Source organism: Uloborus diversus, unplaced genomic scaffold, assembly GCF_026930045.1.
Source record: "Uloborus diversus isolate 005 unplaced genomic scaffold, Udiv.v.3.1 scaffold_427, whole genome shotgun sequence".
NCBI lineage: Eukaryota > Metazoa > Arthropoda > Arachnida > Araneae > Uloboridae > Uloborus > Uloborus diversus.
In genome coordinates this window covers 1,374-145,552 of record NW_026558601.1, presented here as the reverse complement: position 1 = coordinate 145,552, position 144,179 = coordinate 1,374, and the positions used below count along the sequence as shown (strand labels likewise).

The following is a 144,179-nucleotide window of genomic DNA, read 5'->3' as shown; positions in this document are numbered from 1 at the left end:
TTTTGAATAATACAGAAAAGGAAAGAAAATTACTAACTCATTAACTGTTGTTAGTATTTGATGCTTATTTGATTATTGTGAAGTTTGCATCTGATCTCCAGAAGTAAATTTCTAAACATTTGGGTCCAACTTCGTGACATTATGACTAATGGTTTTGATTCTTAAAATTGAACAAAATGGGCCAAGTAAATCAACTGCATTGGCCGTAGGTTGTGCACTACTTGCATAAGTACACTGATAATATAGATGCTCATGAGAATATGCTCTATATTCCATCAATAAATAAACCGCCATATAATGAAGTAGGAAGCTGCCAGGAAAAAATTGATACAGTTGGCTCTCTGTTTAACGACTTTCAAGGGACCACAAAAAACGTCCTTAAATAGAATGTTTTTAACACTACAGTGGACCATCTGGGACCGTGAAAAGTCGTCGTTAAACAGAGAGCCAACTGTATGTGGAAATTCAGATGGAAGAGATTTTAATTTTCTCAAATTATCCTAAACGTATTAACACATTTTCGGCCAAAGGTGTGTATACGCACCATTTCAGTAAAGAATTTTTAAATAATGCTGTTTCCTATATTTTTTACAAATGTAATTTTTATGCTATTTTAAAAGATTTTGAAGGCATCTATAAAATAATAGTAATTGATTTGGAGCAAGCACTTTCTTCAGAGAAAATTTCAAAATATGCTTGTTTTTTACCTTGAAACGTCAACTGTCAAATTCGACTTTTTGAAATTGTATAATTAATCCACTTGAGATTAATCACACGTTCTTATAATGGTTAAAGTTGTAAATTCTATAGATAAAATAAAAATAAAAATGTCATAAAAATTTTATAAATCATTATTCAAATTCAATGGTGCGTAAATGCACCATTGGGGGGGGGGGGGGGGCCGAATGCATGAACAATGAGCAAAAATTGAAAACCTAGTTTTTTTATGCAAGGAATTGTACGTTTTTTTTTTTCAAATTGTTGTTATTTCATTGAAATTTGCCTAATAGATGTGTCTAAATCAAAAAAATATGCTAATGACAATAATAGTCAGGATTTCCAATTTTCAGCAACCAACTTGAAAAGATTTTTAGGCTTACTAATTCTTTCTGGATATCATTCTCTTCCCCAAGTAGATATGTACTGGTCTTTAGATGAGGATAAAGGACTGCCAATAATTTGAAAAAGCACGAGTAGAATCAGATTTAAAAACATAAAACAAAATATCCATTTATCCGATAACTCTTGCCTTGATAAAACAGACAAGTTTGCTAAATTACGCCCATTTTTCCTGCATATAAAAAAAAGTATCTACAATTTGGAATCTTTTCACAAAATTTGTCAATTGACGAAGAGATGGTGCCTTATTTTGGAAGGCATTCATCAAAAATGTTCATAAAGGGATAGCCAGTAAGGTTTTGATTCAAACTTTGGTGTTTGTACTCATTCAAACGGATACCATTTCCAATTCATTCCATATGGAGGTGCTGAGACTAGCAGTAATCAACAAAAAATGCCATTAGGAACAAGTGTTATGAAATTACTTAACGTTGTTCCAGAACCTGAAATGCACAAAATATATTTTGATTACTTTTTCTTCCTACAGTTTGTTCAAAATTTTGAAAAAAAACTTCTTTTTTTTTTTTGCATCTGGAACAGCTTGTGAAAATTGCATTGCTGAATGCGTATTGGATGACTCCAAAAATATGAAAAAAACCTCGGGGTTCCTATGATTTTGCATTCAACAAGGATGCGAAGACATTGGCTATCAAATAGAACGACAATGCTGTAGCAATGATTGTTACCAATAATGGGACCATTTTGCCAATTGTAAATGCCAAACGCATAGCCACAGTGAACGAAAGGAAATTTCTATTTCACAACCGAACTTTATTTTGAATTACAATAAGTATATGGGCGTTGACCTGCATGACAATGCTATAGCAAATTATCAGATCAGATTTCAAAGCAAAAAATGGTGGTGGACATTATTTACACAGGGTGGCGACAGATCAGGGAAATCAGGGAAAAGTCAGGGAACTGTATTAATCAGGGAAATATCAGGGAATTTTGAAAAAATAACAAAAAATCAGGGAAAATTGAGTTTATAAAGAAAAAAAAATTTTTTTTTTTGCTTTACAAAATTAAGTACTCTAATTCCGTACGTATTTTCCTCCAATTATCTGTTCAAAAGAAAAAATAAAATTAATGAGGTGCGATATTTGTGCACTGCCGCATATTTGTGCAGCTTTTTTCCTCAACGTCTAAGTATTGAATCTTACTTATTAACCACAGGATGAACTTCCTAAAATTGCTTCTGTGTCTGTTAGGTTGTTTATTTTACCTAGCTTGAAATTTCCTTTTACGCTTTCAATTCTACGAAAAATAAACAACCATACAGGCAAAGAAGAAGCCTTCATTAATGCCTTAGCTCCTTTGCCTTTATTCCATTGTCTCGAAGTAATTAAGTGCTGTAATCAAGATTTCAAGAAGAAATCTTTGGTTTTTGAATTAATACTATGAAAGCTTAAAAGTTATTACTTCTTTGCATTTTTAATTTAATTGCTAAAATTGAACTTTCAATTAAAAAAACCTTGTTTTTTGCCGTTATACTATTTGTTGTCACCGCAGATTATAAAGGTTTTCTTTTCTTCAGACTTAAGTAATTCTTTAATTTTATAACCAAGTTGTATTCTTCTTTCTTTTATATATTTTGAAATTAACTAATTGCTTTTTTTTCTCTTTTTCTTGCATTTCAAAGTTGTTTGTTACAAAATCAATCTAAGATTTTTTTTTTTTCGTTACATACTAAAATCATTTGAAAATCTTTATTTTTTCATTGTTAAAATGCTGTATTCATTCATTAAAATCTATGTTCTTGATTAGAGAAAAGCTCCCTATGAATGGATGTCAAATGGTTTCATCTGTTTTGCATAAATATGTCAATTAGTTATATAAGAATAACTACATAACTTCTATTCTTTCACTATTACTTGTTATTCTTGCAACAATTATTATACTGTTTGAAAACTTAGTTCAAAATAATTTCAATTACTTTTTATTTCTATCATAAATGCACATATGTTTTTAAGAGTAATTTTAATAGTTTCTTAAAATTCTTATGCTAAGTGGTTTCTGAAAGTAAAGTATTTTTTTTTTAATTTTCTATAATCTTTCCATGTATAAAAATTTAATATACTGTTTTGTAGATTTTTCCCCCCTCCCAAAAAAATTGTCTTTTTATTATTTTTTTAACCATTTTATTAAAAAAGTAGCATTTTTTTAAAAATATATCTTTTGTTCAACAACTTTACACAACTTAAAAGATTTAAAATACTGTATTTTATACAAACATACAATGGATTTCAAGTAGAGCAAAGAAAGAAAACCATTATCATTGGTTACGTAAATCAGGGAAATTTGGTGAACTTAATCAGGGAAATCAGGGAAAAGTCAGGGAACTTTTTTTCGCAGTTCCTGTCGCCACCCTGTTACAAATATTATTGATAGTGTGATAGTGAATTCATGGACGCTACATGGAATTGCTAATAACACAAAAATGCCACTTACAGACTTTAGGTCATACATAGCGATTGCCTTATTAAAAGCTGAATTCAAGAACAATCTATTTGGTGAAAATACGGTACAAATAACACATCCAAACAAGGGTCGTCCATCATCCACAGCTCTACCGAAAGAAATACGGACTGATAGAATCGCATATACCATAAATGAACACAAAGAAAAAGCCCGCAGACGATGTAAAGTGCGCAAAAACCACACAATTTGTTTGTGTCTCAAATGTGCAGTCCATTTACATCCAAAATGCTTTGAAAATTTTCATTTAAAAATGTAAAAATTCGACTAAGAATAATATTGTTCCACTGAAATATTTGTTCATTGATTTGGCCAATGGTACGTATACGCACCATTTTTTCTTTAATTAAATATTCTTTTTTATGCAAGAAATTTTTTTGGTGTCTTAATGGATGTATTCTAAACCCAATTTTAAGTAAATATTACCACATTTTATAAAATTTCTATGCTCGGCCTGAAGTGGGTTAAAATTAAAACGAATATTTTATCCTCTACTCCATTTCTAATTCACGTACGAATCAATTTATAAAAGTTAAAAAATGAATTTATGAGAAAAAAAAATAGTAACATTTTAGAAAACAATTATCTAAAGCAGTGGTTAATCAGAGTTGCATTCTTTAAAGGAAAAAAAAAAAACCTAAAAATGTCTTGCTGAAGAGCCAGCTTTGTGAAAAATTTAGTAAAGAAAACAAGAAGAAAATATTTGTTCCTCTAATGTTAGCAATGTTGATAAGACTATTTGCTCTCAACAATTTTTAGTTAATCTCACTTTCACTAATCTCTGTTTTCTGAATTCATAAAATTGAGAAAATATACCTTAAGAAATTGAACGAATGAATGAACATATAGGGTAGTTACAAGTACATATGAGGCAGTGAAAAGCAAAGGGATGTAAGGAGGCATTTTCAAGTTTTGAGTTGAATGCATTTAAAGATAAGGTCCTAGGTAGGCTTTCATTGAAAAGTTTTTCTAAATCATGCTGTATAACAGAACCTACCAGGGCTACTAGTAGTTTCTCTTGCCCCAAGACAGGAGTGGTTCACCTACCATTTGTACAGTTCACCTCCAAATTTTAAATTTTGCAACTTGCATTCCTTTCTTTTCAGTGCCTCATGTTTCATACAATTTTGATAAATTACTCTCATAGTAAGTTTTCTCTTATCTTAAATCTATGTTCCGTTTATACTGAATAGTATACATTGCATTTAAGTACAGTATAACTTTGATTTAATGAATATCCAAAATTTAATGATACATTTCACTGCTACGTCTATGCTCCTTGATTTAACAATAAATTTTTCCAGTGTCTTGACAATCGTTAAATTTGGGTTATACTGTTTTTTATTATTAAATTATTTTGTTAAGTAAATTTTTGCAATATTTTAATTGGATAACAAGATATGAATTAAGTCAAATTTCCCTTTTTATATAAAAGAAAGTTTAAATAATCGCCTTTGCTTTAAAATAGTAGCTTTAATCGCCCTGTGACTGGAGGGTTCCGAGTTTAATGCCAGCCAGTCGAGATCCTCTTTAAGTTTTCATTCTAAATCAATACTGCCATGTCAAACACAAAAGTCGTATGTGAACTTTTTATCAAAATTGAGTTACACAGGGTTCGTACGGGTCATGGAAATCCTGGAAAGTCACGGAAAATTAATATTTTTATTAAAAGTCATGGAAATTTATTTTAAGTCATGGAAAAATGTCTTGGGCAGTAAGAAAGTAACAATAGATAAAAGAGCACTAGAAATATTGAGTGATTTAGTAATATTGCATATAAATTGAACGTTCTCCAAAACAAATCCGAGTTTTGGAACCCAATTTCATCCGCTTCTGTAATAGCTGCTCGCCTTTTTACTTTCTTCTATATCTAATATATAGAAGAAAGTATTGGATTCGTGCAAATTTTCGAATTTCGAATTTTGACGGAGTCGAACGTTTTGAGGTGTGCTGAGTCCATTTCGACTATTTTTGGAAAATGTCTGTCTGTCTGTGTGTGTATGTATGTGTGTGTGTATGTATGTGTGTCACGTCTGTGTGTGACCAGTTTTTTGTGGCCGCTCTACAGCAAAAACTACCGAATGAAATCGAACGAAATTTGGTACACATATGTGCCCGTATGTGAACTTGTGCCCATTGGTTTTTGGCGCGAATTCCTCCAAGGGGGGTGGAGCAATGGGACGTTTTTTGAGTTACGCGTGCTTGCTATTCCTCAGGAAGTAACTGGCGGAATCAAACAAAATTTGGTCCATATGTTGCCATTAACAGGAGCAGGTGCTGATTCAATTTTGGTGTCAATAACTCAAAGGGGGGTTGAGCTATAGAACGTTTTTTGTCGTCGATTGTGACTGCTGTATCTCAAGAAATAACGAACGGAATCAAACAAAAATTTTTTGACAAGTAGCCCTTAGTGGGTATAAGAGCTGATTTTATTTTGGTGTCAACAGCTAAAAAGGGGGGGGTAGCGCAATCGCCCGTTCTTTTTTTCCATTGTGAGTGCCCTATCTCAAGAAGTAATGCTACGTTCTGGTTGAAATTTGGAATATATGTGAATCCATACGTAAACAGGCTTTGGTTCAATTTTGACTCCAATCGCTCCAAGAGGTGTTGATTTTTTTTTTTTTTTTTGCGAATAAAAATAGTTTTATTAATGCAACAATAAGAAAGATAAATCGTAATAGATTGTCGTCTGCGTATTTCTCGTGATTTTAATTGTATGGAAATGATCGGAAATATTATCTCAATGATTTAAAATTTTTAACTGTTGCCATCTTATGTTTGTTAATAAATAAAATATTTAATTAATTCAAGTAAGGCTTTTAAAGTAACTTTCAATTTTCGCTTTGTTTTGTTTTTACAATAATTCAGACATTGGGATGGTCGTCAAGTTTTTGCATGTGTAATTTTGTTTCTGTTAGGAATATTGCTTTCTCGTCAAGCATGGGGAGGGATCAGAAAAAGGAAAAATATAGAAGAAAGTTTCGTGATGGCCACAACATACTAGTTTTGTAATGTGATTGTACTACTTGGGCGTTGCTAATTTTGAATTAACCATTATTTTCAGTACTTGTATTTTGTATTCTGTATAGTAATGGACTTGCATATTCTTGATTTTTGTCACTTCTCCTCAAAAAGTGGAATTCAATTGCATCCGAGTTTGTTTCAGCTACTTGGTAAAATATTCATTATTAAATTTACCAGAGTTTATCTTAATATGTTGAAGGCTTTAGAAAATGATAGACTTTAGTCAAGCAATAGAACAAAGAAATAAGGGAATTCTAATACTCTAAAACAGTGGTGCCCAACATACAGCTCGTAAAACTGATCCTTGTGGCCAGCTGAAATACCTGATTTAGAAAAATGAATTTACTGAAAAACGTGGCTTAACTTTAATGAACGCATATTCTGTCAAGTTACATGGGTGATTAGATGCACTAATGACATTAAAGGATAATGTTTTTATGAAGTAAATTTATTATTGGAAACTTAGTAATGACTCATTCAATTTTGTCCTATTTATTACTATTCAGCCCTATTTATTGAATATTTATTAGATATTTAAACATCAGTTGTATTGCATTCACTATATTTTTATTTTGCTTGAATTTATATGATAAAGACAAATACGAATAATTTATTAGTATTTGCTGTCTGCACTGATATTTTTTCAGTCACTAGTAAATACTTCAATAAGGCAGTGGCCCTCAGGTAACAGTTTTCCTACTGCCCATTTCCAGAAAAGTTGTCAAGTTTTACTTTAAATAGTAGTATTCACTTCGTGTAACAAGGTCATGAAAAATTTTTGAAAAAGTCATGGAATTTTTTTATCCAAATTGAGAATGAACCCTGGTTACAGTACTAGGTGGTTCTTTGTCACATATTTCACCTAAACATACTGTTTTCTAGTCTTTTTTTTTTTTTTTTTTTGAGCAATCACGATTGCTTATTGCTTTCATTTGACTGTTTTTGGTGTTCCTATGATTTTATTTTCCCGCCAACACCCTCTGCAGCATCACGTTCGATCGGCTCCTCACGATGCTGCTCCTCTAGCAAAAGGCGTCTCGAGGTTGCGTCTATATCCTACACACACGCGCATACATACACACACACATACATATATACATACACACATACAAACACATACATACACCCACAGATACCCCACACATACACACAACTACCCATACACTCATGCCTACACACACACACACTCGTGATTGCAAAAAACATAATTTGAATTCAAGATGTCAAAATTCAAATTTTTTTTTTGAGCAATTACGATTGCTTATTGTTCTCACTTGACCGTCCTTGATGTTCCTTTTTCAGCTTGGACCAAGGCCTCTTCAGCACCACCACCCGTCGTCCTCCAGGCGCGGCTGTCCCCCAGTCCTGAGCTATCGGCTTCTCCTGGTCGGAGACGTCCATGTCCTACACATACACAAGCACGCTCACACACATACAAACACACGACTTCACACACCCCTACACACACACAGACATACACACACGCACTCATGCCTGCACACAGACACAAACACACATGCCTACATATACACACACACACGAACGCCTACACGCACACGCGCGTACACAACACTCACTCACACACATGCATACACTTACACACACACGCACCCACAAACACACACATGCGCCTACACAAACACACACGCGCAGCATTCATACACACACACGCTCGGGATTGCGAAAAACATAATTTGAATTCAAGATGCCAAAAAATTCAAATTAATTTTTTTCTTTTTTTTTCTAATTCTGAAAAAGTTGCATTTGAATCAAATACAATGAGGAGCAAAACTTGAAACGACAATTTATCATTTTGAACTCTGCTGCAGATGCGACTTTGCACAGCAGAACACCTCACAGAGTGCCCATCATGTGCGGTCATTTTCTCAATTTGGTGGGGAGGGGGGGCCTTAGACTCTTAGACTAAGTTTGACATCAGGAGAAGAAATAAGCTTTTTGGAGTGTTCCCCCAGAAGTTGCAATGAGTCTTTAAAAACGCAACTTTATACATTATATTTAGTGATGTTAGGGAAATGTGTGAGCTCTCTTTAGTGACATTGAGGGGATGCAAATTAAGGGCTCTGTTTCAGAATTTTTCAAAAATTAATGACTAAAAAATGCAATACAGTAGAAGACCGTTATAACGCACACCTTGGGACCAGAAATTTTGAAACTAATATTCAGAATATATCTATGTATTAGCACTTCAGAATGAGTTTTATCTGCAATGAGTATTAAAGCATCAATATTACAATTAGTTGTTCACAAATAAATATGTTTCACAATCAAAAGAAAGTGCATTATCCTGCACTTCTGCTAGCTTCATGGTTTGCATAACAGCTGCATTTTCAAGAGCCATCTGGTACTTTCTATTTACTGTAAGTATTAATTTTCCTTTAAAAGCTTTGAATCAAAATGGATAGATGAGAAACTATTTCAAAATGTGATTTGCCTTGCAATTTTAATGCTTTCAAAGCAAAACAGAGGGATTTTTTAATCTTCAAAACATATTGTTTACTTCTGAAAAGTTGTGCGTTTTATAGAGAATTGCGTTATATAGGTTGGCGTTATAACGGTCTTCTACTGTAATAGACAATACATTCAGGGGTCTGTCCAGGATTTTTCACAGGGTCCGTTTTTTGTGAAAAATCAAATAATTTTGTGAAAAATCAAATAATTTCGCAAAAAAAATTTTTTTTTTTTAAACGAAATTTTAGAATTTAGAGATGGCACAAACTGCATCAATTAAACTTAAAGTTGAGTGTTTTCATCTTCTATGTCGAGAAAATCATTCTGGGGTGTTTTTCTGATGTTTGGCAGGGAGGGGAGGCATCGCTCTCTCAATATCAATATTTATCAACCATTCTACATTATGTTAAATTATACTAGAAATATTTCTGTGCAGTACTTAAAAAATTGTAACAAAAAAAATAAATAAATAAAATAAAATTCAGAATGGGGGGGGGGGGTTAGCATTTAACTTTTTGACCCAAGACATTCTTAAAAAACACAGAATTTCGTTTAAAACTTATAAATTTCGTGATTTTAACTAAAATAAAAAGATATTTTAATTGTTTACCTCTTAACAAAGCGTAATAATCATCAAAAATTCGAAAAATCGGATTCCCATAGCGGATGCAAAGAGATTGCAATTCTCAAAGTGAAGGCATCAAAAGTATAAAAACGGCTTGTAAAAGAAATATTTTTGACAAAATTATTTTAAAATTGCATTTTAGAGTCCTATGATAAACATTTCATTAATATCTGTGGACACAGTTGACACAAAAAATAAAATAAACCATCTATTCAGCATTTTAATTTTTGACTCATAACAGAAAATGGAATTTTGCATTAAAAACTTGAAAAGAGAGTTCTAACAAGAGAGTTCTAACAGAAATAAAGAGACTTTTCATTTATTTGCATCCTAATAAAGCGAAGATAGCTTGAAAAAAGAACAAAATATGATTCTCATATCGGATGTTAAAAGATTGCATTTTTCAAAATGTGACATCTAAAGAAAAAACTGTAATTAAAAGAGTTTATTTAAAGTTAATCACCCTCAATAGCATCGAAAAATCAAAACCCATATAATTTTCTCCCAAAATAACAATTAAACATCACACCGCACCTGTAAAAACGCCAATATTGACAAGCTGGTAAAATGAAGAGAATATTTTCTAATCAAGTCATTATAAAGGTTCAACGCCAGACGTTAAGTGGTGATAATTTTGAAGTTCGCAACCCTATCTGAAGCGATCATATTTTTTCCCCAACCATATCCTCCCTTTCCCTTATCCCTTTGCAGTTCTAAGTTCATTTCGCAGATATATATTATTATTGTTTATTAAATCATGAGCGGGGGGGGGGGGGAGAAAAGTGCTTACCAAAGCCTTTTCAGAAAAGTTTACAACACCGCTGTTAATTAGCTGTGATAAAACAAACAACCATTATATTTATTTGGCAGTAGCAATTATTTATCGCTTGCAGGAGCATCGCAAGAGTGCCGATTTTTTTTTTTTTTTTTCTTTTTTCAAAATTAGCCGATTTTGTATAAGCTGATCCCTCTAATTTGATTTAAAAAAAGGTAAAAATTATCGGTTTATACACAGAAATATGCGTTATTTTGCTTTCAGATTTGCTCTTTCAATAAACAATTTGTGAAAGATCCGATTATGTTTATCAGAATTTTGTGAAGGGTCCGTTTTGTTTGATCGGGATTTTGTGAAAGGTCCGTTTTGGTTGATTGGATTTTTGTGAAGGGTCCGTTAACGGACCCAAACATCCTCTGGCCAGACCCCTGACATTTGACAACATATTTTATTGCTCCATGTGGATGACCCCCTATCGGCCTTGACTACGCCACTCACCTGTAGTGCCACTGACTAGTTATTTATTTCAGTCTTTCATAGTCGCTTACTTTCTCTTGCATTGCTTATAGCTTAGGTTTATTCTTGTAGGTGTTTAAATTAGGTTTGGAAGATCAGTAAGTGCTAATTTCTTATGTGAATTTTTTCTTTACTAAAGAATATCTTGAGTCAACTTCTAACTTTTGACAAAAGTAAAAATTGATCTGAATCAACATTTCAAATTTGATACATTTAGGTGTCGAGTAAGTTACATAGGTGTCTAAGATCAATTTGATTTCATGTCTTTCCATGTAGCTCTGAAAGTACTCATGTTGAAATATCATGCCACCAATTCGTGATTCTTTTGCAACTGTAAAGTTTGTCAAAAAGTTTTCATTTTTCTCTAATAGTTCAATTATTTGTTTTACAAATGCTTTTTAAAACAATAAAACCAGGTTTGACTAGCCACGAACACAATAGTATTAATATAAAATAGCTTTCTGTCACTAAAATATTTATTTCAAAAAATTTATATCTCTATTAACATTTGCAAAAATTGGCAGCTTAGTCATAACAATTAGTCTTCTATTATATACAAAGCAACAGATGATACAACTTTCATAATTACAAAATTTTCACACATGAAGTTTACGAGTTACATTACTAAAAACCAGACATTTTTATTACAAAACAGTGTATCTTGTGTAATTTTAAAATCCAATAAATATAGAAACAGTATAAATATAGAAAATATGTTGATCTGAAAAGACAAACACTATTTATTTAAATAACAAGAAAATACTATTTATGGTTTTACACAAATGTTTTTGTTTGCTTCAAATTGGGGATGCATATTGGCTCCTCATCTTTTGCAGCAAAAGTGCATTCCCGAGGAACAATATAACTAACATAGAAGTTGACCCACTCAGCATGGCTCCATATATTAGTTTATAGGGAAAAACAATGAGAAGTCAGTCAATAGCCACTCTACTATTCTTAGATCCATATACAATAATCAGGTATCCATTTTTTTTTTCATTCTTTAATTTTTTGATATGTATGAAATTCAAAGAAAAGTATAATCTGGAGATGGACTCAGGCTCTATAGTTCCAAATATCTTTTGGGCTCAGGATAATAGTAAGATATTCATTTGTCAATCCCTCTACAAATACGAACATATGTATTGGGGAACTTAAAGAACATGAGAAACTTTTTTTTAATGGCTATATTGCTATTGCTGGGCAAAAGTTGTAGAAATGGCTATCACTTTTTTCTCATGCATGCTTCTGGAAAACGAATTCTGCTTCCATAAGAGAGCAAATTGTGTTATCTTTTATGCATGCACAACTTGTAAATATGATCAAAAGCTGAAAGTAACTTACACACCATCTGGCTATCTAAATAGGATAAGATGGCGATTACCCATTGTTTGGTGTGTTAAACTTTTTAAGCAAAGGAAAAAAATAATCATGTGTGTGTTTTAGCTTGTTGAGTGAAAATGAAAAATTTTCAGGCTGTTGTATTTGCAGGAACTATTGATCCACAGTTAATCTTCTAGATAAAACTGGAAAAAGCATCTTAAAAAAACTTGTCTTGTCACTCATCCTATTCAAGATCATTCTACTCATTTTGGGGTGACAATGCGGAACATAAAAATATTTTGAAACTTAAAACAGTGGGAAACTGACCCAGGGTTATTATCCCCAATTATTATCAGTAAAAGGACAAAATAATGAACGTGTAAGCTCATACCAGCACGAGAAACATATACCAGTGCATAGAAAAACTATAAATCTACAGTTTAAGAATGACCAAATCGTAACAAACTTAGCATAAAATATGAAAAAAAGGCAAGAATATCACTAAAAACAATTAGAAGTAATTTTTCACAGCAGCTTAATAACATAGCAGGAGATAGTAGCAGACAAGTTGGTTTCATTTTCTTTCCTATTTAGAGCACCACCTACAGTTACTTTCTATTCCTAATTGGTTAATGAGACTTTTAATTGTATCCTGAGAACCTGTGCCATAATTCTGGGCAAGGTTTACTTATATAAATAACTCAAGTGTCTCCGATATTACTTTTCATCTCAAAAAAATAATTTGACTGAGGCATTTTCAAAAAACATTAGTTAAGAAAATGTGCAACTGATTATTTCTTTTGGAATTTTTCAGCAGTTAAATAAAAGTAACATACTTAATCTTAATAACTGAAAAAAATACTAAAGGTAATTCAAATATGTCATGTTATAAGATTTTCAGTTAATTTTTTTAATCTACATTGCTAATTTGTTAAGAAATGGTTTTATTTAGAAAGTTTTTAAAAGCTATTTCAAATGCTGTCACACTAAATTTTCGCAGAGAATAAAAATTTTAACATTGTATTCTTACTCAGGCCTGCAAGCATTGGAACTTTGGAAAGTTTCATATTTTTCCATGGAAGAATGCATTTGCTATGGTAACTTGAGCATATTTTTTGTGACGGTTGTGCTAACAAGACCTTATAACTTTATACTAAAAATCCTGTTAAATATTTTGTTACAGAAAATTGAGTATTCCAAAAGATGGACAAATTATAAATGGTAACATATACATTTAATAAAAATGCTGCTGCTTTAAATAGTAATCCTGAATGAATAAAAATACTGTAGACTTTTTCCTAAATGAAAGTTTGTTATAATACACTAACTTTAGGCTCAAAAAAAAGAATAAAAACATAACTTTTATGAAAATTGTCTTTGTAATTTCAAACCTCATGCTATTGCTCTTAATTGATACATTACTTGTAGCAATACAACAATTTTTCCACTTTTTGGTGGATTTATCCTGGAGGGATAGAATGGGCTAGGTGTTTGCAGACACGTTTGTCACCCAAATTGTAACAGAACTGCACTTCAGTGAAACATTAATGTGAATTAGTGATATTTATGTAGGCTTGCCTGACGTCCCGGTTTTCAGGCAAAATCTTGGTGTCTCAACCGGTTTACTTCACATCCTAGTAAAAGATTAATTTGATTACAAATGACTAAAAGAGTCTAAAAATAATTAACTGGGAAGAATTATTTGGGATAATTACTTTGTCATTTAAAACATAAACTTGTAAAATTAATATTGGATCATTTTGTGGAGACGAGTGAAAAATGCATGTAAATATTGCTCACATTTTTATTTGCCATTCAAAGTTTTTACTCTTTGTAAAGTAACTAATAAATATTAACATGCAAGAAATAAAATGTTTAAATTTATCTGCTAGTGTCATTTATTATAATCACCTGGTTAAGGCTCAGAATTAGTAACCATTTATTCATAGCAATAAAAATGAAGTAACCTTCCAAAACACACTAAAAACCAGCCAGAGGTGTGTTCCCCTTTGAATATTCGGGACAGGGGGGGGGGGATTCCGGTGTCCAGGTTGAACATTTCAGAAATCTGGCAAGTCTATATTTATGGAATACAGCATAAACAGGAATTCTAAGATCAAGGCACAACTTAATGAGAGTGAAAGGCACTTCACAGACACATTTCATAGGGGACGGGTGAATTCGTAAATTTTCCAGTACCAGAACCCTAATTGAATCCTGATCAATTTACTGTGAAAGGGAAATTTATTTTTGCTGAAAAACTGTACTGGAGTGGCAGTCAGGCACAAAATTACTCCAGCTAGAAGACTACAAAACAGAAGGACGTAACACGAGCATCTTAGAGTGAAGAAATAGGGATGCTCATAAAAAGCACTGGAAATGAATAGCTAATGTTTACAAATCACTTTTTAAACATGAGGGGACAAGTTGGTACCAGTGCCAGATCTTACATTTTTCTGAGCCAGGTAAATTTGGTAACTGCCATTCTTACCCATCTTCCTTCAAAAGTGTTTTCCTCAGGTGCCCTGCTCTTCTTGTCCCTTAGAAGTTTCAACCAAACTTTGTCACAAAAGCTAACTTTTTTGAAATGTAAATATTCATACAAGTCTTTTACTTGAAACTTAACTTCCCCGTTTCCCTTATTTACTAAAATATGTTCTGAATAAAAATCTCGTTTTTCTCTTTAAATAAGCATTAAATAGCTTCAATATTATTTTTAAAAATGATTATAATTGGAAAATACTTAGGCTTTTGTATGCAATACAAAAAAAAAAAAAACACTTTTCTACAGCAAAATTCTGTACTAAAAAGTGCCCTTTTATCTAGAAGTGTCTAGCCCCTTTTTTGGTCTGGGAGAAACACTATTCAAGTTTTTACAATGAGTATCATGAACAATAATGCAGAAATAGGGTGAATTTGCCACCCAAGATAAGGGCTCCAGCTTGCTCCTCTTTTAGATACGGCACTGGCTGGTATCCCTAGTGTACAATTTTTCAGTACACGCAGACATTTGAAAAGGAATCTATAAGTTGTCAATTTCGAAGTATCTAGCATGATTTATAATAGATAACAGTATGTAACATATTTTAAGCTATAATTTTATGATTTATTGCATTCTAAAATGTCAAATAATTCTTGAATAGAGAAGTTTTTAATAAAAAACAAAACATTAAATAAAATAATAAATAACATACTCCTATATAAATAATCATATTTTAAAAAATAGGACCCATATTTAAAATCATCTGAGGTATTTTCTAACATCTTTAAGGCCTCAAAATAAAAATACATTATTTACAAATTAAAACATTGTTTCTATACATGCAATCTCAAAGCCTGATTGAATATAATTTATTTTAATCCAGTTCTGTGTATAAGCGCACATGTTGTAATATCAAAATGAGGTGGAAGCTTAGCCCCAATTCTGCTCAAGAATCTGTTACGGATGTAGAAATCGGATCTTGGTTGCATTAAATCATGAGGCGTCACATCTGCCATAGATCCCGATGCTAGCAGTCTCTGATTTTCGACTAATTCCTGCCGACTAAGTTCTTCTTCTCTGGCTAATCTCTCTTTAACGGATAAGTTGAGAGCTCCACCTCTACTTGAATTCACCACAAAGAGCAATATTGTTGATATGACTGCAGCTATTCCGAAATAAATAAAAAAAACTTCAAGAAATATGTAACCTTTAGAGTCAACAATGGCTCCAGCTGCTAATGCAACAACTGCAAGTCCAAGGTTTTGGATTGATTGCATAATGCCGTAAGCTGTTCCAAGTTGGTACTCGGGTACTTCAAGTGCAACCATTGGCCATAGACCACATGCTAAAAGAGAATAAGTTAAGCCGATTGGTATCATAAGATACCATGGGTTTATAAATGTAAGTCCAATAAGTAGGTGACAAATCAAAGTAAGAAGAACTGCAACAAAAACCCACAACAAATTACGTCCAATTTTATCTACCATCAACCCAAGCACAGGGGAAGCAAATGCTGATATGATGTAAGGGATACCATCCACTAAGTTCGCTTCCGATTGACTCAAATTATATTTTCTTGCAAAGAACACTGTTCCAAGGCCAATGAAAGGAAATATCATTGCATAGTATGTCACACATACCATAGAGATTAACCAAAATGTCAATGGAAAATCTTTGATGTCTTTGAAACGAATAACTTCACCAGTCTGTCCTGCTGTTTTGTTCAAAATCTTTTCAGCTCTCCAATCATAGAAGCCCATTATTAAAGCGGCTACGAGTGAAAGAACACAAGTGAGTGAAGCAATGAAAAGAGTCACACCCAACAAAGTATAATCGGAAAAACGTTGACTCATTGTGTCATATATTTCAGGTGTCAAAATTAAGTTTACTGTGCTTCCAACACGGGCAAGACTAAGTTGTAGACCGAAAACCATATTCAGTTCTTTTCCCGAAAACCAACTAACAGCATACGTATTTTGAGCAACAGCAAGAGATTCACCTCCGACGCCAAAAATAAACCTCCCCAGTTGCATTATCCAAAAGTAGTTGAAAATTGCTCCAGTAGCAGACACCAATTGACCAAGTAATATAAACAAGCTAAAAATGATTGCACCTAAGCGTATGCCGAAAACTCGATCGATTAAAAATCCACCAAAGAATGCCAGGATAACGTTAGGCCAAGAATACCATGAATACAAACTAGAGAAATCTTGAGTTGACACTTGCATGTCGCGAATAATTTGTTGCTGCAAAGCTGCAGGGTTATCATAGCAAAAATAACTGCCAAAACCCAACAGACACATAAAGATCAGGGCAAAATATCGATGTACAGTTTTACGCGGATTGCATATTGCCCAAGAAAAGCAATATTTTTCTTCATCTTCTGATGTGCTAACATTCTCGTTTACATTCGACTCACGGGTTGGATTTTCTTTCATGTTTCAATTTGAAAAACAACGAAAGTAATTAGTTGATAATTTACGAAAAATCACCTCCTACAACTCGCTATCAATTCATTAAATCAACAAACAACAATAATACTCACGCCGCATCATAATGTTGACACGTTCGGTTAGGGAGCGAAAGATTCTGAAAGCGTCAGGGTGAAATAATGCAATATCTAAGCTTTTCTACTTGATTTTCTTATCGTTCATGCTGCCATCTAGCGAACAGATGTATAAATATCAATCAATATTAATTACAAAATAAGGTTGCAAAGCCCTCATGGTTGTCTTCTTTTTTGTTCCGAATTCATTTATTCTTTATAATTAGCCAAAATATAAATATTTATAGAATTATAAAAGTTACATTCAGCGTTTATGATGGAAAAAAAATGAAAAATAGACTTTTTCATTTACTTACATATTTATTTACTTTAGTGCAATCTTATAAAGAAAGGAGAAGAAGAATGTATTGTTTTTGGTTACACTTGGTGTAAATGGGTGAATAAATAAATTTTCAAATTTAGTAATATATAAACATGATAAAATTCAAATTGCCTACAATTGTTAGTAATAATATAATTATTCAAAGAGACAGGAATAAAGTAGCATTATTAAACGTTTTTTCATTTGGGATATTTTGAATAAATACGTTGCGCATTTGCATGAAATAGATTTAGGATATGTAAGAGCTACGATTCATAAAAAGAGTAATTTAAAATTGGACGACAAACATTGGACGTTCTTGGGAATTGGTATTTGTTACATTTGGAGGATGTAAAATTAATCCTCTGAACAAAAAAAAAAAATAATGTAACCTCAACTGATGAAAGTCCTCAATAAACTTTGGTAAAAAAATATTTTAGAAATGAATAAAAAAAAGTATTGATGGAAATATTTTCTTCCTATTCATTTACTTTTTACACTTAGTTAATGCCAGGTGAAAAATAACTATGTAGGGGAGACCGGGGCAAGATGACTATGCTAACAATTTTCGTGGTTTATTAATTTATTTTTAAGGATAGTAAAATTAATTTTACATGAGATGTTAGAGTAGTCCTTTGTAGTATTAAATATATTACCATTCAATTTTTCAAATAAAAATAACGAGGGATATTTTTATTTTTTCATAACCTTAACAGAATCGTCAACTTGCCCCAGTACTGGGCGTAATGTTCAAGTGTTAAGTTGTGCAGCTAACAATAGACACAAATGCAAAGTACCATTTTCATGATTGGAACATTTCTCATGCTACCACTCTTGGCTTTTACAGCTCGGGATCCATTCTTCTGTTGGAGGGTTTCAAAATTCCACTTTCCAAGCAAGGCATCTTAGAACACTTTTCTTTGAATTTGATGCAACTGCATTGCTTGGCATGAATACGGGAGCACAGTAATAGACTTGGGCCTACAGGAACTTGGTCTGAGTTTCGTTTTACTCCCTTTTTAGCTTCACAAGCTTATTTTCCCTGTTTTTTTTTTTTTTTTTCTCAAAAATTCTGTTTTTTTTCCTTCCACTTTGCTCTTTGTTCTGACATTTCTTTGATGGGTGTGCTTGTAAGAATTTTTGAGCTTCAGTTTTTGTTTTGTCGCATTGTGTTGCTTTAGGCAATGCATTGAAATCAAAAACACTAACATACTTCTTTGGTGTATCGGAATCAGCATTTGCCATAACTTCTGCTTCGTCTGGAAGGTTTATATATGTTGGTTTTCTACTCCCAAGATCTGATGATTAGCACTATTATTCTCAGATTCAGAGCCAAAAACATCATATTCCGCTAAAAACAAGAAAATTATGAGACTCGATACCTCATTCTTTAAATCCTGTATCGGCATTTCCAACTGTAGCCGCTTTAAAGTAAGCGGTGCTAAAAGCTCACAATATTTTTTTTTCTGTGATAGTTTGTTCTTGATGAATAACCATAAAGTTGTTACATGCTTGGCTATAGTAGGTTTTTAATGGGCAGAAAAATGACGCATCAGGAGCTAGAGACGATGCGATGTGTGAAATGGCAACCCAGCCATGATAACGTTTTTTCACTGCAATATAAGATGATCTGCAAGGTTAGGCGAGATTTGTAATTGTCAATAATCGACAGAGCAGGAGATTCTTTGCTTGGTTTAATTAATTCAACTAGTCATTTGGGCAACTAGTTTATAAATAGCCCCAGGTCACCCACTTTCGAACGATACCTCTCTTGATTCAATGCGTCCTTTTGCCCCAGAGGAGAAGCGCAAGGTCGCTTGGACAAACACACAGCGTTTACAGGAATTTAATAAAGTGGATAACATAGTTTAGTAAATTCCGAAACACGGGCAGTAGGCAAGCTCGTCATCTTGCCCCGCGTTGCTGCCCGTCATTTTGCCCCAGACTGCCTAATTGAACGGATTCTTCTCCATTGCCATAAAAAAAGGCGATTAATTGACATTTATTCATGGTCATAGGTAGTATTTAAACTAAGTTACTCATAAATACTCAAGTGACACGATATATCCTATATGTATATGCAGCACAGCTTATTTACACATGCATAAAAGTTATACTGTGGCAACGGTAAACAATCAGAGCTTCAGAACTAACACAAATATGTTGATTTCAGCGTCTCTATACTATTGCTGAACGAACTGCGGATAGAAGAACCAGTAGCATGCAGTTGATGCAGTTACCTAGTTTAAAACGGAAAAATTAAAGCATTTGTCATCTTGCCCGGCTCGTCATCTTGCCCCGGTCTCCCCTACAATAGAATAAAAGTTATTAAACTAGTTTGTCGATAATCATATTTTTAAAAAGTGAAAAAGGTGCTGAAAAAATGTCAGTTAATTAAAAGTGAGCAACAAAAATTTTTTAATTGAAAAAATTGTAAGTCATAGCACTTAGTCAAAAAAAAAAAAAAAAAAAATCTGAAATTTTTTTTTTGCGAGTTCAAGGAAGTGTTTCCAGGTTAGTTTTTATTATTTTTTATGATCATTAATTTTTCACCTATAGTATAACTTAAAGTTCATACAGCAACAAGAATTTTTGAATAAAATGTTATTAATAAGTATTTAAGAGGAGGGGTCCCACTTACCCGGTACATTTTTGCTATACGTGGTAAGTGGGTATTATACCCATCTACAAAGTAAGTGGGTATTATTCAAACCTACCCCCTCACTATGGGGTAATTGGGTCCCCCTATAATAATGGGGATTTCAAAATGAAGAGCAACTCTATTAAGTATTTGTATTGGCGAAATACAAGACAACTATGACGACTTAGTTTAGGAATTGATAGTTCAGCTAAAAACTGCTAAAGCTGGTGATTATATTTGTGAAACGTTCGATTTAATTAGGTCTGATATTGGAAGTTGATGATACAAATTAAAAAATAGTGTTGAATTCTCAAGAACGAATAGGAATAGTGACACTTTTTATTGGCATTGTGCAGATGTTGGGATAATCCCTGAGGATGAAAGGACAAAGACGCAGTCATTTAGTGTTTCCATTTTTTTTTAACTTATAATTTTGGCAAATTTACTCAAATTGATCTTAATTAACTGTATTACGTTCATTAAACACACCTTTATATGTAAAAGTAAAATATATGTCCCTATAGACTTTCAATAAATTTCACTAATGAAATTGCTTTGTTTTTCGTTTTAAAATTTCCATGATACAGATTTAAAAGACAGTAAATATCTTTTAAATGGATGCATTTACAAAAAAATAATTCACACTAAAAATGTACCGCATTACCGCATTTTTAGATATGCTTCATTTAAATTTAAATTAAAGGGGGTGACCCACTTACCCCTTACTCACACCCGACTCCTGGGGAAGGCAACCTAGGCAGTTACCTAGGGTGGCAGATTTTAGGGGCGGCAAATTTCGAAGTATGAGAATCTGTTTCAGCGCCATAAGATTCACTGCTTCAAAGCTTAAAAGTACAAATAATTTAGAGTGTGTATCAGTGCCAAGGGCGGATTCAGGGGAGGGTCAAAGGGTCAGCTGACTCCCCTGTGACAAGAATTATATTATGATTATTATTGAACTTCAAATTTTTAGATCCGAAAATATAGTACTTGGAATCAATTGGAATCAATGTGAATTTTTTTTTTTTTTTTGAGCAATCACGATTGCTTATTGTTCTCATTTGGCCGTCTTTGATGTCCGGCTCCTTTTTCAGCTTGGACCAGGGGCCTCTGCAGCACCACCGCCCACCGTCCTCTGCAGGTGCGGCTCCGAGCACTGCCTCCTGGAATCCGTTTCTCCTGGTCGGTAGCGTCCATGTCCTACACACACGCACGCTCATACACACACACACACGCTCATACACAAACGCCTATGTGCATACATACATGATTACGTACATACACACAGTTCTACGCACACACACAAGCCTACACATGCACGCACGCGCGCCTAAACACACACACAACTATACATACGTAGCCGCCCGGGAGGAGGGGCAGACATGGGGGGACAGGAGCCGTTTCTAGAATACATTGTGCATAGTAATCTACAATTTTTCCCGCAGTCTCTTCTCCCCCTTTTTTCAAGCAGTTCTCAAGTATAATTTTCTCTTTTTTTAAACTGAAAACTGTCACATATGATAATAGAAATTTTACAATGACAATTACAATTCCTTCAGAACAAATTTTGACTATCAACCACTAGGTTTCAACTCTAGCTGCTCTGCCCCCTCCCCTTCCCCCAGCTACTACTACCAATCCTTCAACTATACTTCTGGGAAACATTAGTACCACTATTTCCTATTATTATATGTTTCATACTTTTTAGAAGAAAAGATATTCAAATTCGGCAGTTTTCTATGTTTATCAGTTTAGAGTCGACAAATGTTCTGAAATAGATTCAATTGGAGTGAATAAGGCAATTGTTAAAACTTGACCTAAACACACACACACGGACACAAGCACACACCTACACACACACACACATACCCCCCCCCCCCCACACACACACATGCCTGCACACACGCAAAAAACACGTGATTGCGAAAAACATAATTTAAATTCAAGATGTCAAAATTCAATTTTTTTTAACGTTTTCTTAAATTAGTCAAGTGCATGCTGGGCATAGTGACATAGTTCAATTCGTTTACTTATTCAATCATTTTAAGTATTAATTTATTAATTAACTAACAATTGTCTTATTTACCCCAATTTAATTTATTTCAGAAACTTTAGTCGACTTTGAGCGGATAAACATAGAAAATTGTCAAATTTTAAGAATTTATCTTGAAAAAAGTATAAAATTATAATTCTAGGAAATATAGTAGCACCAATGTTTCCTAGAAGCATAGTTGAATTATTGGTGGTAGTAGCTGGGGAAAGGGGGGGGGGGGCAGATCAGCTAGAGTTGAAACCTAGCAGTAACGGAATTTGTACGCAAGGATTTCTAATCGTCATTGTAAAACTTCTATCATCATGTTTGACACTTTTCTTTTTATAAAAGGTGAAAATTCTGTTTGAAAACTGCGTGAAAAAGGGGAGAGAAGGGACTTGGAAAAAAATTCTAGATTGCAATGCACAATGTACAAACATTTTATGATAAAAATTTACTATGAACTATGCCTCTGGACTTGCACTAAAAGATCAATAATAATAATTGATGTCTACAAATGTTTCAAGACTATAAAAAAAAATCTGAATAAAAAAATCCGAATATTTTGATTAAAAAAAATAAAAAATCACAATCCCTGATGTTAAGTAGTCATTACTCCTCTTTATCATTATCACAAACTATTTGCATATAGAATTTTAACATAGAAAATGTGTTTCACATATATGAGAGTCTTGCAGAGTAAAATATTTGAGTGCTTTTGTCTGTAGTTGATGTAAAACAGGAACTCATATTTTTGACTGATATATTCATCATTAAATTTGCTGTAAACAAATTTGAATTTTTTTTTTCATTCAAAAATTTTCGTTATTCACTTTTAATTAACAGACATTTTTCAGCACCATTTTCATTTTTTAAAAGTATGATTATCAACAAACTAGTTTAATAACTTTTATTCTATTGTAAGTAGTTATTTTTCACCTGGCATTAATTCATATGAATTTTAACTGTAAAAAGTAAATGAATAGAAAGAAAATAATTCTATTAATGCTTTTTTGTTTTTCATTTCTAAAATACTTTTTAGCGAAGTTGCCTGAATACTTTCATCAATTGAGGTTACATGAACTTTTTTGTTCAGAGGATTAATTTTACATCCTCCAAATGTAACAAATACCAATTCCCAACATCAATTATTGGTTTATTTCAGTTGACTTTTAATGATGTAAGGGAGAGGAGTTCCCGGAAGCTCTTCTCCGAACCCTTTCGAAACTCAAACCCTTAAACAAAATTTAAGACGATTTAGAGCGAGTGATAGGATCGTTCCCTAAGAAAGGTTTCAAAGTTAGCTCCTAAAACACAGTTTTTAGACGATCATTGGTAATATTAGTGGGCAGAGAGGTTCGGAAGCTTTCCTTCGGAAATTTTCTGAAATTGAAATTCCAAGAAAAAAATTAGTCTATCTTCGACGATGTATTAGTCAGTTCGGGAGTTCCTCTCGGTAATTTTTTCAGAAATATGCCCTAAAAACGACCATATTTTTAGACCATCTTTGATGATATTAGAAGGGAAGGAAGGTTCGGGAACCTCTGGAATTTTTAGAAATTTAAGCCCTAAAAACGACTATCTTTGATGATATTAGGGGGAAGGGAAGTTCAGGGACTTCTAAAATGTTTAGAAATTTAAGTCCTAAAACCGAAGTTTTAAATGATTTTGGATGATGGAGTGGCTGCGTTTCTCGAATATTTGAGTGGAGCGCTCTCCTGGAAGCTTTTTGAAGTTGAAGACCGTCTTTGGGTGACTATAGGTGATGAGGTTAGTTAAGTCTACCTCGGAATTCTTTCTAAATCAAAATTTAAAAAACACGCTTCTCGGCTACCTTTGGCGACGAAAAACGAAGGGATATAAGGATCGGGGACTTCCCACTCTTCCGCTTTCTGCTCTCTTTTTACGTATTTGTTTTTATTATTGGTAAAAATGTAGTGGAAAACGCTCCCCCAGAGTTTTCTTTTCCAAACCAATTTGAGTGCTTTAGTTTTTCAAAAATGAAATTATAAATATCCAACCTGATATTTTTATTTATTTGAAATGCAAGAGTTTGCGGCTCCAAAGAGAAAACTTTTCACATTTTGGAGTGATGTCTCTAGAGTCTCTCTCTCCACCCCCCCTCACTTTATTTTAATTTAAACATCATGCCTCCTAAATCTCCGGATAAAGTTTTGGTTTGCCTTCACTTTAAAACATTTAAACACTGAGAACTTATTATTAATTCATTACATTATTTAAATCTCTTTCACAACTTTTTTTATACTTATGTTTTATTATTTTATTTTAACTTGTTTTCTTTTTAAAACATATTACAGCGGCCTACATAATGCTATTATGTTATTTATCTATTCATTTTTTATTGAACTAAATCTCGTAATAGGTTTGTAACGATACGATATTTTTTTTTTCGATCAAAATGTTTGAAACGTACATTTCGGCGGACTTCAGTTAGGTGTATTATAATGCAGGATCTTGGATGTTTCTCAATAATATGCGAAGATTTCATTTTCTTTTTAAATTTGGCAGAAAAAATACTTTTTGTCACTTTTATTCCTTTAGTTCATTGATTATTACTGTTTCAATTCTTAAAGATTGCGAAGGTTTTCTTCTTTTTTCTTTTTCTTTTGCTGTTTTTAATCACTTTCAGAAATTGGCGGTTCCATTTCTGAAAAACTAGTGAATGTTGGCGACGGCCCTGAGCGCTCTTTAACATTAGATCATCTTTAATAAAGTGAATACGATAGTTCGTCCCCGGAAAGCTTTCGAAATTGAAAACTCAAACATCGTATTTTTAGGCCATTTTTGCTGACTCTAGAGAAAGGCATGCATTTCAAAACTTTTCTGTGGAAATTTTTCGCATTTGAAGTCTTAAATGGCATAACTGTATGCTGTCTTTGATAACTTTAGAGGACGGGGTGGTGTTCGGGGACCCTCTTCTGGAAAGTTTTCGAAATTGAAGAGCTAAAACGAAATTGTATAGACAATTTATTATAATTTTGGGAATTATAATTTCGCTGAAGTTAGGATGGCTCCTCTAGTAAGTTTTCGAAATTGAAGTCCAATATGTTAAATTTTAAACGATCTTTTACGATGTGGGTCGTCTAGGTGCTATCCCCTGAAAATTTTCGAAATTGAAGTACTTTAAATGGAAATGTTGGCGATCTTTAATAATGCTGAGGTAAGGCGACGAGTTATACCTCTCATACCCCAATGTTGGTTGCTGCTGATTTTAGTCAACAAAATTGATTTTCGATTGATTTTTTTTTCTTTTTCATTTAAAATTGGGAAAATTATTTTTAGTCATATCTTCAATTTCTCGCCCGGAGGGAGGGGGGTTGGTGTTCCCCTGCTCCTCCTAGTTACGCCCCTGATCATGTTTTGAATTTAAAATAAAATTTATTGAGTAGTAGTGATATTTGCCGCATTTAAAAAAAAAGTAGCAGCACCTGAAAAGAAAAAAGGTATGTGGAAGTGTGAAAAGTATCAAATGAAATGACTAAAAGGACAATCTGATCCTACGAAAAAGCTCAAATTTAACGCTATTAAGTGTGATAAGTTGAAAATGAGAAATGTAATACGCGCGTACAACAATTTTGTGTAGGCATGCGCTATATTTAATAATGATTTAAAAGAAAATATTTTTAACAAAAAAATCTCTTATTGAAAATTAATGGCTCCTACCTCTAATTTTGTTTCCCAATCTGCTGGGGGGGGGGGTAAATTAGAGTGCCGTAAAGTCTTCATGGGGACGCCAGCGCGGCGCCACGAAATTTTCATTTTCTTCACTATTAGAGAATTATGAACGGTTGAAAAATTTCGCAGCGCTTCTGAATCATGAATAAAAATAAAGGGCTATGCAATGAAGACATACCAGTTTTATTCATTTTTCTCTGTTAGTTATGATTAGTTATATCAGTGACTAATCTAGGAAAGGAGCTATGTGTGTGTGTGTATGTGTATGAGACTGCACCCTCACTGCCCGTCCGCACTTAGTGAAACCGAAGTTTTTGCCTTTCTTTTGCTCAGTTGGAAGCGTCATCAAGACAACATAAAAATTTTTGACTTTAGCCCCCCTCCCCCTCCAAGACTAAAAATCCTGGCTTTGTCACCGAGTTATAGAAAGATGGACGACATACGAAAGTTAGATGTCCGAAATAGGCGCCTTGGTTCAAAAAAATCTGGAAACCACGGCATTATTCAAAAATTTTAGGAGAAAGGTTTATAGTTTCAACTGAGTTCAAGTCGGTGCTGAATGGTTACTTATTGTTAGATTCGTGAATTGATACTTCAAATTTAAAAAAAAAAAACTCTGATGTTTCTTTTATTTTAAAAAAGGAGGGGGAAAACTCCACCGCCATTTTATTCTTTGGGTGAAGGAGGTAGATTTGGATGGGAATGAAAAAAGCATTTTACATTAACGATTTTGATTAAACCGATGGATGGAGGTAACTTTGATTTTAAAAAGGGATGGTACGTAGTTTTATGATGTTAAGTTGTCTTATTTGTTCATCTCGTACGATAAATCTTATGGTACCAGGCGCCGCAATATCCGGTACAAAATTCATTAAAAAAAAAAGAAAAAACTGAGACGCTGGCGCACTAAGGCACCGGCGCACCGGGAATTTTAATGGTATCCCGGCGTCCCAGTACGCCACTGCCCGCAACGTCCTTTAAAGATTATCTAAAATTCCGATTTTAGTTCCCGCGAGAATTGGCCTCTTCCATCCCGTTCCGTAACTTCGTCAAATCAGCATACAATTACTTTTTTAGGAAGTACAGGGGAAGTGCCTACTATTTCCCTGCACATAGTTCAACATCGTTCAAAATTTCATTTTTTAGGACTTCAATTCAAAACAAATTCGATCAAAGATAACCGCCTGATATTTCGATTTTTGGACTTCAATTTCTAAAAATTACATAGGACGATCCCTTATGAAAATGGTCTATAGAATTCCATAAAAAATCTTTAGAAATACCTATATAGAGTCTTATAGAATTATGACCCAATTTTCTATAGGCCATTTTCTATAGAATTCTATAGTGAAAACTCTATAGGTTTCTATAAAATTAGTTCTATAGATTTCTATATACTTCTTATAGAATTCTATAGAGTTATTTTTACATAATCCTATAGAAATGTACTATAGAAAATTGGGCCATAATTCTATAAAACTCTACACAGGTAATTCTAATAGGACCTCTATAGATCTTTTTATAGAGCCTCTATAGATCTTCCTTCATACAGCCTCTAGATCTTATTAAGAGCCTCATAAAACACAATGAAAATGTTTTATATAATCAATATTTTGACAAAACCAAATTATGCCTAAAAATATTAGGTGCAGCAATTTATTCCAACGATTGCACACTTATTGGACACTGCATAAAACTGGACAATGGCACCATTTGGGAGTGCTAATTAAATATTGAAACCCCTATCAGTACAAAAATAAATGTTAACACGTCCAAACTTTCGGTTATTGTTACTTACGCAAAAATTACTATCAAATTAATGTCATTACTGAGTCATGAGCTTTATTTATTTAGTAAAATCAAATGCTATTTCCGATGCATAATGAAGTTCATTCTGGATTTTAAAACTCAAGTTAACTACTTTTCATAATTTTTTTCATTCCCAACTGGTTTAATACAATCAAATATAACAAAACAAAACAAAAATAATGCATACTTTTTAACGGATTCGCCAATGTTTGGCCATTTTCAGCGCAACGCTTTGTGACGATCGTACATGGCACGTGCAAAACGGACGATTCCATTTGGGGCAGAAAAGGGAAAACAGACCGGCGCATGCGCAAAGAGATTGTGAGGAATATTGCCGGCAAGCTCTCGCGACAAAATCCAGAGATTGCATCTTGGAATTTCGGTTATTTTATTTACTAAACAATGGCAAGATATACGATTTCTCACACACTTAGAATTAATTTCAATGTTTAGAAGTTTTATTATTACTGTAAAATAAAACTTAAACATTTTAAATAATAAATAATTTTTATCTTTTATGAGTATATTTTTTATTATTTAATTAAGTTTGATTTTTTTTCTTCAAACTATGACAAAATGCAACAGTATTATTATTAAAGACCATACTACAATCCTCCCTTGTAATAAAAAATATGACCTAAACAAATAATTAATTGATAAAATAATTATTCTTAAAATTAAAGAGATTAATTAGGAATTAAACTATTTCATTTTAGGGATTAAACTTCCTAATTAATTAGGGATTTTTAGCCTTTCCAAACCAAGAAAGTATTATATAAACACTAATGCAAGCTATAATTGTAAACAAAATGAACGAATTCTCAATTTTTTACAAAATTCTACAGTAAGGGAAATTTTCTGATCAAATTGTATAGAATTTACTAGCAAAAATACCCGTCGTTGCCTGGGTCAGTAATAATTATGAGAAAAAATCGTTACTTGCTTTTGTTTTTTGTTTTAAGTGAAAGAATTTAAAACACATCTTTTTGACGTGATTAAAAATCGAGTTTTTCCTTACCCTTAAAACTAAAATAGCAATAAGTATAAAGAACAAAATATACTGATTTAGAAACGAAATCACTATATTTAAGCATATACAAATTTCCAAAACATGAAATTAATCTTCTCATGTTTAAAAAGATTGATCTCTTGATACTTTTTTTTTAACATGGAGTTTAAAACCTTCTCTGTATAACTATTGAAGTACGAAGTTTTAAAAAAAAATATAGCCGCGCTCGTAATCCCCTTATACTTGCTTTAGTTATTTTGGGAAATTTCAATTATTGTGGGCTCTTGGTGCGATTTTACCGAATTTGCTTGAATCGTTTTGGAATACCTTCGATGATGCTCCCCCCTTCTTTCCTTACTTTGTAAAACGATATGATATTAATTTTCATTGAGATATTATGTTATCGCCAGGTGCTGAGATACTTTTGGTAACCATAAAATGGCGCTAAAGAGTTTCATCCGAAATTTTTCCAAAATAAGAAGTAAAATTTGGGGATTGTTTGACATTGTGCAAAAAGGAAAATTAATGAAAGTTTTTGTGCTGTTTGTGGATTTGCCTAATTTAGTTGCTGGATTATTTAACACAGTAAAAAGAAAAGTTTTTTTTAAAGATTCTTTGATTGGCGATATTTTGTTTACATGGTGAAAGCTGAGAAACATTATGACGTAGTCTTCGGCTTCAAAAACAGCGATGTTGAAAAAAACTGCCAAATGCATCAGCTACGGAAATCTTTCTGCAAAAATTTTGGCGATCTGCTAATTGATTGGATAATGAGTAAGTGTTCAATCAGCATAAATAATATTAAAAACTATTAATTACATTAAAGTTCCGTTTAAATGGAAAATGATCAGCCAAATCATGTATTATTTGCCAATCTTGTGCAAAAATCTTACTTCAAGATTTGACTTGAGAAAAGCCTTGAAAAGTCACGAAAAGCAAAGATAATCAACAATACAACAATTGCCGCTATCGACAGGGAGTTGAGATGATACACTAGATATTGTATTGAGTTGAGGAAAGCCTTCGAACATGGAACTAAAAAGCTCATAACTCGTTTTTTATTCTACTTAGAAATTTCGAATAGGTGCCATCTTCAGCAGAAAAATCAGAGCTTTCGATGGACATATAATGTAAATATGTGCAAGTATTTTTTCATCCCCATATTAGAGAATTTATATGAAAATTGTATTTTATTGCCCCTCTAAGGGGGTTTTGAAGCCCATAACGGGACGAAAACTACCCTATGTGTTATTCTGATGCATAAACTATATTATTGTAAAGTTTCATCAAAATCCGTTCAGTAGTTTTTGCGTGAAAGAGTAACAAACATCCATACATCCATACATCCATACATCCATACAGACAAACTTTCGCATATATAATAGTAGTAAGATGCATAAACTATATTATTGTAAAGTTTCATCAAAATCCGTTCAGTAGTTTTTGCGTGAAAGAGTAACAAACATCCATACATCCATACATCCATACATCCATACAGACAAACTTTCGCATATATAATAGTAGTAAGATTATCTATAGAAACCTTATGCTCAAATTCTACAGCAGTTTCTATAGAACTGTATAGAAGAAATTCTCTATAGAAACTTCATTCTCAAGTTCTATATGGATATCTATAGAATTATATAGAAATAATTTCTATAGAAACTTTCTTATAGACTTTTATATAATTTTCTATATAATTCTATTAAGCTCTATCAACCATTTTCCTAGATTACAAAGAATTGGTACTCGGAAACACTCTTTATTATTTATAGTTCAACTGCAGTGGTGTCGGACTGACACTCCAAATATGCCATGATAATTAGATTACTACATAATTTATTGCAAGACCTACTATACAGAAGTCAGCGAAGCCCCCACCCCCCTAAATATCGTGGAGCCCCTCTCCCAAAAGCAAGAGCCCTCTTAAAATAGTAAACAAATACCCCTCAACCCTCCCTAAAAATTTCAATGCCGCAGCCTGCCCCATGATCTCCTCTAGGTGGGCGCCTCTGCTGTGGTTGTACGTCTAATTAAAACAAAGCGCAAATACTTGGAACATTTACAAATCCGTTCTTGCTGTCATAATTTAAAATTATTATTTAGGTGATTATGAATTTGTTTACCACTACAAATTCGATTCAAAAAAAAAAAAAAAAAACAAAGACCGGAAAAAGGGGCTTGACAGAAACTATAATTTAGAAATTGCTGCTAATAGTGATTGGCCTTCTTTTTTTCATACGACATCGCATTTTGTTACAACTACACTGCTCGACATTGAAAAAGCAACCAAGAAGGAGTGTTCAGAAATTTATGCAAATTTTAGAGTAGACGCACATGACTGAGTTATGTAAATGATGTGAAATGCGCAGCTCTCCGACACTCATGAAGAAGATATAGGTGAAGGAACTTATAGAATGGGCAATATTCGTGTCGTTATTTCTGACTGGAGAATTATCGAAGAAATTTTGTTTTTGCCTTGGAGGATACGTGTAACACGAGAGAATGCCAAGCCGCCGTCAATGAAGGCACTTCCAGCACATAGACGATTTAACGAGAGGGTATGGTGATCGGACTGAGAAGGGGAGGTTGGTCCGTACGTCAAATCGCAGCTGATATCCACATGGATGCGAGCACCGTACATCAGCTGTGCCGAAAATGGTTGGAACAATGAAATGTGGCAAGATTGAGGGGTGCAGGGGCAGCCAGAGTGACTTCAGAATGCGTGGATCGACGCATCCACCGACAAGCGGTAGCAGACCCACAAGTCACTTGTTCCTCGATTCAGCAGCAGGTGCAAGATACCCTGAATGTTTCCGTGTCAACCAGAACCATTTCCCGTCGTTTGGTCGCACGTGGTCAGCAATCACGGCGTCCGCTAAGAAGACTCTGCCATTGACCCCACAACATAGACAGCAACGTTTAGTTGGTGCCGGACTAGAGCGACGTGGATGACAGAATGGTGAAATGTCGTGTTCTCAGATGAATCCCGCTTCTGTTTATCCAGTGATAGTCGCCGCATACGTGTGTGACGTCGACGTGGAGACAGATTTAATCCGGCAGTAACCGTGGAACGTCCCACCGCACGAAAACGTGGCATAATGGTTTGGGGCGTGATTGTGTACAATTCCATATCACCTCTAGTTTGTACTCAGGGCACTATGACGGCCCAACGATACTTGGATAATGTGCTGCGGCCGGTGGCAATCCCTTATCTTCAAGGGCTACCTAATGCAATTTTTCAGCAGGATAACGCCCGACCACACAGTGCTCGCATCTACCAACATGCTCTCCAAGGCACACAGATGCTTCCCTGGCCATCATACTCTCCTGACCTGTCACCAATCGAATATGTGTGGGATGTGATTGGACGCATTGGCGTCGTCGGATAACATTTATTGGGGGGGACCAACTTTAACACTGCTAATTTCAAGCTGTTTAAAAAAGAAGGGGATAAAAAATTGTATACATAGTAAAAATGGATTAGCATTGTCATTTAATACGTAATATTAAAAACTGAAACATCCTTATCAGCATAAACACACAAAATAAAGAAACTTTTCCTCGCCAGTATGTGTGATAAAAATAACTGTTTATTTTCCTCTCTGCAATTTTTTTCTAATGAAGTATTAACACAAGAGAACAGGATTTAATCACTTTTTGTGTATTTTGAGCTTAGTCAACCTACTGAAGCATAATTTTGACTCAGAAATGGGGGGTTTCTTCTCCGGAATATTTTCGAAATTATTGTTTTATAAACTCAGTTTTAGACGATTTTTGGTGATGTTTGAGAGAAGAGAGATTCGGGGGCCTTCTGCGGAATTTTTCCGTAATCGAAGTTTTAAAAACACAATTGTAGGTCATGTTTGGGAACAAACAGTTTTTTGAAGTTGAAGATCCGAAAAAGTTGAATTTAGATGACTTTCGATGGTGTAGGGAAAAGGAATTTCAAGACTTCTTTCCGAAACTTTTTTTCGAAAGTTTAGGTATAAATGTCGAAGTTTTAGACGCTCTTTGATTAGGAAGAAAAGTTCAGGGACCATACAAATATTTTCACAGTTGAAGCCCTGAAGACGAAAGTCAAGACGATCTCTGATTGTGGGGAGTGGGCGTTTTTCCAATATTACGGTGAGGGCCCTCTCCTGGTAGTTTTTCGACAATGAAATTGTAAATATGCAATTGTAGGCTATTGTTGCTGACGTTAAGGGAAGAAATAGTATTTAGATACTCTCCCTTGCTTTCAAAATGGAAGTTTCCAAAACAAAATTTTAGGCGACCTCTTATGAGGTCCTGAAGGGTGCTTTGGTTTTCTATAGAGAAATTTTCAATTTCCAGCCGGATATTTATTTAAAATATGTCTGCGACTTCAGTAAAAGCACTTTTAACATTTTGAACTGGAGTAATATACTTAACACCAGAGACGTTGCTTTTAAGGACGGGACGAGGCGGTACCCTTCGGGTGTCACCCGTATGTAGGGTGAAACCCAAAGTGAAATGTAAAATTTCAAGTTTTTGAAAAATATGAAGCTAAAGTATATTCTTAAGACTGCAAATTTAAAAAAAATCCGGGGGAAAACTCCCGAACCGCCCCCAGGGGCGTAGCTAAAGGGGGGGTTTGGGGGACAAACCCCCCCCCCCCCCCCCCGAAACGTTAGTTTCAAAAAAAAGAGAGAGAAAGAGGGAAGAGAAAGAAAAAAAAAGAAGAAAAAGGAAAAAAAATCAAAACGACTTTTTCCTGAGTAACAAAGGTCAAAAAATTCATTTCGCTCATCCCCCCCCCCCCCCCAATGCCATTGAAAATCTGCTCCATGTGTGACCCCTCAAGCATAAAAGGACGCCTTCCTCTGCTGCGACAATTTTTTGATAATTGAGTGAAAGTTGACACTTCGCTTTAGAAATGAGATTGATTTGTTAAATCCACGTATATGCAGCCTTTGTTTGTCATTGATTCTGCAAATTGTTAAATATGTTTAATTTTATGAGCCGCGCAGTGGGAATATTGCATACAGTCGAATCTGTATATTTCGAATTTCACATTAAAGAAAAAAATCGAGATAAAGACGTTTTGAAATACGGGGGCTTTAAGAGACTTTTTATAGAAATTTGAAATATGATGGTGAAAATTTGAATTCGATACTAAAGACAACGTGGGCTCTTGATTAAAATTCCTCTTTATTAGTTTTGTTAGGTATTTATTTTATTATTACATTATTTAGTGCTTTATTGAGAGTTTAAGGAATCATTTTGACAGTAAAAGAAACTTTAAGCATATCTTTTTCAAGAAGAAATCTTTTATTGCTTTTTGGTCCCTGATTTTTTTTTTTACTTTCTTCTATATCTAATATATAGAAGAAAGTATTGGATTCGTGCAAATTTTCGAATTTCGAATTTTGACGGATTCGAACGTTTTGAGGTGTGCTGAGTCCATTTCGACTATTTTTGGAAAATGTCTGTCTGTCTGTGTGTGTGTAACGTCTGTGTGTGACCAGTTTTTTGTGGCCGCTCTACAGCAAAAACTACCGCATGAAATCGAACGAAATTTGGTACACATATGTGCCCGTATGTGAACTTGTGCCCATTGGTTTTTGGCGCGAATTCCTCCAAGGGGGGTGGAGCAATGGGACGTTTTTTGAGTTACGCGTGCTTGCTATTCCTCAGGAAGTAATTGGCGGAATCAAACAAAATTTGGTCCATATGTTGCCATTAAGAGGAACAGGTGCTGATTCAATTTTGGTGTCAATAACTCAAACGGGGGTTGAGCTATAGAACGTTTTTTGTCGTCAATTGTGACTGCTGTATCTCAAGAAATAATGAACAGAATGAAAGAAAAATTTATCGGCAAGTAGTCCTTAGTGGGTATAAGAGCTGATTTTATTTTGGTGTCAACAGCTAAAAAGGGGGTAGCGCAATCGCCCGTTCTTTTTTTCCATTGTGAGTGCCCTATCTCAAGAAGTAATGCTACGTTCTGGTTGAAATTTGGAATATATGTGAATCCATATGTAAACAGGCTTTGGTTCAATTTTGACGCCAATCGCTCCAAGAGGTGTTGATTTTTTTTTTTTTTTTTTTTTGCGAATAAAAATAGCTTTATTAATGCAACAATAAGAAAGATAAATCGTAATAGATTGTCGTCTGCGTATTTCTCGCGATTTTAATTGCATGGAAATGATCGGAAATATTATCTCAATGATTTAAAATTTTTAACTGTTGCCATCTTATGTTTGTTAACAAATAAAATATTTGTAATTAATTCAAGCAAGGCTTTTAAAATAACTTTCAATTTTTGCTCTTTGCTTTGCTTTTGCAATAATTCAGACATTGGGATGGTCGTCAAGTTTTTGCATGTGTAATTTTGTTTTTGTTAGGAATATTGCTTCCTCGACAAGCATGGGGAAGGGTCAGAAAAAGGAAAAATATAGAAGAAAGTTTCGTGATGGCCACAACATACTAGTTTTTTTTTTTTGGATTCATTATTTATGCTCTTGAGGTTAGCAATTGCAGCAAATCTAACTTGGTCAGTATTCTACAATTTTCCTTTTTTCATCACTTGAAAAAAATTTATACTTTCTTTTCACTCCTATCATTTTGGTTTTCTAAGGAATCACAATTTTAAGAAAGAGAGCTACCAAAGAACAGTACTAATCCGGATAACAGAGCGAAATGGTTTTTAACTTGAATGATCTTTAAACATGAAATTGAAATGTTCATCTTAACATTTCAAACCTGTGAATTTCACCCCTTTACTCTTCTTCCAAGAAAGTGCGCGAAACGACTGTCCTTCAGTTAATCTTCCTGGAAAGCCTATTCGTGGAACGCATTTCTCCCTTTTTTCCACTGCCTCCTCAGCTCTTGAAGACAATTCCTCTGTTTCTGAGTTGAAGAAAATGTTTTTGTTTGCTGCTTTAAAGATCATTGGGCTTTGAATCCGAAAATGATAGCATAACCGAAATTCGAGACGATAGAGGTTTTTGTTGGTATGATCTCGTGTGTGTCATAGGTCATAGTCAAAACGACCTTTGCTAACCAGAGTATCCATTGCAATCACATTGATTTTTCATCCAGTATTTACTGCATATTCTTTTGGAAACGTACAGTCTGTTTAAAATAGTACATTCTAAGTGAAAGTTGTTGCATAATGAAGCGAGCAAGACCGATAACAAGCTTTTTTCAACCAAAAAAAATTAAAATGACGAAAAGGATTGCTCTAAAAAGAGAAAGTTAACGTCGTCTGAAGAAAACGATGTACAGTCTGCAAAGCAACATCAGTCCCATCGGACCCTTCTGAAGGTAATTTTATTTTAATTCAAAAGAAAAACTGCATAGCATTACATGAATAAAATGTTTAAAAACGAGATGAATCTAGATTATTTCTATTAGCTTGGTTCGGATTAAAAAGTAGAAAAAAAAAAGACTTCTGTTTATAAAACCCGAAAATTGCTGTTGCACTCTCAAATAGATATTTATGTAAATTCTAAAGCGGCTAATAAAATTAAAAACAAAGACTTGAGAGGAGAACAGATGGTATGCATTTGAGCGAATAACTTTCTACCGCCTATATTTCTTCCCTAACTTTTTTTACTCAAATTTTATTAACTGCTTTAGATTTAGCATAAATGTAAATACATAAAAAGCAACATATAAATATAACGATATGAAAAGCAATTTTATTTTTAGTGGGTTATAATTCAAGAAGTCTTTTTTTATTTTATTTCATACTTTTAGTGCAAACTAAGTTAGTAAAAATAGTCTTTATAGTCTGACCACCGATGAGATTGAAAGTCAAACATCCAATTTACAGGCAGAAATGGAAGTATCTATTAGCTTTCAGGGATGCCAGCTTTTGTAGATGTGTGTTAGCCTCTAAATTAAGCAGTCACGCTGAAATGAACGGAACACGCTCATCAGATATTTGATTTCCCCTTGATTTGGAAAGACTGGTTTTGACAAGAGAATGCTAAAAAATTTCACTTTAAATTAAAGAAAAAAGAAAAAAAAATTGAATTTTCCACAGCATTAAAAAAATAAAAAATTCCTTGCTTTTGTTTTGTTCGACACAAGTATCGGAATAGGGTCACCCCTTTCCAAAGTACGTAAGATACACCTCCCTCTCATTTCTTTAATACTAAATATATATATATATATATACAGGGTTCATACCCTATTCGGATGAAAAAATTCCATGACTTTTCCAAGACTTTTTCATGACTTCATAAAAAAATTTCATGACCTTGTTACATGATGAGAATAGTACTATTTAATTTCAAACTGGAATTTTTTTGGAAATGAACATTAAGGAAACTTCTACGTGAATGCTTCTACCTCATCGAAACACTTACTTGAGATTGAAAAAATATCAGTGTACACTTAAAAACAAATTCTATTCTTATTTGTCTTCATCATATAACTTTTAGTAAAGTTAGTAAAACTACAGTGAATGAAATATAACGATGCTTAAATGTCTAATAATCTTTATAAACAGGTAAAATGATAATGAATGGGACAAAGATTGAATGAGTCATTAAAACTAAGTTTCAATAAATTTGCTTCAAAGGTTGCCTTTTAGCATCAGCAGATGCATTTAAAGCATACACATAGCTTGACAGTACTTAGGTTCATTAAAGAAAAGCCATTCTTCAGTAAATTCATGTTTCTAAACCAAATATTTATATTTAAAAAAAAGAAAGAAAAACATTCAGTAGCGAATAAATCTTCTGATTCAAATGTACTTGTTTTACTTATTTGCACATTTTCAAATGCATATAAATTAATAGGTTCGGAAATTCCTGAACATGGGTTTGATTCCTGACATTGAACGTAGCAGTGGGTCGCATGGATTAGTTTCTGCGGGCCGTATGTTGGGCAGTACTGTTTTAGAGTATTAGAATTCCCCTATTTCTGTGTTTTATCACCTGAATAAAGATCTACATTTTCTAAAACTTTTCAACAAATTGAGATAAACTCTGATAAATTTAGAAATAAAGTTTTTACAAACTCGGATGCAATTGAATTGCATTTTTTTAGTGGGCGTGGCAAAATCAAGAATGTGCAAGTTCGCTACTACAGAATATAAAAAGTCTTGAAAATAATGGTAAATGCAAAAACGAGTGATGTCCAAGCAGTAAAATCACATTGCAAAAAAAAAGACAATAGTGGATGTAATGAGATTTCAAAATTCAGAATTGTTTTTGCGATCATTCAATTTTCCAGTTTTAATATGTAAGATTGTTAAATCACTCAATATTTCTGATGCTCTTTTAGCAACTGTTTACTTTCTCTTCGCCCAGGACATTTTTTTCATGACTTTAAATAATTTTCCATGACTTGGAACGAAAATTTCAATTTTCCATGACTTTTGCAGGTCTGAAATTCGCTAAATTTTTTTCCATGACTTTCCAGGATTTTCCATGACCCGTACGAACCCTGTATATATATATATATATACTAGCATTCCCGTACCCGGCATTGCTCGGGTAGTGGAATTAGCTGGGGTTAACAGTGCTTGGTGCACCTAGTTTCGAAAATCCAATGTAATAATAATTACTTATTTTAATATATAAAAATCTTCTGTGCGGACGTTTGTCACCATAAGGCTTTTAAAACGGCTGGATCAATTTTGATCAAATTTTTTGTGTGCAAGCATGGTTTCGAAGCGCGATGGATCGAATCGGAAACGTTTTTGTTAATTAATTAATTAATTTGAACATTGGATGGTTATACCTCCCAAATGATTAATATTTATTTTAACCTATTGTTGAGCGAGAACTGAAATAAATATTTAACCTGTTGCCAAAGGACAATAAGAAAGCCAGTTCTGCTTTTTGGAATGAAATTTCCTACTGTGATATGTCAATTGAGAATAGATAAAACGTAGAGAGAGAATGAAAAGCTTTCCATTTCTTAAAAGCAACGATTTTAGGTCCCCGTGATATATTTTAAAGTAAAGTACTGGATGGTTCACGCAAAACGTGTGTTCTGTCGTCGTAGTTGAACCATGTGACCGGATCGGTGCTTTAGGTTTTCTTAACCAAATGATCAGAAAGTACCGTACCTTAGCAACATTTGTTTCTCGGCTCAAATCCATCTGAGTTTTGGCACCAATGTCAAAAATACTTTAAGGATTATCTAATTAATCAGTACATTATTAAAGGATAAAATGATGGAATTTTAAAGACGAAACAAATTTTATTTTCGTCCAGATAAATTACAACAGGGTAGTTCTGTACACAAAAGATCAGTGCAGTGGACGATCTTTATCTTTGGTGGAAAGAACAAATTAGGCAATATATGAAGTTTAAAAAGTTTTCGTTCAAAAGATCGGAGCGCTAATCGATCGGAGTTGGCTTCGCTCACTTATCGGCTGGATTACAGTAACGTGGTGGCTTGGCGACTTTGGCTGTAAACAATAGAGTTGTGTGATCATTTGTTTACAATTTAAAGCTACTGTTAATGTAATTTATTGTATATTTTGTTTATTTGGCGAATTATTTCCAATTGCAAAGAGTTGCTTTTCGTTTTTAAAGAGTTTTTAGTCATTTTAGTTGAAGAAAGCGTTTATTTTACATCGTTAGGGGTGGGGGAGGGATGAGTGATTTTCGCTTATTCAGAGAACTGTTTTTACCTTTATCATTTTTTATACGATATCTTTTTCATTGTTTTCTTCTTTTTCATATGGGGGATGTTGCAACGGGATTTCCCGTTTGTTTTAGATGGGTAGTTAGTTTTTTACACTTAATATCTGAGGACGCTTTTTATCCTTTGAGTATGGCTGAAAGAACAAACCATCAAGTACGGGAGAAAAAATAGTTAATAAAACAACTGCTCAGTGGGCATTAGATAAATCAAGTTGTAATAAATATACGCATTCTGACACCAAGCAGCTTAAAACCTTTTCTTTTTACTTATTTTTTTCAACAAAACGGTTCAAACACTTGATAGTTTATTGAAATTTTTCTACTTTTCAATTTACAAAGTTTGAACAGAACAACGTCTGTCGGGTCCTCTAGTTACCTATAATTTTTCCTAATTTTGGGAGGATCCCGGGGTCCCTGGACTCCTTATATATATGCCCTTGTCCGTAACCGATCTTTAACTGTTATTAACGATCCTTTTAAAGTATTGATTATCTTTGCAAACACAGACCATCCACATTTTATTTTGTTATACCTATGTTTAAGCAAGAACTTCTTTGTATATAACATTTTTAGTTTTTTTTCCTGGTGCTATAACATTGGCCGTGTGAAAAAAGTCTTCTCTTAAATCGATCCCTGCTACTTTTAATGTATGTCCTTGTGACTTATTAATGGTTATTGCAAAGCAAACTTTAACAGGAAACTGCACTCTTCTAACTTCAAAAGGATAGTCCGCCTGTGATGATGTTCTTAAAAACTACGTTTCTAGTTTTGAAAAAATAAAAGCAAAAGACAGAAATATTATGATTTGACTTGAGAAAAGCCTCGAAGAATCACGTGAGAAACAAAAACAATATCAAATTTATAGTTCGCTATCGACCAAAAGTTGAGATGAAGTACTGAATAATGATTTGAATGGAGGAAAGCCTTCGAAAATAAGGAATTTGAATTTCAATATGATAGGTTTTAATTTCGCAGAAATTAAGAGGTTTTAATTAATTTCTCCTGAACTAATTGAGATTTCAAAAAATCCTTTCTTAGTGGTTACTTTCGTAATCATGCGAACATGCCTGTAAAATTTCAAGTCTGAAGCTTCAGCGGTTTCGGCTGTGCGTTGATATATATATATATATATATATATATATATGTATTAGAGACGTACCGAGTACTCGGTAACTACTCGGTACTCGGCCTACTCGGCCAATTTGCCGAGTACTCGGTACTCGGCCAAATTTTGATTAGATACTCGGCCAATACCGAGTAGTTGCAAAAAATTGAATATTGTCCAAGACAGATATTAAAATTTATAAAAAATGCAATCACATATAATATTCTGCAATCATTTACAATTTAAATTTAAATTTTGAGAATAATGAAGTTTGTAATGCTTCAAGGGAATAAATCTTTATTTTAATGTCCCCAAAGTTAATAAAACTTATTTATTAAAAATTGTGCAAAAAAGTAAGTATAGAAAATATGGAATTTTTATATTAAAAATGTATTTTTGCTACAAACAAAAATTAGTTATAAGAAATATAAAAATACCTTTGCTTAAAAAATGAAAGGAAATAAAACAACGTTAAAAACGCAGTGCAGACACGTGTTTTGGCCTTACAAGTAATTCCTTTTTCAATGCACAAAATGTGAGCTCGTTTAAAGGCATCCGACAAAAATCGTATTCTTTTGTCGAATGTCTTTAGTCTTTAGCTAACATTTTATGCACTGAAAAAGACGTTCCTTGTAACGCAGAAACACTTGTCTGCAGCGTTCCTGCACATTTGTTTTATTTGCTTTTAAAAATTATTTATTTTTGGCGGACAAGAACTATAATAGATTGGTACAATTTGTTTAATTCCAATTTGATTAATCATACCTTTTATATTTATTTTTAATTTTTAATTTAAAAAATATTTTTTTTGTAAAATTTTTGTCAAATATATATATATATATATATATATATATATATATATATATATATATATATATATATATATATATATATATATATATATATATATATATATATATATATATATATATATATATATATATATATATAAACAATCTTATACATATAAAATCTGAGTATCTATCTATCTATCTATGTCCAAGCTTCTTCTCCCGAACGACAGTGAACTGACCATCGAACCAGGTATCGATGGATTCGTAATCCTCCCGTCTCCATGTTTGGCTATTTAACATAATTCTCCGATAATAATTAGCGAGATATCAATTAAAAACTTTTAATTATGACTCTTAGATTTCAAAATAAAATCCATATTTTTCGAAGGCTTTCCTCCATTCAAATTATTATTCAGTGCTTCAACTCAACTTTCCGGATGAACGCTTTTATTAAAATTTACAGCGTGAAGAAAATCATTGAAAAGAAACATCTGTTGCAATTTTTTTTCTCGAATATAAAGAAATAAAATTAGGCTTTTGTTTTAAGGCTTTTCCTGTAATCAGGGTGTTTAAGTTGTTTACTTTTCGATTATTTTGCCGTAATCCGCAGCAAAATTTTGCTGTTTTTTTTTTTTTTTTTGTTCAAGCCTGATTGTTAAATACGCGTCACATGACATAACTTTCATTTTCGAGGAGGACCGTGCACGTCGTAAAGTAAATGAGTGATTTACAAGTTATTTGAGTTCTTTGAGGGTTTGTACCTGGAAAACGGATTGATGTAATTCTTGTACGACCATGTGGATAGAATCCATCCAAATATTTATCTGAGTGGTATGTTGCATTAATAAACACCCGGGCAACGCCGGGTAGTAGACTATTTTATGTAAAAAGCGGATTGTTATTGTGCATAAATATTTCCTATATAGTCTATCAGATGTAATTCAGTTTAACGTGAGTAAAGATTATAGTTGATAATGCATATATTTTCCCCTTTTGTGCTGACTGAAAATGTACTCATAACTTGTATCATTGATAACGATTATTAACGTTGATGAGGTGTTTTGGCAAAAATATGTTTTACTGGTGTTTTGCAAACCTTGCTTTACGCGCATTTATTTATTCCTTAACGCGTTAGAAACTAGTGTCAGTGTACTACAAAAGCATCAACTGGACTGCTCTTACATTTTTTAGGTAGCCCGTGCAACGCCGGGCACGCAGCTAGTTTTTTTTAAATAATGCATAGTTAAATTTCAGCAGGAATTTAGTTTTAAAAACTATTATATGGACATGGAGGTCTATACAACTATTCCAACAAGTTCAAAATTCATCACATGTGTATCGGTGGTTCTTCTTAAAACATAATTGGTACTTGGTAACTCGGCCGAGTAGTGAAAGCCCGAGTACTCGGTAACTCGGTACTCGGCCGAGTAATGAAAGGCCGAGTACTCGGTACTCGGCTACTCGGCCAAAGTGCTACTCGGTACGTCTCTAATATGTATATATATATGTATATATGTTATCTCAGGACATTGATTTTTACTTTCTTCTATATCTAATATATAGAAGAAAGTATTGGATTCGTGCAAATTTTCGAATTTCGAATTTTGACGGATTCGAACGTTTTGAGGTGTGCTGAGTTCATTTCGACTATTTTTGGAAAATGTCTGTCTGTCTGTGTGTGTGTATGTATGTATGTATGTGTGTGTGTATGTATGTGTGTCACGTCTGTGTGTGACCAGTTTTTTGTGGCCGCTCTACAGCAAAAACTACCGCATGAAATCGAACGAAATTTGGTACACATATGTGCCCGTATGTGAACTTGTGCCCATTGGTTTTTGGCGCGAATTCCTCCAAGGGGGGTGGAGCAATGGGACGTTTTTTGAGTTACGCGTGCTTGCTATTCCTCAGGAAGTAACTGGCGGAATCAAACAAAATTTGGTCCATATGTTGCCATTAACAGGAACAGGTGCTGATTCAATTTTGGTGTCAATAACCCAAACGGGGGTTGAGCTATAGAACGTTTTTTTGTCGTCAATTGTGACTGCTGTATCTCAAGAAATAATGAACGGAATGAAAGAAAAATTTATCGGCAAGTAGCCCTTAGTGGGTATAAGAGCTGATCTTATTTTGGTGTCAACAGCTAAAAAGGGGGTAGCGCAATCGCGCGTTCTTTTTTTCCATTGTGAGTACCCTATCTCAAGAAGTAATGCTACGTTCTGGTTGAAATTTGGAATATATGTGAATCCATACGTAAACAGGCTTTGGTTCAATTTTGACGCCAATCGCTCCAAGAGGTGTTGATTTTTTTTTTTTTTTTTCTTTTTTGCGAATAAAAATAGCTTTATTAATGCAACAATAAGAAAGATAAATCGTAATAGATTGTCGTCTGCGTATTTCTCGTGATTTTAATTGTATGGAAATGATCGGAAATATTATCTCAATGATTTAAAATTTTTAACTGTTGCCATCTTATGTTTGTTAACAAATAAAATATTTGTAATTAATTCAAGCAAGGCTTTTGAAATAACTTTCAATTTTCGCTCTTTGCTTTGCTTTTGCAATAATTCAGACATTGGGATGGTCGTCAAGTTTTTGCATGTGTAATTTCGTTTTTGTTGGGAATATTGCTTCCTCGTCAAGCATGGGGAGGGATCAGAAAAAAAAAGAAAAATATAGAAGAAAGTTTCGTAATGGCCACAACATACTAGTTATATATTAAGATATATGTAAAAGAAGAAACCCCCCCGAAAGTCGGGTCTAGCTACGCCCCTGACCGCCCCCTCCTCCTTTTCCTTCACTTCATCATGGAGTGAACACTATTCTCAGGATTAGGTTCATGTTGTCAATACTTAAGCCTAGTTGTGAGTTCCTGCAAAAAAAAAAGTCCCATTATCTTTACTTGTGTTTGAGATATGTTTGACATAATTAAAAGGCCACCAATTTCATACACACCTTTACTTTTTTGACCTTTCGACGGCCTATCGTATGAATTTCATGTTTTCTTTTTTTACATAGACTATTTAAAGTTTTTTTTTTAAGTTTGTGGGGGGAAGGGGAGGTACGCACCACAAATTACCGCCCCGATTGTCACCCATGCTAGGTACGCCTTTGTTAACACTTATACATTAGGTCAAAATTTTTTCACTTTATTATAAATATCATGCCTCCTGATTATCTTAATAAAATTTTTTGTTTTACCTTTTTTTCGAACATTCAAGTACTTAGAATTTTTGTTGTGATTATTTCATTACAATATTTTAAATCTTTCTCGCAGTATTTCAGCTTTTGTTTTTCCTATTTAAAACATGCTTCGGTCGCCCAGGCGAGGTAAATGTAATAAGACAGAATCTCGATGCTCCTAAATTATATTTTAAGTATAATATATATTATTATATATATAATATATATATTAATATATTAAGTATAATAAATATAATATATATTAATACATTTAGAAAAAAAAAAGAAATACTTTTTCTTTTTTTTACTTTTATTGTATTTGCTCGTTTGTCATCTACTTGTTCCTTTTTAAACCTGTCTTCTAGCTTCGACATATTTTTTTTTTGAAAAAAATATGCATTGAGTATCTATCCTTTGCTCCCCTCCCCCGCCCCTCCGTGAAAATTCCAAATTACGGACTTGCTGTGAAGTAGTTTAGGCACCTTAAAATTAGCAACGCTTATTCTTTGCTTCTAAGCTTTCATTGCAGACAGTTGCTTTCCTTTTGTGTAAGCAAAGTTCATTTCGACTCAATTATCTAATAATTTAACATTTCACAACTGTATTTCACAGAATAAATTATGTGTTATGTAACTGTGCATTATCGTCCTTTTTTGGAATTAAAACAGTAATAAGTTCCAAATAATGGATTTTATCTTAACAAATACAAATTTTTATGGGGGTCTGACTCTCAATTATTGAGGGGGTCCGGACCTCTCGGACCCCCCGGCCGCGACGCCCATGATTGGACGCCGTTTGCAGACTCTGTCCCTGCCTCGTTCAGAAGACGAACTGTGGCAAATGGTTGAAAGTGAATGGAGAGCCAGCCCTCTAAACACCATCCGCACCCTTATTATTGACTCTATGCCTATACTCAATTCAGCGAGAGCTGATAGAGGAAGTAAACAAAGAGGGTTACTACTTTCATGACTTACTTGCCCGATTGCCAATGCTGTTCGCATTGAAAGCGCGGACATTTCGCTTATCTGATTGGCGCTGTTTTCAATCGTCCCAGCGCCAAGCAGACAGCGGTAACGCCAATTGTCACGTTGCTTTGTTTACGTCCACTATCAGCTCTCGCTAAATATGGACTACAGACGTGTTTCTTCGTGTATCGCTGTGCGCGGTGGTCCTACATCCTACTGAGCTGACGTCGTTCTCGCTCTGTATTCTGCCTATATATCATTTTGAAATTAAGATCATTTATGATTCCTTGCTGCCTCCGTATTTTTTCCAAATTTCATCACTTTCTGACCACTCCTTCTTGGTGTTGTATCTTCAATGTCAAGCAGTGTATACACTGGTGTGCAAAAATTAAGGACGAAGTCGAAAAATTAGCATATCAGTTGAACGAAGAGGCAGAGCGGACAAAAAGACCAATCAGGAGATTAAGTAAGGTGATGTACGGTAGCACATGCGCAGATATGCAGGCAGACGTAATGGGAGAGTGTCTGAGTAGTATAAAGCATGTTGTCGGTGTAAGATCAGTATTTCTGGCAAAGAGATTGCACGCCGTATAGCAGTTAAAATCACACCGAGTTGCTGCCTCAGCGAGAAATGGCGAATAATCAATCTGTTAGACGACATCTGGATGCTTTTACCCGAGGTCGAATCATTGGGAAGTTGGAGGAAGGCTGCAGTGTGACAAGTGTGGCTGCAGAGTTCGGAATTGCTCACAGCATCGTTTCACGACTTTGGAGACAATTTCAAACTTCAGGAACAGCTATCCGGGGGTTCAGTTGGTCGTCCACGAGGAACCACACCCGCAGATGACCGGTATATTGTCTTACAGGCCAGAAGAGGTCGCGGTGTTCTCGTTTGGGGAGGCATCATGCTTGGTAGTCGTACAGACCTTCACATCTTCGACGCAGGTTCAGTCAACGGGACACGTTATTGTAACGATTCTTCTTCCATATGTGCGTCTTTTTAGAGGCGCTATGGGTCCGCAGTTCCTTTTCATGGACGACAATGCACCATGTCATCGCACAGTAGCTGCTGAACAGCTGTTAGAGAGTGAGGATATTGAACGTATGGATTGGCCGGCACGATCTCCGGATCTCAATCCCATCGAGCATGTATGGGATTTTCTAGGCAGACGCTTGGCAGCTCATACCTTACCACCAGTAACGATTCGGGAGCTTCGATTGGCGCTGCAAGACGAATGGGCAGCAATGCCTGAACAACTCACTGACACCCTCATTCTCAGCATGAGCATGGGCAGACGCTGTGAAACCTGCCTATTAGTCGGGGGAGATCATATCCCCTACTAAAGACCGGATGTTTCTTGCTGGACACCCATCACAGGGATGTTTCGGCCTTCAGTCGCATTGCGCTCCATGCTACTTTTTCAATAAAGCTTCTTTTTATCCCTCTAATTTCTCTTTTAGTAAGTGTTGCTTACATTACACATGTCCTTACGTATTGGGGATTTTACGGTATTAAATGTGTTGATTTGGAAAGCTTTTGTACAAAGTTATATTGAAAAAACCGTCTTGTCCTTAATTTTTGCACACACCAGTGTATGTGGGTGTAAAATAGTGTGACATAAGGGAAAGAGGGTCAAAAATATTAATAAGTGACATCTTTTATGGACACAGTCCCAAAGCCAAAAAAGTGTCATATTAGAGGAGAAAAGGATAGGTAGCGCTCCCGTCTATTTTTCGAAATTGCAGCTATAAGAATGCGGTTTTAGACGATATTTGATGAGGTTAGAGATTTTCTGATTTGTAATCTTAGAAATGCATTTTAACTGTCTTTCGTAATATTAAAAGCTCGGGTGAGACCGCGACCCCCTCCCCCTCCACCCATTTTTCGAAATTGAAACCTTAAAAACGCAAACATTATCTCCAAATGTTAAGAAGAGGGGGGTTCGAGGATTCTCTGGCGGATTTTTTTCTTTTGCAATTGTAGAGCCAAAAACATAGTTTAATACGATCTTTTCGCGATGTTACGTGGAGGAGAAATTCGAGAGCCCGCACCAAAAATTTTTTCTAATTTGCAGTCTTAAAGATGCATTCTATTTATCTTTGGTAATAGTAAAAGAGAAGTTTGGAGCGCTCCCCCCAAAATTGTAGCTCTAAAAAAAAAAGATGTTTTAGACAATTTTTGGTGATGTTAAGGGGAGGAGAGATTAAAATGCTCATCCCAGGGAATCTTATTACTAATTTATAGACTTAAAAACGCATTCTAGACTATCTTTGCTAAAGTTAGGGGTTGATGAGATTCTGATGAGGTCCACTCCCAAAATTTTTTCAAAATGCAAATGTAGGCAATCGATGATTCATGAGTAACTTTTAGAGGACCAGCAATTTTTCGAAATTGAAGCTCCAGGAATTTAATCTTTCAATGATATTAGGCCGTAGACTCCGTTTTGTGGAGTCACGTAAAACTTGGGGTACGAGTACGAGCGCGCTGCTGGTGCGAAAAACAGAGGACAAAAATTTCGGTGGATGGCAAAGACTTGGGAAGAACGCGTTTGCTACATCTATTTCTCAAAATACCACATCTTTATTTCGAATTACATATGAAACTAGACAGAAATTTTCTCTAGATTTCAAAATCATGGTTATATTTTATTTGCCTAAACAGTAAAAAATATGTGTACCTTCCAAAGGGAACGGAAACCATCCAGCTATTCTTGCTCGTTTTGTGGGAGACACGGCGATCATAAATTTTTCGAACACTTACTAAAACATATCCCATTACTTTCCCCCACGGGGGAAGTAAACACATCTAACAAGACGAGCCCATTATGCTAAATGAACCCAAATATTTGGTATACACTTGATATGTTTGAAATTTTCGTGGGGTGGCCTGGCCATGCCCTCCCCTGGCATTGTTTCCATTCTTGTTAGACTTAACATGAATTACAATGATACTTTTTTTTTTTTTCAATTTAAACTAGGAAAAAAGGTTTAAAAAAGTATACTCAAAACTTCCTCAGTGTGGTTTCATGGCTTCCTGGCGTTGTTTTTATATTCTTGTTAGGACTTCGAGGAATAACAATGATTTTTTATATTTAGGCCAAAAAAAGGTTTTTAACTATTTTTGAAACTTTGTCAAGGTGGCCAAGGCCCCCCTCTCATTGTTTTCCTTATTGTTAGACTTGGTATGCATTATTAGCCAGGGGTGCCCACCAAGGGGTCATGATGCATACTGCACCATTAAAATTTTTAGAGGGGTTGTTTTAAGGGATATCTTTTTCATTTTAAAGGGGGCTCTTACTTTGGGGGTGGGGGGTTGGGCACGCCTGTTATAAGGGAAATTTTTTGCATTTTTGTTAAAAAAAATGGGATTTTAACTACGAGCAGATTTTCTTGGGGGGGGGGGGGCATGGCCCCTTCCCTGGATCCGCCCATGGAACTGGAAGCTTTAACCCAGCACTGGCTATCACTTCTCATGGAATAAATAAAAGCTTTCCATATTTTCTTATGCTTTGTATATTATTTTTATACCAGTAAAATGTCTCCCATTTTTGTATTTAGGAGGAGCACTGTACTCTTCTAAGTTCTACCTATGGTTAGCCACAATGAGTATAAATACCAGGAAGTTGCATTCTCATATCCTATTCCTAAACAGTGTAATTAGTTTTAAATGTCAAAAAAAAAAAAAAAAAAAAACAGATTTATTGGACACCAACAATGTTTGGGATTTTTTGCTCGAGTATGATTATGACTGCATAAAGTTATGACGGGAAAGGAGTACGTGCACACTGGCTGGATCTAGCACTGCTTATGGCTATTGGTTCATATTGTTAATTCTCTTTCGACGTTTTAAATGCAATATGCAATCCTCCTGATTTGTATGCTCATATGCTAATATTGACTCCCCTCCCTTCCCGATTCAAATAAAAGCTGGGGGGGGGGGAGGACTCTCTTTCTCTCCTGATATAAGTACCTAGAAAAAATTGAGAGGTCTATTTCAAACCTTCAAAAGAAAAAAGCAACAAACAATTTGCATTGCATTTGTTTTATTTGTCATACATAGTTTAAGCTATATTCATTTCTATCCAATTACATAACATATACTCTTTAACAGATTTCAGCATGCATTAAGATTATGTTGTCATGCAATCTACATAAGAGAAAACATAAAAAAACACTTGACACTTTTCAAAGCTATTGAAATCTATTATATAAATATTCCCTGATATTTACTATAGTATGCAGGGGCGGCATTTCAGCTTTTCATTTGGGGGGTCGAGTTTCTTAAATGCTTATTACCACAGTGCGGTACCAAACACACATAAGCTAACAGGAAGTGGTCATAAAATCGGTTTAATATGAATAAAAATTAGTGTTTAGAAACAATTAAAATATTGATTCACTTTCTAATAAGTTATCACACAAAACATCTCGATACTAAAGTTTTTATACCTTTCGGAAAAGTTTTAATGCATGATTTTTGGAATTCAGAAGAGCAGGGAATCGTGTTACTAATCTATCAATGCCCAGTGTTGTGCTGCTTTGCCAGCACAACTAAATAGAAAAGATTGTGATACCATTGAAAGAATCCTTTTGCAATAATTCTTCCAGTCGTCAAATCACTGTTTTGAAGTTATAGAGAAATGTTTTTATGGTTTTAACTCTTGAAGAACATCTTGTGCCACTCAGAGATTGCATAATTATAGATCCCTATAAAAGGTATTTGCTGATAGGTTTTTTTTTAAATTCAATAATCACATATATTTTTAAGAAGTTTCTATGAAAGCATTATAATGAATTGAGCAGTTGAAACGTGTTTCTAGCAGAAGAAAGCGATGAACACTCATTAAATAAATATACACTTAAAAAATGAGCGTAAAAGTGAATGTAAAATATCAAGGAATTTTCTTGTGAAAACCATGCAGCCACACCACTTTGCACGAGCCTCTCATATTGGACATACCATCGTTGCACTGGGCACACAAGAATGAAATATTTAGCCTATATGAAGAAATGTCTTCTTTAGTTAAAATTACCCATGGTTCTCTATCAGTTTTCTATGTTCTGAAAAGGCCGAAAAATACTTCAAGAATTTCTAAGTCATCATCCAAATAACGAAAACCACTTTTTATAGTCTGGGAATGTGTCGAGTTTCATCAAATTGCTACCTGGAACCAGCGAGATTTTTTTTAAATGAACATTGAATTCCGACTTACATAAATTGAATTCACCCATTTTCTATCATTCAGATCAAAACATTTGGGGGTGCGACCGCCCCCTCTTGATCCCCCTATTTGCCGCCCCTGATAGTATGAACGCTATTTTTCAAACTTTAAACTTTCAGAATTTATTTTATATTTGCATAGAATCCATTTTTAAAAATACATCCCATATAAAACTTAAAAGCTTTTAATAGTTGAGCACAATGTTCAGTCATCTTTGAATGACATAACATTCATAGCCATTCTACATAAAAAAAATCTTACAATTCATTTACCAAACACTACAACAACCAATAAAATCATATATTAATGGTATTAATGATAAAATCAATGTCATACAACATATTTGGTTTTTAAATAATGCTGATTTTACAGTTAATTTTTTCTGCACATAACTGAAAATTCATTTCTTTAAATCATACATATCTGAAACTTTTTTTTTTGTTTTATGACACACAAAATTTCAATGCTTGTGCCTTGTGCCATAATATTTTCAATATAAAATATTGAGTTCTTTCTGACTTAAAGAAATCAACCACCTTAATTATAAAGTGTGTTCCTTTTTAACCTTCAATACCTTTATTTTTGCAGCCGTTAGTCCTAGATGAGTACTTTCAATTATAAAAATGCTCAAAATCAGATACAGACTTAAGATAGTGAAAGTTTGAAGTGAAAATAAAATGAGTCAAAAAATACAAAATTTAACTTTTTATATGGGCTCCAGGTCCTCTAACTAATATTTAGAGAAATAATCTCCATTGAAAACTATTACTGACACAAAAAAAACTTGGCGTTTGTGCGACCAAAACTCAAGGAGATATTACAGTTCAAAGTTTTAAGGGACCATACAGAAGATGAGATTCGAACGTATCACCCTTTCAGAAGAATGACAGGTCGTCAAAGTAAGAAAAACAATGTATTTATATTTTTCATTGCCATTCAAAAATTAATGCAAATATTATGCCATGATATGCAAAAACACACTACAAAGCCTCGAACAATTTCAAAAACCACACTCTGCACACATATAATTTTAAACACTTGATAACTGCTATATTTCCCCCCAAAAGGTGTTGTTGACGGAGAGGGTAAAGTGGTGTAAGTCACACAACGCTGCGTTTCAAATCTTGCTGAATATCGGTCGTACTAATTTCAAACTTTTTGTGTTGAAATTATTTTTTAATGAAGATTATTTCCCTAAACATAAGTTAGGGGACATGGGGCCCATATGAAAAGTTAAATTTTGTATTTTTTGACTTATTTTTATTTTTACTTCAAACTTTCAATATCTTAACTCTGCATCAGCTTTTGAACATTTTTGCAATTAAAAATAAGTAGATCCTCGTTTTAAGCGGATTTATTTTACGCAGTTTCGATTATATGTGGTTTAAGATTTGACACCTGTATTTTATTTTGTGTGGATGAGTTTCGGTTTTACGCGGATGCGGCCCTACAAACAGATAAAATTTTCACCTCTTTCAAAATCTAAACTCCTAAAGATTGCAGATTACACATAATAAACTGCATTTATTTGGCGTGCTAATAATTGAACTTGGGCCACTGGAGGCATTTTATGCGATTAGTTCCAAAGCTCTTTCCAGAAGTAAAGTTACTAAACTCACAGAGTTCAGAACGCACTGGAAGAAGAGTTTTTAGGAGTGACAAAGGAGGCCAAAACCAATGAGAATACCGACATCAGTGACACACAACCAAAAACAATCACATTGAAAATTTTGAGCCATTCCTAGACAATGGAAATGATCTTTCTGATTTGCTAGTGAAGGAAGATTCTATCATGGAAATGATGCAAGAGGTCATGGATGTGTTAATGCTCTGCAAAGAATTACAGAGAAAAATTCTTAATGACTGCCAAAAAACTATCATTGCCAGCTCCTCTTTATAAACAGAACACGAAATTAGTTTATGTTTTCTTTATGCATGTTATGCATAAAAATTGATATAAGTACACATTAAACTTGTTATACAATCAGTCATCACAAGAATAAGTTTTTTTTTATCTACAAAACCGAACCCCTATTTTAACACTACTATTAGGACTCAATTTACGCGTCATTTCAGCGAAACGTAGCCCCCGCCTAAAACGAGGGTCTACTGTATACATCTAGGACTAACGGTTGCGAAAATAAAGGACTTGCAGGTTAAAACCGAACACCCTGCATATACATATTTAAATTTATCAGAGGTGAATTTAAATTTTGGACACCAATGAGAAATACAGTCAACTCGGGAGAACTCGAACTTCAACAACTCGATTTTTTCGATATCTCAAAAAAAAAAAGTATTTCCCTGCATCTTTATTGCATTTTAAATGAAATTTTATTCCTTTAACTCAAATTATTTCCCCCTTCTTCTCGATAACTCGAATTTTTTTCCCATTTACTCAAAAAAATTTCAAAACTTCAAATTTTTTAACTTCTATGCCTTTTACTTTATTAGTTCCCCCATTTACGTGCTCTTGAGAAGAAAAACATGTCCTTGGGCTCTCTCTTTTGTTTGTGATCTTCACAGTTGTGTTCACCACAGGTATGTGGGAGAAGAGACGTGTTTCAGCTGCTGTTTTCTGTCAGCAGCCAACAATGGTTGAGTTTCTAGCATAAACATTCTCTCAACCGGAGTGATCAGTTCCCTGAACACAAACCCTTTCTTGTTCGTGTTTTCATCTTCCTACTTTACTTATTAGTGCTGCAAAGAAGCTCAGGTTTATATTTCATCGAATTGTGGATACAAAAAAAAAAAAAAAAAAAAGCACTACACTTTATACTGCAGAGAAAAAAAAAGGTGATTGATGAGGTTGAAAAAGACAGAAAGAAAAAGATTGATATTGCGAAGGAATTTGGCACTCCAAACAGCACACTGACAATCATTATCAAAAAATAAAGAGACTATTCTTAAAAACTTTGATAATACTCAAGAGGATCGGGAAAAAATGAAGATTGCGGAATATCAGGAAGTAGAAAAATTCTTCATAAAATGGATTACCCAGTGCCGGACCCAGAACATTCCACTCGGTGGAAACACATTGCGAGAAAAAGCGGAGGACTTTGGGAAGCAAGTCGGCTTTACAGATTTCAAAGCAAGCAGTGGTTAATTTGAAAATTTCAAGAAAAGGAACAACATCACTTTTTACAAAATCTGTGGAGAAAGTGGCAGTGTAAGTCAAGAAGTCTGGGAAGAATGGAAGGGATCACTGTCTTCAGTTCTAAAAGAGTATGACGACAAAGATATATCCAATGCCGATGAAATGGATCTATTTTTTAAAAGTCTTAATGAAAAAACAATGGCTGTAAAAGGTGAAGCTTGCCATGGCGGAAAGAATAACTTTATTACTGTGCACCAACATGGATGGATCAGAAAAAATAAAGCCAGTAATGATAGGAAAATCAGAAAAGACAAAATGTTTCGATGGAGTTAAATCACTTCCTAGAGATTATGAAGCTAACACAAAATCATGGATGACAGACAAATTGTTTGAAAAATGGCTGAAAAATTTAGACCCCAAAATGTCTAGTCAAAAGCGCAAGATTGTCCTATTTGTTGACAACGGTACAGCCCATCCAAGCTCAATTACGACGAAATTAAAATCTGTAAAACTACAGTTCCTTTCGCCCAATACCATTTCAAAACTACAGCCGTTAGATCAAGGAATAATCAAAAATTTCAAACGGAAATATCGTCATCAAGTTGTAAAAAAATGCGTTGCTGAGATTGACGAAGGAAACAACCCTTCTGTAAATGGGTTGCAGGCAATGAGAGTGGTTGATAAAGCCTAAAATTTTGTTCAAAAAAGAACAATAACAAAATGCTTTAGAAAGGCAGGTTTCCATAAAGCATCTGTTGATGAAATCCACCTAGAATAGGAAGAAAAAGAAAAGGAAATTGAGGAAACAGTTGATGAAGAATGGAGTTCAGTGTCGAAAGATCTGCAACTAGATCATGTAACAACATTTTGAGACTTTGTCAACATAGATGATGATGTTCAAGTGTGTGGAAATGTATCGGATAAAGATATAGTTCATGAGTTTAGACCACTCTCAGGAGAGGAAGATGATGAAAGTGAAGAACTTATCCATCCAAAAAGATCACCTTTAATGAAGCAAAAAGAGCCAAGCATGTGATGCAGGCGTTCATTGAATCGAGACCTGATATGGACTCAAAGACATTCAATGCTATTTCCCATCTGGAAAATATAATTGAGGCAGAAAGAAAAAAGAGTACCCATCAAACTCTTCTTGACAGATATTTTAAATAAAGTATGCTTAGTTCTTATTTTGTGTTTGCTTTTGTTAATGAGGTATATAATTTATATAGTACTTATATTAAATGAAAAGATTTTTTGTAAGATTTTCGATAACTTGAATTTTTTATGTCTTCATGTCTTCCCTTCAATTTTAAGTTAGTGAGAGTTGACTGTAGTTGAATCCTGTTGTGAGCAATTTTATATGAATGGAGAATTTGTTTTGCTAGAAAAACGATACTGGAATGATTTTTTGGTGCATTCTGGCACAAATTCATCCCGATATACATTCAGTCGAATCTCATTATTGTGACACCAAACAATACAAAAAAAAAACGTGAATTCATTTTCAAGAAGGTTAAATTAATAAATACTGAATGCATACACTCTCGCATATGCATATATACACATGCAAATGGATTTATCTGTGTGTGCATGAATTGATCCCAGAAGCCATTTTTTAACAAGACAATGCTTGGTCATACACAGCACGGAAATTAGAGGACTTTTTCTTCCACATTATCACTTCTTTGGCTTGCCTGTTCTAGTGATTTTTCACAGATCGAGCATATCTGGGGTCACTTTGGATGGTAGGTTGGATGACCTACGAATTAGATTGAATTAGGGGTGCATTTTACAATAAATGTGGAAAGAGATGATGTAGGACATCATTCAAGACAGTTATGTCTCAATCGTCATCAGTATCGCTTCATGCATTCATGCTAGAGGTGACGCAACAGGGTACTTAAACCTCCATTCACTTGAAATGTTTTCTAAAATGATCATTTTGCTTTCATTTCGTAATCCCTTTTTATATCAATTTTACTTTTTTTTATACAACATTTTGTTTCATTTTGACAACTCCTTTTGGTGCGCCAATTTTTACTTTCTTCTATATTTAATATATAGAAAAAAGTATTGGATTCGTGCAAATTTTCGAATTTCGAATTTTGACGGATTCGAACGTTTTGAGGTGTGCTGAGTCCATTTCGACTAATTTTTAGAAAATGTCTGTCTGTCTGTGTGTGTGTCACGTCTGTGTGTGACCAGTTTTTTGTGGCCACTCTACAGCAAAAACTACCGCATGAAATCAAACGAAATTTGGTACACATATGTGCCCCTATGTGATCTTGTGCTCATTGGTTTTTGGCACAAATTCCTCCAAGGGGGGTGGAGCAATGGGACATTTTTTGAGTTATGCGTGCTTGCTATTCCTCAGGAAGTAACTGGCAGAATCAAACAAAATTTGGTCCATATGTTGCCATTAACAGGAACATGTGCTGATTCAATTTTAGTGTCAATAACCCAAACGGGGGTTGAGCTATAGAACGTTTTTTGTCATCAATTGTGACTTCTGTATCTCAAGAAATAATGAACGGAATCAAAGAAAAATTTATCGACAAGTAGCAACTAGAAGGTATAAGTGCTGAATCTATTTTGGTGTCAATAGCTAAAAACGGGGTGGTGCAATCGAACGTTCTTTTTTTTTGATTGTGAGTTCCGTATCTCAAGAAGTAATGCTACCTTCTGGATGAAATTTGGAATAAATGTAAATCCATATGTAAACAGGCGTTGGTTCAATTTTGGCGCCAATTGCTCCATGGAGGGCTTTTTTTATGTGAATAAAAACAGCTTTATAAATGCAACAATAAGAAAGATAAATTGTAATAGACTGTCGTCTGCGTATTTCGTGTGATTTTAACTGTTGAAAAATAACCAGAAAATCGCGATGATTTAAAATTTTTAACTGTTGCCTTCTTGCGTTTGTTAACAAATAAAATATTTGTAATTAATTCAAGCAAGGCTTTTAAAATAACTTTCAATTTTCTCTCTTTGCTTCGCTTTTGCAATAATTCAGACATTCGGATGGTCGTCAAGTTTTTGCACGTGTAATTTTGTTTTTGTTGGAAATATTGCTTCCTTGTCAAGCATTGAGGGGGGGGGGGATCAGAAAAAAAAGGAAAATATAGAAGAAAGTTTCGTGATGGCCACAACATACTAGTTTTGTCATAGAGTGCACTTGTTCCTAACATTCATTCAAAAGTACACATATGTTGACAACTTTTCAAATAGACATAGCTAATAAGAATAGATAATCATTAATTATTAAAAAATTATTGGCTGTTGTAGTGCTCAAATTTAGAAACTTAAGTGTTGAAATAATTGAAAATTTTAATAAAAATAATACTAACAAATACTACATCAAAAAAGAAAAAAAAAGAAAGAAAAGAAAAATTAAGTACATAAGCTTAATATAATGAAAAATACATTAGTCCAACATACGAAAATATAAACATAAAAGTCAACATGCTTAACAATCTTCACTTACATTTCTAGTCTTTATAAAATGACACTTCTTACAAATATTATTATGAATATGAGTAAAAATAAGTTATACGGTGAAATAGGAGGTTACAAAGTAAAATTTTCCATAATGGAATAGTATACAGAATAATACAGTGAATGATCTTGTGATATGTTTAATAATATACAAAAATAAACCACATGAATATACTTTTTGAACAACATTTTCATTTGTCAGGAAAATGTTTTATTATGTGTACTCTTTTAAAAACGTCCAGGATTATTCATTTACATGCCAATTGAAAACTATATGTATAATACCTAACTATTTTTGCATGTGAGGGGGAAAAAAATCATAAAAAATCCAGTTGAACTTAAAGAATACACAAAATGAATTGTATTTACTTTGAGCATTCTTAAACTAAAAGGAATATTTTTTGACAGATGTATTTCAAATCAGAGTTAGGTAGTGTCTAAATAAGGAAAAAGATACTTTATTACTTAGGTATTGTGTGGCAAAAAAAGTTTTAATTTTCAGTTTTCCGTACTGAAATATAAAGAGGAACTAAGGATGTTTCTGTGAAAATTGATACAAAAAAAAAAAAAAAGTACAGTAAGAACATTTATCATTGAATATGCACTTTTTATTTGATTAAATAGACGGATATTACAGTCACAAGTAAAAAACGAATACAAAAATTAAGTAAAACATTTTAAACTTATTTATTCGACTGCATACATAATTTAGGACTTGATTCATTCTAAAAATATAGTTAATCACTTAAATTTTCGTCATTGTTATTATAAAATGTCAAAATAATAATGCAAGTGCATAATTCACTTTTTGTGACTGCAGACAATTAAGAGAAATGCTTATTTTCAATTTTTTCTTGGAATAGGCGCTTTTAAAATTCATCAATTAAAAATAATCAAGTTAAATGTCACATTAAAATATATATATACATGAATGAAACAAAAAATAGTTTTTGAAAGGATAATTTAAACAGAAGTCTTCTGGAAAGTTGGTAATATTCCATGTTTTAAACTTTACAGAATCATGAGCCTATATTAAACAGCATGTGAGCGTATTATTCTAATTTTGAGAACGAACGCATGAATTAGAACTAAAGAATTATTCTTTACTTTGACTAAATCAGTTTATGTTGATGAAAAAACAAATGCTAAAATTCTCTAATTCGTAAGTTTGATCATTTATTTGTTATCAAGAATTTGTTTGTGAAATGAAATCAAAATGTGACTTTAAAACATATGCATATAAGGATTCAACAACAAATAAAAGTTTTGATAAAAAGCAACAAAATATTAAGTAGATAAAGAACCAAATACAGAACAGCATTAAAATAAAGCTTTTGTGAATAAATTAAAAGGATATCACAGACTCAAAAAGGTATAAAAGTCACAGGAGTAAGCTCATTTTCACTATAATACCATGAACACTGCCTTCGTTTTTTATTTCTAAACACAGAAAAAGTTAAAGCTTGCAAACTAAACATAATATGTCATGTAAGTTTTAAAAAATGAAGACAGTGAAATCTTTTACCAATAGTGAATAACTAACAAACACTATTCAAAAATTTAGAAAAGATATTAAAAGAAAGGGAAAGAAAAAAATTTAAAAGAAGAGAAAACAACAGAAAACTGAACACATGCAATAAATGCAGAAAACGTGATCAAGATTTTCCACAACATTTAAATAATTGCAAAGGGAAAATATTATCATTTATGCAGTACATTGAAAACGTCATCGAAATTACACTAACGCATTAAAAAGAAACTAAACAAATTACTCAATATCACATAGATTTAAGCATCTAAAATTATATTTTATGATGAAACAGTGTAAGGATACATTAAAATCTCTCGTAAAACTTAATGCATTATTAGTAAAAAGCCGTCACAGTTTTTATTTATTAAGAATTAATCTTTGAGTTCAGTAATTGAAAGATTTTATGTACCCATTACAACAGCATAAAGCATTTATACATATGCACACACTTTGGACCTCTATTTAACGAAAAATGTTTCTTAAAATGAAAATTTGAAAAATACATTTACATTTTATTTATTTGTATTATTTGAAATTTCTGCATTTATAAACTGGGGAATTCCTTTAACATAAAAAAATAAAAGGTTAATACAAAATGACACAACAAACTGGGCAGTATACCATGCACTTTAACACAATTCTTTAAACACAAAAAAATTTTTTGCTCCCCTCAGTTTCAAATTAACGTTTTTCACTGTATATCTATTAATTGCAGTTCTTCAGTTTAAAAAAAAATCTAATGATGAAATTCAAAAAATAGCACTACAGTTCACAGTTTCTCGGGTACTTTCTCAGAAAATCTTATTTTATTTCATGTCCTGTCCTAAAAGACATTTTTAAAAAAAATACAGTGGCCGCCACTTATATGAACCACGTTCGTTCTTAATAGTTTTTATTCCATAAAGTGGCTGATTCAATATAGAGGCTAAATAATACAAATGGATTTTGTTCTGTTCTTGACAATTTGCTTCATTAAAGCGGTTGATTTAATTAACCACTGATTCAACAACTAGCCGGCATCTACTGTATATGAAAGAGAAAGCAAAAAAAAAACGTTACATGAAAAATGTTCATTATACACAGAAAGCACTTCTGTCAGGAAATTCTTAAAATATTCTCACTTCCTAGGGGAAATTTATAAAATGAAGACATTGGTAAAATAACGGTTCGTTAAATAGAAGTCCACAGTATTTTCATTTTTATAAAACTTGTTTGCCATTTCAAATGGAATATGGTAAAAAAATTAGCAACAAAGGAATGTGAAAATAAATAATTGAGCAATCTTATTAAATATAGTTTGAGCAGTATTTTCAATCAGATTTTATTTTGAAGCATGAACCAGATAAAAATCAAATCTGATGTAACCACTGCATAGTGTTACAATTCATTGCACAGCTTTTGAAATTTAATAATCTATTTAAGTATAGAGTGTTTCATAAAAAAATGGGAAAAAAAAGTATGGTACAAATTTTGTAATTGGTTTGTTAAGCTGTAACAAGTGTATTCCGAAACAAAAATCGTGCAAGTTTTACATAGCCTTAGCATAAAACTTTCCAGTTAGGAAATTCCTGCTAGACACTGTCAAAAGGTTTTAACACCTGCACCATCTGAAAGATGTGTTTCCAGAATTGCAAGTGTTTCCATACCCACCTCAAAATTTTGTTAGTGTAAAATTAAGTTTAGAACTAGCAGGACAAATGAGTTTGTGGGACTTGATAAAATCGTTTCACAAATTTTTTGAATCCCTTCTGTCTTGTGTGTAGTTTCTCCTGGGCTTGTTTTCTAACACAAGCTTTGTCTGGCATTGCAAGGTACATTACCAGATAAAGTCTGAGCATTGGCCCATGTCCAAAAACTATTAAACAACCATTCAATGTTACGATGATGCAGTGGTTCATAACCAGGGATGCAGCCATTTTGACTAACAAGGCCTACAATGGCCATTTTGTAACTAAAAACCCTTCAATGACGCCAGAAAAAACGTGCATAATGGTATTTTCAGAATTAATACATTTTGGCTAAATAAATCAATTACACAATTTGTACTACATTCATACTACAGCAGGAGTTTTGAGATGTAAGATCATATGACACAAATTATGTGAATAAAACAGCAGTATTTCTTAATTCATGGTTTTGTAAAAAGTTAGAAAACGTAAAAATACAACTTTTCAAATGCTTTTTATACATTTTATGTACACGTTTTTCTCTCATAAATAACTGTACACATGAAAGACGGTTTTTTAATAAAAGATGAATGTTTAAGTGTATTTTTATTATGTACAATTGCATCAACTATGATGTTTTTTCAAAGTAATTTTTGAAACACTTTGATCTTTATCTATAGGAGCTTAGTAATTGTCCAATTTGCAAATAGTTGTATTCTAACTGAATGAACTGAAGAAAGTAAATTTTTATTTAATCCCTCTAAATTACATATCTCCATTTTGAAGCTAGGATAACTAAGACCTTAAACCAGAATTCAAAAATTGATATTTTCAATCAGCGCAAATCTTTAAATAGCAACTGCATCCCCAAATCATTGGTTTATATTTTCTAAAAATATATTGTTATGATATAGAGATTTAAAATAAATGTTTCTTTCAATATTTTTCTATAAATATACATTTTATGCAAAAAGTTATGCAGAAATAAATAGTTTAATGTTTTGAAAATAGAATACAACATAACAAATACTGATACAGGCTACTAGATTGGATATTAACTATTATGTTCATGTAAAACTGGGTTTATATACATAGTATGTGCTCTGTAAAAATCACAGAAAAGAAAAACACTATATCATATGTATGAATATAAAATATCATGCAAAATTAAAACATGAAATATTCATTTAATAGTATTCATTAAAATACTCGTTCAATTTTTTTTATTATATATGATTGAGTTACTTATGCATTAGCTGCTTTACTCATTTTTCTTTAGTTAGCTATTTTAACAAAATTATATATTTCAGAAATACAGAATATACATTTGTCAGTGCACAGCCTATAAATGATATTTTCCCTTTTCCAGACTAACTTTTGATTAAATGGACATTTTTGATCTATATTAAAATTGTTACATTACTAACAACACTGAATATAAAATTAAAAAGGTACATTACATTATTACATTATATTAATGATATTTATATATCAATATATCATATAAATATAGGATATTACTTTTTGTTTGTTTTTTTTAATACTAAATGAATAATATTAATTTGATTAATACTAATAATTTAGATATATTGCTAAAATCATAGTTCAAACAAGAAATATTGAGAATATCAAAATATCATCATATTTTTAAAATAAATATAGTATATATACCATAATATACCATAATATTTATCAGGATATATATATATATATATATATATATATATATATATATATATATATATATATATCAATTGATATACATTGGGGAACCCTGTAACAAATTTCTTAACTTTTTTTTTAGCATTAGGCTTTTACGTTATGTTTAAAAACATATAACACAAATTTTTGGAACTACATCATGTTCATTCACGGAATTCTAACAAATGTTGTCATGACACATGTACTAAACAATCAATTTCAAGAACAAAACATCCAAGTGAAATAGTAGAAACTACACTGTCCAAACAACTTGAACATTACTTGAATCAAATATTTGTTTTAAAAAATCATTAAAATAGAACTTTACGCATTGAACGTTTTCTTATTTTTGGCTTCAAATGCAACAAAAACTGAAGATATTTTCAAGTAAATAAATAGCAAAAATTAAGAGTGAAGTAAAAATTAATCTTCAAAAGAAAAAAGTATTCAGAATAACCTTTTGCAAGGTTTTTTCAATTAAAATAATAGATTTTTCAATCAAAAAAGCAGTTTTTAGCACTGAACATTTGGGTGAGTCATCAACTACCTTTGAGCCAAAAATTGTTAAGTTTAAAATGTAGAAAACTATTGATTAATGCACTAGTTTGTATGTTTTAAAAATATAATACACAGATTATTAATTTTTCTTACTCAATATTTTAATAATTACAACTAGATAGTGTTATTTCAATCAGGGGTGCCCATCCCCCCCAAGCTCAATGGCGCAAATTCCCCCCCAAAAATTTTCTCGCTTTGGAATCGTGTTAAATATAATTTTTTAGAGTTTAATTTCCAGTCAAATTCATGGGGGGGGGGGGGGGGGGGGTAGCGCTAAAAAATAGCACTTGAACTGAAATATTGTTGGATTGTTGACCTGCCTTCAAATTTTACAACGTGCACCTTAAATAAACAAGTTATGGGTACCTCTGAATTTTGCTACACCTTTTTTTTTTTTTCAAACGTATGAACAATTACAGGAAGAGTGGATTCAACTTTCTGGCTTCGGATGGAGTCATTACTAGATGTATATAATATGAATCTATAAAATATGAATCTTATTTTATTTTCATTTAGCTAGGGGGTTCGGGGGTTTCTCCTTCGGAAAATTTTCGAAATTGTAGTTTTAAAACCAGTTTTAGACGATCTCTGGTGTTGTTTGGGGCATAAAAGGTTTGGTGTGCCCTTCCCGGTAATTTTTCAATACTGAAACTTTAAAAGCGCAATTGTAGATAGTTTAACGTTGTGTGAAAGAGGGCTTTTCCTTTGTTTTCGAAATTGTAGTTCTAAAAACGCAGTTTTAGACTATCTGTGGTAATGTTAGGAAAGAAGAGATCCTAGAGCTTGCCCCAGGAAAATTTTCAAAATTAAAGTCTTAAAAACGCTATCTATGGTTGGGGGAAAAGCAGTTTTCTGAAATTGAAGCTCTAAAATCGCAATTGTAGCCGACCTTTGTGACGTTGAGAAAACGAGTTTTCGGAAGCTCTCCCGGAAATTTCTCGAAATTGAAGCCCCGAAAATGAAATTTAACACGATTTTTTAATAATGTTGACGAGAGTAGGAGGGAGGGAGAGGGGCGTTCCACTTAAAATTTCGAACTTGTAGCTTAAAAAACGCAGTTTTGATAGATCTTGATAATGTTAGTGGAAGGAGAATTCCGGGTACCATTCCCCCACGAATTGTTTGAAATTGATACTCCAAAAACGCAATTCTAGGCTTGTCTTTGATCATGTTAAGGAAAGAGGAGGGAATCAGGGTTTCTAGTATAAATTTTTCAAAATTGCAGTTCGGCAAACGCAGTTTTAGATAACTCTTGATGATAAAGAGGGTGTTATTCTGGCACTACAGTGAGGGGCGTTCTCCTGGAAGTTTTCCAAAATTGAAGTTGCATATCCAAAAAATATGGATCAGACACACCGTGACAGATATGTTTCGGAAATCCTAAAAATGGATTCAGCTATTCAGCACACATCGAAAATAAGAACTCGAGAATTTTAATGAATCAAATATCCTTCTATACATATTAGATATAGAGGAAAGTAAATATGATTTACGAAACATAATTTAAACACCTTAAGAACAGACTGTCCTACCTATATCAGCGAAAACCAACATCACTGAAAGTTTTAATAAAAATCATCTAATGATAAATTGAAACAATCAGTTTAAAAATGGTAGAGACGATGGAAGTAAAGTGAAACGAAAAATTCTTCACAAGCTTGAGCTCGTTAATGAAGAAAATATATAAATTGTCAATTGGAGGGATAAAAATATGTTATTCGCAAACTTCAAAACTAGTTCTTAACGATGGTCGAGGCGCAAATGAATTAATGGAAGACTAGAGCATACTAGTCAGAATTATTACAAACAATAAAACATTTTTGACCTCTCTCCCTCTCATCATTTTTACACATGCATTCATCATGCAGAATTGTGTTACTTCCAGAAAATTTATAAAAATTTGAAAAAAAAATCAAATCATCTGATCCAGCTTTGAAACGGACACAAACTCCGTGCCGTCTGTGATGTTCCCTTCAATGAAAAAGAGACACGGTCATCCAATTTTGGAAAGAGTACCAAGGCCGTCACTAGGTCAAAAAAAAAAAAAAACTGGGGAGGGGGGTACGCTTTTGGCGGCCCATTTATTGTTTCAAACGCATGTTCCAATATGCAGAGAGAGAGAAGATTTGGCTTCTGGTTTAGCAGGGATAGTCATATTACTAGACCTTAGTACTAGTAATATAAATTTAATGGTAAGGATAATATTCAGTCAGAATTAGGAAGTGTCGGAGGGCTACCTTCTTGCATTATTTCGAAATTGAAGACATAAAAACGCAGTTTTAGACTATATTTTAAGTTTGGGAGAAAGGGGGGGGGGAGTCCAGGATAGCCTCTCCCGATATTTTTTCCAAATTTAAGTTCTCAACACAATCGTACGTTATATTTAATTATGTTCAGAAGAGGGGGTCTGGGGCTCACCCCCGGGAATTTTCAAGATTGTTATTTGAAAAACACAGACGACTTATGGTGATGTTAAGGGAGGAAGAGACTCGAGGTCATCCTTCTATAATTTCTCAAAATGTAAACTTCAAGCACGCATTCCCAATTGTGAATTATTTGTGATTGTAACACGGAAAGGGGGGTCTGGGGGTTCTCCCCCGGGAAAAATCTGAAAATTGTAGTTTGAAAAATGCAGTTTTAGATGATCTATGGTGATATTAAGGGGAGAAGAGATGCGCCCCCCACCCGAAACTTTTTCAAATTTTGAAGCCTTAAAAACACGATTGTAAACTTTTTTTTTTGTTAAAATTTACTGCTCCGCCAGTTTCTTGAAATTAAAGCTCCGAAAACGTAATTTACGCCAACCTTCGATGGAAGGGGGAAGGGGGAGAGAGAAAAGGAGGGGGGGGGGCATTCTCTCGAAAAAATTTCAATCTGTTTAAACCGCAGTTTTAGAAGATTTTCGGTAATGTTAATGGGTGGAGAGATTCGGAGTCCTTCCATGGCAAATTTTCAAAATTAAATTCAATTAACGCAAACGTAGACTATTTTAAATGCTGTTAGAAGAGTAGAAGGTTTTGGAGATTCCCCCGAAAAATTTTCTGAATTGAAGCCTTAACAATGAAATTTTTGAGGATCTTCGGTAATATTTGGAGAACGACAGTTTCGGGACACCTCAGGGAGTTTTTTAAAAATTAAAGTCCGAAAGACGAAATTTATTCGACCTTGAATGATGATGAATGATTAATTGAGAGGGTGTTTCTCGGAGGTTACGTCGGGAGCACTCTCACAGCTTTTCGAAATTGCAGTCCTAAATACTTAGGTGTATGCCATCTTTAATGACATTAGGATAAGGGATGGGGTTTGAAAACGTTTTCGCGGGATTTTTTTCAAAACCTAAGTTTTAAAAACTCATTTCCAGGCCAGCTTTGGGGACGTAAAAAGAAGGGTTTGGAGTTCTCTACTCTTATTTTCAGTTTGACTACGTTCCTCCTATCTTCATTGTAAATTTCAATGATTGATAAACATATTGTGGTAATATTTTTTTCCAATTTTCCTCTGCCAAACACGATTATTTGCTTGGATTTTCCATAATAAAATTTTCAATTTCCTGCACAATATTTTTGTTTTCTTGCAATACAAGTATTTGCGGCCTTATAGGAAAAGGACTTTTAACATTTTGAACGGATGTGGTAATTTTCTGCGATACCTTAGGTCTCTACTCAACTTCATTTTATTTTAAATATGCCACCTGCATCTCTTGATCAAACTTTGATTTACTTACGATTTTTACATTCAAACATTTAGAACTTTTGGCGTGAGTATTCATTATAATACTTTGAATCTCTCTTTGCATTTAACTTTTTTTTCCCCCTCCATCTCTTTATTTCAAATTTATTTCAGCGACCAACACATTTTTCTCCACTTAGCAATGATTTTCAGGAAAACATTTTTCATCAAAAAAAAAAAAAAGTATATACATATGGGAATATTTCGGCGACCCCTATCCTATGGGCTGTTCTACTTATTTATGTATTTTTATTTTTATTTTATTATTTTTTTAACTTCAGAACCATGAAGTATGGTTTTGTATAACCAGGGCCGCCGAGAGACAAGGCGTGCAACATGTTAGTTTGGTCGCCTGTCCTCCCTCCCATTATTCAAATTTTACTCTATGCACAATGTTTTTAATTCGAGCCGAACCCATAGTTTCCGACTTGGCAGACATACGCACTGTGTAGTCTAGTGAAAAGTGTACTGTAAAGAATACTTTTTTTTTGCGTTAATAAAAATGTTTGAAGTGTACATTTCCGCTGCCGTTACTTACTCTTCATAAAAGAGAATCAAGGATGTTCCTAAATTCTATTTTAAGATTACATTTTCTATTCAAATTTGACAGAAAAAAAACTTTTTGTCACTATTATTTCACTTGTTCATTTATAATTACTATTTTAATTTTTTTAAACAACGAAGAGTTTTCCTTTTTCTTCGTTAATTGCATCGCTAAAATGAAATTGTCGGCCACACTTCTGAAAAAGGGGGGGGGGGGGGCTTGCTACGGCGACGGCCCAGAAAAGTACGCGGAAAAAGTATTATTAATGCTTCTATTTCTTGTTGAATGAGTTTAAATATTTTTTCTTTCCAAACTTCAAAAATTTCATGTTCTAAATAAAAAAAACCTTCTGGAAAAAAAAATCCCCCCCAAAAATTTTGATAGCGCAACTTGCGCCATAATCCCCCCCTGTGGGCACCCCTGATTTCAATTGCATTAAAAACTTCTGGCACCTACAACAGGTACTTACGCTGTTGTATTTCATTCCATAATGAAACCAAAATAAATGCATATAATGGTGTCTAAACATAAAAATACTCACACATATGTAAACTAATAATGTCCTACTGCAAATGAAAGCTTGACAATGAATATTTTGAATTCAATAAAACAGCAGTAACACATAAAATTGTCATTCAAGAGGTCTTTGCCAGCAAAGGCCAAAATAATATGAATCTGGAATAGTAAAAGAATAATAACTGCCACGGTTCAAAGCAAAGCATGAATTAAAACTAAGAAAATTTGCATTTTTCAACCTGAATGATGCTCAAATATCTTATTCCATTAAGCCTTATTATCATATCAAACGATTCCTCAGTATTGTAAAATGGGGAGAATCGAAACGAAACTTTTGAATCAAAAAAGAAATTTCCTATAAATATACAATTGGGTACTTTTCATCATTATTTTTTTTTTTTATTAAGGTAATACCATAAGGAGTTGATAAATTAAGTTTTGTCATTATTGAAGCACAATTGGCCAATTAGCAAGATTGAAAGTAGAAGACCAAATAAACTTCAAGTTTTCATCACCTTCAAATCTTAGCGTGTGAATACAGAGCTACTAGTGGTACCCACAAGGCTTTGCCGTAGTAGAAAAGGTCATTATGTTCGCCTGTATATTTACAAATAATGGATGATGAATTTCTCGCCAATTTGCTACGTTCATTTGCTCGCCCATGTTATGGTAACTTGCTCGTACACGTTATGATAATTTACTCACTATGTTTTGATAATTTGCTTGATAAAATTTCCTTAAAATTGGGATAGAAAAAGAACATGGGCATAGCTTTTCAAAAAATCGCTTTGAGGTGCCCATCTTGATGCTATAAACTAGTTTTGTGCTTTCATGAAAATCGGACGAATGATCTAGACGCTATGCGCGTAACAGATATACAGAAATCCAGACATCCGGGGACACAGATTTTCAGCTTTATTATTAGTAAAGGTATTATTAGGTTATATTATTTCAACCCCTACAGACCTAGTATCATGGATCCCAAACATGAACTTTAAACAGCTGTTAATCATTTATCAATTAAATTACAGTGAAACTTCAATAAGTTGAAGTTGAAGAGAAAGCGAATAAAATTCGAGCTATCAAAAATTTGGTTTATTGAATACAAAACCAAAACTGTGTAATTAAATAAAATACCCCCCACAGAAACTCATTAAATTTAAAATATTACTAAAATAGTGATAGAATAATGCAAACACAATCGCTTGACATAATGAATGCACAAAATAATTCTATAAATTTAAGAGTTTGAATAGGCAGGGAAACAAATTTGTAATTTTGTGTAGGATATAACAATTTTTATTAAACAAAGATATTAAACGAAAAAAAAATCTGCTTTTAAACATTGCTTTGAGTAGAAATTTGTTCTTTCATTAAATGTTGTAAAAGAACTTATTTTCCCGAGCCTTAATTTTTGTTAATTCATGAGCTGAAAATTTCGCGATTTTTTTAAGAAAAGAAACAAAAGTTAAAAGACTCCCTGAACCCCTAAAAGTTTGCAAGGCTTATATTTTTACAATTACGACAGGCTCGCAAAAATAGCGAAAATTAAAGTTTAGCGGAAATACATGCTTTTACAGTAAAGGTGGGCAATGTCGTTCTTTTGAATGATCCGTTCATCAGAGGTTCTTTCAATTCTTTTGATCCGCTCATTTAACTCGTTCATTCAAACGACTTCGTTCATTTAAAAAAGTTGTTGCAGGAGATCTCTCTGCATGACATACTCACGTACATTCGAAATGTTTCATTAGATCATTAATATACTTTGAAGGAAAAATTACTAAAATCATCTAAAAGTAAGAAAATATGCCTATGAAAAATGAATCAAAAAAACTTTATTCAGGTTTAGATGTATAAAGCAATTATAATTCATTCGTAAGATATTTCTCAATTGCTGGATGGTGAGATAGGTTTTCTATTCCAAAAATCGCAAGTTCCATTTAAGTATGTAACAAAATTAAGTTATTAAATTTTACTACAATATAAAAAAATATATAAACTGTCTGTGATGTCATAAAATTTGCAAAATTGAACTTATGTGAAATAGTGCACTGATTCTAAACAGAAATATACTATCTTCAGTGTAGTATGGTCACAGGTGAAAATAAAACAAAAAATAATTTTGAATGTGTACTTTTGATTACATTTTTAAAAATATAAAACACAAAATAAACAAAAGATAACTGCAAAAAAGAAAAAAAAAGAAAGAAAAAAAAGAAAAAGAAACAGACTGTAATATAAAACACGAGAATAAAGAAATGTGTATTAATACTATGTACGTTACATATACATGAACTTTAAAAAAATATTGTTTCACTAGCTGCGTCGCCCGGCTTTGCATGGTGCACCTTGAAAATAATAGTTATGTCTAGTGACCTGTTTTCAACAAGCAGGCTTGAAGAAGAAAAAAATCAGTAAAATTTTGCGGCAGATTGCGGGAAAATAACCAAAAAAGTAAACATTTTAAATCCCCCAATTGCAGGAAAAGCCTCAAAACAAAAACCAAAATTTTACTTCTTTATATTCGAGAAAACAAATGGCAACAGATCTTTCACACATTTGACGATTTTCTTCACGCTACAACTACAAATTTTAATAAAAGCATTGTTACGGAAAGTTGAGATGAAGCACTGAATAATAATTTGAATGGAGGAAAGCCTTCGAAAAATAGGGATTTTATTTTGAAATCTAAGAGTCATAATTAATAGTTTTTAATTGATATTTCCGCTAATTATTATCAAAGGATTATGTTAAATAGCCAAATATGAAGACGGGGGTGGGATCTTAGACCATATGGATGGTAATTGATAGCAGGGATATTACAGAAGATAAACGGATCGCCAGAAAAGTGATGAAAGGTATCTTTAGAAATAATTTTGGCAACAGAAAGTGTGAGAAGGATTTTAGCAGGTGCGTAATTCCAAGCATTTTATTAGTAACTCAAACAAGAAAACATTTCTAGTGGATACATTGGAAAATTGCAGATGAACTGCAACTGTTAAAGAAAAATTATGAATAAAGCAGAAAGTAAAAAAACTCCACATGAATATATTGTAATGCACTGAGAAAAAAGGAAATTTGAGGTTGATTAAGAGTTTAAAAATTGAAGATGAATGTAATTCAAAAATGAAAAGCGAGTTTTGTCACAAGTGTATCAATTCAGTGTTCTAAACTGCTCACCGTTCAAAAGAACGGTCGTTCATTTTTTAGGTGAACGAACGGATTCGTTCATTTTAAGGATTCGTTCTTTTTCACCCGTTCGTTCATGAATGACACATCCCTATTTTACAGTAGTCTTTGGATACTTTTAAAGCATCAAAATACCGGAAATAAATCTACTGTCCAGCAGCTCTCTCCCCCTCTTTTTTGACAAAAGTGGAATTATTTCATAATCCCGAATTCACAGCCCCTTCATTCCGTGAATTTTTTTCCATCCCATTTTGGCAATGCATTAAATTATAAGTTTGGTTTCCCCCATGTGCTGCTTTTTCTTTTCTAACAAAAGAAATTAAGTAAGCAATAATGTGAAACAAAAAGAAAAAAAAACATGCTAAATTTTGTGCCAATAATTGGTTTTAGAGATTTATTAAATCCACTTTGTCCAGACGCCTTTTGATACAATGCAATGGCGCTAGTATCTTTCTTTTTGTTCATCTTTTGTGCAGGAACAAAAAGAAAAAAGAAATTGAATTCGACTTATAGAGTTACTTTGGCAAGGTAACTTCGATGACAGTCATGAAATAAAATTCGACTTAACGAATATTTTGATTCGACGAAATTCGGCTTATCGAAAATAAATAACATTGATTCTCCATTCAGTTAGACCTGAATAAATCTCCTCTTTGGCTTATCGAAGTTTCACTGTAGTTGATTATTTTTGCAGATTTTGATACTAACAAATAGGGATAGGGGGTCTCAAAAATTTTAAGATAAGAGGGTTGAATAAAAATACAGCCCTTTTCAAATAAATACTAGAAATTGAAAAATATATGAATTAATTCATACTATAAATACTTGCACACACATATACACAAATGTAAGAAACAACTTACAAAATTGGCGTGAGTTCTAAAGGTCAGAGCACTTAATCGCTCTCAAGGTGTCCAGTGTGAGGGACACTTTCAATTGTTTTGGAGTGATGATAACGTTTTCTGGAAGAATAATCTGTGTTGTCCTCTGTTAATTGAGCAGCTTTTACTTCAACTTCTGGCAGTTCAGGGGCAACAATTATTTGGTCGTAATCAGATACTTTACATCTAAAATGATACACTGAGTTTTAACAAGAATAGTTAAAAACATATAAGACTAAACAAATAACAGAATATAAAATAAATACCGTTAATTTCAGGTGGTCAATGAGCCTCAGCGCTTTGACGTTTAAAAGTTAAATTTACTGAAATGCGGTGTTTCTGCCAATGCAGCGATTATGATTTTTTTTTATTTTAACATGCTGCTGTGTATCACTTGGCTATTCTTCCCTGCCTTTCCTTAATCGTTAGAGCAAGTGCAAATCCAATCCGACATTCAAGGATGAAAAAACAAAAATGGTTTCAAACATCTGATCCTCAGATCTGGAAAAAAAAACTGCCAAGCAAGTGATTTTTTACAGGATGCCTTTTTGGGATGGATGGCGATATAGAAGTTCCAAACTGATACTTTTGCAGGTTTTTTTTTCAAAATTTGATTTTCTCAAGACTGTTTTTTTCCCTTTCAGTTCAGAAACACATGTTCTTTCTTTTTTTTTTGAAAAAAAGGGTTCAAAAGTGAGTTGCGTTTTTTTCATTTTTTAGTGAGCAACTTTGTGTATGTCTTAGGCGTGATCCTTCTATCTGGTAGGTACCACCTTGCTCTCGATTGGAGAGATCTGCGGCGCTTGTGAGCAATTTTTTTCTCCCTATGCACTTTATGAGGACACCATATTTTTTTGCAAACATTATGGTACAACAAGCAATAATTGTAAACTATGTATATCAAGCACAAAGTAGCACATTTTTCTCGGATGACTTTTCACCCTAAAGTTCACTTTTTGGCTTTGCAAAAAAAAGAGTTCTTTGAAACTCCAAAACACATCTCTGCAATCAATTTATTAATTTGTGCTTGATATACGCTATTGACAATTGGCAAATGATGTAAAGATTTGATGATATTTTGAAGTTTAAGTAAAGACTAATCATTTTGACAAAAAAATTTAAGTTCATGGCGTACTCAAATTAAAGATCAATGTTTTAACAGTCCCATATTCATGTAATGTCTCTTTCCTATAACTTTTTATACCACACAATTCTTGGCAAGAATACATTTTCAAAGACTAACTCAGTACTTTTTTTCTCTTTTTCATCTTTCTTAAGTTCATGGTATACTCAAATTACAGATCAATGCTTTAACAGCCCCTTTTTCATGTACTGTCTCTTTTTCCTATAACTTAATATGCCATGCAATTCTTGTCATGAATATATTTCCAGATAATTACCAATATATTCTTTCTTGTTGGTTGATTTAAAATCCACTTTTTTAACCACACTTTTCATCTTCCTATCACATTTTTTTCTTTTAGTTTTCAAGTCATCTGAACAAATTAAGTGACCACTAACCTCCACAATTCCCCTACCTTTATTTTTGACATTCTCTGTAAATTTTAAGTAAAAATACAAATAGTTATTACATATTTTTCAGTTTAACATCATAAAATGCACAAAAAAATTTTTAATGCAAAACTATGCTATCTGCCAAATTATAACTCACCTTAAGCATCTGTAAAACACACTTTTTACCCAAGGGAAAAACCGAAATTCTGCTATACCTAAAGAAGAAATAGCATTTAGGTATATGCATATACTGTTAAATCATAAAAGTGAATAGTTAGACGGTTACAATGAAGCAAAATGCTGATTAAAGTCTATGCTAGCAAAAATGTTTTTCACGAGAATATTTGGGAAAGCGTTTTCAAGCAATCTATTTTCAAGTAATTTATTTTCTTGGTTAAATGCAGTAATAGTGTTGCAGATTCTTTTGATTCTGATGGCTTGCAAAACAATGATGCCAATAAAATCTTTTTTACTGAGGCAAGAAGAAAAACTTTGCAGACAGTTAACTTTGAATTGAAATTTGTGTCTTTTATCATAAATTGTGGTTTCACAGTTGTAGTCAAAATTAATTTTAATGTCAAGAAAATTAAAAACTTTACAATTAGAACAACTAGTTTTTTTTAATGTAAGGGAGATATGATAAACTTTTTTGCTGAAAAATTGGAGTAGTTGATACATAACAAATCATTGATACATCTGCCTTCGACCATAGAATGAAGCTTCCAGTGCCAGTTTCAAAGAAGTAAATATGAAAACTGATTAAAAAAAACAGCAAAAGAAATTTTTTTTTAGAATTAAATAAACTTTCATAGTTTTGTTTCCCAACAGTATGGAACACTCCATACTTAGGATTTGCTTTACAGCAATAAATTTGCAATGCACTTATTTAAGTTCATAACATTTTTTATTCAAGAGACACTTCCTGCTATCATAATCTGAAACTTCTATGCATTCCATGACAAAGGATTTTAAAGATTTACCTCGAAAACTTCCTGGATTCACCTGGCCAATGTAAAACCACAAAGCAATAACAATTACAATTGAAGCTAGTGCATATATCCAATGGACTAAAAACATCATTACAACTTTTATTATTGCCTGAAATAACAACAGCAAACTCAGATATATTGTAATAATGAAAGTTATCATAAATATCAGTAACATATTAAACTTACCCCTAAAAGAGACAACCACCTATTACAAAATACAGTATACCACCTCTTTTGCTTACTTCCTATTTCCTGCTGAATCAATTTTCCTGTAAAACAAAAGTTTTAATTTCAAATTTACATTAAAAAAAATACAGTAAACTCCCAATTATCTGCGGAATTGAGTGGCACAAGTGCCGCGGATAGCAAAAACAGCAGATAAATCGCAAAAAGGCTAAAATGAGAGACTAATAAGGAAAAAATTGTTGTTCTTTAAAATCTTGGCTGTATTGATGCATAATACTTTCTACAAACGGTGAAAATACATGCAGAACAGTAAAAATGCTTTGATTTTTTACCCAACAGAACTTAACACCAATAAAGAACATATGTATGTATGATGAAAAAAGCACAATAAATAAATAATCAAATAAATGAGTAAAACAAAAATAACTGAGTTTAAATTTACAATTTTTCAAAACAAAAAAAAAAAAAAAAAAAAACCGTTGGTGTTTCTTTTTTGCTAAAAATAATACATGTTCCTGATTTTTAAATCAGTTGCAGATAATCAGGAGTTAACTGCATTTAGCATACTTTTCAAATTATTCTTTCAGTTAGCAATAAAAGTAACTTTTCTTGAGGACTATAAAAAAAGGCAATAAGGGTTTTTCAAACTGAAAAAGTTGCTGCAAATTCAGCAAAAGTTGCTCTGTGAAGCTTATCCAAATTACCATTGTCAAGAACATTAGCAGGAGCCTGATGAGTACTCTTTTGAGAATCTTTACTTTCAACGCTACGTATAGAGCTGTGCTCATCTGGAGAGGTCACTGGTGACTCTGTTGCAGATATACTGATGCTGCTACCTTCACGAACCAGTCCTCTTTTATGATGGGGAACTCTTTCAGGGAACAATTCATCTAAATCAGCATCAACCTGCAACCATAAAATGAGTTGCATACAAATTAATATAAACTAAACTCGTAAAAGCAAAGCTAAGGGGAAGCATACAAAAGATTTTTTCTAGGGTTAGAAGGAAGGAGGAATGCAAGAATATTTCTAAACAGATAAGATTCAATAACTTTCTCTTCAAATCAAGGATGGATACAAGGGGGTGGCGATGGGGAGATCGCCCCTCCCTTGAGGGACTGTCCACAAGGGTGCCCATATGCTAAATTTAAAGGGGGGCTCAAAAATTTTCCTCATGATTTAGAAAAATATTTTCCCCGTAGAAACCGATTTCAGTACAGATTAGACATAATAAAATTTGACATTTTTAATAACTTATTCATTAATAGCTGAAAAAGAAATTTTTATAGATTTTTGCAAAGAAAAAAGCACTAAAAGCAAGGAATTTCTCATTTCAAAGGGGGGGGGGGGGCTTGAGCCCAACTTGCCCCACTATATGGGCGCCCTTGACTCTCCACTGGTAATTCGATATGGAAGTTCTAAAAATGCAATTTCAGACAATCTTTGATATGATAAAGTTACAAGAAGAGAGGTTTGAGACTCTCCCCCAGAAATGTTTCAGAATTGAAGTCCGAAACATTTTCAAACTTGGATACGTAGTAAAGAACTGATAAAATTGCCCCTCCCTTAAAAAGTTTCTGGATCCGCCCTTGCTTCAAATCATTTGAGATGTAATTTAATTATCATTTAATATATGTAAAATCTAAATAAAAGTCATCTATACCTTATTTTCTGTAGTAGAGCCATAAATTGCCATTCTACTTCTGTCTGTAACAAATGAGGGACTTTGAAGACCTGCATAACGCTCTTCATATCTCTTTTGTATATCAAATGTCATGGCAAGAGAAAAATAAGCATACTCGACTGAAGCATATGTCAGTAGAAAAGGAATAGTTACAATAGGTGCTAAGGTGTTGATGCTTCCAACGAGTACAAATATAAAAGTAACCATAGCAAAAAGAATTAGAGCATAAATTGGCACTTTGTTTGGTCCTTTCTGAAAAAGATGAAATTTGCATTTTAATAAAATAAAAATAATTTTTTAAAAAATCAAACAATTTTCTTTCATTGAATTTCATTACACACATTTTTCAATTGAGGCAGCAAGTTGCTATAAAAATGAGCAATTACAGTAAAACCAACTAATACATAATCTATAAACTAAAACACTTTTCTCATGAATGTAAGAAAAAAGGAAGAAAGTAAATAAATTCAAATTCGGTTATCTATTAGTGCTCGACCGATGGCATTTTTTTGGCGAATGGGCCGATGCCGATTGTTGGCCGATTGTTCAAAGATGGCCGATGGCCGATTGTTTTCTCCAAATGGCCGATTGCCGATGTCGTTGGCCGATGGCAAAAAAGAAATCTAACGAAAATAAATTGATAAGATTGTCAGAGATTTAAAGGATCATTTATTCATTTCACTTTACTTCCTTTCTACGAATAAGGACTTGTAATCAAAAAAAAAATCAAATTTCGACCTAATTTTTATTTTACGATCACTCAATTTAAACTTCACAAGTTTTTCAAAACATCTGTACACGCATATGTACCTAAGAACATATACATTTCCAAAATATCCATTTTGAACACTTCCTCAGTTAATTATCGCAAGTTCTCTCGTGATGTCTTCATACGCGTAAACTTGCATCATTCAGAAACGTTATGAAATAGTAAGTTGAAAACTCAGACGTACGTATTAGCTACCAGTTTGTTTGGCCCTCTTGGCTTACATAAGAGGTTTTCCATCTCCAGCTCAGTCACTTTCCTATGCCGGGCTGATGAGTGCTAATAAGCACGAAACTGCAATCCTCGGCTGGAAATGACTGAGCTGGCGGTGTATTTCATGTATTTCTGCTTTAGCCCTAGCTAATGGGCGGTAATTTACTGAATATACGTATGTAGTATGATCTAAAAGTTCGAGGACAAGCAATATAAAACCTTACCCTGAATAGTTCACATTACTGAGCACATCTATCTACAAGATAATCATCTTGAACGACTATGCACTTTTGCCAACGTTCGTATAGATTTTAGAAGCACTTCTGGCAGCCATTTTTCGCAACCTCCTGTAAGGCCTTTTGCGCTGCTGCTTTAACATCATCGTGGGGAAGAAGACGACTTTCATGTTGAGGATGCACGGTTTGATTGATCAATGCTCTGATATGAAAAACAAATAACATAACGTTTCGTCGGACTTACCTCCGTGTGACTCTTACCTGTTCCCAGCAAAAAAAAAACATTTGCATGGACGCCGCTTTCTTCCATCAGGAGAAGATAAAGCTGTATCATAGTAGGTTGCGAAAAATGCTTCCAGGAGTGTTTCCAAAAGTTATATGAACACTGGCAGAAGCACATAGTCCCTCAAGGTGACCCTTTAAAGGTGGATGTGTTTCGGTAATGTGAACTATGCCGGGTAAAGTTTTATACAGCTTGTCCCCGAAATTTTGGATTGCACTACGTACAACCTATATAGGATGTAGTTATGCTTCTCTTTTTTGGCTGTTGTATGATGATAGAAAAAGAACAACAGCCAAAAAAAGAAATAAAAAAGGAAGAAAACAAAGACACTGTTTAATAATCAACTGATTTGTTTTTTTTTTAATTGAACATATAACTAAGATTTCAGCAATATTGTAATAATGTATGGATTATGTACACTATACATAGTTGAAAAACTTAAAATTATGTTGTTTAACCATTCATAAAAAAAATTAATTTAAACAAAAGTATGAAACCGTCAACAAATTACGCAATTAAAGTGGAAAGATTGCACATAGACATTTTTTAGTCATGAAATTAAACAAAAAAGGTAACATATAAATTACAATATTAAATCACAATAGGAATATTTTTATACTTATTTAAAATTTATGAATAGAAAAATTTGCATTTTTCATAAAAGTTATAACAGTGACATAATTTTTTCTGAAAAAAGAAATAGCCATGAAAAGAGTGAGACTCTTAAAACGCAGCTACAATAAGCAAACTCGATATTTACTCCAAGTTAATAATAACTGAATACATATACTACTTGATCTGCACATATAATATTGAACAATTTGATTGTTTAAAATCTTTTATGAAGCACTACAAAGAAGTTCAAATAAAATTTTTCAATTTAACAATAATTTGCTGAACTTGATTTTATAAAAATACATAAAAATAGTTACTTACAACAGAAAAAAAAATCGATCGCTATTAATGATGCAAAAAAGATGATGCTTTACAAAATATAGATGAAATAAGTATAAGAAATACGCAAGATGACATTTCTTGACCAAAATGAATAACCGCTAATTATTTCAGAAATGCTTGAAACGACGAGGATGGGTTAGGGGGGTCACTCTCTGATTTTAAAGTAACTCACAACGTTAAACTTCGGCCGCAACTTCGACTTAATTTTTTTAGTACAGAACCGCTACCACCAACGTCTCGGAAGAGTTTCTGATTCTACTTCAGCACTTCCGAAGAAAAAATTCAAAAGTCCCTTTGATTTCCGAATTATGTCAGCATTCAAAACGTCTTTAATCAATTTCTTACATTAATGCTCTAAATTCTTCCTAAACAATAGATTAAGTTTGAAAAAAAAATCTCTAATTTTATGAATGGTGTTAGTTTTAAACAACTCGGAAGTGCAAACTAGAGTTTAATTTCAGAAATACAGGGAGGGGGAGGATGGCATGCAAGTGTTCTAAAAATTACCTTCGGTTCAACGGGAATCTAACACAATGACACAAAAACCGGTTTCGCCATCTCATGTTTGTTTCCATAGTTTCCAATTCGGCAATATATCACCAAATGATCGTCAGTCTGAGATGCTATATTAGTTTTTTATTGAATTAAGTAATTAATAGCCACAAAAAAATGAGTAAATAGTCTTTTTAGATCATCCGATCAAAAACAAAAAGGGAAGTGCACAACTGGAACGTACGCACACCCCCCATGCGAAATTTTAACCTTCTACATCTTACCATTTTTGAGTTATGACTTATGAGAGAGATATACGTACATCCAGCCGCAAGAAACAACGCAATAATTAACTCGTTTGGTACCTGAATGCAGTATTAAAAACTCTTTCAGGGGTGACTAAAATAGAAATTCATACTGAAGTTTAAATAAACAACTTTATATGAAAACAATAACTCTCTTTACTTTGCATTAAAAAGTAAAACAGCAAAGGTCTTTTTTTTCTTTTTTTGAAAACATCGGCCAATTCCATCAGCTTTTCGATGTTTTTAAGGCCGATGGGCCGATGTTTCCTCCAAGTTAGCATCGGCCGCCGATGTCGATGCTGATGGCTTAAATTGTTGAACCATCGGCGCCGATGCATCGGTCGAGTCCTATTATCTATGTCTTATTCAAAAAGTAATAAACATAAGCTTCTAAACTCTCTAAACACAGCAAAAGCTTTGTTGTTTTAAATAAACTGAAAAACTAGTCCATATACAACTCACTAAATTAATCAAAGAATTTTAAACAAGGAAAAAGTTTGGCACAGTACAGATAATTTATTTCTGATGTTAATAAATCTAATCCAAACAAATCAATGATTAAATTAATCAAATCAATGGCTAAACCATATTAATGGTTTATCTATTATGTATGTTAGCCCTTATGGTGTAAACCATATTATTGGTCCACATTGAAGATACAGTGAAACTCTAGTAACCCAACACCAAGGATAACTCGACTACCCCGATAAGTCGACATCTAGTTTTTTTATGGTTGGCTCAATGCTAACTTCAATGGATGCAAATCTCTCTCACACACATTTGCAGGAACCTCTATAAGTCATATGCACTTGGCATTCTAGTCCACTTTTTGCAACCATCATTCTTTTGCATTGAACATTGTCGAGAATTTAAGCTACGGTTTCTTGGTCAGTCACTCGATTCTTTTCTGGAAAAAGAGCTCTTTTAGAGAACTAACCCTTATATCCTTTGAGTAAGCCACCTCATTCTGCGTTGCTAGAGCAATCTTAAGGATAAAAAAGGGTCAGACTATTATATCTAGGGGTATCTCCAAGAAAACTGTGGCACAACAACACATATTTTTCAAATACTTGGTGAGCAGGACTTTTTATCTTTAATAGACCTAACTGACAAGGAGCTCTTATCTCATTATAAAATTTATGGATTTATTTCTTCATGAGGTATTAAAATACTATTTATTTTATATGTAGGTTCCAAGGAAAAACAGAAAAGAAAAATCAGTCAGTGGAATTTATTTTTTTAGCGGGAATAGTAAGCACTAGTAAGAAAGTGATACAGAAATCTCTTTAGGAATTGAAATTATGAAGCACCGGGGTTAGTTGACACCCACTTAAGGTTCTACTATACTTTGTTCAACTTGCTCCGCATGAGAACGTAAATTAAACAAGACAGCAGATGTAATTTTTCGCAATGATTTTTAAACACAAATATGGTAGCTATTGCATTTTATATGATTTTGTGAGTCAACATTAAAATAAAAACGAGAAAGGAATAAGTGTTTCTTTTCCAAAGGCAGATAAAAATTTTCAACAGTATCCATAGGTTGTCTAAAATTACTTAGCAAACCCTTGGTATATAGCGTAATGAATATTCTAAGCTTTTGGATGTTGTTATAATAGAGTTGTGTTTCACCATATTTTTGCAACACTAAACCAATGTGAATTACATTATGCAAAGAGATTCTATTTCGAACTTTGGCATTTGGATTACTATTTATTCATTTCTTTATTTGCCATGACATGCTCAATTTATAAAAATTACATTACTTGCTATTTGTTGTTATTAAAACCATTGAAAAGGATGTACAGTCGAACCTCGTTAAACTGCCAACCTTAGTCATGGGCCAAAAGTTGGCAAAAGTCGAGGGTGGCAGTTTAAAAATTTTCTCTCAAACATGTATAAATGCCTGTTTTCATGAAAATAAATTTGAAGGCATGTGTTTTCTTCCTAGATGAAGTTTGAAAAATTACAGCCATTGGATTTCCTGCAGTGCGTCACGGATGGTTCTTTGCAGGGACAGACTGGCTGACTTTGGCCTAGTTGGCAAAAGAATATTTTGGCCCACCTCTGTAAATTAAAAAGTTTAATTAAACAGTACCGGCTCTTGATTCTGCCGAGTCGAGCAAAGACATTAAGCTACCGCTTGTTCTTATTTTCCTTTAAGTTTCTAAATCAAGTTTTAAAGTTCTAAAAAAAGAAAATTGTAAAACGTAAAATAAAGCTAACACTGAAACATTTTGTATGCTCCTTGAAAGAAGGATACTAATGATTATTAGTCTAAAAAGGGACATCTTAGGGCTTCTATACTGACAGCACAGGAAGAACACGAAGAAATGGAGGAATCAGGTAAATCCCTCCGGAAATTTTTTGAAATTGATTGATGTACATAGGCCTAAGGAGTAAAGACTCCAGAGAAGGGTTTTTAGTTCCCTCACAAGCGATATTTTCAAAGCTGATGGTAAAAACCGCAATTTTACAATTGTCGATATCGTTAGAGGAGAGGGAAAAGGAGGGTCGTCCCTCTTCCCCCACGATTTTGTTTTCTTAAATTCATGAGTACCAAGTATACTCGACCCAATTTTACTATGGGGAATCCGGCGACTCTCCTTCGGAATTTTTTTGACATTGAAATTAAAAAAAAACATATTGGAAACATTAAAAGGAAAGGTTACAGGTTTCCCCCGAGTGTTTCCCGCAACATTTTTTAGGAGAGTGACGTGCCCTTACGCTTTTAAGCTAACCTTTGACCCTTAACTTTTCACAATAGCGAAATTTTTTTCAAAAGGTCAAGATTCACACAAGCCTGTCCTTGAAACGTCACTCTCTAATTTCAATCACTTATCCACAAGAATCTGATCAGAATAAATCAATGTTTTTTGTATTACCTTTAAAGCTAATCATCAAAAAGCTTTTCAATATTTTAAAAATAATTGCTATCGAAAACACTTGAATTTTGTTTGTATCTAGTATACCAAAAAGTAAATGAAGCACCTTTTTTATTTGACAAAAACTTCTCTTAATAAGTACCCTTTATCTGAAAGCGCACTGCCCCTTTTTGTTTTGGAGGAAACACAAGATGCCTCTGGGCGTTTGTTTTCCTGAAAATGAAATCAATTTTAGGCTATAGTGCAGGAGAAAGGGTTACGGTGCTCTCCCATGAAACTTTCAAACCCAAAATTTAAAGCTATCTTCAATGAGTTTACTTTAAGGGAATGACAAAGGTTCACTGTAATAATCAGAGGTGCCAGATGTGTGCCCTTCTCCGTCTTAGAATGCAAAGACGGAGCCAAGGAGCATATTGTAAATAAAAGCATTAAAGCAGAGCCACATTTTTCACCACCTTTCTTGACTAACTAAGAGGGTGGCAGTTTTTTTGGGGGGTGGTTTAAGGAGGTTCAACTGTATTCTTTTTTTTCATGTTTTGTTTTTTTCTTTTCCATTTAAAACTTTTCTAAGAGCACATAAAGAAGCAAAACAATTAATTAGTTAATAATCAGGATGGAAAAAAAACTTACTCCCTTTCCTAAAAACCGCATTAAAGGAATGACATTTTCATTTGCCATGCTCTGAATTATTCTTGGTGTAGCATACAGAGATCCTAAGCATGCAGACATAGCTGATATATAAAGAGCAGCCAGCAAAAGAACTCCAATAGCTGATACCTAAAAAAAATATAAAAATATTGCATGACAGCAATACAGAACTCCTTTCCTTCTTCAATGATGCATGTTTTTACTAAAATATTTTCTAAAGTTTTACATTTATGTACAACAGAAAATATCTTTTATTCACTAACGTCTTACTAGTAGTAAAATTAACATTTTTTTCATTAAAAATGTACTATCAATTATATTTTCACTTGAAAATTTTTTCTTCGTGAGTTTGTACAATGTCATAACCAGGGGTTCCAGACGAGTGAATATATTCCCTCTAAGGTGAAAGCATGGTGCCTGAAGATGCAACACAGGCCAGGAAATAGAGCAGAGGAGCCGAAACAGCATGCAATCACAGAAAGACTTATTGCGCATGCGCTTTTGCCTTAGACATACATTCAACCACCTCAATATGGCGGACAAATGATGATTGCGTTTATGTGTCTTTCACATTGAATGAAGTACACTATTGGATTAAAAACCAATTTTTCTAGGATTAATTATCCGAAATTACAAGTAAGTACAGCTTTTGATCACTTTGTAGCTTTTAGGGTTTTCAAACACAGTTAAAAGTTTTTAAAAGTGCATTTATTGCTTTTCAGTTACCGTTACTGTCTTTTAGTTTCAGTTTACCATTACTATTGTGAAATTTCCATCATTCAAAACGCTACTAAAAATATCTCTCATTATTTTCTTGAGTACTCGATAAGCAGCTTTTATAATTCACCAAAAAAAAAAAAAAAAAAACACTGGTAATAAGGTTATCAATAATCAACAAGTGAGAACCTTAATAAAAATGATTCTTGAGCTTCGTAGATTATAACAGAAAGCTAGCGAAAAAGAAAATCTCTCTTAGTCTAGCTCCTTTTTTTTTTGCTTTTTCATTCAAATGTTAGAATCATTTCCTGTTATTGGTTAATGTCTCGATAGCGTTAGAAATTTCTTCTGGTTTTTTAAGTGTCGAAAAACTTTATGTGCATTTTATTTTGTTAATCTTGATTAACGTTTATCAAAAGATTTTGTTTTTCCGTAACTGTAATATCCCTGAATATTTTTGGCTCTTCTTGTAAATAACCCATAAGTACAGCTATGCTTCATTTTCGGAATGCGTCATGTTTTAATCAATGTATAATTTCTCACATTATTTAAATAATTACTCATCTTTAAATCATAACGTATTTGTGACAGATCTTTGTTACTAAGTAAAGGGGTAGATATTTATTGTTTTATTAATTTTTAACATTACATGTTTTTAACGGTCCCAGAGTTATTATTATTAATATTATTTATTTTATGAATTTTTAAGAAAACGATAAAGATTTCACTGGTCCGCAAAGTTTTTCATTTGCTTTTACCGCACCCGTGGGTCAAAAGAGGTTGAGAAACACTGAGTTAGAGCAAAATCAGATGAATTAAAGCAATGAGCACTTCTTAACTATGTTGAAAGCTCTGAAATATGATCAAATGCTGTAATTACATGTTTTAATCATTTCTAGTACCGAATTCAATGTAAAAAATGTCCAAAACGAAGAATATTATAAATCAAAACAAAACTTAAAAAAAATAAAAATAAATAAAAAATAAAAAAATACACAACTGCATTCAAAAACGCACACAATACGGGGAAGAGGGGGGGAGGTATCTTTAGTAAGGGTGCCATTTCTCTCTCTGAAGGTTCCTTTTTTTCACTCTGGCTGTCTATTTTTTAAAAGGTGCCTGTTTTTCATCCTATTTAGAGGTGCCATTTCGGCTCCGTATTGGGTGCCGCTGATGAACAAGCGTTTCTCCCCTGAAAGGTGCCGAATGCATCCTGTAGTTTTAACAGTGTAAAAATCGTACCTCTATATGTTCACTAGTCACACATGGAAATATATCACACACAAGTTTAAAATTAACTGGAAAATTTCTTCCATACACACACACACACACACACACACACACACACACACATATATATATATATATATATATATATATATATATATATATATATATATCATAAATGGCATAATTCAGATTTTCATAATTGGGCCATTTTATGGAAAATAAGAAATCAGCATAAAAATATAAAACACACTTTATACTATCATGTTATATGTCATTTTATTAACCAGAAAAGCAACATAGGAGGTGATGAGAAAAACCGCTTTTTCTTCTGATCTTGTTGAAACAAACCATGTGAATTGAAGAAAATACTTTTCAAGGTGTTTCCATATTTTTCTTCACTTCCTGAAAAGATTTCTGAATGGTTCATTATCCAATCAATAGAATATATATCTTACTTTTTCAGCAATCATGTAATCTGTCTGCAATGCCCATCGTTGGCATGTCGCACCCAATCCGACAACGAAAATCATATAGATAAAAAAGCTGTAAAAGAAATGACATGCATATGAGTATCAACACTGAATGATAAAATTCGAAAAATTTAAATGCAAGAATAAAATGTTGCACACAAGAAAAATTATGCCGGCAAGATATTATACGTTCTATAACAGCAAGCTCCAAAAAGAAAAAAAGCATGCAATGCCAAGGGATTGCAAGCTTTGAATTCAAGGATCCCTGCTTTTTAGGTGCTCCAAACGGTAAAATTTATTTTAGCCGAGGGCTAAAACTGTAAGGTTTGACTACAGCCCCCAAAAAGTATTTGGTCAAGGGTCTCTTGATATCTTAATCGGGTTCTGAATGCATGCAAAATAGAGGCAAGTTCTTCCTGAGAAAATTTCAATTTTTTAATTAATCAAGTCATAAATTATAATTTTCAATTGGAATAAATATGATAGCTTTCTGTAAATTTAAAAGTCTCCTTTTTTGTTTTAAATTAATTCTTAAACACAAAAACATAATGAAAACAAATGTAAATTGAGAGAACACCCTCACATGATTCATGAATATATTATTGTTAAGTAACTTTTGCACTGATTACTCCTTTGTAGCCTTAAAATAACTATTTTCTGCATTTTCTTGATAATTCATACTTTATTTATGTTGTTTCTTCAGTTCAATCCCATCCTAATTGCAAAGGGCTTTGAAATTTTATTGAGAACAATTAAAATAATTAGTTTCTGTAAAAAGATGTTTTATATGATAATCTCTAGAAATTACCTAGTACCAACGGAAGCTAACGTTCCAACTGGTATATCTTTGGATGGATTATGAAGATCTCCACTCATGTTTATTCCGGCCAATACCCCAGTCATAGCAGGGAAAAAAACACCAAAAACAGTGAACCAATTTTCACCATCTTGATAAGCAGGACCAGTGTTATTCTTGAAGTTTGTTAAATCATATCCAACCACCCCATGAGCTGTAAAGATTTGAGTTATTCATTTAAATGGAAACAAAAACATCACCTCTGTAAAATAAAATCCTAGATTTCAACTTTTTAAAATCAACATTCAATATGCTTGTTTAAAATATGGGATAAGGATTCTTAAAGCAATTATTGAAATATTAAATACATTAAGAGAGAATCAAGGGCGGTTCTGGAGCTGGTGTCTGGAAGGAGTATGGAATAAGTTTGCAAATTAATTAATTTAACTCATAACTTTAAGGGGTAGGGGGAGGTATTAAGTGTTCTGAATTACTATTGATTTTCCATTATATTTAACAAAACTTGTATCTTTTCTCCTGGTGATTTTACAACCTTGGTTTGTTTGAAAATCAAAGAAGTAATTTTGCTTAAGGGTAATTTTACAGGAGCTTTTGAATGAGACTAACAAAAATTGGATCATTGTTTCAGGTCAAGGGCGTATATAAGGGAGGGGCTGAGGGGCCCTCCAAAATCTGTAAAAAAATTTAAGTAAAGGTAGTTATTTTTGGTTTTAGTTGTGTTCACAAACAATTGCCAAACCTTCAGCTACAAAAAAAAAAAAAAAAAAAAAAAAGAATAAATAAATATGATAGTGATAATAATTATAATACGTTAGATCAGAGATTTCTAAACTGGATGCCGCAGGAAGAAGTGAGGGGTGCCGCGAAGTGTCCATGGTAACAATATGTATATAAAATTAGATAAGGATGCCGTGAGAAAATTCTGCTGTGAGAAAATTCAAATTCTTCAGAGGGTGCCGCAAATCGTTTAAGTTTGGGAACCCTGCATTAGATGGCACCAAGCAATGGTGTTCAGAAGGTGTCAGGAGATCTGTACCCCTTACTCAAGAAAAGAAGGTGTCTTGGGCAAGCGAAGTTATTTTAACAAAAAGAAAAACAAATAATGTTGGGGGAAAAATCTCAATTTTTTCAAAAAGAAATCTTTAAATTAAAATATTTTTTTACAGATGCAATTTATTGCTTACCAAAGTAAGTCTCCCCCCCCCCCATTTTTTTTCTTCCTAGTCTGTATAAAAAGAAGGGTCTTGAAAATGTTTCTCTCCTTAACTCTCGTCCACTGCAAGAAGTTTAAAGTAAGTTTTAGATGTTTGTATGGAGTAATAATGGAAATTGATGTTCTAAAAACGCATTTATTTAAGCGTTTTTTTTTTTTTGGAAATTTCTAGAGGAGGATCCCCGATCCAACCCCTATTCACTAAGGTTACTACCACAAGTAGTCTGAAATTGTGCCTTGATTTCAATTTTAAAAAGTTTCGGAGGACGATCCCTAAAACCGCTTTTTACCCCTAAACGTGTCCAAAGATGACCTGAAATTGCGGTTTACCTTTCGCGAGAGGATTCTCGAACTATTCTTGCTAAAGATTACCTAATGTTGGGAAAAAATCTGGATTACTTTTGAAAGAAAACTTAAAATAAAAATTTCAAAAGTTACTGGCTATTGATCTGGTAATTACGTCCAACACCTTCTATTTCATTCACCCCTTCCGCCCTTTTTTTTTTCTTTTCCCAAGTCGGTCTAAAAACAAAAAAATCTTTAAAATGCTCCACTTTGCAAGCCCTCTCCTCCCACTAAAACCATTAAAGAGCTTCTCAAACCTCGTTTTCAGGTCATCAACATCGAAAAATTTCCAGGAGGCAATTACCAAACGCCTTGCCTTCTGAGAGCATCGAAAATCGTTAAAGATTGCTTTTATGGAACTTCAATTTTTAAAAATGGCCAAACCCTAACATTACCAAATATGGTCCACAGTCATGCTTTTAAGACTTCAATTACGAAAAAATCATACGGGTCCGACTGCTCCCGTATGAAATTTGAAAATGTAAAATTTACAATTTCGAAAAATTTAAGGTGGAGAGCATTTAAATCCCTTCACCTAGTATCATTGAATATCTCTTCAAGACTTCGTTTTTCAGGACTTTAATTTCAAAATAGTTTTTGGGGAGAGCCCCATACGCCCTGCCCGTAAAATCATCAAAGTTGTTAGTCTGAAGCTGCTTGTCTAGAACTTCAATTTAAAAAATTTGGGCGAAGGTCTGATGAATTTCGCTCTATTTTTTAAAAAAATCAATCAGGGGCAACTTCAAAAAGTCCCTTCCTCTCATTCCACTAATATCAACAAATATAGCCTATAATGGCGTTTTTAAGATTTCAATGTCTAAAAATTTCCCCAAAAAGCTCCGTAGCATTACCGGAGACCGTCTAAAACTGCATTTTTAGGACTACAATTCCAAAAAAATTCCGGGGGAAGGCCTCCGACCTATTCCCCCACCAGAAGCTAAAACTGTTTTAAGAGTGCCCTCCTAAAACTATTTTTTGTTTGTGCCATTGTATGACAGTATGAAGAGGACTGACAGTATGAAGTCCTTTTCCCGCATCGAAAAAATGAGATCAGGGCACTGTTACTCCCCCCTCCCCTCAAAAAAATTTATATTCCAAAAAATAAGTGCGGGGGGGGGGGGAGCTAATCTTAGTTGTTTGCGCCCCCTCCAAAATAAAAGTATATATACGCCACTGTTTCAGGTAGAAAGAGCCATTTAATACCATTTTCAAAAATTGCTTTAAACGTTCATATTTCATCAAATTTACAATATTTTAATTTCAAATTTTAATATTATACTTCGCTTGTGTGCTGTCAAGTTTTCTGAAAGTTTGGTAAGCTTTGAAGGAAAATTGTATGAGTTACGAGCCAAAAACCCTTAAATAAAATTTGTATGGTTGTTAGAGAAACGTTTATATCTTCATGAATATTAGTGATATTTTCATGAAAGTGCATAAAATAATCTATACTAATATTATAAAGAGAGAGGGCAGATTTGTGTGTGTTTATATATTCGAGGTAATCTCTGGAACCACTGCACCTATTTGAAAAATTCCTTCACTATATGAAAGGTGCTTTCTTACTGAGTAACATAGGCTATAATTCGAAAAAAAACCACAGATAAATGGTTCTTTTTTTTATTCCAATTTAGGCCCAAATTTCACGTAAATTGCCTATTATTGGCTATTAAAGGAGTGAAAAATTACTTGCACATATTAATATTATGTATCGTTGAAAAGGGTAGAATTTTCCGTGTTCTAAAGAATTTGTTTCAATGCTCAACTTAATTACGGCGGGAGTAATTTGCGATTTTAGCTCAAACATTTTTAGGCTTAGCTGAAATTTAGGCACTACTTTCTTCATTAAATCTATCAATAAAAATTGAAGGAATTGTACAACAGTTTTCCTTTTGACACCATTGGAAAAAGCAACATTTTTTACCCCAGATCACTTTCGACGTGTGGTCGAAAAAATTAGATTTTTTCTTGAAAGGAAAAAAAGTTACAAGCGTTTTTAAATCAATTTAGAAATAAGTCATTTTGATTCAAGTTGTCAACCATTTTATTTTCGCGTTTCCATGGTTACGCTTTTTGAATCCATTGTTTATTTCCTTATTTAGCATTTAATTTCTCAAACTTATTTTATTTCATGTTTCCATATGGTTAGGCTTTTAAAATCTATCTTTCACATTTTAATTTCTTAAAAGTGTTTTAATATCTGTCGTCATTGTTCGGAAGGGTAATTTTGCATAGTGTTTTTTTTTTCTTTAATTAAGCCTGATTGTTGAATACATGTCACTTGACACAATTTTTATTCTCAAGGTAGACCGGGCAAAGCCGGGCAACACAGCTCTTAATATATAAAGATTTGAAAGCTATTGTCAATGTGATTTTATACCTTTTTGTTTGTTTGGTGAAACATTTATTATTGCCAAAGAAAAAACATCCGCTTCACTCGCAAAAGGGCTGGTTTCCAGTAGCATGGTCACTTGGCGCATTAGGCGCCGAGCAGTTCAGTCCAGGATTATTGTTTTAAGGCAACTGTTAATGTAATTCATTGTTTTGGCGATTTGTTTTGAAAGAAAAGAAACTTTTGATTTGTTTTTATCCGAGTGAAATGAACGACATTTTCTTTTCTTTTTCTGACGACGATTTTTGAATGCTCCACAGGATGTTTTTTTTTGTTAGACCGATCGATTATGATAGCGTGGTTGCTGGGCAAGTTTTGTGATAAACAACAGAGTTGTGGAATTATTTTTACATATGAAAGATATTTGACCCTTTTTTTTTTGTTTATTTGGCAAAATATTTTAAATTGCAGTAAAAAACGCTTCACTCGCTAAATAGAGTTTTAAAGCAATTGTAAATCTAATTTAATGATTTAAATTCCAAGTTATTTAGTTTTAAATTCCAAAGAAACTTAAATACTTTTTTTTTTTGAAAAGGTGTGTACGCATTTTATACAAAGAAAAATGATCATTTCACATTAGAGGGGGAGGGGTCGTCAATTTTTTTTATTCAACGGACTTCCATTAAATTTTTTGCACGGGCATCGCTGTGCGGGTACTGCTAGTTGTACATAATAAGATTCCTAACTTCTGAAATTTACAGCTTATTCTGAGATATTTACGATGAACGATGATCAAAAAGCATTTTTGTTTTCCTCAATTTGTTGCTGGTCCCCTAAATGCATGGGTAATATGACTTTCAATTGAAAATGACAACTGGAACATACCTTTTATGTGACAAAAGTTACAAAGCAAATGGTCTTTTATTTCTTGAGAAATCCTTTAAAATGTGAATTTTTGAAAGTGTCCCAATACTTTTAGCCATACAGTGTATATACACACATATATTCTCTGTTTTATTTATATAGATTACAATACTTCGAGGTTAGTAACACCCGCCTAAACCAGACATTCAATCGTCTCACTCTGTCTCTCTCTGCTTATGTGTAAAAAATTAAAGAGCCCCCAACTCATACCCTACATCCTTCCCTAAATTCTAACCTTGCAAAGGTCCTGCATTTGTTTTATTTCACTTTCCTCCTAACTTTTTTCAAAACTCTTAAATTTGCCAGATTGTGTGTGTGGGGAGAGGGGGGGGGGGGGGGAGATTTACGCCTGTTTGCTGAAATCCAACGGATCATTTTAAGTCCAATTCGCCTTTGCACATCACAATAACAACACAAAAGTATAGGTTCAAGTATTCGAAACATTTATTTATAAAAATATCATAAGTATAAATTTTTATAAATGTAACTACTTTTAAAGCAAATTTAAAATCACAGTCAAATTAAGTACAGATTTTTTTTAATTTAAAAAAAAAGTGAAATACCCAAGTCTACTTGAATAAAAGTTCCCACTGCTAAGTCAAGAGCAGCTAAAAGTAAAATTATTAGCAAACCAAACTGTAGTCTTATGACCCACTTGACACCAGCTAAGTTTATAGCTAGAAAATAAAAAAGATATTCAACAATTAGGTTATCAAAATTGCAATTCAACCTCCTAAAAATATCAAACTTACGATTCTATTATGTAAAAAAACTTAAACAATATAAAACTTATATCTTTTAACTACAAATCAATATCAAATTTTGTGACTACTGAAAAACCTCAGATCAGAAAAAAACTTGTTTTTAAGCCTTTAAAGAACTAAAAAAAAAAAAAACACTAAGGACCTGAAATTCAATAATGAATGAGTGAAAATTAATCACATAAAAAATGCATACATTTTACACTGAATGAACTACAACTAACTTAAACTAATTTAAGTAAATATAATTAATTTGGAGCAAATGCAATTACTTTGTATACAAATAGCACACTGAAGTTTTCAGATTCACTCCATAAAATTATAGGGGTAGTGAATGTAGAAAGTTAAACTTAAAAATTCATTAGCAATTTACTATGTATTATATCCATTCGATAATATGAGCACTATGAATATATTAGAAAATAATAATTCTCTTAAAGCATTATCATGTATCATATAATTTGCTGTATAAGCCAAGAATTTTTGGAGCTTTTCTGATTAAGGTGGGTAGTTAATGTACAGATCTCTCAATTCTGTTAAACATTTCTGTACTTCTGTGAGTCGCAACTAAGTGATAAACTAGTAAAAATTACCAAATTGTACTTCTTGCCACTTCTTACACATACAGTTCATATTTGGGCATTGTGAAATTAAGGGGAATTTGAAAACAAGGCAACAAAAAATAGATAATAAAACTGAAACTTTATGCTTAAAGTTTTATAGACGAAACTAATACATTTCCGACTTCAAAATCCATTCCAGAAAAAATATAACTTTTGAAAAACATTTTTGATTTATAACAATACATTAAATTTCTTAAAGGTAAAAGGACATTTTTGGATCGAAAAAAGTGAAATTTGAATAGAGAAGGGGCAGGAAAGCATATACTATTCTACCTCTGGAAAATTATGTTACTAAGCAGAAAGACTATTTCGGTATGTAAAACCATATATGTGGAAAAACTGCCTCAATTATTATTCATGCTTATCAATTAATAAATTAATTTTCACAAAATATTTTAAAAGAAAAAATATTCTTTTATTGTTTTTCTAATTTAGTAAACGCTCTAGATGTGTGTATATTTTATTCACAAAATTTTCAGAAAATTCAATAACTTTTGAAAAAATTTCAATAGCTGAAGGACAGTAAAAACTTGTGTTAGAGAGAAAAATTCCTTTGATAAAGAATTAAAAAACAGCTCAATTATTCCATAATCATTCTAAATCAATCAATAAATAAAAGATTATTAATTACAGGTAGTTTATGATACATTTACGTTACAATTTATAAGGACTACGTATTTCTAAAATTGTTGATACCTAGAAGCAAGATTATTACTCCAGCCGCAATTCCACGTATAGCCCATGTATTAGTTATGATGACAATTTGGGAGAATGACTCAGCAAAACCCATCACATGAAGAGCACAACTCACTGACTATAAAATTGAGACAAACATAAGAGTTAATCAAAAAGAACAAATTAGATGAATAAATATAAAACATGGAAAACAAATTTTTGTTAATTTGAAAACTAATTTGACTAAATAACTTTAAACTTAAGTAAACAGAATTGAACAGTTTTTAACATTTTTTACAGCCATTAAAGTGACCATAGTTCATAGTTGCAATGATAGACATGATTTTTTTCCAGAAGTAAATCCATTGGCTACAGAAATGTATTGCCATCCTAAACGTTTTTAATAATTAGATGAACTTAAATTTATTAAAATCTTCATTAACTATATCTATGGTAAATCACAATAAGCATTAAGATTACATTTTGTGAATGGGGTTGGCTATAATTAACTTAATTTCATGCCTAACGCATAAAAGTTATTAGATGATTCATTCCAAAGCTGCTGTCATTAAAGAAACAAAACTTCTGCCATTTAGAGTAAATTCCCCTAAAGCTTGAACATAAACTGAATAGTTCCAAAAAAAATATTTAAAAATGTATAATACAATTTCTGACAATAAAGTTCGGTGGATAGTCCTATAACATTAACATTAACGTAGATGAAATATTAATAAAAGTTAGATTACTGTCCTTTGAAATAGTCATCTCATCATCTCCCATAACTATGCAATGCTGAGATGTGCTACACATGTCCTGGAAACTTAGCAAGAAGTTTTCTTTTGGGATGGAGTTTAAAAGTCTCATTGCATTTTGTGGGATGTTAAGAATCTCTTTCTTTTCAAAGCAAGTTTGAATCATGGGAATAGGAAGAAGTCTGGAGGATTGAGATCTGACCAGTATTGTGCATGTTTAATTTGCATTGCCCCTTTCTTTTCCAGGAACATGTCTGCTCTAGATTGTCAGTGAAGTGACGTGACGATAAACGACAACACGTTTTTCTCATCCCTAAATTCTTGGTAGCGATTTATTGCATAGATTCAGGGTTAATCTGCAGTTCATCAGCTATTATGCACACAATTACTCGATGATCTTTTGTGATTAACTTCCTCACTTGCTTAATGCTTTTGTCACTGACGGAAGTTGCCGGTCTCCCGCTGCGGGAGCTGTCAGAAACACTTTCCCCGGTCTTTTTGAAAACTCCGTTTTGTTCCGTTATTTTAATGTTCTCAGTTGAGAACAAGCATACTAAATAAAGACTAAAAAACAAGTCTAATGCAAACAATGTTCAACTGAACAATGATGAGGGCAGATGGTCAATGCTTGTTGCTATGCAGTGGCAACATTTAGTTTCGCCAGTTCAGCAGCACCGACTTGACTCACAGAACTTTCATGTCAGAAGTTGTATAGATTTATGAATATATATATATATATATATATATATATATCAGAGGTAAGTTCATAAATTTTCTAGTACCCAAACTCCTATTGAATCCTGAGTCGCGATCAATTTGATGTAAGAAGGAAATTTATTTTTACAGAAGCGCTGTAACAGAATAGCGTTCTGGTGCCTTCCAACACCAAAGCACCCCTGTTTATACACATACATCATTTTTTTTAAAAATCTAATATTTAAATGCACATTTTTTTTAAACTATTACTATAGGCCCCAAAGCAGAATACTTGACAATGTTCTGCAACGTAAAATCATTTAACCAAAATTGTTCTTCAAGTACTTCAAGCATTGTATACACAAGCAACCAACTTTACCTTTTCCACAAATCGGGAGCCCTAAACCAAAATTGTTTCATACAGGAGGTATACTTTTTTTTTCCTTTTCTTTTCTAAGTTTTTAAAATTTCACTGTTGCTATGCATTTCTGTAGAACCTATACCGATTGAGATTCTCTGAAAATATTTTTTTGCTTTCTGAAATGCATAGAAAGAATTTTACAAAAATCCGAACCTAGGTGTCAAACCATGTTTTTTTGGTTAATTTTACGTGGCATGAAGAAGCAACTAAAATAATGTTAATAAAGTAATGAATAAAATGAGTTGACTTAGGGTAGCATACAATAAAAATAAAACACTTAAAAACTTTCTAACTAGTTGAAATACTTTTAGGATTCAAAAAGATTGAAATCCCAAACAAGACACTCAATTTTCGGCGATGGACGTGTTTCAATGTTGGCATATTTCTAAAACATACGTTTATAGAGGAAATTGCAGTGGATGAAGATCGATTGGGTGAAAATTTTAAAAGGGGAACCAAAAATGCTGGAAAAATCAAATCTTCTCAGATTTAGAATATGAAATTTCTGCAGAAAATCTGCAGAAACTGCCGATTTTCTACAAATAATCTTCCAACTCAAGAAAGAATTTTACGCAAAATTCCGCAGATTTCTTTAAGTTTAAAGTAAATCTAAAGTTCCTGCAGATAATTACTTGAATTCAACATTTCTTGCGAGCTTTCCACCAAATTATCGCAATTTCCAAAAATTTTAGATGTTCTTCTAATTTAAAGAAATCTGCAGAATTTTTGTCTGAAGTTCTGTCTTGAGTTGGGAGATATTTGCAGAAAATTTGTTTTCCCTCTCACATTTGAACAGAATTGTACTGTAGCTCAGGCATTGTTCTGCGACATACGTCACAAATTTAGTAGTATTCTGCTTTGGGGAATATAGGTAATATGTAAGGAAAGAGTAAATGTGTAAAGACAAAATAACAAACCTGGCCAAAGCAGTAAATTAAACTTATTGCACCACCCATGCGTGTGCCAAAAATATGAGACAAAAGAAAGTGAACTCCACCACTTTGCAAGTGACATCTTTCGCATATTCCAATGCCAGACAAAACAGTCATTGTGCCAATTAAAACTGTGATGCACACAATGCCAACTGATTGTGCAATTCCAGCATTTCCCTATAAATAATTCTGATTAATATTAAAAATAAAAATTACATACTAAAATCATATAATTGTAAAAGTATCTGAAAAAAAATCACATAAAGAATCTGAAAAAAGTAAAATCTTTAAAACTACCGTATTTTCCTGAGTATTATCCACGGGCAGCCTATAATCTGCAGGTCCTAAAATCCGCCTGAAGGAAAAAAAGCTTCGTACAATCAGCGGCGACGTATGATCCGCGGATAATACAATGTAAAAAAATAAAGGTTGAATTTAACGTACCATTTGAGCAACTAAACTAAAAACATAGAAAGGTAATTACTTTAAAGGCATAATAAAAATTAATCTGAAATGTAATGATTTCTTCTTGAAATCTTGACTATAGTACGCTAATTACTTGTAAAACAGAGTCAAAACAATGGAGCAAACAGTCTAATCTTGTGCAAATGGCTTCCTATTTCACTGCATTCTTGGTTATTTTACATGACCTGAATCGCGTAAGAGGAACTGTCAAGCAACGTAAAATAACTAACATACAGGCAGGTAGCGAGAAAGAACATGCAAGCTTTGTAAAATAAACAACATGCACCTAATAAAATTTGCCTTTTTTAACAGATAATCCGTGGATTATACGAAAAAAAAAACAATATATTATAAATATACTAAATGCAAAAGACGTTCAGCAACAGCCCTTAACTAAAATTTATGCATCAATAGCGTTATGCATGAAATGTCCTCTTGAAAGAATTCTCTCTGCTTTAAACAGCCAAAGCTTCTGTGAATATATTCTGAATATTGTTTTTATATACAAAAAGGTAGACAATTTAAAGTGGGGACAGATTTGTCATCCTATTATTAGTCAAAAATTTAGCTTATCACGTACAAATACATAATAAAATACACCCTTTAAACGTTTTATTCAGGTACATACATTTGTACAGTCGCCTACGTAAGAATCATAAAATTAACGGCTAAGCAACTAGGAGATTTTAAATTTTTTTTTCTGGATTTCAGATCAATGATTTGTTTACATCTCTGCAAAGTTACTGAAAAAATTATCATTAATACTTCCAAAAAAAAAATAAACATAAAAGAGAAAGTAATAACTCATAAAATTAGTCAATAAGGCTTTTTTTTTAAATATATACTTGTGCTTCCATTATCAATTTTTTAGCAGTTCTTGTTGCTTTTGGTTTCTGCCAATGTTTTCTGTTTTTTATTTCTAAACGTCATGATACAATGTTAAAGATCTCGGAACATGATGCACTAATTATATTTTAAAATTTATAGGGTAAAGTAAGTCTTTGCAATGATGGATCAACAAATGGTACGCATATGAAAAAGTAAGGATAAAGACTGAAGCCAATCATATGGCTACAGTAAAGTATAGCATGAATATAATTATGATAGATTTTCAGTTTGAATTGTGTCCATACAAATGAACCACCCTCCCTTAAAAAAAACTAAACTAGAATCAGTCAACTCTCAATAACTAGAAGTAACAAGGGGCTGGCTAAAACCCACTTGTCATCGGAAGTTCCCACAACCTTCTTAGGCACTTAGGACCTAATGAGAACTTCAAGATAAAAAAATATTTGAGTTATAAAGCTTGGAGTTATCGAGAGTTGACAGTAATTCCTTCTTTTTATCACTAGATTCATAACGTTAACTTTCAAACCAAATTCCTACTCAAAAATTTAACTATGGATTTTATAGTTTACATCTCAAATGTTGTGTGGATTTTAGGTTAGTTGATTTGAAGGTATACAAACTTGACTCGTAAATTAAAAAATTACAACATATACAACGAAGTAAAATATTTTACTTACAACAATCCAACCAACTCTTAAAAATATTATGACACTGAACAGATTGATCATACATGATGTAAACACTCCATCCCAAACACCAAACAAAACAGGCTCTGATAAAAAGAAGTTGGTTTTCCACCAAGGTTTACTGTTTGCTAACTGAAAAAGACAAATTTATGTAAGAAAAACAAGCACACTAATACGATTCTCTACTCTGTTTCACAGAAAAGATAGATTGAAAGTAAAGACACAAGCATAGCTAGGTAATAGACGTATGAGTGCTTGTCATGCGCGGATACATTTGATGCTGTACCCCATTTGCTGTAGATATGTGCATTGGCTGAAAATTGTTACTAGCATCCTTATTAACCCCCTTGCAGTTGGACAGTCCCAGAACTACATGTTAAATGGACGAGATATCTCGTCATCAACTACAAGGTGGTTAAACACTGATTACCTTCCAAATTTGAAAATAAATTAAAGAAAAATGTTCATTATTGCTTTCACAAATGCATGATTGAAAGCAAAAGGCATTTTCTTACTAAATGTTTTACCTACCCACCGCATTTTGATTTTCATTCCTGCAGATAGTTTTGAGCTACGTGCGCAGATACTTTATATTTTTATTTTACTATGGAAACAATTTACCAGAGGGTTTGCCACTATGGCCACTTTTGGGGATTTTCTCTGCAACAAAAAAAAATTGACCAATAATATTCATATCCGCTGTTGGTTTGGCACCAATTTGTTCTTGCCAAAGTGAAACATGTGATTGATGGTTCTAGGAAAAAACGTCCCCAGAAGAAACATCCCCTAGGAAAAAACGTTCCCTCGAAAAAACGCTCCCTCCCCCCCACCAAGTCACCAATTTATCCAATCTCATGCCAACTTTTGGCAATGGCTGCTCCCATTTTTTCTTTTTTTTTTTTCCATTTTTCGACTGTTTCATAGTTATTTTTATTTGGAAAGGAAGAGAGCATTACATCATCCATATACGCTCTTATGAGGTATAGAGAGGTGCAAAGTTTGAAACATGAGCATTTGGAGCAAGTTTGTAGACTCATGGGGGTATTCCCCCTCGAAATATTGTTTTAAATCATCAAAATCAATCTTTTTGCTCACTAGGGGAATGTTTTTTCACTTAATTTTTGGCTCAAAAAGTGTATAGGACTCACGTCTATAAACCCCATGTCTGAAGAAATATGAATTGCAATAAAAAGATATTGGAAGCATCCCCTTGTTTTGCAAAGTCAGAGTCCTGTTGCAGATCTTTAATGAATAACCTTCCCGTATTTATCAACGTACATTCACACATGTAATTCAGATTAAAATGATTTTGTATTAGCGCTTCATGGAGGCAGCTGTGCGATGAACAGGAGCTTATTTACGAGGATCTAGTGCGCCAGGACCTTTTGAACCTGGTGTAGGCTTTCCTACACCAGGGGGTAGGAAACAACAACAACAGATTAAAATGAACTTAAGAATGTTTACAATATAGCAACAATGTATATTTATATTTCGGGAGACGCAACACTCCCATCGTTTTTCACTATATCAAGAAGTGATAAACAATGGAACCAATCCATCCCCCAAAAATATCAATATAGAGTAAGTCAGGCATTCACGTCCCATCTAAGCAGAACTGAAGCTTTAAGGCATATTACCTTGACAGTCAGACAACTCGCCCCACTACATCAGGTTAAATGCTCCACTTGAAATATAATCTCCAAACTCTTTATAACAAGCAAAAAGTATTAACAATTAACTAAATTAATTCTAATAAGAACAAATCATAGTACGAGCAACGCTATAATTACTAATTACGAAAACCTAAGAAAATACTCACTGCTACACACACTACAGCAAAAGAGGGCTCTTTTGCATCAGTTTTACCTATAATTTACATATTATTATGATCTACTTTATTTGAATTGCCACTTGGTATCAGAAGGTTAGTTACAAATGAATTTCTCATGGAATCGTCAGAAAATGTCCGTGTTTTTGCCTTTACGTGGTTTTTTCGTATTTTTGTGAAGTAAAAATACCTGTAAAGTACTTAAACAGCAAGTTGAAATCTCTTTAATCATACAATAAATTTTAAAAAACTTTCACCCTGCGCCATCTACGACTGTCTACCCCACTCTGCCTTTTTCTTTTAATTCTACATTTTAAGTAATTCGTTCAAAGCCTATACTAAATGTTTTGAATGATAATTAGCTACATAGGTATAACAATGAGAGTGATCAAACAGCTAATTTTTATCCCTAAAGGAAAATGTCATAAATTGATGCATGCAAGAGTCAAGAAAAAAACTTTGACTGAATTCAGAAAAATAACGATTGCAAACACAAGCAACAACTTCATATCTCAGAATTCACAAGGTCAAGTAGATGTAGATTCATGTGTTCCTAGCGTCATTTACATATTGTATTTAAAAAATAAAAAAACAGCTTTGTCTGACTGTGCCCTGCATCGCAATTTGCTCCACTCTCCCTTACTCAATGCATTTTATTTATACGTAGGCTTGCCAGATTTTTGAAATGTTCAACCGGGACACCGGAATGCTCCCGCCAGTGTAGCAAGTATTCCCTCAATATCTCTATTGTTTTGGTCTCATTGAATCACCACTCTGCGTGCGTGGTGGGATGGGTGATGCATATCATTTTTTATTCGATTGTACACTGACAGATCGCCTGCATTTACGATGTCCCACAAATATCTCAAGACAGCAAAGAATTAGACAAGCAATCACTCACCCACACAGCACGCGGAGAATGAATGAAGTTTTCAGATTATTGTTTTCAGAAGGATTTCTATTCCAAAGTATCACGGAGGATCTTTTTCCTAGTATTCATTTCATAGCGTATATGCAACTTGTTATTTATGTTGTATTTATTGTATTTATATTTTATGTTAAAATTTTAAAATGTTCAAAATTCTGTATTCTGTATTATGTTATTTGTATTCTGTATTCTGTTACTGTTTTCTAAATTCTCTATTCTGTTACTTTGGAATTAAATAAAAAAGGTTGCAACTTCCCTTAGGGTCCCTAATCTGGGCAAGTCACTACTGTGACAGGAACAGGGGACCCTCGGGTTTGATGTGATGATGATGTAGCAAGTACAGGCCGAGGACTGCTGATGATCTTTGAAAAAAGTGAGAAAGGTGACAAATTTGAAAACAAAGGTGACTAAAAGGTGACAAAAAAAGTAACTGAGAGGTGACCAAAAGCAATTTGTTAAGAACTCAAAAAACAGAAAAGGATTATCTCTTTTTACTGACTTTTACCAAAATAACCTATATGCTTTTTGTAAAGATTTCTACAGTTTCACTTTCAATAGATGTTTTAATTTTTTTCCATTTTCTTAGTTTCTTCTTCACAATCCTTTCTTTTTTGCTCTTCTTTTTGCTTCTGTTTCAATTCCAAATCCTTTTTCCTTTTACATTCCTCCATGTATGTTGTGTAATTTGCGTGAGCTTGTTGTGCACATTTAATCATTTCTGGACCAATTGGTAACAAAAGCAAATGAGGATATTCTTTTTACAGCGTCTTTAACTATAAGTATGCTGTTTAAAAATCTTTCAGTCCTTGCTGTCTTATTTTCACCAAAAAGATGCTTTGAAATGGAAAATAGTCTTTCAATGTCAGCATTACCATGTGATAATGCAAGTGAAGCTTTTATCACCTTAGAAACATTGGGGAACTTTAGAACATTGGAAGTTGAGTCCTTTTTTGAAATGTGATGCTGCCAGTAGATATCAATGGTTTTGTTTTTGGATGCTTCATCATCTTTTTCCAGCTGCAAAAGTTTCCATTCATCTTGCAACCTATCGAGTGGAACATTAAAAGGCATGATTTTGGTAATCTTTATCAAATCCTTACAGCTTCTAGATTTACTTCTCTCTTTTGGATCCAAAAATTTGAAACTTTTCAGTAACCTGTTTGATATGCAACTTTTTTCTGTTATATACTTGCATGCAGTCACACAATGCTTTTTAACACCTCTTAAAAACATAACCTTTTCATTTTCTTTCAGTTTTGACAGTTCATCTGTCACCTATCCACTAACAACGAGATCTTCAAGAGGTAATCTGTTACCAACTGCAAACAGTTTATCCTAGACTACGTTTGAAAAATCAACTTTCTTTATGACAGAGGCTTTTATAACTCGAGCCATAAAAGTTTGAACAATGGTCTCTATTTCTTGGTATAATTTGTGTATCATAGGCGCTTGGCATTGAAAGCGCTTCGTGAACTGCATAAACAAATCAGCAGATGAAAAGATAAAATGCAGCTCAGCTTTTATAGAAGGTCTTTTTAAAACATTTGCAACAGCTTTATATGACCTGCATTGCATAGCTGAATTCTTTTTCAAAGGCACATGTTTAAAAAAATAATACTGAAGAGCATCCCACTGTTCCAGTAGTCTGTTTGCTGCAGGTCCAAGAGTAAGCCAATGGGTAGTTGTGTGTTTCAGGAACTTGTGATGAGGTGTATATAGTTGAGCTTGCACTTCTTTGAAGTCCTCATAACGGGAAGGCTAACCATCAAAATAGCTATAATTACTAAGAAGAAGTTCAGATGCTTCTTCACCTAAATACTGCAATGCTTTGACATAGGCATTATGCATTGTATGAATACTGCAAGTACCAATATTTATTAGGTTTTTTTCTCGTGTCTCAAGGATAATAGTGTCAAACAATCTAAAAACCTTTTTATTAACATAAGGACCATCCAAAGGAAAACCTGAGACATTTATTCATGGATACTTCATCTCGGTAAGTGCTTCACATAGCTTCTCAATCGAAATTTCACCAACTGCCTTGCACAAGAAGAAAGTTTTGAGATGCCTTGTTGTGATGCAACATTGGCTTTCAGATCAATATTTTGTTGTTCGTTGCAGTTCTTTTTTATCTTTGACATTGGTAGTTTCATCAAAGCTCGAAGTATAATAGGATAAACATGCTTCTTTTAACATACATTCCCGAAAATAAGGAGCAAGTCCATCTGTAGAAGGGATAGAAAGACTGGTTCTGCTCATAGGATGCAACTGCAAGGGATAAAAAAATTCCCCGATTTACCGATAGCGTAGCTATTTTTCTTAAACAACAACAAGGTGGGGGGGGGAGGCATATTTAAGGCTATTTTTTAAATTAATTTCACTGTTAAAGCTACCATTCAGATACTTTTCAAAGATTTAATTATTTAAAAAAAAAGATTCCTAAGAAGCATTTCAAAAAAGGTGAGAAAGGTGACAAAAGTTGCAAAAGGTGACTAAAAGTAACCAAATTTTCAAAAGGTGACTAAAGGTGAGAAAGGTGACTGACTCCTCGGCCTGCACCCTGCAGTATATAGGTACACACCCATCGGCACCTATATGGGGGGGGGGCAAATGGGGCTCAAGCCCCCCCCCCCCCAGAAATTCCAACTTCCTTGCTTTAAGTTCTTTTTTCTTTACAAAACTGTAAAAACATTTCTTCTCCAGCCATTAATGAATAAGTTATTAAAAATATCAAATTTCAATAACTCTTCTGTACTGAAATTGGTTTCCATGGGAAAAATATCCTACTAAACCATGGGGAAAATATCTGAGCCCCCTTACAATTTTGCATATGGGCGCCACAAGTATACACCCCTGTTTGGTTTTTAGAGTGTTTACAGGTTAGTTCATTTTGAATGCTATGAATGAATGATTACTAATTATGAGCCTAAAGCAGGAGTGATAAATAACACAGGACGCAAGCAAATAAATTTAAACATTTTATTTCCTACATGTCAATATTTTTACGAAACTTTAGTAAGAAGAAACACTTTGAACGAAGAATGAAAATTTGAGCAGTTCCTTGCATCGGCTTGGACACTTTTTAGAAAGAGTTTTTTTTTTGTTTTTGATCTAGTTGTTAAAATCATCACAAGCTAATCCGATATTAATTTTTACATGACAATGTTAAAATTCTGTACCTCAAAGCCAGACTAACATTAGGTTACGGAATTGCTACTTTACAGGAGATCGGAAAATCACTTCTCTGACGCATGCAAAGAATCGGAAGCACGCTCTTTTAGCGCTGGTAAGTAATTCCTTTTTTTTTTTAGAATTATGTTTGCATGTAGACTGGGCAGGGGTCTGTCCAGGATTTTTCGCAGGGTCCGTTTTTTGTGAAAAATAAAATAATATTGTGAAAAGTGAATTAATTTTGTGAAAAATCAAATAATTTCGCAAAAAAAAATTTGTTAAATCGAAATTTTAGAATTTAGAGCGGGCACAAACTGCATCATTTAAACTTAAAGTAGAGTGCTTTCCTCTTCCATGTTGAGAATATCATTCTGGTACATTTTTCTAGTATTTGGCGGGGGGGGGGGGGGAGAGGCATCGCTCCCTCAAGTAGCAATATTTATCTCCATTCTACATTATGTTAAATTATACTAGAAATATTTCTGTATAGCATTTAAAATAATTGTAACAAAAAAATAATAAATAAATAAATAAAATTCAGACGAGGGTTCAGCATTTGACTTTTTGACCCAAGACACTCTTAAAAAGCACAGAATTTCCTTTAAAACTTATAAATTCCGTGATTTTAACAAAAATAAAAAGAGATTTTATTTGTTTACTTCTTAACAATGTGTATTAAGCATCAAAAATTCAAAAAATCGAATTCCCATAGCGGATGCAAAGAGATCGCAGTTCTCAAAGTGAAGGCATCAAAGGTATAAAAACGGCTTGCAAAAGAAATATTTTTGATTAAATTATTTTTAAATTGCATTTTAGAGTCCTATGATAAACATATCATTAATATCCGCGGACACAGTTGAAGCAAAAATAAAATTAAACCATCGATTCAGCATTTTAATTTTTGACTCATAAAGAAAATGGAATTTTGCTTTAAAAACTAAAAATGCATGTTGTAACAAAAATAGAGACTTTTCATTTATTTGCATCCTAATAAAGCGAAGTTAGCTTGAAAAAAGAACAAAATCTGATTCTTATATCAGATGTTAAAAGATTGTATTTTTCAAAATGTAGACATCTAAAGAAAAAAAATGGCAAGTAAAAGTTTATAAAGTTAATCATCCTTGTTAGCATTGAAAAATCAAACTCATATAATTTTCTCCCAAAATAATAGTTAAACATTGTACAGCACCATAAAAACGCAAATATTGACTGGCTGGTAAAATGATGAGAATATTTTCTAATCAAGTCATTACAAAGGATTAACGCCAGATGCTAAATGGCGATTAATTTTGAAGTTGGTAACCCTATCTGAAGCGACGATATTTTTTCCCCACCCTTACTATCCCTTTGCAGTTCTAAGTTCATTTCGCTGATATATATCATTATAGTTTATTAAATCATCAGCAGGGAGAAAAGTGCTTACCAACCCCTTTTCAGAAAAGTTTACAACAACACCTCAGAAAAGTTTACAACAACACTGCTGCTAATTAGCTGTGATAAAACAAACAAAATTATTTAAAACCAAACTTATTTTCAGCTGTTAATTTCTTTCCAAGAAACAAACAACAAGCATTATATTTATTTGGCAGTAGCAATTTATCGCTTGCAAGAGTGCAGATTTTTTTTTTTTTTTTTTTTGCAAAATTAGCAGATTTTGTATAGCTGATCCCTCTAATTTGACTTCAAAAAGGTTTCAAAAATTATCGGTTTAATATGCCTTTTTTTGTTTTCAGATTTGCTCTTTCAATAAACAATTTGTGAAAGATCAGTTCTTGTTTATCAGAATTTTGTGAAGGGTCCGTTTTGGTTGATCCGGATTTTGTGAAAGGTCCGTTTTGTTTGATCGGGATTTTGTGAAAGCTCCGTTTTGGTTGATCGGATTTTTGTGAAGGGTCCGTTAACGAACCCAAATATCCTCTGGCCAGACCCCTGACTGGGGTTCCACATACAGTGCAATAATAAACAGAATATTGCAATGTTTCAATTTACGTCAGTCTGGATGTGAGGTACAGAAATGATTAATCATATTTAGACTTCTTTTACCATCTGTAATCAGACATATTTTATCGGGACGTAAAGTAAACCAGCCGGCACCGTCCAGGTCAAACCATAACATGTGGCAAACCTATCTATACATAATAATGTTTAACAAATAATTTGTAGAAATCAGAGAAAGATAGCTAAGGTTATTTTTAACATATGTTTCAACGGTTTCAAAATTATTTTACCCACTAATTAATTTTTCAATTTACTAAGCATTTGTGTGAAACACAAGTGATACAATTACCAAACTTATTGAGTTACAAAAAAGTAACATAGTACAATTAGCTATTGATGAAACAGAAACTTAAATACAACTTTTAAGAAACAAATTGAAATAATACATTTTAATAAATAAAAATAACTGCAAACAGCATCACTACAGAGAAAAATGAAATTGATGCTTTTTTTCTTCTGTAAAATTTTTCTAACTGCGTAATAAAGAAATACACCGACAAACATTACCCCAAATCAAACGAACTCCGAGTTACGTGGTTTCTTACTTTTTATCACATGGCCGAGATAGAATTAATTCCACGAATGTTTTAGCGGTTTTATTTAGTTTTCATAAAAAAAATTCCAATTTTAATATAATGTCAAGTAGCCACCAATAACATTCATTTTAACCAGATATTAAAAGTATATTAAAAATTTCAGTCCTAAACATTAGTTACTACCAGTTTTCTGAAAGTGACTTTTCTATATTTATGCTATTTGCTTGAAAGCATGCGGCATTTTCTTCTACCTACAGAACAATAAACTAATATTTCGATTTCATTTTTTTGATGCAATGCTGTGAATGATTACATGACAGTATTTCAGGAACAGTGATGCTATTTAAATGCCTAAAAGCAAAGCGTTCAAACAAATACAGTACAAGATTCTATTCGTCAGTGGAAATGGTAAAACACTTTGCATCTCAATTTTGTTTACACGGGACGCTTTCTCATTAGGGACGTTTTTCCTATGGGACAATTTTTCCCAGGGGACGTTCCATCCGGGGATGTTATTTCTGCAATTACATCTAGTTTATCCTTCTTGTGAATCAAGTATATTTAAAAATTTATTTTTCCAAAAATACTGTATATACTTGTGCAGTCAATTAGTCCTGCATCAGTCAACCTTGACTTCTCAAGCAAAAAATTGGAAAAAATTAAATTTTGTGGCATAAGTTGAATATTTTTTTCTCAAAGATTTTTTCCAAATACAGTCGAATTCTCCCTGGTAAGCTTATGCTCCCTGGTATGCATACAAAGCTGCTAAAGAAGCCAATTGATATTCTCAAATAACTGAACTTTATGAATATTATATTTTGAGTAGTAAAATCTACTTAAAAATAAATATTTAGTTTTAAATGAAATCAATACTAGTTTTTAAATTTGCCAATTCTGTAGATAGCAACTTGTTGTCTATCAAGATCTTGAATTTTGGGAATTTGATAAAATGTTTATTTATTTATTTATTTATTCAATGACCATGTATAGCTCAGGCTAAATGACGTATTGTTACTTTTTTAAGTGGAGGAGCAGCACTCGCAAGTACTGCCTCGGATGCCAGAACTATTTGTGAAAGCCCTGGGCCCATGCATAAAGATGGAATTGATGTCAAGTAATTTAATACCTGCTATTTTAAAATGAAAAATTAACACAATAAAATCACACTTATGTAAGAATCTTTATCACATAACTTTAGTATAATAATTTCCCAAATGGAAAGGTCAAATCACATATTAAAAAAAAAAGCATTAGTGCAACAATCTTGAAAGAGAAATTAGATTATTTTTTGAAACCATCTAGAAACCAAGCAGAGAAGGTAAAGAAAACAATTCAGAAGACTTTAATATAAAACTATTGATATTAATGTACCTGATCTTCATGAAATAATTCTTGTTCTTCTTTATTATGAAATTGAGAGCTTCCTTCTCCTTCTGACCATCCACCCAATAATGGACCCTTTTCCACAGCTGAAGGTTCACTGCTAAGTCCATATCGTTCCCAGTCAATTGGTTTACTGCCATATGAAGAAGCATCTTTATCAGTTGTCATCGTACAAGGCAGAAGTCCTTAAAACTGAATAGAAATTGTTTCAGAAGACAAAAAAACATAATAAATTTTTAAAAAATTGCAATTGTTTACAAATACAATACAACCTTATTTGCTTTGACTAACTGAGACCTAAGGCAATCCAGATAATGAGCAAAACACATTCTTAAATAAACAGACTCATCTTTTATTACAAAATTTAACAAAATTGCATAGAATCTTTCCTTGTAAATGATTAATTAGTAGGTACTGATTTAAATTATGAACCAGTAACCTACTTATGTATTCTAACTTTGTTTAGGCATCAAACCTAGTTTAATGATAAATCAGGACTTGATCTATGACTACGCTCATGAGGTCCACTCTCTCAAAAATTAACTATTATGTTATGGCCATCACAAAACTTTCTTCTATATCTTTCTCATAATTCTGATCCCTTCCCATGCTTGACAAAGAAGCAATATTCCCAACAAAAACAAAATTACACATGCAAAAACTTGACAACCATCCTAATGTCTGAATTATCTCAAAATCAAAGCAAAGAGCGAAAATTGAAAGTTATTTTTAAAGATTTACTTGAATTAATTAGAAATATTTTATTTCTTAACACACATAAGATGGCAACAGTTAAAAATTTTAAATCATTTTGAGATAATATTTCCATTTATTTCCATACAATTAAAATCACGAGAACTACGCAGACGACAGTTCATTACGATTTATCTTTCTTATTTTTGTGTTAATAAAGCTATTTTTATTCACAAAACAAAAAAACAGCACCTCTTGGAGCGATTGGCACCAAACTTGAACCAACGCCTGTTTACATGTGGATTCATTTATTCCAAATTTCATCCAGAAGGTTGCGTTACTTCTTGAGATATAGCACTCACAATAGAAAAAAAGAACATTCGATTGCACCACCCCCTTTTTAGCTATTGACACCAAAATAAAATCAGCTCTTATACCCTCTAAGGGCTAGTTGTTGATAAATTTTTGTTTGATTCCGTTCGTTATTTCTTGAGATACAGCAGTCACAATTGACGACAAAAAACGTTCTATAACTCAACCCCCGTTTGAGCTATTGACACCAAAATTGAATCAGCACCTACTCCTGTTAAGAGTAACATATGGGCCAAATTTTCTTTGGTTCCACCAGTTACTTCTTGGGTAATAGCAGACACACATAACTCAAGAAATGTCTCATTGCTCCACCCCCCTTCGAAGAATTCGCGCCAAAAACCAATGGGCACAAGTTCACATAGGTACACATATGTGTACCGAATTTCGTTTGATTTCATGCGGTAGTTTTTACTGTAGAGAGGCCACAAAAAACTGGTCACACACATACGTAACACACACACACGGACACACAGACAGACATTTTCCAAAAATTGTCGAAATGGACTCGACACTAGGGTGGGGCGAAAAATGAAAAGTTTTTCCGATCAACTAGTAATAGTTGCCAAAAGTTGTCTTATGTGATAGTTAGCTAATGTGCAAAATTTGACGAAAATCGGCTAATATCTTCAGGGGGCGCTGCGATCGCAAAGTTTTAACATTGTTTTTTTCCTATAATATCATGGTTTCAATGTAAAAATCATGCTTTTTTCTAACTTTAATTTCGCCTTTTTTAATTCTAAAGGACATGTATGTATTAAGAACATATAGAATAGCTTCCAAAAGAAATTTGGTCACTAAACGTTAGCATTAAAAGAAAGCAATGCATGGTTTTGTTGTAAAAACTCCCTAATTTGAAGAGACACTGCCGTCGAGCTCTTAGAATCATGTGAAATGCCATTTAAATACGTCATACAACCTTGAACTCTAACCGAGAAAAGTTCCAGACGCATTTCTACAGCATCGAGTGCACAGCACAGTGTATGTTTATATTTTCAGTGCATTGAAACGCCATCTCTAACACCATAATGAGCGGAAAACATTCGAAGGATTATTGTGCTGGATCGAAAGTAAAAACAAGGAAAATGTTAAGATTCCATTTTCGGAACACCAAAAAATTTGTCTGATTCTGTGTTACCTATGTATGAAGATGTATTTAAGTATTATTTATTTCTTGCACACGAAAAGAAACAGTTTAGTTCTTCCAAAGAGCCCACAGTGACTGAGATAGCAGAAGACGTAGCCACGAAGTTAGAAGAGATATGGCATCGTTCCTCTATTCCTATAGTTTCACATAAACGAATCGTTCAAATGATTCGACATTTTCACGGCAAATATAAAAACCTGAAGAAAACTATGAACAAAAAATCTGTTAAAACCAATGCGTTTAACGCAAAGATGCAGTTATTTTCATCCGAAGCTCGAGAAAAACTTTTCGACATCGCTTGTTGTAAATGCCGTTTCAGTGCGTGTAACTGCGACAAGACTCGCAAAGTTCCTTCCAAAGAACAACTTTTTCTTTTTGATCAGCGTGGTGATAGAAAAATGTTTATTGGAAACATTGATATTCAAACCACAAGAAAATTAAAACTGAGTTTTGAACGAAAAAAGAAAGAAGAATCAAGAGCGAAGAGGGAAAGCATAGTTAATACCCGTGAAGAAGGTTCTGAAGAAACAGAAATTGATAAAGAATATTCAATAGAAGGTACGGACGAAAAGGATCCTGAATTTATAGTTATAAATTATAAAGCAAGCACTTCGCAAGCAAGAGTCAGTTTGAACAAATTTTCTAAAACGTGTGACCGATACGGTGTTTCGAATAGATCAGCGGCCGCGTTGGCATCATCCATATTAGAAGACGTGGGCTTAATTTCTCCTGAAACATCTTCAAATATAATCGATCCAAGCAAAGTGAAACGAGAGCGCAAAAAAGTGAGAAAAAATCTGCAAGCTCATCGCCAAGGGCCAAAATGTGCTGATGTACATTGTACAGGTCTGTACTTTGATGGCCTAAAGGATAGTACATTGTTCTTGGAACAATCTGTGTCCGGCAGTTATCATCGAAAAATAATTATTGAAGAACATGTAACACTGGTTATGCTGCCAGATAATAAATACTTAGGACATATTTCGCCAAATCGATCAAACACAGAAGGAATTGCAAACGGCATACTGGATTTCATTGTCGAAAACAAAATTGATATTACTCAGTTGTACGCCGTCGGATGTGACGGTACTGCAGTAAATACCGGAAGAAAAAGTGGCGTGATTTTACGCCTTGAAACATTCTTTCACAGACCATTGCAGTGGTTAATATGCCAGCTTCATGGCAACGAATTGCTGCTTCGCCATTTAGTAGAATACTTGGATGGACCAAGTACTAATCCCCGAGGATTCAGCGGTCCTATTGGCAAAATGTTGATAGGCTGCGAATCACTACCGATAGTGAAATATAAAGCCGTTGAGTGCAATCTTCAAAACATGCCAACTATCGACCGAGGGGACCTAAGTACTGACCAGAAATATCTACTGGAAATATTTGAAGCCGTTATTAGTGGCAACTGCTCCGTGCACCTTTCTGAAAGAGTACCTGGTTCCTTGAGTCATTCTAGATGGCTCACGACAGCCAGTCGGATTTTGCGTTTGTACATCGGCACAGAATATCCAACAGCAAATTTAAAAATGCTTGTTTCATTCGTTATTAAAGTTTATACACCTTGCTGGTTTCTAATTAAGTGCAACTCAGCATGCAAGGATGGTGCACGAAACTTGTGGCACGTTATTCATCTGTCGCGTTATTTGCCAGACGACCTGTTACATGTCATCGATCCAGTCATTCAGCGGAACGTCTTTTTTGCACATCCTGAAAACATCTTGCTGGCGATGTTAAATGATGATCGAAGGCATGTACGGCAGTTAGCTGCTCGTCGGATTTTGAGAGTACGAGACACTAATTCTGTGAACAATAATGATATCCGTACTTTTACCATCCCTGAGCTTAACTTTTCTTCTTCCGACTATGTCGACTTGATCAATTGGCAGTGTGAAGAAGTGCTTATAACAGAACCTCCTATAACAAATATACTAACTGAGGACGAGCTACATGACTTAGTGAAAACCGGAGAAGTTCCTCATTTTCTTCAAAACATGTGCAAATTTCCTTGTCATACTCAATCTGTGGAGCGCTGCGTAAAGTTGGTGACGGATGCATCTCTGGCCGTAAGTGGAATAGAAGCCAGGGATGGTTTCATTCGTGCACGTTTAGAGGCTCGAAAGGAACTGCCTTTCTTTGAAAGTAAAAAAGACTATTTTCGTAAAAGCTCTAACTGTGACACATAAATTTGTATTACGTATGTAGTGTAAATTTTTACAGATTTTTAAAATTGTTTATTATTGTTTCAATAGTGCTGTTTAATTTTATTTGTCTAATATATTTGCATTTTCATAATTTTTGTGTTACATTTTGTAAAATTCATCAGTTTTTACTTAGTATTGTCCTTAAAGTCACTATTTTTTACTTTTTTTTTCTTTTTAAGATGCTGGAAATCTAAATAAATAACATAAAAGAACTTTTATGGGTTATTTCATATGCTTTCAGTGCATAAATAAATCTTATGAGTAAAAAAATGCAATGATATAAGTTAACAGCATTATTTTTCGTATTTTAACCATAAAATCCGGGAAAAAATCTATAATAAAACTTTGTGACCACAGCGCCTCCTGAAGATATTATCCGATCTTCATCAAATTTTGCACTTTTGCTAACTATCACCAAAGACAACTTTTGGCAACTATTACTAGTTGATCGAAAAAACTTTTTATTTTTCGCCCCACCCTACTCGACACCTCAAAACGTTTGAATCCGTCAAAATTCGAAATTCGAAAATTTGCATGAATCCAATACTTTCTTCTATGTATTAGATATAGAAGAAAGTAAAAAACCATATAGAAATTTATGCCTGAATATGGCTTTAATTTGTTTGTTATTGCATTTAATTGTGCATATACAAGAGAATTGGAACATCAAAACAACCATCTTTTGCTATCTAGAACTCTGCCTAGTTTGGTAGTTTACACTCTCAGAGTCCCTAGCCTGTAACATATGCAATAACAAATGGAGTGTGGTTGCAACTCAACACTATTTTTGTCAATCGATAGTATTATTCAAGGATGCCCGTGCCGATGCATCTGGCCTATCGTCCTAAAATTTTTAAATAAGACCCTAGCATGTCTTAAGATATTTTTAAAGGAAATTTAAACAAAATAGTTAGCACTTTAGAAATTAGGTTAAAGCAGAGCTATGTCCAAGTGGAGGGTTTTAGGGATTAAGCCCCTTTTTTGGGAGGGGGGATAAGCAAAATAAAGAAAATATATAATTTACTTAAAATAACTTTAATGTGAAAGTTTGTGTGCAGGGGCGGACTGGCCACGTGTGAGATGTGGAAAATTCCACATGGGCCGTCCTTAACTCGGGCCGTTTTCTGTGCATTCAATGAGTACGTGCCGTTTTCCTCAATTTTATTTAAAAAAAAGTTCTTAGCTAGGCCGGCCGTTCTTGTGTCGAGGGCTGCAGCCAGAACTGCTCTTGTTTGGGTGGGGGGAAGGAGAGGAGGACAGCCGCTCCTTTTCCAACGGTCACTCTCTGGACGTTACTCTGTTCTTGCCTATTACCGTATCTTGTTACGTAGGGAAAACGAAACAATGTCTTTGTTGGGTGGTCTTCGTCCGAAGCGAAGCCTTCAGGCTTTTATGGGTGCACATGGGTGTCTCTCGTATCTGTTCGGGATTGATGTTTCCTGGAATTCTGGTAAGGAGTTTTATTGGGGGTGGGGATCTTTTTTGTGGCCATCTGAGACGATTTGAGACTGTCTGGGAAACGATTACATTGAACCTTTTTCAAATGAAATAAGAGAAAGGCGCCATCCTAAGAATAGAATGAATAGGAGCAAAACGTCTGTTAAAAAGCTTTTTTTTTCCCCTTTTCATCCTTCGTTTTTTTTTTATGTTTCCCAGCACTTTGCAATAGATAGATTCACGACTTTCTCAACCAATTAGATAATTTTGAGAACTCCTCAATTTCGTCTCCGAGGAAAAAAACGAGTCATTTGTTATACACCGTGTTGACTGCTCAATGGGATTGCATGTGTTTTAAATCCAACGGTGACAAGAATTTTTTTTTTAGGTAAGTTTAATATTTTTAATCATCATGTGTTTTTTAATTTTTTTCATCAGCACTTTAAATAATAAGCGCTTGAACTATCGGTTATAATTATAACAAATTGACGATATTACACAAAAATGGGTCAACCCACCAAGCAGTACTTTTGAGTAAATTGAGTTCTAAATTGAACTTCATAGATGGCTATTAATAGAATTTGACTTAAATCGTCTTTGTGTCCCCGTAGTGTATCAGTTTATCTGCCAACCTATGTGAATAACTCCTTATTTTTTTGAAAATTTTTGTTGGATAACTCATTTTTGTATAACACCGTCCAATTCATCTATTTTCGTTTAGCAAAGATAAAATTTATAAAAGTACAAACAGTATAAATATTTAAAACAGTGATTTCCAACATTTTTTTATCCGCCGCCCCCCTTACCTTTTTCCTTGAAAAAAGCAAATTTTAAGTAAAAGTTAACTAAACAAAGTTTTAAGTAAAGTTTTAACTGTGTAAGTTGACCACTTGCGGTGCAGTACTTTTGTGGTCAACTTATAAAGGGCAGTAATAATTTTTTTAAATATTTTTTGTCATTTCTCGCACCGTATATTCATTTTTCGAGGAATTCACACTTATTACTCTTTCTGTTCAACTAACTTTCATTGTTTAACATTATTGAAAGTGAAACCATAATTAAAAATACTATTCAAATAGTTTTATTATTTTTTTCCTTGTTTTAAACTTAGACGCCATAGTTTTAGAAATTTCATATGTGCCAGCTAATTTTCTCTGGATTTCTCCTTTTTCAATTAATTTTAATATTTTATACTTTTTATTAATTCCAAGTTCAAAACTTTCTTTTTGAAGCCTTTTTATGTAACAGTTACAGCCCAAAGAGCAACAAGCTCGACTCTCTCAGTTCATAAACATATCTTAATCCCTTGCACCCGAAATAAGGCAGAAGGGCTCTTTAGCAAGCCCATATCTGCGTACCCGCAGTGCGGGGGGCTCACTTCCTCAAAGGGGCTGACGGCCCTAGAAATTAAAGAAAAAAAAAGAAAAACTAGCATTAAGACTTATTAACTTTACAAATAGATACTGGGCCACTAGGGAGATGCCCTACCAATTTTGTTGCAGAGGGCCCAAATTGTACAGATCCGGGCCTTAGCGCAATTCCAGTATTGCCACAACCTATTGCAACTGAAAGAAAACACTTTGTACTTTTCTACTGACACCTATTTTTATTGAACAAAGTACAAAAAACTATCTCAAATAGAACAACAAATGAAAAACAAGTTTGGAGAATAAAGAGCAGCATAAACTTTATGCTGATGGTTTAGTTAGTAAAGTGCTAGTCCGTCATCAAAGCATTAAAAACATTCTTGGAAAGCTATCAAATAATAATAATAATACAATAATAATAAATTAGTAAATAATAAAATAAAATAATTTACTGAAGAAAGTTTTAAAAAATAAACCAAGTGATAAACTTACAAACGTTTTTTTTACAATACTCCAAACCAAATTTAGCGTACATTAGTGGTCAAGATAGACAGGTGGTCAAGTTACAGAAGTTTTCCTTCATTATATAAGATAGGACTAATTCCGTTCCTGACAAAAGAGGTCAGCATACACAGGTGGTCAACTCTACAGGTTTTACTGTACTTAATTTTAATTTAAAGCCTAAATACTGTACCAATTTTATCCACTTATTGTTACACACATTTTTTATGTTTTTTTTTTCAAGAGTAATTAATTTTTGAAGGGAAATAATAAACTAAGATTATTAATGTACTTCTCAAAGACAGCAGAACATTTTTCTTCCAGCCCCCCCCCCCCCCTTTTTTGGAATAAAATTTAGGATTTGGAAGAATAAAAAACTTTGGCAGTTTAAACTTGAAGAAAAAAAAAGAGAGAGAAGGGTTTGTTCCGGTATTCAGAACCTGCCCTGAGTACAATTCGTATGTTTGTCCAAGATATGAGGATGTGCATGGCCCTCCTGAACTTAATTCATTTCTTTTTTAAACTCATGATTTTTTGTCTAACCCTTTCTCAAGAAAATTTAGAAGCTCTCATGTTAATGTCTGTAGAGAAGGACATTTTAAATCAAATAGATTCAGAGGATACCATTGATGTTGTTGCTGAACAAAGTAGACTTTTTGTAAGAAAGATTGATGTTGTTCAAATGTGTTTTTTCTCCCGATTTCTTTTATTTTTATCTTTAGTACCAAGTAGTCATTAACAGATATTCATAATCTATTACTTTTAAGGGAAAAAATATAAGTTACATGCTTTGAAGGAAATGTTTTGATAAAATTAAAAAGGAATGTTGAAAAATTTGAGTAATTATTATGTCTCAAATAGTGTAAAATTTTGTTTCCCTATCTTTTAAATGGATATACTAAAAATTATTAGGTTCTTTAACCATATTTTAAGTATTTAATAATATTTCATCAAATAATCTTTATTTTTGAAGTATTTTCCTGTTAACTGATTTGTGATGCTTGTTTATAGATTTTTCTTTCTTAGCTAGATTGATAAGTGTGATTGCTTTAAGTGTTTTTGCCCATTTTAATCATAAATAACGTATCTATTTTTACTTATATTTTTAATACAATCCTAAAAGCAAATCTTAAATTTTCGAATCTGAAATGCAGTATTCCCGGAAACTATTATTTTTTAATTCATTAGTAGCACTACCATATTGCAACTAGTACGAAAAGTACCTTTTTAAAATTCTTATCATCATATACTTTCCAATTTTAATGTTATTATTCAGTGTCAAATTGATAAATGCAATGTTTAAATTCGTTAAATAGCATACTTTCAAATTTCGGATAGAATTTTTCCGGATAAAATGATAAGATTTAGCACTAATTTGAAATTTACAAAGTTATTATTAGATTTTTCAGTTTGGCGAAATTAAGGCCTTGTATGAAAACATTTTTACTGGTTCTTGAAGAGTAATATTATTTTTGTCATTTTTAGTTTATTACTCTTGAGTAACGTTTTTTCAAATATTATTTCGTTTTCATTAATTTCGTTTAATTTATGTCATTAAAAAGGTTTAAATCGGACCATTTCTGTTTTGTGCTTTCTTTCGTTACTCGATTATTATTTATTTTCAGAAAGCATGTAAACTCGTACAATAGAAGTATAAATTGTTATATTTTTGGTTTAAGCGGTTGAGTTTCACTTTGTTGAACATCTTCCTAGGTTAAACTCTAGTTGAACATATTTACTTACGAAAAAGAATACGCACATCTTATTGCTTTTCCCAATACATTTCTTAGTTTTCACTTTAAATCTTGGAAGCTGATAAATGAATTGTTCTTACTTGAAAACGTTGTGAGTCAGTGGAATATTATTATTAAAGGCAAGTTAATATGTAGCATAGGCCACACATATACCATAAAGCACAAGCGCTGCCAGAGCTTGCCTTCTGTGGAGAGGGGAGGGAAGTTTGGTCATAACCATCTTTACATGCATATAAACTACCGTCTTAAAATTATTGGTAATCTAAATCTACGTTAAAACCAAGGGCCCGGGGAGGAGACCGCAATCCCCCCACCCCAAGTGTATATCCCATGATTTTCACTTTAGTTCTTAGAACCTGACAAATAAATTTCATTCACTAGATAACATTTTGAGAGATACATTCGAAAATCAGTTTTCTCACTGAGACAAATGGCGACTTTTTCGGGCGAAACTCTTTTTTTTTTTTTTTTGTAGATTAATTCGGGCTTATCCGATATTTCCGATCAGTTCTCACTGTCTCATGATCTGTGATGTACCTATTCATTCTGAACGGATATATTACGTTTGGTTTACATGAAATTTTTCATTACTTTGAATACGTACATTACAATTTTAAGAAAAGACTTAAAAAAAAAAAGAAAAAGAGTTTTTTTTTTCTAAGGGGTAAATAGTACCGCTCATGGCCATATGAGGTAGTGAGAAGCAAGGGATGCAAGAGGAAAAATTGAAAATTTGGAGATAACCAGTACAAATGGTAGGTGGACCCCTCGTCTGTCTTGGGGCAAGAGATAGTACCAGCAGCCCTGGTAGGTGCCGCTGTATAGCATGATTTAGAAAAAATTCAATGAAAGCCTACCTAGGATGTAATCTTTATACGAATTTTACTCAAAACTTGAAAATGTCTACTTACAACCCTTTGCTTCTCACTGCCTCAAATGTATTATGTTTTGTTTTAAATAATATTTTTATTCACTTTTAAATAAACGAAATACACTTAAATGCGGATTTTCAAAGAAGCCACACAGTTTTCACAGTGGTTTTTTATTGCGTAGAGCAATTTAAGCTTGCAAATATTTTTGAGAAAGTTAGATCCTTGAAATATCATCTGTATACTATGGGCGTTTGCTGTATACTTAGTTTAAATCAATCTGCCCACTAGTTTGCTTGAAATGAAAAGTTAAATAAGGATTTCTGAAAAAAAAAAAATAAATAAATAAAAATAAAATAAATCTTGGTATTTCAGCGAACAAAAAACATTTTAGGTTTGGAAAACTACAACCAAACTTTTTTGGATGGGGCCGGCATGAATTTTTTTTTCCACATTAAAAGTTTAGGGCCAGTCCGCCCCTGTTTGTGTGCAGTTTTTTTCTCTCTCTCTCTCAGAAGTTTTGCTGCAATTTAAAACATTTGGAAAGCCTTACGAACTAGAATAATATTTTGGAAAAACTATGGCGGAAAAACCAATGAATGATCTGTCAATGCAAAGCATTGACTGCACAAATTTTTTTTATTGTATGGAACTTATGATGAATTTGGCATATGTTGCAGTCATGAAGATGCATTAGTGATTGGATTTGGTAATGTAATTTGCATCTGTAAGAAAGGGCTATTTATTAATTATGTAAGAATGATTTTGGCAATTCTACCCCCATGTAAGGGTGCTTAAGATTTTTCAATCCCTTCCCCCCTATTTTTACATAAGATTCCATTTTGTTTTTCAAAATAATAAAATAACTAATCTTACACACTGGAATCGTTATTAAATTCACTATTATTAAAGTAAACCTTTTTGTGAAAAGAAATATTTACTAAAATTTTGGAATCTAGACTGATCGTTTTTTTGACACCTTTTTGTATAATGATACAATACTAATTAAAAATAAAATATGCCATGCATAGTAGGATTCTTTTATTATATTTTACAATATTCATTCTTTGTACAACAAAAAAAAGCAGCTCATCCTGACCTGTTTTTTATCTTCCAGACGCAAATGAAATAGATCCCTGCCAAACCACTTGAGCGCACAATTTCTAATGTAAAATATGGATCTGGAAAATTTTACATAAAAATAGGTTTGCCCCCCCCCCCAAAGTAGGGGTATGTAGAGATTTTTCTAATCCCCCCTCCACTTCCCCTCGGGACCCATACATAATTAATGAATGGCCCCTAAGCTCTTTCCTGTTCAGATTATTATGCATTATTTAAGACTATAAAACCTGATGTACATGCAATATCATAAAATCGAGCTTATCTGTGCATCACATGACTTCCTTTTACACCAATTTAATGTTATTTCCCCATTATTGCAATTTTAATATGATTCAATAGTTAACTCTCTAAATATCACCAACAGTGGCCAAATTAAAATCAGATTTAAAAGTTAAAAAAAATCACCAAATTTGTCGCAAGTTGACGACAAAACTTGGAGACCAAAAGACTGGGGATATATCGCCAAGTGTCCACCAAATTATAACACCACTTGAATTTGCATCGAAATTAACAGATTTCCCCCGAAAAACGTGCAAAAGACCCCTTTAGAAACACCTGAACGCAACCAAAAAGGGAGATGCACAACTAGATCCCATTAGTAGTCTATGCACCAAATTTCAACTTTCTAGGAGATACCGTTCTTGAGTTATGCGACATACATTCGCACATCTGCACATACATACGTACATACAGATGTCACTAGAAAACTCGTTGTAATTAACTCGGGAATCTTCAAAATGGATATTTCGGGCGTCTATACGATCTTAGGTATATATGCACGTGCAGTCGAGTTGAAAAAAAACTCAACATTCATTCAGGGGTGAGCAAAATGGAAATTAAGGTCGATTTTTGAGAGAAATTTTTTTCGCGAATACAATACTTCTTTTTTGTAAAGGAAGTAAAAATGTGTACAGTTTTTAATACTTATTGCAATATACCGCATAGTTCAGATTTAATTATGACTAAACAAACAAGGTATCTTCAAAAAACTAACAAGGTTTGATTAAAAAGAAGCTGTAAAATGAAAGAATTTAGTGGTCATTTGTGCAACCAGAATCATACTTCTGGGGGGGGGGGGGAGGAATATCAGTCCTTACAGGTACATAAATGCCTTACTGGGATTGGTAATTTGACATAAAACTAAAGTTTGTGATTGATTGGACTACCTTTTCCCCTCCCCCATCCAGGTGAGGATGTAGAAATATTAAAATCCCTCCCTTTGAAATAATCAAAAAATTAAAATCACTAAAATTCAAACAAAAATGGATTATTAAATTTTGACATTTCACTCCTTTTAATTTAACATTGGCAATGGAGCTAACTAGAACAAACTGCATAAATAAGCAAAGAGTAAAAATATTATAATTTATTTGAAGAAAAAGATTCAGAAGGGAAAAAAATAATTTTTTTGAGTCATTGAAAATGTATTCCTATAATTTTTTAAAAAATATATGAAAAAAAATCAGGAATAGGAATTTGAAAACCTTTTAACTACTTTAACAACTAACATATTTCTTTTGTTTTTTTCTGTAATAGGTTCAAATAGAGTTTGGGAAGATTGCACTAAAAAACAATAATGCAGCTAGCTGCTTAAACTTCGGGCAGGAGTCAAAAGTTTTTATTACAGTAGCAATTACAGAATAATGTATAATATTGCTTTACCAAAAACAGCATTTTTTATCCCAAGTTATTCTCTGGAAAAAAAAAACTAAAAAGGAACCTCTCAAAAAGGCGAGAAATAAATGTGATGTTAGTCAGCTGCCTACCATATGTTTCAAGTAATTTACAATCCCATTGAATTAAAAATATGTGAAGTATATGAAAACTGAAAGAAAGTCATAAAAAGATATGATGAAAAAAAAAGAACAAAAGGATGTAATATGAAAAGAAAATAACATTTCGTACAGAGAGAACAAAAAATGAAACAGAAAAAAAATGAGAGATAATTTATTCGAATCTTGATCAGAGTTCAGTTATCATTGAAAAAACAGGAGTATTAAAAACACACATTCATTGCGCTACTTAAGTTTCTGATAATACGATAAGTATTTATTTTTCATTAAAGTTAAAATGCGAAATTACCATTTTTTAAAAGAATGGCAATATTAATGACGATGAGTAAAGAAAGATTCAATTTAAGTATTGAACTAAAGAGAAACAAAAAGCATTTCCTTGTTTTGTATTAATTAAACCACCTGCTGTTTCATGTAGAGTAATGAACCATATGGAAGCAATCAGCTGTCATTCATGCTTACAGGTGTGCCATTGAACTCCAGTGGGCAAAGTTCAAAACAACAAATGTTGAAGTGCTGCCAATTTTCAACTGATGTGAAAGGAGGTGGAGTGTCGGAATGGGAGGAGTGTCACTGAACGACTGAGTTTGAGCTATAAAAACAGGCCGACGCATCAGCTTAAGTTTTGCCATTTTTAATCGGATTTTTCATTGTTGCGCAGCTAGAGTTACCACAGCAAAGTTCCGGGTTTTGCCAAATTGGCCAAAAATAATATTTTATTTAATAAACAATTCACGTTCCGCTAATTCGGAACTCCAGCGCTCGAATACGCTACCTTGCGGTGATTTATAAAACTGCGAATGCAACTAAAACATTGCCACGTTGCGCTCCACGTGTATCTGTTGACGTAAACGCGGTCAGTTTGTTCTGAGTAACGCATTCAACATGTCTAAGAACGCCTTCAACAACAGAAATTAATTCGTCCCTTAGTAGTATTCTCGAGCTTCTCAAAATAATGTTAGTTTTCCTTATTTCTTTCAAAAAAGTATTAAATGGTGGAAGCGTAAACAAGAAAACTCTGGATTAACAAAATTGGATAACGTTATACCAGGTAAAAATTTTTATTGTTTTGTATGAATTTGTAAGAATATGAGTTTTTTTTAATCTTAAATTAATTTAACTAATCATATTTTACAGCAGCATTTAGTTGGAATGGACAGTATGCAAAATATTTTCTTGAATTTATTATCGTAGAACAAAATGAAAAATGTTTAACCGAGAAAGAATTTACTTTATTCCTTTTATTCTCAGCTGAAAGGTTTCGCCAAATTTGTTTAGGGTTATAGTTTTGGAATTGTGCGAGCAAAGTAGCCTTGGCGAGATTTCGCGTTTTTAGTTAAACCATTTTTAATTTTTATCATGAGTGGAATAAAATGATAGTAAGATTACAGAATTCGATAAGTAAAAAGAAATAATGGTCAATCAACTGAAAAGAAAACTACCACCATATATAAACTGTGAGTACACATTTTATTTATTTTGTTCTGATTGAATTTGAATAAATATCAGTTTTTCAATTCGATGAAGAAAAAAAAACGAACTTAACAACATTGACTAGACACTTTTCCTTAACCTAATTCCACATAAATGATTTAAATAACTTTTGTTACTACAGTATCCTACTGAAATAGAAAGTATGCAAATAAATTTTCTTGAAAATATTTATCGCAGAACAGATTGAAAAATCCAGAAAGAACGTTAAGAATTTGAACAATAAAAAATAAAAGTTCGCCAAAAATCTGTTTATAAGGTTATGGTTTTAAAATTGTGTGAAAGAATAATGTATCTTGACAAGATTTCGCATATCAGGTAAATCATTTCCATGACGAATGAATTAAATGCATGATTTCTTTAGATATCCAATCATATAGTCATAGAAATAAATTATCTAGTGTTAAACGTTACTCTTGACAGTCTGCCACGTATGTGCACTATGTGACAAAAATGTCAACAAATGCCGGAAATGTCACGAAACTGAACTTAATATGTACTAATGTATAGAAAAAACGGTACAAAATGAAAATGCCGTTCGAAGCAAACCAAAAATTTATGAATTCCGAATTCAACATTGTGAAAATGGCTGCTTCAGAACAACTTACTGTGTGTTCTGCATTAATTGTTTACTTTGGTAATACTTTTCGGTTTCTAATCTCTTTCTATATGGGTCAGAATAACCAAAAGACTTTGAAAAATCTTTTCAAATGAATAAAGCGAAAAAATCATACATAACAACAAAAATCACAACACTTTTAGCATTTTCTTCGTTACCACATGCGTTTGTTTTAGTTTTCAATTCCGCCATTAGACAGTGGCTGCAGTGCCCCCTATAGTTCGTTGGAGTTGCGAATAATCGCTCGCAGTGAAAAATCACCAAACGCTATAATTTTCAAGAAAAGACAACCACTCAAACACTCGCTCCGATCCAAAATGGCTGATCTTAATGCTCCGACTCGTATATATAGAGGCTTTGCATAAAACAGGTTCAACACTCAGGTCTAAATAAAAATTTCCTCAATCCGTGGCTCAGTGGCTTCGTCTTCTACGCTGGAGGTCGTGGGTTCGATTCCCGCCGGTGCAATGCGTGTTATTCCATCTTGTGCTGTAAATCTTTCCTATATGTGTTTGGAGGCAAGGCGCTTTGTATGCAGTCCTCTATGTACGTGAAACTGCTTAGTTTCTGTATAAATTTGAAAAATAAATAAAAAAAAAAACTAAAAAAAAAAAAAAACGAGCATTAAGCTCCGAGAAGAAAGAAAACGCCCATACTGACTAATGTGAGTTATAATAGGACAAAGAGAGCACATTAGACATCTTTACTTCTATAATAAATGTAGAGACTTGGCATGGACACATGGCAAAATAGTAACATTAAAAAAAAAAAAAAAAAACACCGATCTGAGCGTTTTATTTCTTCTTCTTCTTCTTTCCGCCGTTTCCACGCAAATAGATAGGCGATATGGAAACAGATTCCTTCCACCCCAATTCACACAGTTCGCACAAACTACGAATAATCCGCTTTGGCGAGAGAAAAGAGAGGAGGACCAAACGGCCCTCCTCCATCTACGGAACATCTTCAACACGGCCCTCCCGTAAGAAGGGATAGCTAGAACGTCTGGATGGAAAACATCGTCATGAGAGAAATTTTTGGCGTTCAAGAAAGAGATGATATGTTGTCTGTTTAAGGAGTTTTCTGGGCAAGTCCACATCAGATGTTCGAAGTCCTCTATAATACAACAAGTAGTGCATAGAGGGGAACTTTCTTTGCGCGTGATGAATAGTTTGTCTTTAGTTAGAATTGATTTAGATAGTATTCTGTTTAGTCTGTACCTATTCTTCGCTGTACCTATTAGTTATCCATTTAGGTTTAATTCTGAGGGAGGGAATGAGCTTTTTGTATTTATTATAATACTTTGAATTGTTCCATATATTGTCTCTTTCTTTGTAGTATTCACTTGTTAAATAATTTTGTAAATCTCTCCAGGAACAGATGGGGATCATAGGTATATCGTCGTTTTGTTCTGCCTCTTTGGCGAGTGAATCTGCTGTTTTGTTGTCTGAGATTTCCTTATGTCCGGGTACCCAAATTAAGAAGATCTCTTGATTTTCAGTCATTTTCTTAAGATGCGTCCTGGTATTTTTAACTAGAAGATCATCTTGCCTATTTTCTAAAGAAAGAGTGTGAGCATTCCATTTTAAATTATTTTGGTAAACAATACCCAGGATCTTGTGATCGGGGCTCCATTTTATCTCAGAACCTTGCATGAAGAATTTATCAGTGTTTTTGGAGTTTGGCGGAGTGAAATCAATGATAACAGATTTGTCAACTGAAATTTGTAATTTGTTTTCTCTGAACCAACTTTCCAGATTTTCCATCGTGTTGTTGAGCTTTTGGTCTGCGTCTTGTTTATTTTTCCCCAGTGACAACAAATCAACTAGGTCCACGAAGTAGCAATTAAATAAAAAGGGAGAAAGAATGGTCCCCTGGGGCAGACCGCAGTTTGTATATTTACATGTAGATTGCACTCCTTTCCAATCCACAAATTTTTTTTCTATTGTGAAGGAAGTTTTGAATCCAACGGATAATAAGGGGGTCGAGGCTTAGGGTGATTAATTTTCTTATTAGCTGAGGAATCCAGATGTTGTCGAATGCTCCCTTGATGTCTGTAGATAAAACGTAGATGTGTCTTCTTTTTTTTCTGTTTTCTCTTAATATACTTAAAAAATCGAAATGGTACTCATCGGCTCCTCTTTCTTTAATAAAACCATAAAAGGAGTTTGGAAATTTTTTTTTATCATTTGCCCAACTGTTTAATCTGTTTTGGATGATCTTTTCAAGAATTTTACACGTATTTTGGGTTAAAGATATGGGTCTGTAACTTGCAATTTTGGACGGGTCTTTATTTTGCTTTCTAACTGGGATAATTTTAGTGGCTTTCCTAATTTCTGGGACAATACCTTCTTTAATACTTCTATTGAAAATAGAGGCAAGCTTTTCAATGCAGATAATTGGGATATTCTTCAGTGTTCTTGACGAAATTCCATCAGTTCCAGGTGATTCCAATGTTATGTGATAAGGTAAGAAACTTATAAGAAGGGGATGAATTAACCCAAACAATTGAGTCATCTTCATTTTTTCTAGTTGAAAAATATGTGATAAAAAGATCAGCCTGGTCTTTAGCATTCATAAATTTGTGGCCTTCGTTTTCAGTGATTAAGTTGCTGTTGACGATATCTTTAGTTGTAAGGTATTGTATTTTGTTGAAATTTAAGTATAATTTTTTTTGGACTATTGATGTTGAAATTAATTTTTTTCCAGAATTCTTTTTGAGATTTTTTAACAATTTTTTTAAATACGGATGTGGCTTTTTTGAAATTGATCCAATCCTCCAGTTTTTGTGTTCTTTTCGCAAGTTTTCTGTATTTGTCCCTCACTTTCTTCTTTTTGGCGCATTGAAGGTTCCACCACCCATTTTTGTAGTTTGTACAGTAATTGACAATATTAGAAGCAGAAGTAATAACGTTTTTGATCGTGTTGTTAAAATTGTTTAGGTCAAGATCCAAATTCTAGATTGTGGAAGGGGCGTTATCTTGACTGTCTACAAGAGCTGAATTCTGATTTCCAAATTTTTGCATTAGGTCTCTTGATACATAATCCCAATTTACATAACTTTTTTTTTTGTTGCTGTTGATGCTCATGTTGCCTTTTATTAAAACCGGGTAGTGGTCACTAGTTCCTGATTCTTCAATCCTTGACCATATGAAATTAGTCGCAGAGGTATTATAAGTAAGTGTTAAGTCTAAAATCCCATCGTCAATGCCTTTGTTGATTCTAGTGGGAATTATATCATTTAATAACACTAGATTAGATTCAATAATCCAGTTTGATAGTTTTCTTCCACTTGGGCTCGTGAGACGATCCCCAAATGTGCGGCTCCTAGCATTAAAGTCTCCAGTGAAGATTGAGTTCACAGCAACTAATTTGTTTAATTCATTGAGAGTTTCCAGACTTATTATCCCGTGAAGTCTATAACAGTTGATGATGTCAAAATCAATATTGGCAACGTGAACCCGAGTGATGAGGGATTCAAGACCCGGGATGTTATTATTGATGCGGTAGGATGGGATTTCGTCTTTTATAAAGGTACATATTCCCCCTCCTTTATGAGGAAATGGGCGTCCTTTGGAGTACAACGAGTAACCTCTCAAGTTGGGGAGTTTCGAATCAGGAACCCAGGTTTCCTGTAAGCATATTATGGAAGGGGAAATCCAGGCAATCAAAGATTTAAGGAAGTCCAAGTTGGCTAGCATGCCTCTAATATTCCAGCTAAGAATGAAGTTAGACATAGGAGAAGGAAAAAAAATCCTTAATAACAAGTTATGTCTTCCTCTAAAGAATCTTGGGACTCCGGAAGAGGGTTAATTTGAAAAGAATTATCAGCTGGGGAGATATGTTTATCAACAAGATTTTTTAATTGGAAAATTTCAATTTTAAGTTTCTCTATTTCTAAGTTCTTAGATATGCAGTTGTTGCAAAATTGAGAGCAAGATTGAGATTCATTTGTAATCAAAACTTTTAGTTTGTCAATTTCAACTCTCAAGTCATTGATGTGCTTATCTTTATTCGTAAGCTTATTTTCCAAGTTCTTAACAATATCGAGGACACTGTTCACTGCTGGTAATAGTAACCTTAGGGGGAGGGGCGTCTTGCTTGCGGGGGACACTAGCCCACGTTTTATTTTCTTCTGACGGCTTCCTATTGATAGAGACAGATTTTTCTTGGGCTTTTGATTTGTAGATTGGGCAGCTTTTGTCGGTTGCTATGTGGCTTTCGCCACATCTAAAACATTTTGGAGTTTTATCACAGGTTTCGTGATTATCCCCACACACTGCACTTTTTTTTTTTTTGCTTTTGCAGTTGTTTTTGTTGATGGCCTATGCCCATGCAGTTATAGCAGATTTTAGGCTTTTCAATGTAATTATTTGTTCTAAAAATTAGTCTTCCTATTTTATAGCTCTGTCTATTTGTTTTCCGTATTTCCTTAACCAGTATTACTGGAATAGGATCTTCTGATCCTTTTCTGTTAAATCTTATAATTTGTGAAACAAAGATCCCTTCTGTTTTCAAAGCATTTGCTATATATTCTAATGAGATTTCCGTGTCAATATTCTTGACGACGTATTTGCTGCTTATAGTTTCTTCAATTAGCCTGATGCTAACTCCAGTGTTGTCCAGAGATTTTATTTTTGTAGCTTTGATAACTGTATTGATATTTGAAGTAGTGATAATTAAATTGTTTTTGCCAGTTAAATTAATTTCATCTTCCTTAGTAGTTATTTTTTCTTTTTCTTCGTTTAATTCTTTAGTTTTGTTAGAAGGAATTTTGTCTGTTATGTCTGATATTATTGTTTTAATTTTATCACAGCCCGTTTGCGAAGCATGTTTAGCTTTTTCAATAGCATTAGCACTGGATTCATATACTTTTTCGTCTTTCCGACGTTCCTTGTCTTTACCAGTTATGTTAGGGGTTTCGGCTTTCCTTTTACTGGTCATAGTTCAAAAAAAAAAAAAGAAAGAAAAACATACCCAATACTGTTGGAATAATCACAACCTTGTGAGGAACCACAAAATAAACCTGAAGATAATCCTTCGCAAGGCAGTAAAGAAAAGCATCAGCTTCCACGCTACACGTTCAACCGAAGGTCACCTTCTGATCGAGAGTTTTATTTGCGCTTGTTTATGGTATTGCATAAATTAGGGTGCTTCCAACTGATGCTTTCCAAGATACTTACTAAAAAACTGATTTGGTTTTTTACTTTCTTCTATATCTAAGATATAGAAGAAAGTATTGGATTCGTGCAAATTTTCAAATTTCGAATTTTGACGGATTCGAACGTTTTGAGGTGTGCTGAGTCCATTTCGACTATTTTTTGGAAAATGTCTGTTTGTCTGTGTGTGTGTGTATGTGTGTGTATGTGTGTGTGTGTATGTGTGTGTGTGTATGTGTGTGTGTGTGTGTATGTGTGTATGTGTGTCACGTCTGTGTGTGACCAGTTTTTTGTGGCCTCTCTACGGTAAAAACTACCGCATGAAATCAAACGAAATTCGGTACACATATGTGTACCTATGTGAACTTGTGCCCATTGGTTTTTGGCACGAATTCCTCGAAGGGGGGTGGAGCAATGAGACATTTCTTGAGTTATGTGTGTCTGCTATTACCCAAGAAGTAACTAGCGGAATCAAACAAAATTTGGTCCATATGTTGTCCTTAACAGGAGCAGGTGCTGATTCAATTTTGGTGTAAATAGCTCAAACGGGGGTTGAGTTATAGAACATTTTTTGTCGTCAATTGTGACTGCTGTATCTCAAGAAATAACGAACGGAATCAAACAAAAAATTTTTGACAAGTAGCCCTTAGTGGGTATAAGAGCTGATTTTATTTTGGTGTCAACAGCTAAAAAGGGGGTAGCGCAATCGCCCGTTCTTTTTTTCCATTGTGAGTGCCCTATCTCAAGAAGTAATGCTACGTTCTGGTTGAAATTTGGAATATATGTGAATCCATACGTAAACAGGCTTTGGTTCAATTTTGACTCCAACCGCTCCAAGAGGTGGTGATTTTTTTTTTTTTTTTTTTTTGGCGAATAAAAATAGTTTTATCAATGCAACAATAAGAAAGATAAATCGTAATAGATTGTCGTCTGCGTATTTCTCTTGATTTTAATTGTATGGAAATGATCGGAAATATTATCTCATAGACTAATAATAAGAGTAGACCGAGCTATGGCAACCCTTTTGCTGCTCATAAACCAAACCATGTGACTGGTGGATATCCTAGCAACAGCGGGCGTTAATCGTAGCAGACGATCAACGCCAGCGCGAAATAAAATAAAAAGAATTGATGGAACACGGAAGAATGATCTTTTATGGAGTCCGATTTGTAAATTTGTTATTCTAAGTTGTAAATATTTTGTTAATATAGTGAGTTTTTCGTTTAGATAGCATTGTGCATTTTCTTTAGTCAATTTCAATAACTCTCTAAGCAATAAAAGATGCAAGCGACCAAGAAGAATCAGCAAACGGTAAGATTTTTACCTACAGTTTCAATTTAAGATACCGATTAGTACATTTTTGCGTTAACGCAAAACGTTTACGCCATTTCGTTCACGCCAACGCTGACAGCTCCAAATGAAATAAAAGTTACCGAAAACTGATCAAAAACTATTACTAATGTCAAAATAATGTATAACTAAAAGAAAAACAGTTCAATCTCTGCACCTGGAAGTTTTTTTAATGAAAACACATTGTCTTAAAATACATGTCGAGTGCCAAACTATAGATAATGCTGCCATCTAGCAACCATGCTGCCAAAGTCTTCGCCAAGCCCTTCCACTAGTCACATGATACATCTATGAACCAATTTTCTTTATCAGCAAGAATGAGAAAGCTCGGTCTACTCTTATTATTAGTCTAGGTATTATCTCAATGATTTAAAATTTTTAACTGTTGCCATCTTATGTTTGTTAATAAATAAAATATTTGTAATTTATTCAAGTAAGGCTTTTAAAGTAACTTTCAATTTTCGCTCTTTGTTTTGTTTTTACAATAATTCAGACATTGGGATGGTCGTCAAGTTTTTGCATGTGTAATTTTGTTTTTGTTAGGAATATTGCTTCCTCGTCAAGCATGGGAAGGGATCAGAAAAAGGAAAAATATAGAAGAAAGTTTCGTGATGGCCACAACATACTAGTTTACTTGAGATCTCACAACGTTTTACGGTAGAAGCAAGACATGCATTTTTGCACATTATATGTTTTTGTTGAAATCTTTTTTTTTTTTTTTTGTGTGTGTGTCTGTAGGTCGTATTGCTTCCTAATGCAGTGGATATTAGTCAAAAATAAAGCAAATAAGGAGAAAGCAAAGAATTAAAACAAGGTGAATGCGAGGCAAATTTGTTTGTGTTTTTCTCTTCTATATTTATTTATTTATTTATTTATTTATTTTAAACTTTTATTTTCTTCAAGTTAAAATTATTTGCTGTTTCTTACAAAAGACTGGGATTTACTAACATCATATTAAATGAAGAAAATAAAGACATTAACAGTGTTATCAAATAGGATATGCTCTCCTCTTGAGAATACAGGATGACTGCAAAATTGCTCCTAGAACAGGGCCGACGCCAAGGGAGCACCCCCCCCCCCCCCAGTTTTTCAGAAGTGGGGCTGCCAATTTCATTTTAGCGATGCAACAAACGAAGAAAATAAAACCTTTAACTTTTCCGCACGAAAAAGAAAGCCTTCATCCTAAACCCAAAATCCCTCAGCCTTAAAAAGTTATGATATCTAGTTTGCCCACCAAGTATCTGCAAAACTATCATCCTCCCTGTTCTCCTCTTTCATCACACCTACTTCCGTTAGAACCTCCTCCCACCTTCAACTCATCAGAAATATGGACAGATCCTTTAAATTGTTTATCCTGTTTGGCGGGAAGCTTTTCAAAGTGAAGTGGTTGCTTGGTGAGCAAAAAGTCTAGTTGCAACCGTTGGATCTGTTTCATTAGTCTTGATTGAATTTCATTTCCCCTAAGACAACTTTTGAATAACTGTTAGATCTGTTCTAACCTTGCAATTGCAGTCAGAGATTAACAAACCCTATGAGCTGAGAGTAAGTACATAAAAATGTAGGGGAAATTAATGATTTTCAAACTTTTATTACTCCGGTCCATTATGTCCCTGGAGATTGAATTTTCGTATATGTACTCAATGGCCCCTCAAGAATATGTATACTAAAAATCATTACCATAGCCTCCCGGGGGCTGTGACAGAACCCCGGGAAGTACAATATGGGGGTAAAAACGAGGGGGAGGGGAGGGGTTCTAATGGCACAAAAGGCACATCAGTAGAGCACAAGGAATGTGTATGCGAAATTTCAGCTTGATTCCTTTTTTCGTCTATGCTGTAGCCCTGTCAAAGAAAGCGAAAACTTTTTTGAACAGCGATTTTCTAACTTAAATTCCTCCTCCCCCTGATGGTGCAGGGGATCGGATTTCAGTTTACGTGGTCAGGAGCCACTACAGATTGAGTATACCAAAAATCAACTCCGGTGGTCTTCATGGGGTTGAGATACAGAGGGATGAAAAGCCCAGAAAACCCCAACTTGTTCTGTCGTGTAAACTGTACTTAGTCGCGTTTATTTTCTTTCGTCTTTCTTGGCGGCAGATTTGTTTTTGTTGGCTGCTGACGTTTGGTTTTCTTGGCGGCCGGGACGCTCCCGCGCCCCGTGATAATGGGAGGGAGGACCGGTGACAAAACTAACAAGGAGCACGCCTTGTCTCTCGGCGACTCTGGTTATACAAAACCATACTTCATAGTTCTTCAGTTAATTAATAAAAAAAAAGGATGAATAAATAGGATGACTTCATAGGGGCTGCCGAAACATTCCCATATCTAAATTTTTTGATGAAAAATATTGTCCTGAAAATCATTTCTAAGCGCAGAATAATAAATAGCTCGCCGAAATGTATTTGGAATAGAGATGAAAAAAAGCAGTTTAATGCAGAGATTCAAAGTATTGTGTCATACCAGAAGTTCTAAATGTTTGAACTTAAAAATCGTAAGTAAATCAAAGGTTGATCAAGAGATGCAGGATGAGGCACATCTATACTAATAATATAAAGCTGAAGAGTTTGTTTGTTTGAACGCGCTAATCTCAAGAAGTACTGGTTCGAATTGAAAAATTCTTTTTTGTTGAATAGTCCATTTATTGAGGAAGGCTATAGGCTATAATTAACATTGATATTTTAATTAGAAGTGATAAAAGTTATTCAATGTTTTATGTGGTTTTTAGCAGTTTTTAGTACTTTTTACCCCACAGACCCCGAACCAATTGTGCCAGAAAAATATTTTTTTGTACTAAAATGTTGGAAATTTATTTTTAAGTATGATGAAAAAGTTGTTTATTTTATAAGTTTTGGCAGAAAGAACAATGTTTGTATTTTTTATGAATTTTTGAAAAAAACCCTTTATTTTGCCTTTTTTCCTGGGCTTAACTTTTTCTAAACCCATCCCGCAAAAAGTATAAAGGATTCTTTTCTTAAATTTAATTATGTAATAATAAAGACATTTCATCTTTTTCAGAAAAAAAAGTTTTCAGAAATAGGCAATAGTTATTTTGTTTACAATTTTTTTTAATGCGGAACACGGTACGACTTCCAAGCATAACCGAAATTTTGTCACTCTTCAATTTAGGATGTTCATTACGCCATGAAAATGTTGTCGTGACCCAGTGGCGGATGCAAGGGAGGGCTCACGGGGGTCATGCCCCCCCCCCCCCCCAAAAAAAAAAAAAACTGCGAACGTATTTGAATACTTGTTTGAAAAAAAAAAAAAACCTTGATCGAAACCATATGAAATTTTTTTTTTTAATTTAATATTTTTTAGGCATTACATAAAGGGGTCAGTGGTGGATACAAAGGGGGGAGGTCACGGGGATTATGACCCCCCTAAACCACGAACGTATTTGAATATTTGCTTGAAAAAAAAAAAAAAACTTATTCGAAACCATATGAAATTTTTTTTTTAATTCAATATTTTTTGGGCATCCCATGAAAGGGTGCACTGTTCAAAAAATTCCTGAATTTTTACGGTAAAAGTTACTGGCATCCATGTTCTCAGTAACTATTACCGTAAAATCCTATTTTACTGTAAAATTGTACAGTAGAATAAACGAGAATTAAAAAACTTAAAATTCGAACTGCAGGCTCGATCTCGGGACCTTCGAATTGGCAGGCGGCTTTGCTGCCCACCATACGAGTTGGGACGCATCGAGTAAGGGAAATATGGTGTTGTATGCTTTGTACAGTAAGTCATGTGGTGTATCAGTTGGCACTGCAATCGTTTATTTTCTTCGGTACAATTTGCTGTAAAATTTTTCTGTACTGTAAACACTACATTTTACAGTAATATTTACCATAACAGTTTCCTGAATTTTTAACAGTGTAGATACAAGGAGGGGGGATGTCATGTGGATCGTGACTTCCCCCCTACTCCCGGAATGTGCGAAATTTCTTTGTAATCGTTATAAGGTTCATTGCATTTCAGTAATGAAAATTAAAAAAAAAAAAACTGGATGGAATTATAAAAAAAATTTTTGTGGCATAACATGTCATTTGCTGTTGATATATAGCTTTGCTTGAGACAGTCTTTCTACGGCGCTGTTTTCAGGCGCCATTAAACTGAAGTAACAAAGAAGTGTCTGATGCCCGATCGCTTTTTATGCAACAAATTCAATGGACGATAGGAATATTTCTAGAGTTGTAAGTCATCGTTTCAATTGATAAAACATTTGACTGTGTAATTATTTTTATGTAAATTCTCTGTAAATTATTGTTCCTTTTTGTTGTGATTTTTAGACAGTTTCGTTTTTGTTCCAGCTGAGTTTATTTGTAAATGTGCTGTGAATAGTTAATTAGTTTAAATCAGTGTTTTGGATTTTATGACGTTAAGGAAAGGAGTTTTCGGTAAATCCTTCCGAATTTTTTAGGATATTGTATCCCTGATAAGTTTTAGACGATTTTTAACGATGTTGGCGTGATTGGGGGACATACCTCAGGAAATTTTTCGAACCTGTACCTTTGAAAACGAGTTTTGGTAGATCTTTATTGTGAGATGTTCGGTGGCCCTCGAACGGCAATTTTTCGGAATTGAAACTACAGAAAATGCAATTTTAGATAGTCATCGATTATGTTTTGAAGAGAGGAGGGGATTTGGGAACTCTCCTCCAAATTTTTTTTCAAAATCGTAGTTCTAAAACGCAGTTTTATACCATATTTGTTGATGTTAGGGAAAAAAGAGATTCGTGAGCTCGCCACCGAAAAATGTTCGAAATCGAAACCTTATAAACGCGATTGTAGGCTATCTTTGGTAACATTAGGGAAGATTGTTTTGGTAGATTTGGTAATATTAATTTCGGAAGGTTTCCGAAATCGAAGATCCGAAATTGCAATTGTAGCCGACTTTCGAGGATATTAGGAAAAGGAATTTTTGGACTCTCCCGAAAATTTTTCGAAATTGTGGCGCTGAAAACCAAGTTTAAAACGTCTTCAATGATGTAGGCGAGAGTGGGAGACGCTTCTTCGAAATTTTTTTTAACTTGAAGCTTAAAAACGCAGTTTTGTTAGATCTTTAGTTAATGTTAGTGGGAGAGGAGAGATTCTGGGGCCCTCCCCAAACAATTTTTCAATATTGAAACTCAAAAAAAAAAACGCAATTGTAGACTGTCTTCGAGTATGTTAGGGAGGGGGGAGGGGTAACTTTTTGAAAATTGTATTTTTTAAATCGCAGCTTTAGATGACTTTTAATGTCATAATTATAAAATCCTCCTCTAATAGGGGATATTAGAGGAGGAGGAGGGAGGCGCTCTCCTGGAAGTTTTTTGAAATTAAAATCGCTTAGCTGCTAAAAATGGGAAAGCCACCAGAGACATATTTTCCGGAATAGTCAAGAACATTGAAATTCAAAATTCGAGAATTTTCACGAATCTAATACTTTCTTCTGTGTGTATCAGATATATAAGAAAGTAAAATCGATTCAAGAAAAATAATTAAAATACCTTAAGAACAGATTGTAATACTTGCATTAACAGAATCCAATGTCATTGAAAGTTTGATACAAATCATCCAATGAGTTATTAAAAGAACATTCAATTTAAAAGTAGTAGAAAAGATGGAAAAAAAAATGAAATTGAAAGTTCTATTCAAACTAAAGCTATTTAATGAAGAAAGTATATTGTTTGCCATGTGGAAAGCTAAAAAAAATACGGTATTCGCAAACTTCAAAACCAGTTCGTAACTGTTTCCTCGGTGGAAATTAATCCATGAAAGACAAGAGCATAGTGGTCAAAGTTTTTACAAACAATTAATAAAAAGAAAAAAATAAACAATTTGAAAAAAAACTTGTTTTTAGCTGTCCCCCCCCCCCCTCCATTTCATCGCTGCCACATGTATTCATTACAGAGAATTGTACTATACTTCCAAAAAATTTATAATAGACTAAAAAGAAACAAAACCGTCTAAATCTTTTTTACATCGGACACTGACTCCACTCCCTTTATTGAATAAGAGACATTTATCTTTGTTGAATAAGAGACACGGCCGCTAAATTTTGAAAGGAGTATGAAAAAAATATAATTTATGTATATATTTCTTATTGAATAAGTTTTTTTTTCTTACAAATATTTCATGTTCAAAAAAAAAAAAAACACTTTAGAACCCCCCTCCCCCCTAAATTTTGATTGCGCAACTTGCGCCATAATCCCCCCTCCCTGTGGGCACCCCTGAAAAGAGCCGTTCTCCCTCTACTCCTCCTTTCTAGCTTGAGCGATTACTTCGTTCTCTTTTCGGAACGGCTTTGCTGGTCTAAGCTTTTAAATCGACTCGAAGAAACAATTTTCACGAATGGCTTCATGAAGAAACAATTGTGCAAATTCTATAAAATAAAATTCAGATAACTAGATAAAATGTCCTGGAATTGCATGGAACAGTTTCCTTCGACATCCATCAGAATAAATGCAAACAGAAAACTTCTAGTGCGTGAAATCAATGCATAATAGGGTTAAAAAGAATAGAACACTGGTTTCCAAGAATTTTAACATGAAAGTGGTTTACAATCAGTCACGTCAGGCGATCACGTTCTAACTTCAGGTGAATAATAATTTTCAAAATTGATCAGCTGTTGCCGATTCTGAAACCTGTTTTGATGAGAACACTAAATAGATGACATACGTCACACGCTGCATTTATATGCTCTCATCTTTGAGCAACGTACGATAATCGGTAGGCTGAACAAATAAACCGAATTGAATATATTTTCGATTTTGCAAACTGACTTGTTCGTTGAAGATACTCAGTAAAGCATAGTATATTTTGCACATTTCAATATCTTGTTGATTGTTTTCCCCACATTCTATTCTGAAAACTAAATTAGATTACATGAAATACACCGCCATGGAGATGGAAAACCATAGGTTTTCCATCTCCAGCTCAGTCACTTTCTTATGCCGGGCTGATGAGTGCTAATAAGCACGAAACTGCAGTCCTCGGCAGGAAATGACCATAGGCGGATTTAGGACTAAGTTCCTGGGGGGGCAGGATCTTTTTTGAGCAACATTTTTAATTGCCCCCCCCCCCCCCCCCCCCCCCCCACCCCCCATGTTTTGGTTTGTTTTCCTGTGACGAATAAGGCCTTGCTTTACCTTTTTTTGTGTGTGTCGTTTTCATTAATGTGTGTTTTCATGCTGTCCTTTTTGAATTGACCTTAAGAGGGGTGACTGGTATCAAGAGTGACGCAGGGCTCTCTTTTAAGTTGGATATAGAATATCTCCAATTTTAGGGGGTCCGGGGGTTTCTTCCCCGGAAGATATTTTGTAAAATGGATATAAAAATCTGCATTTTGAAGCCTTATAAGAGTTAATTGGATAGACGAAAATCTCGGAAACATATAGACAAATTTTTTTTAAAAAAGTTTTATGATTTAAATGTGCTTTGTGATGTAAGTTAATACTTTAAAAGAAATGGTGTACAGATTTAGAAAATAAGTAACATGAGAGTAACATACTACTTATTTGAACAATTCATAATTAATACACTTGATAAGAAATAAAATTGAAGCACACTTTGCTTAGGAGTTTCAAAGACTTGTCAAACTATTTTCAAGGTTTGGTTGTTTAGATTGGGTGTTTTGACACAAGAGCTCTAGTAGGTTATACTGCGCCAATTCTTTTCAAGGATTTTAGAACATTTAATAATTTAAGGCAACTCATTTGCACTTTCCAGTCTCTGAAATTGAGTACTAGGTTATACAGTTGTACGGTCTTGTTCAAACTTCGTAAAAAAAAAAAAAACAGCTATTTTAAGTCTAAAAGAAAAAATAAACTATAGAATTCTCATTACAATAACCTTTTTTTAAATTATAAGCAGTGCAGAAAACGAAAAGGAATGGAGGTAGTGTATCATTTTTTTTCTGGGCTAAACAGATTAACAATATGCAGTAGAAGCAAGATAAAAGCAATCAATAGAAAAGAATTTCCAAAATACTGCATTCGGGATCAAATAAATAGCAAGATATGAAACATGTGAGTCAGAAAAGTTTATTTCAAGCAATATGTTACAAGCATAAGAACCATGATTTTTACTTTTTCGATGCAGCGAGGGATGTAGCAAGGAGCTGAATTTGACATATTTTGGCATTCCTCCCCTACCATTTGTTAGAAGGTTAAGGGGTTTTTACAGTTTTACCAATCTGAACGTGTGAATTCAGAACGTTCTTCAAAATCTTTCGTCTGTAACAACACAAAATATCTAGTTTTTGAAATCACGCAAATTGAAAATAAACATTCTGAAAAGAAAGAAAACAAATTATAAAGAATAGATCGTTCTGTTAGCGCAAATGGGGGAGGAGGGTTTCCTTTGTTTTAGGTTCTAATTTGTAAAAATAATCGTCAATTATTACAAGTGTTGCAGCTGAATGCATAGCTCGTTTAGCTTATAGTTCCATTTATATACTTGACCAAATGATTTTCAGTCAAATGGTGAATTAAGACATATTTTCAGCACCCCAGTGACAGCTGTACTGTTTGTATTTAATGTTCTTTTTTATATTTTTATTACTCCCATCAGAAAAGGACATTCGCGAACCTCTTCATTTTCATTGACTATTCAAAAAAAAAATTTTTTTTTTTGTCTTAAGGTTTTGGAAGTTGTAATGTTACTATATGAAGTACTCCCAAAACTGTCGGACATTGCCCTCTATGCCCCCCCCCCCCCTATAAATCCACCCATGCCCTTCTGAACTATTCAACAAAGAAAAAAAAGTAATATTTTTTTAAAAAAATTTTGGAAGCTATGTTGTTACTACATAAAGTCCTTCCAAACTGGGGAGGCATTGCCCTGCTTTGCCCCCCCCCCCCATAAATCCGCCCATGGAAATGACGGAGTCATTTCATGTATTTCTGCTTTAGCCCTGCTATTGGGTGTAATTTACTGAATATAAATTAGATTACTTTTCTAGTGTATTGAAAGAAGGAAAAAAAGTGTCTTCCGGCTTGCATCTCAAACTAAAATCATTTCGAATACAAAACATCTTACCATAACCCCCCACCCCCCCACCCCACCCTCCTTCCCACACACACATAAAAAAGGGGGGGTGGGAGGTTCAATGTTGTAATAGTCTAAGCTAGTCGATATATACATTAAAACAAATATAAATTATAAATATTATAATACTAGAAAGTCGCCCGTCAAGGTATGACGGGTAAAAATTGATTCTAATCTTCTACATTTGAATAAAGCCATTGCCTGTTTGGTGATACTTTGATAGTTGAAATTGTACCCCTAACTCTAGTAGATTAATCCTAAACTCCAGTAAGAAGCGTTCATTGTTGACCATTTTTTCGTTTCTTCATTCCCCTGAAATGACAGTCTTACTAGTAAAACAGTTAAGCAACCGGATCGAGTTCAGCCTTGTCACAATAAAGCCTTTCCCTCAGTGGCGTAGCTAGGGAGGGGCGGAGGGGCCGTCCCCCCCCTGCGGCACTTTTTGGGGGGCGGCAATTTTACATTTTTGATGTGAAAAAAATTAACGTGTTTTCCCACTAAGGAAATCATGCTTTTGACATAATACTGGAGGCGAAAAAGAAAACAAAAAGGTGTTTGAATTGTAAGGTTTTAGTGCGACTTTGATAATAAAATTACTTTAAAACAAGACATGTGTTTTTCTTATGGACATCTCAGTACTATTGTTTTTTTTTTTTTTCTCTTCCTTCGTCTGAAGTTATACAGACTGATGGAGATGGTAGTGTAAAGTCAAGAGACCATGTTTTTTTTTTTTTTTGCTGTTATGGTTAACTAATATGCAGGAAACAATAAATTTCATAACCTTTCGTTATATGATTAACCCTGAACCTTTCCTAATATCTTCACGTATCCAAAGATGGCCTAAAATTGCTTTTTTAACACTTCAGTTTCAGAAAAAATCCTTCAGAAGTCCCGACCAGCTAACGTCACCAAAGAATGAATAGAACTCATTTTAATTTTGAAAAAAAAAAAAATCGTGTGGAAGCTCCAAGCATTTTTTCCATAAGCGTTGCTAAAAAAAAGCGTTGCCTAAAATTCCGAATCTTGACTTAATGTTTGGAATGTTTCGGTGGAGACCTGAATTTATTTTTATTTTTTTTCCTTCTGCAAAAAAATACACTGCTTGACATTGAAAATTCAACACCAAGAAGGAGTGGTCAGAAAGTGATGAAATTTGCAGAAAAGACAGAGACAGCAAGGAAAAATAAATGATCTTAATTTCAAAATGATGGGCAGAATACAGAGCGAGAACGACGTCGGCTCAGTGAAAATCTGAGTTTGGGATATTTTTTTACAGGATTTTCAACCTTACCAAACTCAAGAAGAGAGAATAATTCTTAAGGTAGAAAAAGCCATTTTGAATGTAGGAATGGGTTTTTAATTACTATTTCTGTTAATTATATTTGTTTTCAAAAAATAGTATTTTGATCAAGGTACTGTTTGAATGAAAAAATAACTTTTTACTTGGTTCATCTGTTCAGGAGCTACTATGCCACAGACAGACAACCTGCAGATGTCCAATACACTGCTCAACATTGAAAATGCAACACCAAGAAGAAGTGATCAGAAAGTGATGAAATTTCGAAAAAAGACAGAAACAACAAGGAACAATAAATGATCTTAATTTCAAAATAACAGGCAGAATACAGAGCGAGGACGGCTTCGGCTCAGTAGGATGTAGGACCATCGCGGACAGTGATACACGAAGAAACACGCCTAGGCATAGAGTCAATAAGGATGTGGATGGTGTCCAGAGGGATGGCTCTCCATTCCCTTTCAACCATTTGCCGCAGTTCATCTTCTGAACGAGGCAGGGACAGAGTCTGCAAACGGCGTCCAATCACATTCCACACATGTTCGATTGGTTTCAGGTCAGGAGAGTATGGTGGTCAGGGAAGCATCTGTGTGCCTTGGAGAGCATGTTGGCAGATGTGGGCACTGTGTTATCGGACTCTATACTGCTGATTAAATTGTATTAGGTAGCCTTTGAAGGTAAGGGATTGCCACCGGCCGCAGGACATTATGCAAGTATCGTTGGGCAGTCATACTGCCCTGAAGACGAACTAGAGGTGATATGGAATTGTACGCAATTGCGCACCAAGCCCTTATGCCACGTTTTCGGGCGGTGGGACGCTCCACAATTACTGCGGGATTAGATCTGTCTCCACGTCGACGCCACACAAGTATGCGGCGACTATTACTGGATAAACAGAAGCGGGATTCATCTGAGAACACGACATTTCGCCATTCTGTCATCCACGTCGCTCTAGTCCTGCACCATACTAAACGTTGCTGTCTATGTTGTGGGGTCAATGGTAGTCTTCTTAGTGGACACCGTAATTGCAGACCACGTGCGACCAAACGACGGGAAATGGTTTTCTGGTTGACACGGGAACATTCAGGGTATCTTGCACCTGCTGCAAAATTGAGGAGCAAGTGACTTGTGGGTCTGCTACAGTTTGTCGGTGGATGCGTCGATCCACGCGTTCTGACGTCACTCTGGCTGCCCCTGCACCCCTCAATCTTGCCACATTTCGTTGTTCCAACCATCTTCGGTGCAGCCGATGCACCGTGCTCGCATTCATGTGGGTATCAGCTGCGATTTGACGTACGGACCAACCTCCCCTTCTCAGTCCGATCGCCATACCCCTCGTAAAATCGTCTATCTGCTGGAAGTGCCTTCGTTGACGTCAGCCCGGCATTCTCTCGTGTTGCACGTATCCTCCAAAACAAAAACAAAATTTCTTCGATAATTCTCCAGTCAGAAATAACGACACGAATATTGCCCATTCTGCAAGTTCCTTCCCTTATATCTTACTTCATGTGCGTCGGAGAGCTGCGCATTTCACATCATTTACATAACTCAGTAATGTACGTCTACTCTAAAATTTGCTTAAATTTCTGAACACTCCTTCTTGGTGTTGCATTTTCAATGTCGAGCAGTGTAAGAAGGGGGAAAAAAGTTTGTTTTCTTGTTTATTAAAATACTTTAGATTCTTTAATGTGTCAACTATTTCCCATCGAAAAGGGCGGCAAATTGAGGAACCACCCCGGGCGGCAGAAAGTGTAGCTACGCCACTGCTTTCCCTGCATGTTAAACATTACCAAAACATATTATCAAATTATTATGCCGTGGCGTGAGTTTCATTGCTGAAACACGCGGGTTACTCGATCATTGGCCACTATATTTATAAGAAGATCGGAAAAAGTTATCTATAATAACAGAAAAGCAAATGTTAAAAGATTATTCGACAGGTTTTCTAACCAAACAAGAAAAGCTCGGTAAATGATCAGCTTCAAGAATACAAACAAAGTTGAAATATTAAATCAAAATTCTATCAAATATTGTTAATCGCCCTTTAAAGTACCAAAAACTAAAGAATAATCCAGGAAAAAATTGGCTCTGAATTGTGCTAATGGCATTCCATCTCAGGAATGCTATACACCTGGGCTTCCCAAACTGAGATACGCGGACCCCTTGGGAGTCCGCAGACTCTTAATAGGGAGTCCGCGGCAAACTTTAAAATAAATAAATAAATAAAATGTAATTGATATTAAAATGAGGTTTTTGTTTTTGAAAACAAGAATTTTCCATTGGAAACTGAAAAAATAATTAATTCTTGGGTTTCAAAATTCGACAAGAATCAGTTAGTAGGGGCAAAAATAGTAAGGGCTACATGAAGGGATGGGAGAGTCTTCCTAAGGGAATAATAGCACAATTTATGATAATAATAACAAACTTCGTACTTTCAAAAAATAAAATCCAGTTAGGGCTGAATCTGTGGAGAAGAGGAAGGTGAAGGGCTATGGGCGGTAACTTACTGAATTTACCATGCCTTGCCTGCAATCTTCGAGTTGAACCGAACCATTGCTTCGGTCACTCGCCTGGTCAGTGCTAATTCTATATTAGCTACCAGTTTGTTTGGCACTCTTGGCTTCCTTAAGAGGTTTTCCACCTCCAGCTCAGTCACTTTCTATGCCGGGCTGATGAGTGCTAATAAGCAAGAAACTGCAGTACCCGGCTGGAATGACTGAGCTGGCGGTGTATTTCATGTATGTTTTTCTGTATTCAATGATTTTTCAAAGAAAAATAATGTGGAGCCTTCATCAAGCAAAGAGCCCCTTGATGAAGAATCCACATTATTTTTCTTTGAAAAATCATTGAATACAGAAATTCTCTTTGCTTGATGAAATATGTGAACACCTTCAAAGCAGAGTTGTTTTTGCGAGTACCAGTGGCGTAGCGTGGGGGGGGGGGCAAAGGGGCACTTGCCCCGGGCGTAACTTTGCTAGGGGTGGCAAATTCGGTAACACTATTTTTTTTTAAAACTCTTCAGTTCTAAATTGTCTCAAGAAATTTTTCTCATTGACCCACGAGCACGAAATATTGGATACTAACATGCATGCGACCATTTTTCACTGGAGCTGACATATGAAGACAAGAAAGAGAGCGTTCGACCTCGTTGGAGAGGATTTTAAATCACAAAGATCGACAAGCAGTCAGAAGCGGACTGGGTCTCCCAAGAGTGCGTCAATCTTGACTACCAAAGGCCAGAGGGTGCAAAAAAAAAAAAAAAAAAAACCCTCAAATGTGCACAAGTGGTTAGAGGGCGTAAAAAAAGAAGAAAAACCAAAGGCGCACACGTTCGAGAATGCAAATAAAATAAATTTTTTTAAAAAATTGAATTTTTTACGTCTTGAATTCAAATTATGTTTTTTGCAATCAAGATTCACAAATGTGTGCGTGTGTGTGTGTGTGTATGTCTGTGCAGGCGCGCGTGTGTGTAGACATGTGTGCGTGTGTGTAGGCATATATGTGTATAGGTGGGCGTGTGTGTGTGTGTTTAGGGATGTGTGGTGTTGTGTGCGTGTGTAGGGGATAGACGCCAACACCTCTGGCCACCACCCAGGTTTGTTCTCACTCGCGGAGGCCAGTGGAAGGTGGAGTTCGCAGAGTTAAGTTTTATGCTTAAGTTAAGGGGACCAATACGAAAAAAATCATCAAAAATCGATTGTTTATTTTTTTATGTTAAAACAAGCAAGAGGTTTAACCCTTTCCAAAAATATGTAATTTATATGTTTCCGATCAACAGACACCCGCAAAATACGAAGATTAAAACATGTGACAATAAGGGAAACTGAAAGGGTCTAAAATGTTTTTACAGTAGTTCTATTATTATTATATGTTTGAAATTTGGTACAATTGTTTATAATACATACATGGATCGTTCCACGTCAAATCGCCTAAATTAAATAGTCGGCCGTGCCGTCATGTATCCGATTTTTTCCATTATTTGTTTACGAATAGATATCTATGAGAAAAGCACAAATTAATTTTTTTAGATTTTTTGAATAAAAATTACGTGTTGGAGAATTGTTTCAAAAATTAAATTTTTGATTTCTGAGTCACCGTTTTGGCATGAATTCAGAAAATCTCTAAAATTTCTTTATTTTTCAACCAATTAAGCTGAATTTGGTATCAATTTCAAGCTAATATTTTTCCCTTTCAGTGTGAACGACAGAAAGTATTCTATGAACAGTTGGGTGTTGCCACTCTTTATCTAAAGTCAATTTTTATGTTTTTTCAATTGGGAGATTAAATAAGTTATATCTTCGGACTACCCACTACGATCTGCATCAATTTTTTTTTTTTTTTTTGCAGCATGTTCAAATCATTCTCTTGCTACGTAGAAAAAGTAGAAAATACAAGTTTTCT

At 33.6% G+C, this 144,179-nt stretch overlaps 2 protein-coding genes across 2 annotated transcripts; both read right to left on the bottom strand.

Moving 5' to 3' along the window:
* Positions 1-15,644: 15,644 nt before the first annotated feature.
* LOC129233455 (major facilitator superfamily domain-containing protein 1-like) lies at positions 15,645-17,338 on the bottom strand. The gene has a single exon (XM_054867482.1). The coding sequence runs from the start codon at positions 17,247-17,249 to the stop codon at positions 15,681-15,683; it is 1,569 nt and encodes a 522-aa protein (XP_054723457.1). The 5' UTR covers positions 17,250-17,338; the 3' UTR covers positions 15,645-15,680.
* A 50,350-nt stretch (positions 17,339-67,688) lies between these two features.
* On the bottom strand, positions 67,689-107,746 carry LOC129233456 (solute carrier family 12 member 8-like). The gene is made up of 15 exons (XM_054867483.1): positions 107,567-107,746; positions 97,726-97,866; positions 95,720-95,911; positions 92,955-93,072; positions 91,438-91,551; positions 86,055-86,256; positions 85,232-85,319; positions 82,812-82,958; positions 76,024-76,296; positions 75,065-75,266; positions 74,361-74,443; positions 74,166-74,283; positions 73,343-73,400; positions 71,653-71,856; positions 67,689-67,759 (listed from the first exon to the last, which is right to left on the bottom strand). The coding sequence occupies exons 1-14, from the start codon at positions 107,744-107,746 to the stop codon at positions 71,685-71,687; spliced, it is 2,088 nt and encodes a 695-aa protein (XP_054723458.1). The 3' UTR covers positions 67,689-67,759; positions 71,653-71,684.
* Between the last annotated feature and the right edge of the window lie 36,433 nt (positions 107,747-144,179).

What these genes read in the sequence shown, in the direction of transcription:
- LOC129233455 (XM_054867482.1), bottom strand. Translation starts at nt 17,249, where the DNA reads ATGAAAGAAAATCCAACCCGTGAGTCGAATGTAAACGAGAATGTTAGC.
- LOC129233456 (XM_054867483.1), bottom strand. Translation starts at nt 107,746, where the DNA reads ATGACAACTGATAAAGATGCTTCTTCATATGGCAGTAAACCAATTGAC. An exon ending in AATTATTTCATGAAGATCAG is followed by an intron (nt 97,867 to 107,566) that starts GTACATTAATAT and finishes TGTCTTTTTCAG; the next exon opens with TTAGCAAACAGTAAACCTTG. An exon ending in TTAGCTTCCGTTGGTACTAG is followed by an intron (nt 85,320 to 86,054) that starts GTAATTTCTAGA and finishes TTTCTTTTACAG; the next exon opens with CTTTTTTATCTATATGATTT.